At 34.8% G+C, this 144,179-nt stretch overlaps 8 protein-coding genes and 1 pseudogene across 8 annotated transcripts; 6 read left to right on the top strand and 3 right to left on the bottom strand.

Annotated features, from left to right (window-relative positions):
• Positions 1 to 4,710: 4,710 nt before the first annotated feature.
• LOC109458870 (olfactory receptor 4F3/4F16/4F29-like) lies at positions 4,711 to 5,679 on the top strand. Its single transcript, XM_019752856.2, has one exon. It carries the CDS (start codon positions 4,714 to 4,716, stop codon positions 5,677 to 5,679), a length of 966 nt encoding a protein of 321 aa, XP_019608415.1. The 5' UTR covers positions 4,711 to 4,713.
• An 8,783-nt stretch (positions 5,680 to 14,462) lies between these two features.
• Positions 14,463 to 15,405, top strand: LOC109458879 (olfactory receptor 4F15-like; annotated as a pseudogene).
• A 9,577-nt stretch (positions 15,406 to 24,982) lies between these two features.
• On the top strand, positions 24,983 to 25,936 carry LOC109458872 (olfactory receptor 4F3/4F16/4F29-like). The gene has a single exon (XM_019752859.2). It carries the CDS (start codon positions 24,983 to 24,985, stop codon positions 25,934 to 25,936), a length of 954 nt encoding a protein of 317 aa, XP_019608418.2.
• A 17,707-nt stretch (positions 25,937 to 43,643) lies between these two features.
• Positions 43,644 to 44,591, top strand: LOC109458871 (olfactory receptor 4F15-like). The gene has a single exon (XM_019752857.3). The coding sequence runs from the start codon at positions 43,653 to 43,655 to the stop codon at positions 44,589 to 44,591; it is 939 nt and encodes a 312-aa protein (XP_019608416.2). The 5' UTR covers positions 43,644 to 43,652.
• A 26,753-nt stretch (positions 44,592 to 71,344) lies between these two features.
• On the bottom strand, positions 71,345 to 72,283 carry LOC109458874 (olfactory receptor 4F6-like). Its single transcript, XM_019752861.3, has one exon. The coding sequence runs from the start codon at positions 72,281 to 72,283 to the stop codon at positions 71,345 to 71,347; it is 939 nt and encodes a 312-aa protein (XP_019608420.3).
• Positions 72,284 to 95,102: 22,819 nt separating this feature from the next.
• LOC109458873 (olfactory receptor 4F15-like) lies at positions 95,103 to 96,035 on the top strand. The gene has a single exon (XM_019752860.3). The coding sequence runs from the start codon at positions 95,106 to 95,108 to the stop codon at positions 96,033 to 96,035; it is 930 nt and encodes a 309-aa protein (XP_019608419.3). The 5' UTR covers positions 95,103 to 95,105.
• Positions 96,036 to 108,238: 12,203 nt separating this feature from the next.
• On the bottom strand, positions 108,239 to 109,165 carry LOC109458877 (olfactory receptor 4N5). Its single transcript, XM_019752864.3, has one exon. It carries the CDS (start codon positions 109,163 to 109,165, stop codon positions 108,239 to 108,241), a length of 927 nt encoding a protein of 308 aa, XP_019608423.3.
• A 12,518-nt stretch (positions 109,166 to 121,683) lies between these two features.
• LOC109458876 (olfactory receptor 4L1) lies at positions 121,684 to 122,622 on the bottom strand. The gene has a single exon (XM_019752863.3). The coding sequence runs from the start codon at positions 122,620 to 122,622 to the stop codon at positions 121,684 to 121,686; it is 939 nt and encodes a 312-aa protein (XP_019608422.3).
• A 14,766-nt stretch (positions 122,623 to 137,388) lies between these two features.
• LOC109458875 (olfactory receptor 4K14) lies at positions 137,389 to 138,321 on the top strand. Its single transcript, XM_019752862.3, has one exon. The coding sequence runs from the start codon at positions 137,389 to 137,391 to the stop codon at positions 138,319 to 138,321; it is 933 nt and encodes a 310-aa protein (XP_019608421.3).
• Positions 138,322 to 144,179: the final 5,858 nt, after the last annotated feature.

Here is a 144,179-nt window from a genome sequence, read left to right as displayed (position 1 = left end):
GACTATATCTGGGCAAGAATGACATAGCTGAGGTCTTTGGATAACCAGAGGACAGTATGAGGGGAGTAGATAATTGAGCAGGAGTAGAAGGCAGTATGACAAGAGATAGTAAAGAGCTGGAGATGGGGTGGTAGACACCAATGACCCACTTTGCCTTTTGTGAAATTCTATTAAGTACCTTAGTAGTAAAATCTACTTCCTCATGCCCTTGAAGTTATTTTTGACTTTAAGTTGTCAGTGACTTCCAGAGTAGTGTAGTGAAGAAAGCCTGTACTCTGAAGTCAACTTGTTTTTTAATCTAATGTTTTAAATTAATATGTTTTCTTTAAAGAGAAATACATGTGCAAAATAAAATGTTTGTAAAAGTGTGAAGAGGAGAGAAAAATCACCCATAGCCTCCTTATAGAAAGATAGCAACTGTTAAAATTTCAACATTTTCTTCAGGTATTTTTTAAATTCACTTGCATCTTTAATACTACTGTAAGAATTGGGTTTGAAACTGACACTTAGCTATGCAAAATTGGGCCATTCATGTAATCTCTTTGAGTCCTTTTTTAAAAAGTTAAAGTTTATTGGGGTGACAATGGTTAGAAAGTTACATAGGTTTCAAGTGTACAATTCTGTAACACATCAGCTATATACCGTGTTTCCCCAAAAATAAGACCTAGCCGGACCACTAGTTCTAATATGTCTTTTGGAGCAAAAATTAATTTAAGACCCGGTATTATATTAATTTTTGTTCCAAAAGATGCATTAGGGGTGATGGTCTGGCTAGGTCTTATTTTCGAGGAAACATGATGTCATGTTGTGTGTTCACCATCCAGAGTCATCATCTCCTTCCATCACCATATATTTGATCCCTTTTACCCTCATGTACTACCCCCTGCTCCCCTTACCCTCTGGTAACCACTAAACTATTGTCTGTGTCTATGAGTTTTTGTTTCTTCATTTGTTTGTCTTGTTCCTTTGTTATTTTCAGTTTTATATCCCACATTTGAATGAAGTCATGTGGTTCTCAACTTTTTCTGTCTGATTTATTTCACTTAGCATAATAATCTCAAGATCCATCCATGTTGTCGCCAATGGCATTATTTCATCTTTTCTTATGGCAGAGTAGTATTCCATTGTGTATGTATATCACATTTTCTTTATCCAATCATCTATCGAAGGACACTTCGGTTGTTTCTATGTTTTGGCCACCATACATAATGCTGCAATAACATCAGAGTACATACATCTTTATGGATAAATGTTTTCAGATTCTTTGGGTAGATACCCAGGAGAGGAAATGCTGAGTCATATGGCAATTCTATTCGTAATTTTTTGAGGAACCTCCACACTGCCTTCCATAGCGGCTGCACCAGTCTGCATTCCCACCAACAGTGTGTGAGGGCTCCTTCTTCTGCACAGCCTCTCCAACACGTTATTATTTGTCTTGTTGACGATAGTTTTTTATTTTTCAATTACTGTTGACATACAATATTTTATTAGTTTCAAGTGTACAACACAGTGATCAGACATTTATATACCATATGAAGTGATTCCCCCCAGATAAGTCTAGTAGCCATCTGACACCATACATAGTTATTACAATATTATTGACTATATTATTGACAAGGCTGTACTTTACACCCTTGTGACTGTTTTTATAACTGGCAATTTATACATCTTAATTGGATTTTTATTTTAAATTTTAGTTCTTTGTTATCTTTTAGAGAAAATTTCACTTGTCTTCAAAATCAGCTCACTGTGAAAGAAAGCATTTGGGATAAGATTAATTCTAAATCTGGAGCCTTAAAAAATAAATCAAACTCTTATGTCAGCTTTTCTTTAATCACTTCCTCACAAAGCAATACATAAGAACATTGTTATTGAGAGTTTCAGTCTACCTCAAACCCCAATGCCATGATATTTGTTTGACAGATTTTTAGGCATTTTTCTATTGTCAAGTTATTAGTCCAAAAACATTCAACAAGGAGCCTAACACTGTAGATTAGGTAGCATTTACATCCCTGGAGAGATTAGGGAGTAAAAAATATCAGATTAGACTGGATATATTGAATGAATCTTGGAATTGGATGGTTGACATAGGTGATTTCTGAAGCTTCCTCTCAGATACTATAATTTCTATGTTTAAAACACATATTACGTATACATGATATTAGGCAGATGTTGGATACAGGGCTGCTGGAAGAAGCAGATGCTAATTTTTTTTATGAGTTTAGAAACTCAATATTGTTTTTTTAATTTATTGGGGTGACAATGGTTAATCCAGTGGTGCAATCAGTACTTATACAGCAGATGCTAATTTCAATAAATAATAATAATAATAGCATGCAAAAGGATTCATGAGCAATATAAACAAGACTCCTTGGAACTGATCAATTCAGCTGAGTTTAAACAGAGGATGGTTATTCTTCAAATTCAAGTTTGAGGCTTGAAGGTTAGGTGCAATGGATATATAGGATAAAGATAATGAGATGGAAATCATGAAGGGAAACAAAATAGGGAGGACAAATTCAGGAGGTATAACATGACAAATAGAAGTTCCAGAAAGATAAAAAGGAACTGGTTTAATTTAAATGGAGAGAGGAGGTGAGAAAAAGGGGGAGAAATGTATTTTGAAGATCTCATTTTATTTGATGTAGGGAAAGCAGGAAGGAAGTAAAACATGTTGGTAGACAAAATAGTTGGCATCTTATTTTAAAATAGAGTGAAGAACTATGAAAAATATAGAAAAGTATAGCAAGACTTCGTGTTAATGGGGGGTGGTGGTGATGAAATGAATACTGTCTAAATTAAACCAGCAAAAATTAAACATGAAAAAAGTTAATCTCTTTTTGCTGATGACAGATGACATTATTGCAAACATAGAAAACCCAAGACATTTCAGTACAAAACTATTACACACAGACAGAATGCAGTAAGGTGACTACGTATAATAGGCAAAAAGAAATAAGTATTTCCCATTCTAGCAAGAAGAATCTAGAAATGCAGATGAGAAAAGGTATTCTTTTCATAATGCCAAAAAATACTATAAAATGTATAGAGTAATTTAAACAAAGAGGCATAGGACATATATAAAAAAAAGGGCAAAATCTTATTAAAGTCCACGAAACAAGGTTTGAACAATAGATATGTTCTTGAATGGGGAGACACATCATAACAATGCTACTTCACTCAAAGTTAGTAAATTTAACGCAATCCAAATTAGAAGTCTAGTGGAATTTTTTTGGGGGATTTGATAAAGTGATCTTAAAGTTTATATGGAATAATATATGCTCGAGAAGTGCCAAGAAAGTATGAAAAATAAGAACAGTGAAGGAAGGACTTGCTTTATCAGATATAGTGACATAGTATAAAGCTATTTTTGTCAAATACCCTGTTATTTCTATAGAAATAGACAAATATATCTGTGGAAACAGAATAAAGAATTCAGAAACAGATCCCAAACTATCTGGGAATTTAGCATAATGCAAAAATGGTAGTTAAATTTAGCAGGGCAAGAGTGGGCCATTTAACACATAGTGCCATTACAATTTTATTCACCTGGAAGAAATTAAAAGTGGATTTATATTTAAAAAATATACAAAAATAATAGAGCACAGTTCTAAATAAAATGCAAAAAAGTAATAAAATACTGGAAGAAAATCTAAGGGTGTACATGCGTGATCCAGGGGCAAGGGTGGTCTTAACTAAGACTAAACCCAGTAGCTATAAAATAAGTAATAGCTCTATTTAATCATATAACACTTAAAAACTTGAGTATAGCAAAAGAACTTAACTTGAGTTAAACTCTATATCTATAATATAAAAAGAGCTCTTACAAATTGATTTAAAAAAGCACAGTAGGAGATTAGAAAAGACATGAACAGGCAATTCACAGAAGAGCAAATCCAAACTGCAAAAGAATACATGTTCAAATTTATTGGTTGTCAGGGAGATGAAAATAAGAGTAACAATGAGCTATCACTTTACACCCAATATACTGGCAACAATTTTAAAAAGTCTTAACATTTAGTCTGGTGGAAATAAGTGTTCTTACAGCCTTTTGGGAAGTCAATTAGGCAGAACTACTAAAACTAAAAATATATGTGCTTTGACCTTGTGATCCCACTCCTGGGAATCCATGACACAGAAAGAAAAGCATTAATACATAAGAATGTATGTATAAGGCTATTGCAGTATTGTCCGTAGGGTCCAAAAAACTAGGATCAAGGTAAATGCTTAATAATAGGGAAATTAGTAAGTAAAATATGGTCTACTGACACTAAATACGAGGCAGTCATTAAAAAGAATAAAATAGAACACATCTCCAGACAGTTCTCTGTGCCTTTTTGCACATATTGCCATTCTATGGCATATTTGAGCATGGAAATTAGGAAGTATAAGTCTATTTCCTGATGTTCGCCTCCTTAAATTTTTAGGTGCCTTTGCCTACATTTTCTTTTCTTCATTATACACTAAAGTGCAAACTAGATTTGAGGCACGTGATTAAATGATACCAAACATCTATGTGTGGAAAAATTTCCGGTGCTGGCTCTACGATTCTTGTACTGCGTGAACTCGAAGTAACTGTATACAATGACAAAGGTGATTACTTTTTGACATTTGTGTAATTCCATAGCCAGGACTTCCCTTTCAACTTAAAAATTGTTTCCTCTTTTTTATGCTTTTCAGGTAACTTCAGAGTCACCCTAGCACACAAAATTGATGGATGGAGGAAATTACTCTGTGGTGTCTGAATTTTTGTTGCTGGGACTCACCAATTCCTGGGAGATTCAGATTCTTCTTTTTCTGTTTTTCACAATATTTTATATAGCCACTATGCTAGGAAACCTTCTCATTGTGCTCACAATCATCTTTGACCATCACTTGCATTCCCCGATGTACTTTTTGCTGGCAAATCTCTCCCTCATTGACACAGGTGTTTCCAACATTGCAACCCCAAAGATGGTTTATGACCTTTTCAGAAAACATAAAGTCATCTCCTTGAATGGGTGCATAACTCAGATGTTCTTTATTCACACTGTTGGGGGTACAGAGATGGTGCTGCTTATAGTCATGGCCTATGACCGATACATTGCTATCTGTAAGCCCCTCTACTACCTGACCATCATGAGCCTAAGAATGTGCATTTCTCTTTTGGCTGTTGCTTGGACCATTGGATTCATTCACTCTGTGGCCCAACTGGCTTTTGTTGTACACTTACCCTTTTGTGGTCCCAACAAAATGGATAGCTTCTACTGTGATTTTCCTCGGTTCATCAAACTTGCATGTACAGACACATATAGATTGGAGTTTCTGGTCACTGCCAACAGTGGTTTCATCTCCATGGGCACCTTCTTTATTTTGATTGTATCTTACATCTTCATCCTGGTCACAGTTCGAAAACATTCCTCAGGTGGTTCATCCAAAGCCCTCTCTACCCTCTCAGCTCACATCACTGTGGTGGTCTTTTTCTTTGGTCCTTGCATTATTGTCTATGTGTGGCCATTCCCTACCTTACCCATAGATAAATTTTTAGCCATCTTTGATGCCCTTATCACTCCTTTAATGAATCCTATTATCTATACATTTAGAAATAAGGAGATGAAGGTAGCAATGAAGAGACTACTTTGTAAGGTTTTAAGTTTCAGGAAGCATTCCTTCATGCATAATCCAAGAAATTCAGATTGATCTTGATTATTTTTGGAAATTAATCTCTGTAGTCAAATTTCACAAATCTTTCAGTTTAGTAACTGATTTCAATATCCACTGTGACATTTCTCCTCAAAGACTCTGTTTTGATCTGGTCACTTTTTCATAGGGACCCTTGCTCTAAGGATCCTGGAAATATTGAGGGGAGTAAATTCAGCCTTGGAATATAGTGTGCTTCTTGTTTGTTATTGAAAACTTTTGTGAAGGCAGAAATCTCACATTCTGGGCACATTTTCCTTTAAAACAAAATGTTGTATACTCTTATCTTTGGTAATTATTCTCAAAGACCTCTTTCAATCTACATATGCACTGATATTCATGCCTTCTGAGTTTCTCATTGTCTATACACCTGGAGGAATATACACAATGAAGACAATTGCCTAGGTAGTTTTAAGAATTTGAGGCTTCTGCCAACTGGATTTGCCCATCCACACTCATTTAGTTAGTACTAAGTTTTTTAGATTTAGTTAGGATTGGAAGATGAAATTTGGGATAAGCCTGAGATGAGAAGATGTAAATTCCTACACCACTTGGTGTGTATGGTAATTATGCTTTACTCCAATTACTTCCTAAACAATAGTCTTTTTTTTTTATATGGCAAAGAAAACTATGAGACTATTAAAATATTATAAGTAGATTTAATATTTTGAAGCCAAAAAGAGGTGGCACTGGTTTATAAATAAATGTGAACTAGGTTTATAAACAAATTAAAAAAGCAAATAAGAAATGTAGACATTACAAAAGAAAATTTATTACAAAATTGTGTATAAATGAAGAGATATAAAGCTATAATGAAGAAGTGTATTAAACTTTCCATGTAATAAACTATAGTATATGTAATTGTTTTAAAAAATAAATATACTGTTCAAAAATAGTATAAATAACTATTCAAAGACTGTCTCACTGTTCTTTCTGAGGTACCAAATGAATGGGTGAAGGCATTATTATATTCACATGTAGGTTAGGTAACTTGTTATGAAGCTTGGCCAGCCATCCACGAGCATCCAAATGATCATCAGCAACAATAGATTGTTAGTAAAGGATGGGAAGAATAATGTTCAAAGCCGAAATGAATGTAAGTCTTTACCTTCTCCCTTGCACAGATTTGCCAGTGAACCTCAGGTAAAAGATCAGACCTTCACAAGCTTGACGAAAGATGTGTTGTCACTCCTCTTTTGTAGTTCTTGCCTTCATGTATTAAAAATCTTGTCATCCTACTTTTTAAATTGAGATATAGTTGACATATATTATATTAGTTTCAGGTTTACAACATAATGATTCAATATTTGTGTATATTGTGAAATGATCACCACAAAATCATGTTAATATCCACTACTACACAGTTACACATGTTTTTCCTATGATAACTTTTAAGATCTATTCTCTTAGCAACTTTTAAACATAAAATACAGTATTAATTATAGTCACCATGCCGTACATTACATCCCCAGGACTTATCTATTTTATAACTGCAAGTTTGTACCACAGTTTTTAAAACCAGCTTTCCTTTGGTGTATATAGAGTTTGTCATAAAATTTTACTGACAGGAAGCAAGCTATAATACCTCTTACTCCCCTTCTCCTCTCTCCCCCTTTTTAATTTTTCAATTACAGTTGACAATCAATATTTTTTTAAATTAATTTTAGGTGTAGAGCATAGTGGTTAGACATTTGCACTTTGTGCACTTTACTGATTATTTTCTTAGAATAAAATCTTAGATATGTAATTACTGGGCAAAGTGTAACCATATTCTTAAGGCTTTTGTTTCATATTACTAATGGTCCCGAATGAAGAGGATTTTGTTTAAAGATTTAGACAGTTATCTAAATGTTTTCATTTTCATTCAAATCAGTATGTATACAAATTTTCCTTGATTTGTTTATAATTTAAAGCTTACTAGCTTTCTACCTTTTTACAATTTAGGGCACCTGGTTTGCTAAGAGTTTGCATCAAGAAAACGTGCTGTATTTTGTCAAACGTTACATTTTGTGTAGAACACTTTGTTTCAGAGTTTTTTGTCTGTTTTTGTTTTTTTTGGATGAGCTATTCTTTCAATCTGAAAGTCAAATCTTCTTTTATTTCTGGAAAGTCTTCTTATTGTTAGCCTTAAAGATGTGTTTTGTTCCATTATATTTTCCTCTTTGGGACCTCCATTATGTGTATGTTGAATCTTTTATATCTACATCTTTTCCCTATATCTTTTAATCTTTGAATTCATTACCATTTAATTTGGTTCATTTTTAATTTTTTAAAGATTTTCATTAAAATATAGCTAACATACCTTATATTAGTTTTAGGTGTACACCAGTTATTCAACATTTATATACCTAAAGAAGTGATCACCGTGGTAAGTCCAGCAACCATCTGACACTACTACGCTATCACAATATTATTGACCATATTCCCCATGCTGTACATTATATCCCATGATTTATTTTTTTATACCTGGAAATATGAACCTCTTACTCCTCTTCTCCTCTCTCCCCCTTTTTAATTTTTCAATTACAGTTGACATCAATATTATTTTTTATTAATTTTAGGTGTAGAACATAGTGGTTAGACATTTGTATAATCTAAGAAATGATACCCCTGACTAGTCTAGTACTCACCTGGCTCTATACATAGGTATTACCATATTACTGAGTATATTGCCTATGCTTTACTTTACATCCCCATGACTACTTTGTAACTATCAGTTAGTACTTCTTACTCCCTTCATTTTTTTATGTCCTGCCCCCAACCCTTCCCATTTATCACCCAAACAAATCTAGTACCCAATAATATTATTGACTGTATTAATGACTATATTCCTTATGCTACACCCTACATTCCCATGACTACTTTTTAACAACAAATTTGTACTTCTTAATCCCTTCTCCTTTTTTCAATCATCCCCAAACCACCTGCTATCTGGCAACTATCAAAATGTTCTCTGTATTCCAATTAAAAAATGGGCAGAGGACCTGAATAGACATTTCTCCAAAGAGAACATACAGATGGCCAAAAGACATATAAACAGATGCTCAACATCACTAATCATCAGAGAAATGCAAATAAAAACCACAATGAGATATCACCTCACGCCAGTTAGAATGGCTATCATCAACAAGACAAATAATAACAAGTGTTGGAGAGGCTGTGGAGAAGTAACCCTCATACACCGTTGGTGAGAATGCAGATTGGTGCAGCCGCTATGAAAGGCAGTGTGGAGGTTCCTCAAAAAGTTAAGAATAGAGTTACCATATGAGCCAACAATCTCTCTCCTGGGTATCTACTCAAAAAATCTGAAAACATTTATCTGTAAAGATATATGTTCTCCGATGTTCATTGCAGGTTTATTTACAGTGGCCAAGACATGGAAACAACCAAAGTGTCCTTCGATAGGTGATTTGATAAAGAAGATGTGGTATATATACACAATGGAACACTATTCTGCTGTAAGAAAAGATGAAATAATGCTATTGGTGACAACATGGATGGACCTTGAGATTATTATGCTAAGCGAAATAACCCAGACAGAAAAAGTTGAGAACTATATGATTTCACTGATATGTGGGATATAAAACTAAAAACAACAAAGGAACCAGACAAACAAAGAAAGAAACAAAAACTCATAGACATAGACAATAGTTTAGCAGTTACCAGAGGGTAAGGGGGAGGGGCATGGCAGATGAGTATAAAAAGGATCAAATATGTGGTGATGGAAGGAAACCTGACTCTGGGTGGTGAACACACAATGTGATGTATATAGATGATGTATTACAGAATTGTACATTTGAAACCTATGTAACTTTACTAACCATTGTCACCCCAATAAACTTTAATTTAAAAATAAAAATTAAAATTATAAAAAAGAAAATCATGTTTTCTGTATCTATGAGTTTGTTTCTGTTTTGTTTGTTTTGTTCTTTAGATTCCACATACATATAAGCAAAATCTCATTGCATCTGTCTTTCTCTGTCTGACACTCCATTCAGTACCATATCATCCAGATCTATCCATGCCATTGCAGATGGCGACAACCCCTTCCCTTCCCTGGCTGAGCAATATCCCATTATACATATGTACCGCCTCCTCTTTATCTATTCATCCATCGATGGAGACCCAGGCTGCCTCCACATCTTGGCCATTGTAAACTATACTGCAATGAACATATGGATGCACATATCCCCTCAAAGTAGTGTTTGGGTTTCTTCAGGTAAATACCCTGAAAGGGGATTACTGGGTCATTCCCTCTGTTGTTGCAGCCTTTGTTTTAAAGTCTATTTTTTCTGGTATAAGTATTGCCATGCCAGCTTTTGTTTTTTAGTATTTTTCATTTCCATTTTCATGAAATATCTTTTTCCATCCCTTTACATTCCATCCGTGTGTGTCTTTCAATTTGAAGTGAGTCTCTTGTAGGCAGCATATGTAAGGGTTTTGTTTTCTTATCCATTTAGCCCTCTTATGTCTTTTAATCTATTTACATTGAAAGTAATTGTTGATAGATATGTAGCTATTGTCATTTTATTATTCGTAATGTTGATCTTTATTTTTTTTTCCATTTAAAGAAGTCCCTGTAACATTCCTTGTAATACTGTTTTGGTGGTGATGAACTCCTTTAGCTTTTTCTTGTCTGTGAAGCTCTTTATTTGTCCTTCAATTCTAAATGATAGCTTTTCTTGGTAGAGTAGCCTTGGTTGTAGGTCCTTGGTTTTCATCATGTTGAATATTTTTTGTCAATCCCTTCTGGCCTGCAAAGTTTCTGTTGAGAAATCAGCTGACAATCTTATGGGAGTTCTCTTATAAGTCATAAGGGAGTTCCCTGATAGTTGCCTTTCTCTTGCTTTTAGGATTCTCTCTTTGTCTTTAAACTTTGTCATTCTAATAATAATGTGTCTTGGTGTGGGCCTGTTTGGGTTCATCTTATATGGGACTCTCTGTGCTGTCTGGGTTTGTATATTTATTTCCTTCACCAGGTTAGGGAATTTTTCAGTCATTATTTCTTCAAATAGGTTCTCAATCTCTTGCTTTCTCTCTTCTCCTTCTGGTATCTCTATGATGAGAATGTTGTTATGCTTGATGTTTTTCCAAAGGTTTCTTAAACTATACTCATTTTTTTGGATTCTTTTTTCTTTTTGGTGTTCCGATTGGGTGTTTTCTGCTGTCTTGTCTTCCAAATCGTTGACTCAATCCTCTGCTTCATCTAGTCTGCTGGTAATTTCTTCTAGTGCATTCTTCATTTCAGTTATTGTATTCTTCACTTCTGACTGGCTCTTTTGTATGGTTTCTATGTCCTTTTTGTGCTTGCTATCTCTTTTTTGAAGTTCTCACTAAGTTCCTTGAGCATCCTTATAATCATTGTTTTGAACTCTGTATCCGGTAGGTTGCTTGCCTCCATTTTGTTTAGTTATTTTCTGGGAGTATTCTCCTGTTCTTTTATTTGGGATGCATTTCTTTGTTTCCTCATTTTGGCTGCCTCTCTGTTTATTTCTATGTATTAGGTAGATATGCTACATCCCCCAGTCTTGGCCTGTTAGCTTTATGTAGTAGGTACTCTGTGTAGCCCAGTGGCACAGTCTCCCTGGTCAGCTGTACTGGACACTTCAGGAGTGTCCCTTGTATGGATTGTGTGTGCCCTTCTGTTATAGTAGAGCCTTGGTTGCTATTGGCATGTCAGTGGGTGGGATTGACCCTTGGGCTAATAGGCTGTGGGGTTTTGCCACATGCACAGCTTACAGACTGCTGTGTGAGGGGCTTAACCCACTGAGTAGGATTCACCCCAGTGCGCTCTGGCCCCACCCATTGTATTGCCACTTGTGGGGCTAATTGGGTGGTGCTCTGCTGTGGTCTGAAGCCAACCTCCAAGAATGTTGGTTCTGGGGCCTCTTGGGAGGGGCTCCAGTGCAGGTCCAGGTCACCAACTGCCTGTGACCAACCTGGAACTACCTGGTAAGAACTACAAAGTGATCTGTAGTTGTTCACTGCCTGTGCTAAACCTGGAGTCCATGCTGTGAACTGAGGATGTCTGCCAGCAGTAATGGGACTGGGGTAGCTCTGCGAAGTGCCAGGACACCCCGAGGCCTGATATCATCTGCTAACTCCCTTTAGGTTCAGCCACTGATAAAGCTCATGTGGTATGGAAGTTGGGTGAGACAGGATCTCAGGGAGTCACTAGAGTGGGAAGAGCTGTGGTCTCCAGGTTAATGTAAATTCTGGTTTGGTGCCAGTGCTGAGCCTGGAGCTGCTCAGCAAAAGTCTCAGAGCACACTGAGGCCAGTTGCCACCCACCTGGTGTCTGTTGTACTCTGTTAGTTTTCCAAGAAATAGTGCAATGCAGGTGGGGCTAGCTGCTCCTGGAGAAATTGCCTACAGTATTGGGTGGGGTTGGGTCCCAGTGAATCAGCAGAGCAGAGCTTCAGACCTCACGAGACCAATCAGATTCAGATTTGGCTGGAAGCATAGGGAAAGGGCTCAATAAAAGATAGAGGGCACCAGCCCACCAGCTGCATGGGTGAAGGACCTCTCACAGGGAAAATGCTGACTGTTCTCCAGCCCTCATCCTGAAGACACACAACTCAGTCTGGCCCTCATATGTCTCTGACACCCCCCGAGTTACTGTCCCTCTGCTGGAGCCCAAGGTGAGTGACTGGGAGTGAGAGAGTCTGTGCTCGGGTGTTTTAAGAGGATGCCTGTGTTTCCTGCCACCTTCCATCCCACCGGATTGTTGGAATCCCCACTGTTTTTCACAGCCAGATGTTGTGGGGGCTTCTCTTCCCAACAGAGAAGCTGGGGAGGACAGTGTGGGGCTGGAGTCCCTTGCTTGTCTAGGGGGAATCTCTGTGGCTGATATGGCTCAACCACCACATGGAGGTTTGGGGTTAGCCCGTTCTACGTCTCCATCCCTCCTACCAGTTTTGACGTAGCTTCTTCTTTATATTCTTAGTTATAAAACTTTTGTTCATCCAGACTTCAAATGGTTCTTCAGGTTGACTGTTCTATAGTTTATTTGTAATTTTAATGCATTCACGGAAGGAAGCAGGCACAGTGTTTATTTGCTCTGCCATCTTGGATCTCCTCTCATTTGGTTCTTATCCTCGTTTTTATCGCTCTCTTACTGTGTTTTAGCAGTGTCTGCTTTCCCCTGATCTCTTTCCAATTTTGCCTTAATACTAGTGATGAACAATTTTTTTCTACTATTTCTTTCTTGAGATAGGTCTGTTCATATTTAATCTCTTTTCTGGTGTATCTTTTTGAGCTTTTAAATCTCTGTGTTTTTTATAAAGTTGATCAATTCTGTAAGTTTTAAAAATTCATGGTGAAATATTTGGTCCTGATTCTCATTTGCTCTGTGGCAATATTTTTTCTGGAGTTTTCTCCTTCCCATTTATTTTCATGTTTATTTCTCTTTTTTAATTGTGTAGATCTTGTGCTGGCCATTTTTATTGTTAATTTAAAAAGTTTAAATTAAAATTTTTTTCTTTTAAAAATCACATCACATTTATTCAGTATTTTACATTTTAGAAAACACAGTTGTTTGTGGTAATCTTATTCTCTCTTTTCTATTTCTTAGGCTCTTTTTGGTGAAAATTTAGCATAAGAGTTCCAAATCAGTAGTTTTTAAATATGTCTAGCTTGGCGGTCACTCTTCATTCTGGATCCCTGTCATTTTATTGTGGTTGAATGCTATTTAACAAAAAAAGCTTTCAATGGGAGTCAGGGGTTTTTGATCCTAGTATAAATTCTCCCACCAATTACCTTTGTGATTATCAGCAGGTCACTTCCTATACCGCTTCCTATATAATTATTGCACTGATAAAATGTGGATATTGTACTAAATCAGAAATAAATTGAACCGATGGCTTATCTCTCACAGTTCTTTATCCCTAAAGAACTGTAATTTTGTCTTTACCTCTCCATATGGGCATCTATCCTTTAGTACTTTTTCTGACTTTTATATCTATAACTCACTCATCACTATTATTTGCTTCCTTCATTCAACAAGTGTGAAGCACTCATTAAATGACTGGTTGTATTAGTCACTGTTGGTGATTGTGATGGAGGTGGGGGTTACACATATGAACCGGATGTATTTCCTGTACCCAACTACACTTTAATTGGAGAGATGGAAATTTATATAATCATGAGAGGCAGAGTGAAATAAATGCTAATGGTGCAGAGGGAGGACAGAAACGTGGGCATATTTGGAAAATTTCACAAATGGGGGCACATTTGAGCTGGACGTTAAGATTTGGATTCTATGAGTTGGAGAATAGAATGACAGAACTTTTGAAACTTGAAAGGAAGAAAACTTTTGAAATCTAATTGAGCAATATGAATAACAGAACAGAGACTCTGGAAGCTGTACGCTGTGCATGAAAAATTGTTAGAGGGTCATAGGAATGGCTAAAATCATAATTACTCATAAGAAGTCATAGTCAAAAGTATTTGAAGGTGAACTTATGTGTTATTGAAGTAGAACATACTGAGCAGAAGGATATAGGAACTAACCATGTAATACTAGAAGACCGCAGATGAGAAACAGGTCCAGAGATAGAATTAAATTAGTAGCAGTAGTTTTGAAAACCATAATGTAATTTGGGAACCAGCTGATTCCTCTAAGTAGAAGTCCAATGTGAATGTGATGAAGATTATTTGGCTGTGTGAGATGTTAATCTTATGATTGCTTCCATGGACTGGAGGCTTTATTTCTTGAACACTAATATTTGTGTAGGCAATTCTTTTCCATTTTCTTTCTTCCTTTTTGAAAACTGATCCTGATCTCTGAGGCAATGGATGGAATGAATCACTCCACAATATCAGAGTTTGTGTTCCTGGGAGTCACCAATTCATGGGAGATTCAGCTTCTCCTTTTTGTCTTCTCTTTTTTGTTGTACTTGGCAAGCATGATGGGAAATCTTGTCATTGTGTTCACTGTAACCTTGGATGCTCGTGTGCACTCCCCCATGTATTTCCTCCTGGCTAACCTCGAAGTCATTGATATGTTTTTTTGCTCGATCACAGCCCCTGAAATGATTTATGATATTTTCAAGGTGCACAAAGCCATTTCCTTTTGCAGATATAGTACTCAGATCTCCTTCAGTCATGATGTTGGAGGCACTGAGATGGTGCTGCTCATTGCCATGGTCTTTGACAGATATGCGGCCTTATGTCAGCCTCTCCACTACCTGACCAATATGAGCTCACGAATGTGTCTATACTTTTTAGTCACTTCCTGGGTCATTGGCTTTATCTGTTCATTGGCTCAATTAATTTTTGGTAGATTTGCCTTTTGTGACCCTAATGTATTGGACAGTTTTTATTGTGCCCTTCCCTGGCTCCTTAGACTTGCCTGAATAAACACCCAAGAACTGGAGTTCATAGTTACTGTCAATAATGGGCTCATTTCTGTGGGATTCTTTGTTTTGCTGGTAATTATCTACATCTTTATTCTGTTCACTGTTTGGAAACACTCTTCAGGTGGTTCATTCAAGGCCCTCCCAACTTTGTCAGCTCATATCACTTTGGTGATTTTGTTCTTTGGGCTGCTGATGTTTTTCTACACATGGCCTTCCCCCATATCACACCTGGATAAACATCTTGCTATTTTTGATGCATTTATCACTTGGTTTCTGAATCTATTCATCTATATACTCAGGAACAAAGAGATGAAAGTGGCGATGAAGAGACTGCAGTCGTCTTCTGCATTACAGGAAGATTTCATAAACGAATTGGCTTTGAAGACATAGAACTACAGATTCTCCATCATGCTCGTTGTAGAGAAAACATACAATTTCAGAAAAATACTCAAGACTTAGGCCATGTTATATGCCTAGAAATCTAATATCTATTCAATTATATTATCTATTTCATCATTAAATTAGAAATGATGTTATTCTTTGACACTCTGTATGTCAAAGTGTGAAAACCCAAATCATATGTCCTTTGATTTGTCCTTGTACATGGTCTAAGAGAGTGCCATGTAATTGATAAAATAATATTTTATATTTTTCCTATATCGGACAGATTATTCTATTGATAGATGGAATATGCATTTATATAATATTTAATCTATTTACTACCTATCTTGATTTTAATTCTGTTTGCTTCTTCTTTCCCCAGTTTTAACATGTTTTGCCTCCTTATTAGGCTCCTGTGTCAGTATGGGAAATTGTTAATCCTATGTTAGAATTTTGAATTTAAAGCTAGAATGGATAACCACCACCATTTGTTCTAATCCCCTCGTTGCACATGCTAAAACCCAGGAATTGAGGAGTGACTGCAATTTGCCCAAAGGCACACAGCCAGAAATCACCAGAGAGGGCCAGGCACCAGAAACAATGCCTCTGGTTGCTAGGTCTGTGCCCTTTCACTTTCAAATCAATATTGAATTTCAGTTTCTACTAATATTTCATCTTTCAACTTTTTCCTGTAGGTCTATTTAAAGAGAGAGCTTTATACCTCTCGTTGTATTCCTTCTTCCTACTAAATTGTCATTAGCATTTAGCACTTCTTTATTATTTTTAAATCCTTTCCTAATTTTCACCACTACCATATATTTCATTGTTCAGATCCTATCAAAGCAGAATTTTAAACCATTGTGTTAATTATGAAAAAAGAGTTTAAAATTCATAATTAATAGTAGTTTTTTTTGTCTACAGTGGTGTTCAGAATGACCTTTGATTAAATGCTATTTTGTAAGCTTGAATTGTGTGTGGGAAATAATATGACTGATGAATTGTGCACTCTGCTTAAGTAAGTCACGCTGAAAATGTTGTTTCTCCCATGAAAATAAATTTAAAATATTTCAACAAATAAAAAATAAAATATTTATAAAATATGTGTACAGGTTTTCTTTTTCCAGAAATTGTGCAGCCTAAGTCTAGGTATTGTTCTAAGTGTTTTACCCTGAATTTTATGAAGCAGATACCCTCATTATCCCCATGTCATAGAGGAGGGATCTGAAGCACAAAGATATAAATGTCCTCAAAGTCTGTTAAGTAATAAGCCTGGACTCAAAGTCTTATAGTTTGGAACCAGAATCTGTTATCTAAACTCCTGCACTATAATGAGTCTCTGGTAATAAATAATATTAGAATAACTCATTTACTTGAAAACAATTCTTATTTATGGGCCTGGTCTACCCTACAAATGGGGACCCCATCACCCCCAAATGGAGGAGAAAATACAGCCTGGTTTATGAATAGTTATGCATGTTATGCTGGTATCAGCTGTAAGTAAATGGTCATTGCATTAAACTCTACTCAGAGATTATCTTGAAGGATAGTGGTAAAGGAAAACCCTTCTAATGGGAAGAATGTCAGGGGATACCTTTAGTTGTATACTTCCTTTGGAAGGAAAGACGGCTTTTGGCGCAAATCTTGCTAATTTGTGGGTAGGCCTTCTCATTTGTTTAGTTGTTCAGGGCCCAAGAATGAATAAGCTGATAAAATCATTGGGGTTCTGGGGAGAGGTTTATAGCTGGACTTCTCAGTCTAACACACAGAAAATGACAACATTCATGCCCACATAAAAACCCATTAGAAGTTATTCACTGTACTGGAACAAAATGACCTGCCCCTGTGGATATCAGTCAGCCTGTTTTCCCAGCTGTTCTAGAACTGCTTAATTGGCACTAAAAGTGGCCATAGCAGCATAGTAGACATTTCTGCATAAAATCAACAACATTAATTTTCCCTCACTAAGGCTGATCAGCCTGCCATCACTTCCGAGTGCCCAAGCCTACAACCAAAAGTAAATGGACAACACCCTGTATAGTACCGTGTCTCACACTGCTCTGAGAGAACTAGCTGTCTACCTCGTTACAGGAAATAGAGATAAACCCTTGTTTTATGGAATGGGGAGATACTTATCTGTACAGGGATATTGATCTCTACCTCTAATCTCACTTCATAGAGATAAATATTATATATATAAATACATCTTATAAATATATATTTTATATATAAATATAAATACTTTTAAATTATGTTATAAATATATATATCAATTATATGTGAATGTCTGAAATATATATTACTATAAAGATATAAAATAAGCTATAAATATATTTATAACATATATGTAATATATTTATATAATGTACATTATTTACTTATTTATTTACAGAACAGCTTTGTCTTTTCCACACACTGTGTTGCCAGCACTACCATTTATTGATTCATGGAATATCTTTACTGTCTTATCTGTTGCTGTGATGTTACATTCAATATTGCATTTGACATAGTTTTATAGAAGTGAAGTGTGACCAGGAGCTTACACCCATGGCATTTACTGGACTTACGTGTGCTCCAACACCCAGAAACAACTGGCTCGATAGAGTAGTGGAATGGCCTAGAGAATGCTCAGCTTTTATACCAAGTGGGAGGGGAACACCTTGCAAGTTTAGGATGCTGTCTATTTGATGCAGAGCATGTCTTAAACTAGTGGCCGACTATGTATCTATGTTAAAGCTGGAATATATGAACCTAATGTGGAAAAAGTCACTCTAACAATAAGACCAAATATGCTGGAGAAATTTATGCTTCCTATTATTTTTGTGAATTTTGATTTAGGAGATTCAGAGGGCTAGTGCCCCAGTGAAAAATGTTTCCAAAGGGAACACAGCTGAGGGTGGTCTTTGACCACTCTGGGCTCCTCATATCACTGAACCAGCAGAGAGGAAAGGACCTGACTCTGACATTTGTGGGAACTGAGGCAAGGGTCCATAAGTTACACACACACACACACACACACACACACACACACACACACACACACACATCTGAAAGTTATAAATCAAGGCAACAAAATCTTGAGTACAGTATATCCTTCTATGTTGGTAAATATATTTGATAATTATATACTATACATATCTATACCAAATCTGGAAAGCCAGGTTTGTGGACTTGGGGAAGTTCCCAAAGAAATATGGAAAAAAATTCCTGGGTTTTGGGGATCAGAACTGGATCTAGGAGGATGGGCATAAGCTCCAGGTGGACAGTCTCCTTGGTTGCTTGAAATTGGCACATTGTGGTGAAAGGCATATGACTGGGAAGGGATCAATTTAGGGTCTCCTATAGGGTAGGGACTAGGGCAGGGGATTCCCTTATTCGGGTCTAAGGAAAATACTGCTTGTTGGGTTGACAGTTCTCAATTACCAGAGGTAAATTTGGCTCCTATTCCACAATAGGGACAAGAAGTATTAAGCCCAGAACTTGGGCTTTATTGGAGTCCCTGTCAGTACTCCATTGCCCAATAGTTTTCAGCAATGGAAAATCAGTGGCGTTGCATTAAACAAAGGGTCTTCTCAAAACTGACAACCTATTGGAATAGTTCTGTTCATCCCACTAGTAGAGTATGTTGACCAGCCTGAGTACTGATAGAAGCTAAGATGAAATGAGGGAAATTCTGTTATCAAAATAGGCCTTATGATCAGCTATACAAATTGGGATTATGATAGCTATGTCTTATATTAATTGTCTTGCCCCTTTTTTCTTTATGTAATTCATATGAAGCACACTGGTGGAAGTTAACATTTTGGGTTTAAATCACTCTGCAATGATATAATAGCTAATTATCCTTCTATAATGCTTGATTTCTTGTATCCTAATATTGTTTTTCCTGCCCTGTTTGTCTCTTGTATAAAAGACAAAAGTGGATGCAGAGAGAAAAGAATAGCTTCCATTTGCCCCTCCAGTTCCACTCAACCCTTTTCCAGCTAACTGTGTGCCATTACTAAGTAAGCTCTTTTCCAGTTGTCTAATTTGAGTATGCCATGTTTTTTGTCCTGGCAGGATCCTGGCTGATCAAGTATACAAAAGTAAAAGCCAAAAATCCTTGTTTTTTCACCTAACAATACACTGCCTGTAGTAGTTACTGAAAAAAGTTTATATATATATATATACATACATATATAAACATATATATAAACATATATACACACATATATAAACATATATATGTATATACACATATATACATATGTATATATGTGTATATATATATATATATATATATACAGACACACACACAAACACACACACACACATACTGGGGTGCCAAAAAAAGTATGACTTGTACTCATCTTTTGTTATTGGTATATATTGAGTATTACAATTTTAATACAGTTTTTTCCTTTCTTAAAATGTGTATACATTTTTTGACACCCTCTATATATTTATATGCACAGCAACATACTACTTTGCATGCTATTTTGCTATCCAGAATTTCATTCAACAGTGTGTTATGGTTGTCTTTAACTATATAGAGTTTGAACTTGCTTCTCAGTGGCTTCAGGGAATTTGACTGTATGGATGTATCATAATTTCTTTAATTTATCATCAATATATATTTCAGTCATTTAATTCATTTTTAAGCTCTATTCACTGGAATGAAATTTTGCATGGCTAAATCTTTGTGCACATCCATAATTACTCAGAATATGGTTTTATAAAAATGAAGTCTTGTGTACATTTTTTGACTATTTAAACTATATTAAAATTATGCACATTGGCATTTGGGGAGATGATCAAGATGATTACAGTTAATTTTTTGAATTAATACTTACCAATTTTCAGAGATTAGTTCTAATGGGTAGCTACCAATATTTATAACATTTCTCACAAAACAGCATAACGTTGTTCAACAAAGATATTCCACTTTTGCTTCCCTCTTTCTCTCTGGTGTCTTATTATTAGCTTTTAGATTCTCTGGTTTCTCTGGTCAAACCAAATAGTTCTCTAGGGGCAAAGTCCCTTGATCCATAAGCTCTTTCTAAGCTATTGTGCTTTAGCAGTATCACTTGGTCACTGTGCTCTTGAGTGTAATTAGCTTCACTTCTTCTTATGGCAGGATTTTATATGACACTCTGTGTTGGAGAACACAGGGAAATCTTAGACTCCTGGAAGATGCTGTTCTCTTTATACAGGTAAAATGGAAAAATGGAAATAAATTTAACAATGCAAAGAGTGGCTTTAGTCCAGATATAATTTTGTCTTTGGAATTGCTATGAATATGAGCCAGACCCTCAGTGCTTGAGTGCTATCCTAAAGCAAAGTAGATATTTTCTAGGATAAGGAATTGAATAGTACAGAAGAATAATTGTGAAAGTTTACTGACATATTGGGAAAGGTTAACTGACATGGTTTTTAGTTAGACTCACATTATACCTAGAGTAATGAATGTCAAAGATATTAGAAAAAGTCAAATAGTTTTGTAATATTTTGGATTCAGCATAGGGTGCAATTAATCACTCTATTCCTGGTGCTGATTAAATGAATGATTTCCACCCTCTGCCACTTGATAAACAGGCAAGAAAAATTGATGACACACACACATAAATATATATATATATGAAGTGTAATTGGATTTTTCTTTCTGTTGGTTTTTCAAAAGAAATGAGGATAAACTGATCATCTGTGAAAAGGGAAGCAAATTTTATTAGGAACTTGTCAAATTTGCAAAAGGGAAAAGGAGATCATAGACGTCCGAACAGAAATAAAAGACATGGAGACCAAAAAATCCAAAGCTGAATAAATAATTTCCAATGTAATGTCACTTTAAAATATGATGTGAAAAATTAAAATACAACAACAACCCACAAACAACCAGGATATTGAACTAGTTTTCTTGGCCTGTTAGGTAGTTTAGAATTAGAGTGTTTTGTATTACTTTTATCTCTAAGCAGTAAGTAGAATGAAGAAAGGTGACAAATGAGAATTTTTTTGGATGGAAGGGGGTCAGTGAGAAAGGGATTCTAATTGTTAATGTAAAAGGTATTGAGTTTGTTGAATTTTACAAACAGAAGACTAAGGGGTGACTTAATTTTTGCATTCATGTACACAAAAGGTTTTTTGAAAAGAACACAGAATTATTTATTTTTCCCACAGTTAGAAAAAGTAAAAATAGAGGTCTTAAATTAGAGAAGGCAGGATTTTACTTGGGTATAAGGAAGGTTTTGAGACAATTTGAAAGATAAAATACAGAGAGTTTGAGATGAGGGAGATGTTAAACCAGTAATATTTTTAAATTGAGGAGGACATTTATATGGACAATAATTTAGATTAGTACCTTGTTCAAACCTAACAGCTGTCTGTAGATCCCTTTGAACTTGATGAGTATTATTTGACTGAGGTTACCAATATCTCCTTCATCTATAAAGGATCAAATGTTTGGGAATGTGTTTGGAGAAATAATCAATTCTATATGGATCAGGAAAAAAGATTAATCAAACAGAAGGCAAAGAATTAAACCTTGCTCTTGCATCATGGATATTTAATTAGTTAAAAAATTATGAATATAGGTAAATGTTCAAGAAAAGTTATTTAAAAAGCATAGCCAATCTATAAGAGAAGATGATTTCAGAATATCATTATTCAGGAGTTTTTTCCATATGGGCAGATGATTTTTAGGTGAATAAACATCATATCCTTGTGTTTCCACCTAGAAACCTCTCTATGACTTTTGCTCTGGACTGAGATTTGGATCCTGACTGTCTCAAGTGACTTTAAAACTGTGGTGACCCAAACTTTTCAAGTTTCTGTATTCCCTGATATTTGAATGGATATATTTTCATACTTTTAGTATATCTAGTTTCCATATTTATATCTCCTTCTGATTTAAATTCACTTTTCCTAAAATTCCCGGTTTTTACCTAGTTGGTAGGGATTAGAGAGCCAAAAGGCAAATAAATTCACAGCTATATGTGCATGCGTGATAAAGGCTTATTGAGAAACTCTCCCAAGGGTGTTGGCACTTAAAAGACACCTGAAGATATAAAACTATAATTCGTTTACAATTATAGAATTTCTGAAGTGTATAATGCAAACCATGCCTCGTAAACTACCTTTTATTTAATAAGGTAAACTTTATTCTTCCTTTCTTTGTCATTACTGTCATTACATATACTTTCCTAATTTCTTCATTCTTTTTAGGTTTTCCTTTTAATCTCATTTATTTCTTCTTTTTCCTTAATTCTTCTTCACTTTTATGATCCCCTATTTTCTATTTTTCTCTGTTGCTTAGGAACTGAGCAATCTCTTTACCCATGTTCCTTAATTATATAATTAGGCATATTTCCACGTATTTTTAATTATCCAAATACATCCTCTTCTATTTTTTAGCATATATTTATTTCCTGAAATATTTACATATCCTTATTATGTACCTGGTGTGATTCTAAGTTTTGGGATACACTGGATAACAAGTCAGATATGTTCCTTAATTTTATGGGCATTGCAGTCACATGCGGAGAGAGAACAAACAAAAATATCAATGAATTACATTTGTAGTAAGTACTACAAAGAAATAGTGTTTTTTGAGAGCCAATGTATATAATCTATACAGGATGGTTTTTATTTTGATCACTTAAAGACTATGAATGTTATTATCTTCTATTATTATGTAGAAGGAGCTAATCATAATATGTTATTGAAATGTCTTTTAGATATGGGATTTTGATGCTCTCTGCTTACCAATACTATTTTATTTTATTTTTTATTCACTTATCTCATGTGATAAGCACTATTATGAACAAGTGAAAGAAAGGGAAGTAAAATGAACGTTTACCAAATATTTACATATTAATCCATACATACAAAATACATGATTACAAAACTTTAATTTTTTTATCCCTATCACCTACTCTGCAAAGTTAGTATTATTAATTTCAATTTTATAGATAAGCTGAAATTCAAGAAGTCAAATAACTTGCCCAATATCATCTTGTTAGTGGTTGAATCATAATATAGGTCTTGGTTTTCTGAATCCAAAGACCATATTTTTTCCTCTGTACTATGGTTTCTTCTCTAAATAAAACTAAAATTATAAGTTAATGTAATAAGTACTTCCACAGAAGTTTGAACAAAATGCTTTTCACTACACCATGATTCCCTGCATAGTTTTAAGCTTCTCAGATCATGTGTTGAGTGCTTCTCAAATTATCTTTTGTGAAAACCAGTTTTTTTGCCTCAATCCTTCATGGACGGATACTTCAGTAAATACAAAATCGTAACTTGGATTTTGCTGTGATATAAATTGCTGGAGAAGTTTCCAAACACTCTCAATTTATGCACCTAACATGATTCAAACTGGTAAGAGAAAATTCATGGACCTGTACATCTCTGTGGGCCACTTTTTCATTGCTTCAGGGAATCCAAATATGAATAAGTCTGCCTTCAAGAAGCTTACAGTCTGGTTGGTGAATTAAAACTGTACTCATAGACACAGACAACAATTTTGTGGTTACCAGAGTATAAGGGGGGAGTGGTAGGAGAGGATAAAGGGGGTTAAATATATGGTGATAGGAGAACTGACTCTCGGTGATGAACACACAATGTGATATATAGATGATGTATTATAGAAATGTACACTTGAAACCTACATAATTTTACTAATCCATGTCACCCCAATAAATTTTAATAAAGAGAAAAAAAATTGAAAAAAAAACTGCACTCAGTTTACTAAAATACAAGAGATAGTAAAATAAATGCTGGTAATATAAAGCCAGACCTCACGGATAAAGTTCAAAGTTAACGAAACTTGAAGATAAATATGTTCCAGAGGTAGGGAGTCAGAAGGAAGGGTCCGTTTGCCAGAATAAAGCTTGTGGTCTTGCAAGTGGATGGAATAGTTGAGAATTGGTCAAAAGTTTTATGTGACTGGAGCCAGGCTATATTAGTCTTGAACCAAAAATCAAAATAATTTGGGGTTGAATTCCTATTACCCACATTGACCAATCCTGTATCGCATGAAAAACATCATAGTATCTACTCTGGGAGGAAGTAGATGGGTATTAAATGCAGAGAAAACCTGGTGGTTATCCCAGTAACAATAAATACTATAATAATAAAGCAAGACTTCATAGATGTGGTAAACATTTAAGTAATAGTTAAAATGAATACACCGTCAGCGGTGGGGACTGGGGAGGAGAAGTGTCTGTCCATCAGATGAAGGTTTATAGGCTTGCAAGGATTGCAGTAGTGATTAGCTCTATGTAACTGGGGCCAGATATTTGTTTTGAAGCAAAAACCAAAAGCTTTGAAGTTGAGTTCCTGTTACTCATGTTGACATCTTGTATCTCATGAGTAATATCATGGGATGAACTCTGGGAAGAAACAGAGGGTATTAAATGCAGAGACAACTTTGTGGTAGAGAACAGCTCCATATGAAAGCTACCAATTTCTCTGTGACAACATTTCAGAGGCCCTGAGCATATCAGGTCAGTTTAGAGAAAGACTTTCATAACTTTGATCTCTCTCCTAACTTATTACATAATTATTATAATTTACATTCTCAGGTTGCAATGTTGACAAGGCCAATGGATGGAGCGAATCACTCTGCAGTGACAGAGTTTGTGTTCCTGGGACTCACTGATTCCTGGGAGATCCAATTTCTCCTCTTTGTGGTCTCCTCTACATTTTATGTGGCAAGCATAATGGGAAACTCCCTCATTATGCTCACGGTGACTTCTGACCCTCACTTACACTCCCCCATGTACTTTTTGTTGGCCAATCTCTCCTTCATTGACCTGGGAGTTTCTTCTGTCACTTCCCCCAAGATGATTTATGACCTTTTCAGAAAGCGTAAAGTCATCTCCTTTAGGGGTTGCATCACTCAAATCTTCTTTATCCATGTTATTGGTGGTGTGGAGGTGGTGCTGCTTATCTCCATGGCCTTTGATAGATATGTTGCCATATGTAAGCCTCTCCACTACCTGACCATCATGAGCCCAAGAATGTGCATCTTCTTTTTAGTGGCTGCCTGGATGACTGGCCTCATTCACTCTATGGTTCAACTGGCTTTTGTGGTAAATTTACCCTTTTGTGGTCCTAATGTGTTGGACAGCTTTTACTGTGATCTTCCTCGGTTCATCAAACTTGCTTGTACAGACACCCACCGACTAGAGCTCATGGTCACAGCCAACAGTGGATTCATCTCTGTTGGCTCCTTCTTCATACTGATAATTTCCTATATCATCATCATTCTCACTGTTCAGAAATACTCTTCAGATGGTTCATCCAAGGCTCTGTCCACACTGTCAGCTCACATCACTGTGGTAGTCCTGTTCTTTGGTCCTTTGATATTTGTCTATGTGTGGCCATCTCCCTCCACACACTTGGATAAGTTTCTGGCAATCTTTGATGCAGTTCTCACTCCTTTCCTGAATGCGATCATTTACACATTCAGGAATCAAGAAATGAAGGTGGCAATGAGGAGAGTATGTGGACAGCTAGTGAATTGCAGGAAGATCTCTTAAGTGATGGCTGTATTGTGAGGAGTCCTCATTGATTAATGATGTTCATTATTGATGGTCAAACTCAGAGAGAAGCTCTTGTTTGATTATACACACTGATTTGATTATACACACTGATACTGAATCCATTCTGTCTCTCACTCACAAGGGAGGGACATTCAATTTTGAAATGAGAGAGTTACATATAAAGCATTTGTAAACCAGAGATTATAGTAATCTTGAGCCTAAATTACTAAGGAATAATATTTATATGAAGTAATTTTTAGGAACACATAAGAGGGCAGGCTTTTTTAAGGCCATCAGGATGCTGATCAGTGTCTTCTAATCCATTCTAATTCAGTACAACTTAATCTTAAATTGGCTATATCTGCAAACACCCTATTTCCAAATATGGTCACATTCATAGGCATTAGGCATTAGGATTTGAACATATTTATTTGTTGGCACAAATCAACCCGTAACAGTAGTGTAGAGAACAAGGGTGGTTGTAGCATAGCTACCTATTAATCAGAGTGAAAATATATTTAAAATAAATAGAAGGCTCTTTAGCTCTTTTATAGGCAATTAACTATATTTTTAAAATAATGGAGACTATAAAGTCAGCATAAGACACAAAAAGTTATTTTTGTAAGCTAAAAGAAATCTCTGCTAATTTAGAAGATTACACAGAAGGTAAAGAATAATATTTACTACCATTAATCAAAAGGAGAATAATTACATCAAGATAAATTTCTCATATTATTCTAACAGAGAGAAACCCAAGTTCAGTATTTTTTTTAGTTAAAATTTATTGGGGTGACAATGGTCAACAAAACTACATAGGTTTCAAGTGTATAATTCTATAATACATCATGTATATATTGCATTATATGTTCACCTCCCAGAGTCAGTTCTTCCATCACCATACATTTGACCCCCCTTATCGTCTTCTACTACCTCCTCCCCCCCCTTACTCTCTGGTAACCACTAAACTGTTACCTGTGGCTCTGAGTTTTGCTTGTTCATCTTGTTCCTTTGTTGAGACTCACATATGAGTGAAGTCATATGGTTCTCGACTATTTCTGTCTGACTTATTTCGCTTAGCATTATAATCTCAAGATCCATCCATGTTGTCACAAATGGTACTATTTCATCTTTCTTACCACAGAATAGTATTCTATTGTGTATATACATACATACATATAGATATAGATATAGATATAGATATAGATATAGATATAGATATAGATAGATATAGATATAGATATAGATATACATATACATATACATATACATATATATATATTACATTTTCTTTATCCAATCATCTATCGAAGGACACTTTGGTTGTTTCCATGTCTTGGACACCATAAATAATGCTGCAATGAACATCAGACTACATACATCTTTACGGATAAATGTTTTCAGATTTTTGGGGTAGATACCCAGGAGAGGGATTGCTGCATCATATGGGAATTCTATTCTTAATTTTTTGAGGAACCTCCATACTGTTTTCCAGAGCAGCTGTATCAATTTACATTCCCACCAACAGTGTATGAGGGTTCCTTTTCTCCACAGCCTCTCCAACACTTGTTATTATTTGTCTTGTTGATGATAGCCATTCTAACAGGTATGAGGTGATATCTCATTGTGGTTTTGATTTGCATTTCCCTAATAGCTAGTGAAGTTGACCATTTTTTCATATATCTGTTAGCTGTTTGTATGTCTTGTTGGGAGAAGTTTCTGTTCATGTCCTCTGCCCATTTTTTTAATTGGATTGTTTGTCTTTTTGTTGTTTATTTGTGTGAGTTCCTTATATATTTTGGATATTAGCCCCTTATTGCAGACATTGTTTGCAAACATCTTCTACCATTCGGTTGGTTGCCTCTTTGTTTTGTTGCTGGTTTCTTGGAAAGACATTCATGTTCATGGATTGTAAGAATCAACATAGTTAAAATGGCCATATTACCCAAAGCAATATATAGATTCAATGCAATCCCCATCAAAACTCCAATGGTATTTTTTAAAGAAACAGAAGAAAAATCACCAGATTTGTAGGGAACCACAAAAGACTCCAATTAGCCAAACCAATCCTAACAAAAAGAATAATGCTGAGTATCACACTCCCTGACTTCAGCTTGTACTACAGAGCAACAATAATCAAAACAGCACGGGATTGGCAGAAAAACAGACACACAGACCAATGGAGTAGAATTGAAAACCCAGAAATAAATATGGACAGATAATTTTTGACAAAGAAGCCAAAAACATACAATGGAGAAAAGAAAGCCTCTTCAATAAATGGTGCTGGGAAAACTGGAAAGCCACGTGCAAAAGAATGAAACTAGATTGCAATCTGTCACCATGTACCAAAATTAACTCAAAGTGGATCAAAGACCTAAACATAAGACATGAAACAATAAACTGCATAGAAGAAACCTTAGGTACTAAACTTATGGACCTTGGGTTCAAAGAGGATTTTATGAATTTGACCTCAAATGCAAGGGAAGTGAAAACTAAAATAAATGAGTGGGATTATATAAAATTTTAGTCTTGCTTCAATATAGTGTTTTGTGGTAAAGCATTTCTAAGTTCTCAACAAGAACCCCATCAAAACTGAGCTGGGCAAACTGCCAAGATATTAACATGTATCATTATTTCTTTTCAAACTCATATATATATATATATATATATATATATATATATAATAAATATAAATACAAATATAATTTATATATATATATATATATATATATATATATATATATATATATATATATATATATAAAACCAAGGTAAACAGCATTTACTTCCTGAACCTTATGTAGCTTTTTATATCCACTGGTTTTATCTTTCACTATCCTCTTTCAGATGCTGGAATAACCACACATTTTATCTTGGGATAATTCTACCCTTTTTTTCCTCTCAATAAACAAAACCAGATCCTATTACCTTGTGTAGTCAATCATAATTTTTTGACTATGATTACTTCTATTACAGTCTCAATCACCCATTTTATGACTTTAACCAAAGTAACTAAGTTCAACTTCATTGACAATACTTGCCCCCCCTCCCGCCCACCATACACACACATGCAAAGAAAAAACAGAGCCTGACGATCATTTACTTATAAGTGGTAAAAACTGATTTTAATTAGGAACTATTGCAACAGGTGTAGGACACCTCAGTATAGAACTCAATTCCCAGTACAATTAGATCAAATGGGGATTTATAGCCAAAGAACAGAATGGGCTGAAAGCCCAGATGCTGTATGGAACATCCTATGTAGTTTGTAAAACCTAAGGCTGGAAAGTTTCTTGGCTTTATGACATAAAGATTCTAATCCTGGAATCTGGAAACAAGGTTCAAGTGATGTGGCAGAGTGTAGGTTTATTGGCTCACATGTTGATGCGGTGTTCCTGGGTTTATAAGAGTTACAAGCCCTAGAATGATGACACTCAGTGCTCCTCTGACCAGGTATTTCCATTCGTTACTGATCATTAGTCCACCAACCAAGCAGAAAGGAAGACATCAATAAGCTCTGTCCGTCTGGTAATGTAATTTATCCTTTGCCCTAATTTGTAAGTATCTCATGTGATTAAATATTTGAAAGTATTCTTTCTGTGGACCAATTAAACAATTGTGATGATGGGACTTCCATGGGGTCATGGGAGTACTTAACAGTATATATTAAAAATGAAACTGTGCACATAATATTTCCTAGAAACTCCACTTCTTATTACATATCCTTTGAGAGAAATTGCACGTATATATAAGAAGATCTGTAATAATATTTGTTTTTGTAAAAGCAAAGATTTCAGTGAGACAACCAAGATGGCACAGTGGGTAAACACTGTGTTTATCTTCTCTCACAACCACACCAAAATTACAACTAATCTACAAAACAACCTGTCACGCAGGGTTTCAGCTCCTGCTCCCCGCGCAAGAATGCAGGATATGGTGAGGCCAAAAAGGCACAACAACGGAGCCACAGATAGGGGAGTCATACCACCACATTCTGATGGCGGCTGTTTGAGACACAAAAGCAAATATCCGCCCAATGAAGACCCCCAATGAGGGATCTTCCTGCACCCCTGTCTCGCTGGTGACCGGGCGAGACACAGGAAGTAGGATCAACATGATCCACAATGTAATCCGCTTGCTAACCGCACTTGGTAGCCATAATCTGCTGTCCGCTTCTCTGCCAATCAACCAACCAACCAACCAACTTCACTTGCTAGCTGCAATCCATGCTTGCTAGCGTAGCCACAGCAGTTATATTAGTGGCCAGTGGCTCAAGGGTTACAGCTGACAGCCAACTAGCCACAGCTGACGGCCATCTACTACCCAAGCCAGCACTTTTCTACGTGAGGCTGAGAGCCTGGAAACTGCTCTCTGGGGCTCTGTCCCCACACTCCACCCCTACAGGGTCTCACCTCACAATCTATGTGACAAGCGTCTTCTGCGAGGGTCCCTGTGCGAGGAGCCTGGAGGTGAATGCAATATCCTGGACACAGCCAGGCTCTCTTGGCACAGCCAGGGTTCCTCAGGGTACCACCAGTCTTCCCGGACACAGCCAGGGTTTCTCAGGGCACCACCAGTCTTTCTGGGCACAGCCAGACTTCCTGGACTCAGCCAGGGCTCTCAGGGCACCGCCACTCTCTCTGGACACAGCCAGTTCTCCTGGGCACAGCTGGGCTTTCTGGGCACAGCCAGGGCTTCTCAGGGCACTGCCACTCTCTCTGGGCACAGCCTGACTTCCTGGGCACAGCCAGGGCCTCTCACATATTCTTGATCGCGGCTGGTCAAGACACAAAAGCAAACATCCGCCAGTTCCACTACATGGTCGCAGGTTCCCAAGCAAACAGTCAAGCGGTCCATTAAATTAGGGATGGAACCCATTCCCCATAGTCCACAATCATCCTCCAGGGCTGCGCATTAGCGTCACGACATGTGCACTCTCCGCAGGGCAGGGCAAGGGCTCCAAGTCCTCCCAAACCTGGGGGCGAGGGCCTCAGCAAGTACTTCCCTGCCCACAGGGCCACAACGACCTTCACTTTCTTCGGCCTATGCTGGTTGGGGAACCATCCACATCTTCCCACTCCTCCATAGGGGTCCAGCTCTCCAGCAGCTGCTCCTCCTGGTCCTCCTGAGACTGAGTGTTCATACGTACTAACCGCTCCACCGCCCTTCAGTGAGCTTTGGCCAGCACCATACCCTGCTTGCTGTGCCATGTGTCATGCAGGGGACCCTGCTCACTGCACCATTTGTCATGCAAGGCGTCCGGTGGGGTCTCAGCTCCCGCTCCCCACACAAAAACACAGGATATGGTGAGGCCAAAAAGGAACACCAAGGAGCCATAGATAGGGGAGTCATACCACTATAGTCTCGCTGGCGGCTGGGTTGGAGAAACAAGAAACAGGAGCCACACGATCTGCAACCCTCTCTCCGCCGCTTGCTAGCTCAGCCACCATCTTCTTGCTAGCCCGCATTTTCTGCTAGCGTAGCCACGGCAGTTATATTAGCGGCCAATGGCTCACTAGTTACAGCTGACGGCCAACTAGCCACAGCTGATGGTCATCCAATCATAGCTGATGGCCATTTACTACCTGAGCCAGCACCTTTCAATGTGAGGCCGAGAGCCTGGAAACTGCACTCCTGGCTCTGTCCCCACAACTGCTTAACATTTTCCATCATTGCACAAAATCAAATCCCTATAAGAAACCTCTTATTCTAAATCACCCAGTTTGGTTCTACTTCTCTGATCAAACTCTGAGCAATACACCTCAACATATTTGTCAGCCCAGTCATTTGTGGATTTCTAGAATGCCTTATCGGTTATCATGCTATCTGCACAACATTGCATCTGACCAGGGGACGCATTTTACAACGAATGAAGTATAATAATGAACTCACGCATATATGAAACTCACCTGTCTACTACCTCCGTGATCCATAACTTACAAATGACTGATTTGATAGATTAGTGGAATGGTCTGCAGAAGTCCAGTTACAGTGCTAACTGGGGCACCACATCTTGGGATGATGACATGCTATACTATAGGAGGCATTATAAGCCTGTCATGAGCTGCAGAAGCAGGTTGTGTTATTTTCCTCTTCCTGTTGGGTCACCCTCTTCCAAAGATGCAGCTTTTATTTGTGGCCCTAGAAATCACTCTTACCCTATTTCTTTGTCATCCCCACGGATGATAAGAGCTCACTGCTCTTGCCAGCCCTGGGTTTCTTTACAGTCTCTGGTTGGTACTTGTAACCCTGCCCAAACTTTTGTACATAATTCCTCCAATCAACTTTCTTCGATCACCCATTTGAATGTGACATCTCTTCCTGTCTGGACTTTGATTAATACCCAGAAATAACTGGGTAAAACAATGGAAAGAAATAAACTAGAGACATGTGCATTTACATGGATAAGCATATATAAATATACAGTTTTCAATAGGTCTGGAAGAATATATACTATATGACGTTTATTCCTAGAAAAGAGGGAAGGGGCTCTGGGTTAAGGTCATGATCATACTGTCTTTGGCTTAATTTGTGATGCTCTAATTTTTAAAATGAGAATAGATTCATGTGCTTTCTGTATAACTAAGAATTATTTATCATTGACAAATATCATCTCCCATTATGTAGGATGCCTTATTGTTTTATTGATGGTTTCGTTTGCTGTGAAAAAACATTTTAGTTTGATGTAATCCCACATGTTTATTTTTTCTTTTACTTCCCTTGCCTGAGGGGACATATCAGTAAAAATAATACTCAGGGTAATGTCTACAAATTTACTCCCTATATTTTCTTCTAGGAGTTTTATGTTTTTGGATCTTACATTTAAGTCTTTAATCCATTTTGAATTGATTCTCATATATGGTGTAAGGAGGTGGTCCAGCTTCATTTTTTTACATGTCAGCCCAGTTTTCCCAGCACTATTTATCGAATAGACTGTCTTTACCCCAATGTAAGTTCTTGCTTCCATTGTCATAGATTAAATAACTATATAGGAATGGATTTATTTCTAGGCTCTCTATTCTGTTCCATTGATCTATGTGTCTGTTTTTATGCCAGTATCATACTGTTTTGATTACTGTAGCTTTGTAGTAGGATTTGAAGTCAGGTAGCATGATACCTCCCACTTTGTTCTTATTTCTCAAGATTGCCGTGGCCACTCAGTGTCTTTTATGGTTCCATATATATTTTAGGATTATGTATTCTATTTCTGTGAAAAATGTCGTTGGTAGTTTGATGGGAATTTCATTGAATCTATATATTGTCTTACGTAGTACGGACATCTTAACTATTTTAATTCTTCCTATCCATGAGCATGGTATGTGTTTCCATTTATTTGTATATTCTTCCCCCCCCCAATATTTTATCTATCTATCTATCTATTTATTTATTTATTCATAATTAAGTTTATTGGGGTGACAATTGTTAGTAAAGTTACATAGATTTCAGATGTAAAATTTTGTAATACATCATCTATTTCTCACATTGTGTATTCACCACTCTGAGTCAGTTCTTTTTCCATCACCATATATTTGATCCCCTTTACTCTCATCTATTCTTTGATTTTGTAGAGTGTCAGATGGGCACTTGTCTTATTAGGGAGACCACTTCACGGATGGTGTAGATGCGTGACCACTACACTATACCTCTGAAGCTAAGCTAAAACTGAATAATATTGAATTTCAACTATAATTTTACATATATATACATATATATAGTCATGGGATATGAAGCACAGAATAGGGAATAGAGTTAATGGAATTGTAGCAGCTATATATGATGTCAGAGGGGTAATAGATTGGGGGATGAGGGTTATCACTTTGTGAGGGGTGTAAATGTCTAACTATTACATTGTTTTGTACACCTGAAAGTAAAAAAAAGACAAAAAGAGAAAAACTGTTATTTAACAAATAAATAAATAAATAATTTGTTCATAATAAAAATTAAGATTTTATTAACTTTAATAGATTATACACTTTTTCCCCAGCTAAAATGAAACAGATAATTACATTGTTTGAAATTGCTCTGTTTCAGACTACTCTGGGGGTAAGAATAATGTACTTCTGAGCTAACTAATTATAGGCCTGTTTCTTCTGTTTCTTAAAGCTCATGTTCTCTGTCTTCATAGGTACTTGAAAGGAAGTTTGTGGGTCATGGACATGAATGGGCTTTGGGGAGACCCTGAGAAAGTTAATATTTTAGCTTTGGTCTAATTTTATCCTTCATATCTCAGTTTTGCTCAGTTCAACAAATATTTATTGAGTATCTATTATGTCCCAGAAAATGTACAAGGAACTGGATATATATATATATATATATATATATATATATATATATATATATTTCGGGGGTGCCAAAACAAATGAATACAAGTGGACACTTTGGTCAATATTGCTCAAGCAGTAGTTAGCTATAATCAGAAGTGTCTGGATGCTGATGGTAACCACTTTGGGCACCTCTTGTAATTGCAGAAGTCAAATGTGACTTGTATTCATCTTTTGTTACTAGCATATATTATTACAATTTTAATAGTTTTGCTTTCTTAAAATGTGTATACATATTTTTGGCTATATATGTATATAGCTATATATGATATATATATATATGTATAGATACATATATATATCTCTCTCTATATATATATATACATATATATAACATATATAGTTATATATATATAAAAGCTCCTGCCAGTGAGGAGCTTCAGTCCTATAGGACATGGAAAGAGAAATGGTTTCAGTGTCACGAGGTAAGTGTAATGTAGTATAACAGTATGCACAAGGTGCTATGGGAGTACAAAGAGGAGCAGAGGATAGAGCAGAGATTTTCTTTTTTTTTTTTTTAAGTTTATCAGGGTGACAATATTTAGGAAAGTTACTTAGATTTTGGGTGTACAGTTCTGTATTACATCATCTATAAATCCCATTGTGTGTTCACCACCCAGAGTCAGTTCTCCTTCCATCACCATATATTTGATCCCCCTTACCCTCATCTCCCACCCCCCACCCCCCTTACCCTCTGGTAACCACTAAACTATTGTCTGTGTCTGTGAGTTTTTGTTTCTCATTTGTTTGTCTTGTTCTTTTGTTGTTTTTGGTTTATATACCACATATCAGTGAAATCATATGGTTCTCTGCTTTTTCTGTCTGACTTATTTCACTTAGCATTATAATCCCAAGATCCATCCATGTTGTCACAAATGGTCCCATTTCATCTTTTCTTACCACCGAATAGTATTCCATTGTGTATATATACCACAACTTCTTTATCCATTCATCTATCGAAGGACATTTTGCTTGTTTCCATGTCTTAGCCACCGTAAATAAAGCTGCAATGAACACTGGAGCACACCTGTCTTTATGTATAAATGTTTTCAGATTTTTTTGGTAGATACCCAGAAGAGGGATTGCTGGGTCATATGTAATTCTATTCGTAATAGAAGCTGCACCAGTCTGCATTCCCACCAACAGTGTATGAGGGTTCCTTTTTCTCCACAGCCTCTCCAACACTTGTTACTATTTGTCTTGTTGATGATAGCCATTCTAACTGGGGTGAGGTGATATCTCATTGTGGTTTTTATTTGCATTTCTCTGATGATTAGTGATGTTGTGCATTTTTTCATACGTCTATTTGCCATTTGTATGTCCTCTTTGGAGGAATGTCTCTTCAGGTCCTCTGCCCATTTTTGAATTGGGTTGTTTGTTTTTTTGTTGTTGAGTTTCATGAGTTCCTTGTATATTTTGGATATTAACCCCTTATCAGAGGCACTGTTTGCAAAAAATCTTCTCCCATTCAGTTGGTTGCCTCTTTATTTTATCGATGGTTTCTTTTGTTGTGCAGAAGCTTTTAAGTTTCATATAGTCCCATTCATTTATTTTAGCTTTTACTTCCTGTGCCTTTGGAGTCAAATTCATAAAATGTTCTTTGAACCCAAGGTCTGTAAGTTTCTGTCATGCAGGGCGGCCTGTGGGGTCTCTGCTCCCGCTCCCCACATAAGAACGCAGGATATGGTGAGGCCAAAAAGGAACACCCACGGAGCCATAGGTAGGGGAGTCATACCACTATAGTCTCACTGGAGGCTGGATTCACACGACGTGCGACCTGCTGTCCGCTTTTCTGCCAACCGACTGACTCTCCTCCTTGACTCCCCTTGACTCTCCTCAACTCCCCAATGTAGCTGCGGCAGTTATATTAGTGGCCAATGGCTCAATGGTTACAGCTGATGGCCAATTAGCCACAGCTGACAGCCATCTACTACCCGAGCCAGCACCCTTCCACGTGAGGCTGAGAGCCTGGAAACTGCTCTCTGGGGCTCTGTCCCCACAGTTTCATACCTATGTTTTCTTCTATGCGATTGATTGTTTCAGGTCTTATGCTTAAGTCTTTGATCCATTTTGAATTAATTTTGGTGACAGGTAGCAGTCCAGTTTCATCCTTTTGCACGTGGCTTTCCAATTCTGCCAGCACCATTTATTGAAAGGCTGTATTTTTTTCTCAACTGTATGTTTTTTGCTTCTTTGTCAAAAATTATCTGTCCATATTTATGTGGTTTTATTTCTGGATTCTCAATTCTATTCCATTGGTCTATGTGTCTGTTTTTCAGAGCAGAGATTTTCAACCGTCTGCTCATTGCTGGACATTGTTTTGTATGTACTGGGGGAGTCCCATTTGAAAAGGGAATATTTAAGGGAATCATTCTTTTATAAATGAAAAGTAAATCTTTTATTAATTTTATTTTTATGCATATTTTCTTGCTAGGTTTGCCTGGATGGGGCTCCTGAAAGTGCCAAAAAGATATAGAATAATTGATATGAACTGGGGGTTAATCCTGGGAAGCTTCTGGAAAAGGAGAGCATGTTTTGAAAGGTAAAAAAGGCACCAGGCCTTGTCTGCTGTTCCTTCTGCTAGAAGTATTCTCAATGCCCTCCCCCCCCTTTCAGATCTCAGTTACCTTGACCACCCAACATGAGCTAGAGTCAACTCTGTTACTCTCTTTCATGGCATTTCATTTTAATATGAAAGCAGTTCAATAACTTCCCTTGCCTCTTCAACATTATGTGTGCTTAAGCTTTTTGAAATTTATGGTAAAATCCACATGGTTTTGATTAAATGTCTTTACACTCCCCAGGCATTCCATTTCATTTTAAACTACCAATGAGTGAGTCAGCATTGTTAGGTAAAATTGCCAAAGTTGATGCTCTTAAAACAGCTGGTCTCTGTCTTGTTTCCTCTCCAGTGACTTATTACAAGATTTTTCTTTCTGTTTTTTTTACCAAACCAGCTGGGTTCCAAGGACAATTCCCCTGACCACATGAGCTAAGTTAGCAAATCCAGGTTTCTGCAGCAGCATCTGGTCACTGTTCTCCAGTGCTGTTAATTAATTACCTTTTTAAATTCTTTCAGCTTTTTATATAATAGCAGTGCTACAAGCAGAAGCTCAGTTACCAACTGGAAACAGGTAGGTAGAAAGATGGAAAATCAAAATAACAACAGGAAAGAAAAATAGACATGGTATATTCAATTCAGTTCCAGAAAAATAAATAGTCTCGGCGGCAGAATCTCTATTTGCAAGCATCAAATAAAATTTTGATTGTAGTTAGATAGGTTATAATGTAGGGAGAAAGGCACATTCCACCTTAGGGAGTATATGAGGGGCTATAGATTGTGGAGAAATGCAAATAACTGACTTTGACTTTTATTTGGTGGTAGGAAATGTGTCATAGGTTTGCAGGGTAAAACAAAAGCTTGGAGGAGAGTCAGCGTCAGTACAATGTAGTGTAATTAGCATAGGAAGGGACTTAGGGGTTCAAATGATAATTTAGAAAAGGATTTATTTACTTTTTATTTCATTAACCATTTTGATTGGAGTGAAGGGAATTAATAACCCACAGAAATTAGAAGTCAAGACCACCTACTCTGTTTTATTTCTGTGTTTACAGAAATTTTTTTAAAAAGGAAGAAATCCACTTGACTAGTTCTCCATGGTATTTTTTGGGGACTAAAATCAAATGAAGCACACAGAATTTGGAGAAGGATTAACTGGTAAACTCTTCCTGAGAATGCACCTGACCCCACCTGCTTGTCTAATTACACACCTGCCATCATTTTTTACTGTGATATTAAAAAAAAATGCTATAATGATATTAAAGGGGAATTAATCCTTGTTCTATAACCTATAGTTGTTGTTTTCTCCATCTCTAATTTTGGCCACCACAATGTCAAGTAGTAGATGTAGATAAGGTTCAGAGACAGTAACAAATTTAGGAATCCATGCATATGAAAATTGATGGTAAGAGGAACAGTGAAAGGTAGGAACAACTTAATTTGGTTACTTAATTCAAGTACAATAAGGATTTATTTAAATGGGTTCTTGAAAACATCTTTATTTTACTTTCACAGAGCAACAGAGAAGGAGATACAGGCTTAAAACAAAGAACTAGAAAGTTCAGTTGGAAGCAGCGAAAAAGTTTTGAACTGTGAAATTGATAAAACATAGGACTAACCAAACAAGAGACATACACAATTTTCAGATAGTTTGTCTTAGTTGTGATTTAGATATGCTACTGATGTATTATTATATGTGCTGGACCAGAAATTTACTTGCATACTTACTGGTTTATTTCTGTGGATTTATTAGTAGGACACTAATTCTCTCTATTTTCTTCAAATGTAAACTTTAAAATGGACGAGAATCTCTTCTGGGAGACTGACTAAATCCATTTTGTAAATCTACAAAAGAAATGATGGTGTTTAGAGCTAATATTAAAGAGTAACTTTAATGATCTTTAATTGAGAAAAGTATGGTGGTAGATGAAAGTCCTGGAGAACAAAACATTCAGTGTTCTTTTAGAACATACTCAGTTTTCTCAGAGCAAAAATTGGCTCCTATCACACTTTCCAGGGCAGTTGGGATGCCTTCGTCTAGTTTTGTGTATTCAACCAGGAACAATGTTTGTTTTTGAAACTCTGAGGACACAAGCATATACATGTTAATATCTTCTGGTACTCAGTTCTTTCCTTTGCTTTTTTTCCTTTGTATTAGGTTGGTGCAAAAGTAATTGCGGTTTTTGCAATTATTTTTAACCTTTTAAATCGCAATTACTTCGGCACCAACCTAATAGATTATCCAACCCATTTCCAGACTCCCCATTTTTCCTGTTTCCTTGTCCAATACTTTCTTCTGAAGTGTCTCATGTAGGTTTATTATACTTAGACAGTACCTCATGTTCCAAATCTATTTGGCTTTTTATACTATCAAAACTCCTATTTGCTTAACCACCTATATTTGGGTTAGCTGCTGCTTTCAAAAAGTGATCAGAAAAAATAATTTACACAAAGATGTGAAAGACTTGTCATTTCTTATTACCTAACCATTGGGGGGACGTTAGTATACTATTTCCCAGATGTATTGCTTGGGTGTCCAGAAAAATTCTAACGCTACCTACCAAATTAGGGAATACATTAGATATATAGCCAACATTTTTGTGTGTAGAAATAATGAATTCTTCCACAAAATTTACATTTTTATGAAGTGTGGTTATTATTGGCTCCTCGTGTTTCTAAAAATGACTAGTTAGCAATTGTTTAGAAATCTTTCTTCCTTTGCTCCTTTCTTATTCATCTTTTGTCTGTCCATTTGTTCATCGTCCTTCCCTCCTTTAATCCATCCATCCATCCATCCATCCATCCATCCATCCATCCATCCATCCATCTATCCATCCAGGTAGAGGCACTTACTCATTCACCCCTCCAACACATACTAATACCATGTGATGGGGGTGGTGCCGGAACCTGGGACAATAGAATAATGTAAAACACTGACTTTTCCCTGCAGGGCTTCTCAGCCTTGGCACTGTTGTAATTCTTTGTCGTTGGGGGCTATAGTGTTATCCTGGTCATTGTAGATGTTTAGCAGTATCCCTGACTTCCACCTACTAGTGCCAGTAACAACCCTGCTCCTTCCTCTACCCCCTGTCCTGGTTGTGACAACCAAAAATGTTTCCAGACATTGTCAAATGTACCCTGTAGGGAAATAAAATATCCTTGATAAGAATGCTGTTTTAATGAGAGACATGTAAAGGGCACATTTCCCTGCATTTTATAAGTCTTATAATAAAGGTGCACATATTGGGGATATATTTGGATATATTCTGTCTTTGCTCCCACCTCTGATCTTTGCTAATATACTTCTGCAAAATAATTCTTAGTTCAATCCTGAAAGGAGATCATATATTTCAGGAAATTATTCATCATAACTCATGATTGACTTCTTTTGTACTACAGTGACTTCTGGCATTCCATGTGATAGATCCTCATTCAAATAAACTGTCCAGCCAGATAGCTAATTAGAGTTTAATGTTGGTTTTTCTACCATGCAGTTTCTGTTGAAATGACTTGCAAAGATATTTAATATAAATGCTCTTTTTAAGAAAGTAGTTATTAAATACTGAACTATTAAAAATGAGCCATTGTATAGATCAGGGTGTGAAGAATTGGAATTTGTAATCAACTCACCAAATTGTTTTTTTTGGGGGCTTTAATGAAAAATTTTGATGGCTTTTAACTGAGGTTATTATTACTTCTATGTTAGTAGTTTTTCAAGCACAGCCCTTTAGTAGTTTATATAACAAACAGAGGTTGGCAATGGTTAAAATAAATAATATTCCATTAAATCTTAACTAGGTATGAGATGTTTGTACTGATTTGCTCATAATATAGGCCTCTTATTGTTATACTTTCTTTGCTTACATAATTTCATTTATTGATGCTCCAGTATTGTTTTTTCTTAAATTCTAGATTGACGCATGTCTTACTTTAGGTTTTGGAGAGTGGTGATGGAATGTCATGGTTCTTTATGTATTTTTAATTCTAAAATTCGAGGAATCATTAGAATATTGCTTCAAATGCTTTCCTCCTCTTCATTCAGTCCTATGAAACTTTGATTATAGGAATTCTTTACCTATTGGCCATGGGTGGAAGTGGGAGGAATTTGTAATTTCCTTTTTGTTGAGGTTTCTGATAATCAGTAGATTTCAACTGCAGCAGAGTTTTACTATAGTGTTGACAATTATTAGCTCTTTATTTTCAGTGATAAATATTTGTCACTTTTAATTTACCCTGGCTATATACCTATAAAAGAGAGGTTGTGGAGGATTAACTTTATCTCTGCCTCACTTTTTTTTAGAGATGCAGAGTGAACTTCTTAAATAGAGGTACAACTGACACTTAGCTATAATATTCCAATGTTCATCTTTGGGGGTGTGCAGTCGAGTACACACAGACTTCTGTCACAGTTCTAGATGTCTTGGCAGAATAATGCACATGACACAGAAAAAAGAATGACTTCCCTGTACCATTGGTTATCTGTTGTAGTATGAGTGGCTAATATATTCTCTAGGAGCTATATCTGAATCTTTGTTCAAATGCAATTTGGTCTGCCTTTGGTAAATTGGTCTGTGTAGCCAACCAGAGCAGAGACACGTTTTGTCTTTTGGGTACATGCAGGACTGACAGTAACTGAGTTGAGATTACTCTGGCTGGAAGTAGGAGCTGACCTTTCTGTAGCTCTAGTATTTTGCTCTTTATATTTTTGGATGTGTTTTGGGTTGAAAACTTTGTCACATTGTGTCGAGAGGTCCATGACTTAGCTTTAAAAAAATTAAATAGAGAATCATTTGTTCTCTTCGCTCAAAAATTCCTATTGGGTCATAGCAACCTTGTAGCCTGTACTATCATTTTGCTAGTGAGTTCCATGTCTTTCTACTTGAGGTGTAAGGGATCGCTCCTTTTTATTTCCCACAGGCTCCCTTCTTTTTTTTTTTTAATTTATTTTTTAAATTTATTGGGGTGACAATTGTTAGTAAAATTACATAGATTTCAGGTGTACAATTCTGTATTACATCATCTGTAAATCCCATTGTGTGTTCACCACCCAGAGTCAGTTCTCCTTCCATCACCATATATTTGATCCCCCTTACCCTCATCTCCCACCCCCCACCCCCCACCCCCATTACCCTCTGGTAACCACTAAACTATCCCTTCTTAAAGCTTCAAATACTTCCTTATTCTAGAGGCCTTATTAAACTTGTTGACTAAATGTATATTTACTCTATTAGTACCTTTAATAATTTTTATTTTCATATGAAAACTCTGAAATGAGATGCGCTATTTCATAATCTCTAAATGGCCAGGGTTATTTATAAGCCCTGGAAATTTCACCATGCATCATGTCAGTATATCCAGTATATAACCACCTCTCATTACCTCTATCTTTATCAATCTGATCTAAGACACCATCATCTCTTGCTTGGATTGTTGCAATAGCTTCTAATAATCTCCCTGGTTCTATCCTTGAGACTCTAACGTGTATTCAATGATGCAGCATTCGAAGTGATCTTTTAACAATGTAGGCTAGATTTTGTTCTTTCGCTGTTTAAACTCCAGTTGCTTATCTCATTCAAATACTAACCAAAGTCCTACAGCTTATAAGGCCCTACTATACACTCTACTCCCCCTGCTCCATCCCCCAAACACTCATGGTTGACCTCTCTGGTCTCCTTGTAGTCCTTTGAACATACCAAGTCAGCTCACACCTCAGAGCTTTTACTCTTGCTGTTATCTCTGCCTGGAATATTGCCCCCCAAATACATGTATGGCTTGCTCATTCAAATTCTTTAGCTTTCTGATCAGTCAACTTATCAGCAAGAAGTTTCACATCAATTCTATTTTATAAAAATAGTACCCATACTACCGTATTCACCTTTCTTGCTTAATTTTTCTCCATAGTGAAATCATTGACAGAAACCCTATATATCTTTTTGAATATTTATTTTTTTAATCATCTCTTTTTTCTGCCAAAATGTAAATGCCTGAGGATAGGGACTTTTGTCTATTTTGTTCTTGGCTATATTCCTAGTGCTTAGACTACTTCCTGGTACATAGTAGGTGCTTGATAAATGTTTTTTGAAGGAAATGAGTTAATATTAATAGATAGAACCTAATTCAGTCCAATCATTCATTTATTCAAAATCTTTTTTTTTACTATCCAATATTTGCAAGGTACTATATGGGGACAAAAATGTAAAGTCATGATGATTTATAACCTTGAGCAGTTTACAATCATATGGAGGAAAAAGACATGTGACCAACTCTAAATAGTAAATGTGGATGTATAGGTAGGTCATGAGGAAGGTTAGGCAGATGAGTTACCATTTGATTTGGATATTAATGAATTAATCATATTTTGGGGAGTATAAAATAAAAAGGGTAATGTCTGGCTTCAGGAATAAAAAATCACAGTCACAGGATCTTATAAGTCTCTTTGTCAAAGAATAGTCCTCTTTGGCCTATCTAGTATATAAAATTGATTATTATTCCTCCAGGGAGAAGATAGCTAACATTGATCATACTGATAAAGAAATTTAACATTGAACGCCCTTTGTTTATGGTTTCATCAGGTGCACCCATGGCTACCAGTCCACTAGATCACTCACCGTTCCTTGTGCTAGCAAGACCACCTGACAACTTAGTTACCCTCATGTGTAATGACAGCAATAGTGGCCAACAGGATGTTATTTGATTTTTGTGAAATGCTCAGGTAATATTCGACTTCCAAAATTTATATGCTTTTTCATAGAGGGTATTAATATAACAGTATTAATTTGAGTAGTGTCATTTTCTTCCTTTAGGTAACAGGCGAGTGCACCTACCAAATGAGCCAATGAATGGAGCCAACTACTCTGTGGTGTCTGAGTTTGTGTTCCTGGGACTCTCCAGTTCCTGGGAGATCCAGCTTCTTATTTTTTGCTTGTCTTGTCTCTTCTATGTATTTAGTATTATGGGAAACCTCCTTATAGTGGTCACTGTGACTTCCGATCCTTATTTACATTCCCCCATGTATTTTCTGTTAGCCAATCTCTCCATAATTGACCTGATATTTTGCTCCATTGCAGCACCCAAGATGATTTGTGATCTTTTCAGGAAGCGGAAGGTCATCTCCTTTGGGGGTTGTATAGCTCAGATCTTCTTTAGTCATGCTGTTGGGGGCACTGAGATGGTGCTGCTCATTGCCATGGCCTTTGATAGATATGTGGCCATATGTAAGCCTCTCCACTACTTGACTATCATGAGCCCACGAATGTGCATTTTGATTTTAGTGGTTGCCTGGACCATTGGTCTCATTCATTCTTTGGCCCAATTGGCATTTGTGGTAAACTTGCCTTTCTGTGGCCCTAATGTAATAGACAGCTTTTATTGTGACATACCTCAGCTCATCAAACTTGCTTGCACAGATACCTATAAACTGGAGGTCATGGTCACTGCTAATAGTGGGTTCATTTCCGTGGGTGCTTTCTCCTTGCTCATCCTCTCTTACATCTTCATCATGGCCACTCTACAGAAACACTCCTCAGGTGGTTCATCCAAGGCTGTTTCCACACTGTCAGCTCATATTATTGTCGTGGTTTTATTCTTTGGTCCATTGATTTTTTTTTATATGTGGCCCTCTTCTTCAACACATCTGGATAAATTTCTAGGCGTATTTGATGCAGTTTTAACTCCGTTTCTAAATCCAGTCATTTACACGCTCAGGAACAGAGAGATGAAAGTGGCGATGAGGAGAGTATTCAGTAAGCTTACAGGTTTTAGAAAAATTCAATAAATGGCTTTATTGAAACACAAAATTTCCAAGTGACTATTTACAATTTTTTTGTCCCTCATAGCCACTTCTCATGAAGAATGCACCATTTCTCTGAGGTCTTATCTTGTTCTTTTGTTTGAAACACATTCCTTTGTTTCTTCATTTTGCTGACTCTGTGTTGGCTTCCATGCATTAGGTAAAACAGCCACCTCTCCAGTCTTAAAGGAGTTGCTTCATTTTAGAGATAAACCTTACTGTTCGACCCTACCCTAGCTCTTGGTTTTCTCTCAAACCTCTGTAATTTCCAAGCAGCTTGTTTTATTTTTAATGGCTCCCAGTAGTTGAGGGTGTGTCCGGAGCTGTCAGTGTCCCAAAGGGAAAGATCTCAGTAAGCACCTTTATTCACCATGATTGGGATTCAGACCCTCAGGTAGCAGCTTTAAAAGTAGGCAAATATATACAGTCCTGTAGGACCATGAGCGTAAGCCCCGCTGACCACCAGTGCCAGGCCATCTTCTGTGCGGCCTTTGCAAAAATTGGGGCTCCAGACGAGTATACAAGTGCCTGTCTGGGCGATAACTGTGAGCTGTGTGAGACTGAGAGAGAGCGCAAAGATGGCAGGCACCTGCCTGTGTTCTGAGAGCACGTCCGTCTGACATGTGGCCAGACCTGAAGCCTGCCTCTCAGACTAATGCTCTATGACAAGCAAAAAAGCAAAGGAGCCTCTCTCACACCGAGTCGGGACAACCCTTGATCACTGCTGCCACGCTGGGCCCAAGGGCAGGTGAGTTCCAGTGCACGTGCCCTTGAAAAGCCATTTCTCAGATCGTTATAGCCTTGAGGGTCTCGTGGACATGAGCCCCGTGGGTTTTCAAGCTAGATGTTTTAGGGGCTTGTCTCTCAGGTGTGGGTCTTAAAAGCTGGGGGTGCCTGATGTGGGGTTTGAACCCTTTGCACCTCAAGGAGAAGCTCCTGTTTTGATTTCCCTCCTGACTGTGGGTCTCTGAGCCAGCTGTGGGGTGTACGGTGCGATTGTGATGCAGCCTCCCCTACCTGCTTAGATGTGGGCCTTCTCTCCTTGGCTCTACCTGTATGAGTTACTCAGGCAGGTTTCAGGTTTTTCTCAGAGGAAGTTGTTGTATGTTTGTGGGAGAGGGTGAGTTTAGGACCCTTTTACATCGTCATCGGAGACTGGAACTGGGATTGTCTTTGTGCTGTACATCACTGAGTGTTCATGGACCGTCACCACCACATGCTGAGTCTATTTTGTTCTCACTGAAGAATGGGCGATGTTCTTCCCTGAAAAGAAAGAGGGACTTTTATGTCAAAGGCATAAAAATCAAGATAATATTAACCCTTACTTTTCAGTTCCCAAATAATCGTGCCAATAATATCTTTCACACATATTAAATAATGATGTAAATAAGTTTGTTTCTCAGGAGAACCATATTACTGTTTTCAAGCTATACTGCCCTGTAATTGGTACACTTGTTAAAATTCATTATCTGTTTGTATCCCACATCTCCTTTTTCTCCTGTTCTGCTTTCTTATTTCACCTTTTGGTTGAGTAAAATGTAGCAATCATCTTTAGGATCTGTGGTTACATACACATTCTAATTCACAAATCTTGCTTTCATGCTTTGTTCCATGTGTTGAAGAATGTTCTCGACTTCTTTTTCAATCAAGTAGATGAGGTGTTGACAAACTTTTTTGTAAAGGGCCAGATAGTAAATAGTTTTGGATTTGTGGGTTATGTAATCTCTGTTGCAACCATTCAGTTCTGCTCTAGAAGTATTGAAATAGCCATAGACAACACGTAAATGAATATACATTGCTGAGTTCCAATAAAACTTTATTTACAAAAACAGGAGGCAGGGCAGATTTAGGGTGCATAAAATACAGATCTGCCTATTTCCCCAAATATCACATCTTTGTTTTAAAACAAGAGTCTAAAATAAAGTGCAGTATAGCATCACACAAAATTTGCAGTTAAAATTCAGAAATTCTGGTTCTAACAGCACCAATTCACACGCTGTGTTATCTTACCTAAGTCACTCTCTGAATTTCAGTTTCTTCAAAGGCTGCAATAGAACTCACAGATTTATGGTTATGACTAAGTGAGATGATATTTGAAAGGCTTTATCAATTAAAAAATTAGCCTGGGTTCCTTTCCTGGATTGTAACCATTTGCTTGGAGTCTATCAGCTTAAAAATAAAATTTGTTTTATCTTCTAATGCACTTTAAACTTACCTTCTACTTTGTACTCCCCCACCCCCACACAAATATCTTGTGATGTATCTCCATCATCTTTTCACAGTATTGTGGTACGTGCCTTCATTGCCTTGTGTCACCTGTCAAGCTGAAGATTTAATCGTTTACTTCCTTTTGCAGTCATTGATAAAAATAATAATGGTAAATATTTACAAAGTACATACTATGTGCCAGGCACTACTCTTAGCTTTTTACCTGTATTAACTCATTTAATCCTCATAGCAATACTTGAAGCAGATATTATTATCACCCCATTTTACAAGTTGGGAGGTAGAGGAACAGAGATGTTAAATAACTTGTCTAATATTTGTAAATGGTAGATTTGAGTTTAGATCTAGGCAGTCTGGTTTCAGAGGCTGGATTTTTAACCATTACATTATTTTTCTTCCTACAAAATTTGTTTACTATTTATCACTGGACAGGCCTAGCTTACCTTTCTTCATTTAGAGCCAATTCTCTGCCCCCATATTGATGATAAATATGTCGATTCCTTATTGATGATAAAATAATTTCCAATGAAATAAATTATGTTATGAACACAGTAGAATTATATTATGTGCATAGAGCTCAGCCATTATATACTAAATATTAATTAACATGGAAAGTTGCTCAAGACAGAGTAGTAAGTGAAAAAAGAGATAACAAAACAAGATTTAAAATTTGACCTGTTTTTAAAATAATGTATGTACATAAGCCAACATGTTAATAGTGATATTTCTCCCTGGGGGGATATAAGTGGTCTTTTATTATCCTCTTGCATTTATCTGTAATTTTAATATTTTTAATAATAAATGTTATAATATAATAATGAAAGAAGCTACTAAAATAGTCAAATACATTTGAAACATATTTTAAACTTTGGTACATTTCACAGATTTTTGATGTTGAACCTTGACAAAGGCATTTTGCTAGGCTACGTAAATCATAATCCCTGGTGGTTATTATTTGCCTTCATACTTGGCCTCTAAAAGAATTCTAAGCCATGAGTTTTAGTCTCAAAAATTGCCTTTTCCCTAGTATGTCTTTGGTGAACCTATAGATCATTATACATGTTATTCTCTCTGATAGGAAAGTATATCTTCTTAGTGGTCTGTAGATCCTTCATTCATTGAATGAGTTTGGGTCAACCTCTGAGTTTGGTACCATTGGAGATACTAGGATGCTTTCACATGCTACTGCTGTACACTTTAAAAATGGAGGTTACAAAGGGAATCGCTAATTCTCTGCATAATTCATGAGAAAATACACTTTGGACTGGTTGAGTCCAGTTTTAACCGTGTGTAGTTATCGTTGAAAATACGAGTGAGACCAACTGGAGTTGTCACGAATAATGTCCTACATTGCACTGAAACCCAATCATGCAGAAGAAAGTTAAAATTCTCTTAGCATTTTAATGAAGTAGGCAAATATGATAATATTTACATGGGAAAATATAGCAGAATTCATATAATTGGTTTATGTGCCTCTTAATGATAACTGTCTACTGTATGCACAGTAGTGTTCCAGGCCTTCTGGATAGATGCTATATAAATATTATAAGCTGCCCTTGACTTTGGAAATTTGCAGTCCTAGTGAATTGGGTCTTTGGAGAAAGAAAGTCTATTTTCATCATAAGTTAGTGGAAGAGAGACAAAAAATGAAATGAGAAAAAGACTTCCTCCATGTGGATTTAGCAACAGTTTGGAATAAAGGGCAAATTGACCTTATGTTCTGAACAAATCTACATGGTACTGATTGATTAGATTAATAGGCTTCCAAAGTCAAGGGGAAAAGCACATTAAGGAGAAGTCACAGAAGAATGTTGTGAAAATCCCTAGATGTGGATGTAGTTTAGGCACCTCTATTTTTATCTCTTAGTAGTCATTTAATTAAAATTACTATTTGTAACCTGGACGTATGAGTCTCTGATGTATGGTATTTATTATTATTATGCTTTAGGCTGGTATGAGCTAACATTTTTAGAGCCCAGCCTCATCCATTCTGATCAAGGATTTGCAAATTCCCTTATTGTCTCCACACCAGGTAAAATTTAAAGGAGCATGTTAAATTAAAAAGCATTGCAATTAATTACTTTATAAGGAGAAAGACTATGAGCCAAGGAAGTTCAAATGTTTTGAAAGTGTGATTAATTTTAATTTGAGAATTACATTTCTCTTTTCCACTGAGCCAGAAGACGGGAGATGGTATGAACAATGGAGTTTTTGTATAAATGAGAATGTCCCATTGCAGGAAGTAATACTATAAGGCCCTTACAAAGGTGCTTCCACTTGCTACTGTCCCCAAATAGAACTTGGGAGTAAGATGGAGTCATTATAGAATGTCAAAATTAGTTTCGAACATCAAAGAAAAAATATTGGAAATGATATAGATGTAAATTACACAAAGATAATCTCTGGCATTCCCTGTCTTGTAGCCCAAGATGATTTTAAGTAGAGTCTTGTTATGATTTTACATGAACTCAACCACCATTGTAAGAACAAATTGACTATAATTCTAAATGAATACTGCCAGGAAAATTTTAGAAAAATCACATAGAATACCTTTAATATATGCCCGTCTTCTAACAATATAATCCTGGTAAACCGCTAAAAATTGGGCAAGTGTGGGAGCTAAAATCTCATAGCCCATTTGAATACTTCCAAATTGACTTCCTATTATTAGTTCTTGCAATGGGATATGAATATATTTTTGTTTTTGTACGCTTGTTTTCAGAATGATCAAAGTCTTACTCTGTTACAGATCTATGGCTCTGACACTGGAAAAATTTTACTCAGTTTTATGTTTCCCACGTGAGGAATCATGAAACTCTCATTAAAGAGCTCTGCAAGGTATTATCACTTACACAAAAGCTCCGTTATTCATACCGTCTCCAACCTTCTGGCCTCTAGCAGAAAAGACAAATGGAATTCTCAAGTTGAAATTTTCCAAACTTTCAGAAATATTTGAACTTCCCTTGCTCACAGTTTCTCTCCTTATGAGTTAGCAACAGGCCAATCTGTGCATCTAAGAATATCACCTGATGTTAAGACTCCACTTTGTTGCAAACAGATGTAGCCAAATACTACACTCAGTATTATCATCAACAGGTATGACCATCTTTTTCTCATTCTCCCGAGAAAAACTTGCAATTGACCTAAAACCTGGAAATTTCCCAAAGGAATCACTGATTCACTTTTTTTGGCACTGTCCAAATGGAGATTCCTATACGGGGATTATAAATTGGAAAATGTGATCAGAAATTTGTATTAACCTTAGCCAAAGTTATACATAACTCTGACAGCTCTTGAGACTCAATACATAAGTATTAACATTTTAGGTATGTGATAATAGACAAACAGATAGCTTTATATTTTCTATTAGCTAGCCAGGTAAGTTATGCCTGTATTATTGCAGCACTTTTTGCTACACTTGGGTAAATATATGAGCCAGATAGAACAATTAATCTCTAAATTGAAGAAGATGGTTTACCTGGCTCACTAAAGTAGGTAAATAGATTCAGGGACACATTACCTTAGCCTGAGGTTAGTAATTTTAAATTATGTCACTGAAACATTCTGTAATACTTAATCATTATGTTCCTGAATTTCTGTGCATTGAAACTGCAAGTAATTTCCAAAGTTTTAAATGCTGTTATACAACCACTGTCATATGACATGATTCACTAACTCATCATTTGACAAAAGGAGCATGGAGATCATTCCCTAATTGTACTCCAAACTATTGTTTCTGTGACAACAATGTATCAGAGATCCTGACAATGATGTAGATCAGGAATGAGACTACTTTTTTTTCTGACCCTTTGGTTTGGCCAGAGTAGTCATCAGTTATGCAAGACTGAGAACCGAAACAACCATTTCCATCAATTGTGTAACTACAGCCAGGGAATATCTTGTCATTCACATAATACTTTTTTCTGCACCCAGAACCTCGCTTTGCCTGCATTACCTCCCTTCCTCTAATTTGGAATGGTGGTCTCCCTTTCTGCAGTAAGTCAACAATACAGTTTAATTATCATAGCAGATTTCTTTATTTGAGTAGGATATTTCTGCATAACAATCCTTATGTTTACTAATAAATGCTTTAGAACATTTTATTTAGGAAATTCCTAAACTGAGAATGTAAAAAAATTCTACCGTTCTTTTCTGGTCATAAGCAAAAATACTATAAAAAGTTCTAAAATGTGAAGATTTTTAACACTTGTAATGTGAATTTTAAAATTCATCTTTACTGCAGAAATAGCAGGCCAGGGGGTGTCTATTTACTTCATTCTCTCAGATCAGAAACCACAGTGGTAGTAGCCTCAAAGCAAGATTGAAAGGAGGCTAGACACTTTCTCCTAGTGTGTGTCTGCACATTAGTCTTTGTTTCTTATTGTTATTTGATTTCTTAACACGAAAAAATCTTGAGTCCATTTTTGAGTTAAAAGAGTTCTTCTGTCTTTTATTGAAATTAGTTAGCACTCAATACATTTTTATTTCTTTTAATACAACAAACTGAAAACCCTCAAGTTAATTATTTTAAATGAATAACTCAATTTGTGATAATGCAATTCAATTAGTTTTAAGGACTTTAATATCTAGTATACTCAAAATACATTATCCTAGAATGACAAAAGTCATCCAGCCTTTTTAAAAAAACAAACAAACCTGGCAAATTCATGTAAACATTCTAGTCAGCTATGTTGCATTCATGTAAATATCTTTCAAAGATAAGTTAGTATTTTCCCTGAAGGTATAGTCCTCATCTAAAAAGGAAAAAATATAATCCCCAAAGAGATTTTTCAGCTCCATTCTTACCACTTCCCATCAATAGCCTTGGAATTTATCCAATTTCCTTTGCCAGAAGAGGATTTTTGTTGATTCTAAAGCTAAAATGAGAAAGTTAGTTTATGTTGTAAATCAGTCTTGTCTGGTTTGAAGCCAAATAATGACTTATTTGCTAATTTAGTTTTACCCTTTTTGTCCTCTCTCATGTGAGTTATTTCTATATTTTCAAAATATTTAAATACAAGTTTGTCTATATTATCTGGCTTTTTAGCACATTTTTGTGTTTTATCTGTATCAGCCATGTATACTGAGCTGTACCCCTACTTGGTTTTAATTTCCTATAGGTCACTAGTTACAAATGGGAGGAATAACCCTCAAGCAAGATATTTATTATCTGTGATTCGCCACGCTAGTGGGAAAGGAAGAGGGGAGAAACTTGCTATTATAAACAATTATTCCTACGGCTACACCAAGCTTCAAAGACAGAGAATTCAGTTATTTCTTCTAGTAAGAGAAAGTTCAAGAAAGAAAAAAAATACAGGAACTTTTGTTTTCCCACATACATTTTTATAATTTGTTCTGCAGTTTTTTCATAAGATTCTTGTACTCTCTATATGTAGTTTTTAAATGATTTTTAATTTGATTTGATTATTTTTTCTTGATAATCTGACAATTTTATGTGATTGTTTTGTGAATAATTGTATCCATGTTTGGAGCAAAAGAAGTCCACCTTTCAAGAATTTGTGACTTGACAAATGCTTTATAACATTTATCTTCTGAGACCACCTTTTCCCTCCCCTTCAAAATCAACTTCTGCTTGTATAAGAAGTGTTTGAGGTGAAAGCACTGGAAAACATGTTGACAATGCTTTTGTTTATCTCTTATATCAGAGTCAAATAGAGAAACCTGTTTCACACTGTGTCAGTCTTAGGATTCAACTGAGTATTTACAACTTTATTTCGTGAAGAACACACTCAAAGCCAATCACCTTGGGACAGTACTTTCAGTATTCTTGCAGACCAATTTCTTCGCCGTGAGGCAGCTAGAGTTGGCCAATGGAAGCCCCGGAGAAGAATTTTTCCTCTCCTTTCAACATCATTTGACTGCACTAGAGGAAAGACTGGCTTTGCTACCTCAGTCTAAGCAGATCTTACTCAAGGCAACAGGGAAATATTTTCTGTTAGGAAAAATTGAGTATGATTTGGAAATTGGCACAGAGATTATTGGGTGCCCATTCAATGAAATGCTGGGCGTTGTTTAGGGGATCCTCTGGGATTATGTTGTTCTACAGGAATGTAGAACATTCTTTGATTAGGCTATTTAAAATCCTATAGATAGAATTAACTTGTAGAAAACTGATAACAATGCACATGTTTTTGAGCAATGAAAATGATTTCTGTTCATGGCAATGCAAATACATTTGGTCCAGTAGAGAATATACATCTCTGTAAGTCAAATCCCAATTTGAACTGGTTTTAACATCTTACTATAGTTCCCTCATGAATTAATGATTTTATATGAGCATCATGAGTTTAGCTTTCTGAAAATTATTTTTTAACTTCTCTATCCCGGCAAACTAGCCTTGCAGGCACTTGTTTAGACCTGACTGAGTGACACAATCTAGACTCTGGCACCTCATCTGCAGTACCTCATCTGCAGTATACCACCAACAGCTAGCACAGAGGGTTAGTGCTTACTTATCCCATCCATCTGGACACTGCCAACCAATCAAAAAGTCAGAGACTTTGTTTCCCTCAGATGGGGCAGAGTTAGATCGTGGACTTTTGGCATTAACAAACTTACTCCTTTTCTCCACTTTTTCTCCCAACTACCAATCTTTGATTTTTCAGTCTGTTGCTAGATTGGATTTAATAAAATGTTTCTGTTCAACACCTTTACAGTCTCTTAATTTTTATTTTACCACACCAATGAATGTAAATTGGGACTAGTTAGAAGCAAAAGCAAGTGCTTTAAGACTATTACAGTAGTGACTCCCTGAACAAATTTTAGTGGAGGTTTTTATTAAAGCATGGCTTAGAGAACATTTGTTAAATTAGAGTGGGGTGATGATACAGCTTGTCCATTTCACCATTCCTGTGATTTTTTTCATGAGTGACCAACATGGTTCAGTGTGACCATTGCTTGTGATTTGGTTTTGCTTCTAAGAATTTATTACACCTCAGAATTTATTGCTCTTATTTCCTTTTCTCAGTTCCTAAAGCTGCTTTTAGATACTGAGGATTGTATAAAAGTTCATGAGTGGAAAAGTACAGCTTTACACAGCATTACGTGACCTTGGGTCCTTACTCAGTAATTACATGAATTTCCTTTTCCTTATCTCATTAATATTTCCAGCAAATTTACAGGAAAGAAAAGAACAAAACAAAACAAATTGGCTCTCTCTCAAATTAGAAATTGGCTGCTCTTACTGAAAACCCCAAATTAGAAATTGGCAGCTCTCACTGAAAATCCCAAAGAACAGATTCTACCTTTAAGTTTTTGGTGTACCTGTGATTCACTGGTAAAGTAGTCTGTCCTATTGTCCTCTTTTGAAAACTGCTATCTGAGTTGCAGACACCATATTCTGAAATAAAAAGGCTTTCTGGTGTTTGAATTGAATTGAATTGCAGTTTATTGAGCTGCAAAGAGAATAGTAGACTCAGAGTCCAAAGTTTTATGACTAATAAGAAAATCTATAAAACTTAATGGCAATGGGCTTACTTATCACAAGAGTAGTCGTAAGTAGTTTTATAGCTTTAGTGAACAAATTGTACTTCTAATAACAAATATATTTTGTTATAACTTCATTGAACAACTGCAATTCTCTGTTGAAAATATAGTTGCCATGTTAACTCATTAAATGATTACATTTATAAGTCTTTTCACAATCATCAGTAAAATAGAACTTAAAATTAAGAAAACAGATTATATATGTATTTTCCAGTTTTATTGAGATAGTACTGATATGTAACATATATAAGTTTAAGGTACAATGTGATGATTTGATACCCATAGGTAAATCAATAAATGTGATATACCACATTAATAAAATAAAAGATAAAAATCATATGATCATCTCAATAGTTGCAGAAAAAGCATTTGACAAAGTTTAACATCCTTTCATGATATTCTCACCAAATTGGATATAGAAGGGATGTACCTGAACATAATAAAAATCACATATGCCAAATTCACAATGACTATCATACTCAATAGTGAAAGTTTGAAAACTTTTTCTCTAAGATCAGGAGTAAGACAAGGAATCTCACTCTTACCACTCCTGTTCAATATAGTACTAGAAGTCCTAACCAGAGCAATTAGGCAAAAAAAAGAAATAAAGAGCATCCAAATTGGAAAGAAATAACTAAATTGTTTCTGTTTGTACATTATTTAATCTTATAAATAGACACAGACAACAGTTTAGTGGTTATCGGAGGGTAAGGTAGGAGGCGGGTCATAGATGAGGGTAAAACGGATCAAATATATGGTGATGGCAGGAAAACTGACTCTGGGTAGTGAACACACAATGTGATATACAGATGATATTTACAGAATTGTACACCTGAAGCCTATGTAACTTTACTAATAATTGTCACCCCAATAAACTTTAATTAATAATAAAAAAATAAAATCCCAAAGGCTCCACCAAAAAAGTATTAGAACTAATAAACAAATTCAGTAAAGTAGCAGGAAACAAAATCAACATACAAAAATCACTTGCATTTCTATATCCTAACAACAAACTATCTGAAAAGAAATAAAGAAAATAATCTCATTTACAATAGTATCAAAATGAATAAAATATTTAAAAATAAATTTAACCAAGGAGGTGAAAGATCTGAATACTGAAAAATATACGGTAATGATGAAAGAAATTGAAGAAGACACAAATAAATGGAAAGAGACTCTGTGTTTGTGGATTGGAAGAAAATATTTAAAAATATGCACATCACCCAAAGCCATCTACAGATTCAATGGATTCCCTATAAAAATTTCAATGGCATTCGTCACAGAAATAGAAAAAAACAATCCTAAAGTTTTTGTGGAACCACAAAAGACCCCCAAATAGCCAAAGCTATTCTGAGAAAGAAGAATAAAGCTGGAGACATTACATTTTTTATTTCAAACTTTATTACAAAGCTATGTAATCAAAATAGCATAGAACTGACATAAAACAGACACACTGACCAACAGAGCAGAATCAAAAGCCGAGAAATAAGCCCACGCATATACAGTCAGCTAGTATTTGACAGGGAGCAAAGAATACTTAATAGGAAAAGCATAGTCTCTTTAATAAATAGTGTTGGGAAAACTGTATATTTACATGGAAAAGAAGCCAAGGAGAAGCAATGAAATTGTATTCTTGTCTTACACCATCACAAAAATTAACCCAAAATGAATTAAAACTTAAATGTAAGATCACAAACTGTAAAACTACTAAAAGAAAACAGAGGGAAACAAAGTTCTTTGACATTGGTCTTGGCAACAATTTTTTTGGGTATGACATCAAAGTATGAGCAAACTCTTTGCATATGGAATCTACCTGAACAGATGATGGAGAGAGGAGAGCACTGGAGTCATGGCTTCTGAAGTATGGAGGGGTTATTAACCAACCTGTCATTCTGAAAATATATACTGACTTCCACACCTAGTTGTAAACTTTGGGTGATATACAAATGAAAAATTTAAAGCATTATGTTAATAGCAAAAGAGTCTACAGATTACAGATCAAGGTGTTTACCACTGCTATTTAAAAGGACAGATCTCATTTCATTCTCTACCTGAAATCCTTGACCTCTTTAGATAATACTAGTCCTTCGTTTGAACTTCTGCTGGTTTTTCTCACACATTCAACAGATAATTTTCTCTACTGTTCATATGATATATATTGAATATTGCTTTTATATTGTAGCCATTATGTGTGCAGTTTATGTCTTTCTAATGATTTATTGAATTTGTAACATACAGAAGTTAGGGAAAAAAAAGCCTCTGACCATTAAGAACTGGAACTGTCAAGAAAAGCTTTATAAAATAATTGAGAACTTTTATTGACTTTTGAGGAGAGTAAAATATAGAGAAGCAGAAACGATGGTGCCATAACAAAAATGCCTTCAAATATTTTACCACTGTTTTGTCCTTCCAATGAGCACCAAAATAAGAAGAGTGAGCACTCAAAGTAAGGCAGCAATGAATAATTTCATTTCTGTGTACAGTTTACTTCTAACATTTAATTGTTCACTTTTTTGGGTTCTATTTAGTTGTCATGCAAAATAATTTAGTGCAAATAATAGGTAGTTTGCATACATGCTGTTGTTTGGTGTCAGTTTTAACTCAGAAAAATCACATTTTTTATTTTGATTTTTCACTCTTGCTTCTTCAGCTATTTTCTACAGGATCTGTAATTTCTGGATCAGGAATACAGAGACCGGGGCTCTGGTCCCCCATTTTGGCACTAGTGTGACTATAAGCAATTCCATTAATATTTTCGAATCTCAGGTTTTTCATCTGAATAATGGTCAGTTTGGACCAGGCCATCTCTTAGGTGGAAGTATTGGTATAATTCCACTGGATGGTTTTGTTTTGTGTGTGTGTGTGTGTGTGTGTGTGTGTGTGTGTGTGTGTGGTTTTTGTCTTCTATGAAATTTATACATTAATCTACATTGTCAAATTTATTGGAATAAGTAGTTTCCAATATTCCCTTATTATTTTTAAGAATATCTTTAAGGCCTGCAATATTTTCTACTCTCTCATTCTGAGTATTGGTAGTTTGTGTCTTTTATCTTATCAGCATGGCTAGAGGTTTTTCAATTTTCTCGATTTTCTCAGAGAATCATGTTTTCATTCCATTGATTTTTCTCTTTTTTCTGCTTTCTAGTTCAATAATTTCTGCTCTCATTGTTTATATTTATATTCTTCTGTTTTATTTGTCTTTAATTTGCTTTTTAAAAAGTTTCTTTAGATGGAAATGATAATCATTCATTTGAAATCTTTCTTCTTTTCTAATACAGACATTTAGTTCTATTATTTCTCTTTAAGGACTACTCTAATTGCATCACAAGTTTTCATATATCTTGTTTTCTATTCATTCAGTTCAATATACTTTCTAATTTTTCTCTGAATTTCTTTAACACATGAGTTATTTCCATGGAAGACGTCCAGATATCATTTTGTAATTGATTCTAATTTATTTTCATTGTAGTCAATAATCTACTTTGTATTATTTGAATATTTTTAAATTTATGGAGACTTGTGTTATGGCCCATAAGACAGCAGGTTCCAATCTCACCTCATGTTGAGCACTGAATAACCTGCAGAGCCTGGCCCCTTGGGACAGATGAGATCATGGGAAAGGAGAAGTCTTCCATTTACAGCTGGTACTTCTCTGTGAGATTGGGAATAAGAACATAACTGAGGATTTGTTTTTTCCAAGAAGGAAGCAAAGGGGGCCTAATCCCCATAAATTCAGAGTGCCTGTTGTGAAGCCATATTCTATCTCACTCATACTAAGTGCCGAAAAACTGGAAAAGCCCAGTCTTCTGGGTCAGCTAACAATAAAGAAAAGGAATGGGTATCCTCTTACAGCTGGTACTGTTCTGAGACACTGGGGAAAAACCACAAAACTGAGACTTTTCCTCCAGGAGGGATGAAAGGAAGTGAAGAGGACCTTGTCCTCAGCCTTTAAAGCACACACTCTGAGGGACTGGCCTCTATGTTGTTTCATATTGAACTCTGCTGACTGGTGATGGTCTTTCCAAGTCAAAACCTGTTCATAAAGACTGGGGGAAGAAGCTGCTTCTTCAAATGCACAGACAACAAAGTAAATCTACAAGGAGCATAAAGAATCATGAAACATGATACAATCCAAGGAGAAAAACAAATCTCCAATAATTAATTAAAAAGAAATGGATATCTGTAAATTGCCTGACAAGTAATTCAAAATAATTATCTTTAAAAAGCTCATTGAGGGACAGGGGGATGGCTTAGTTGGTTAGAGTGCGAGCTCTGAACAACAGGGTTGCCGGTTTGATTCCCACATGGGCCAGTGAGTTATGTCCTCCACAACTAGGTTGAAGACAATGAGCTGCCACTGAGTTTCCAGAAGGGCAGTCAGATGGCTCAGTTGGTTAAAACCTGAGCTCTTAACAACAAGGTTGCTGTTTTAATCCCTGCATAGGATGGTGGGCTGTGCCCCCTTGCAACTAAAGATTGAAAACAGCAACTGGACTTGGAGCTGAGCTGCGCCCTCCACAAGTAGATTGAAGGACAACTACTTGGAGCTGATGGGCCCTCGAGAAACACACTGTTCCCCAATATTCCCCAATAAAATTATTTAAAAATGAAAAACACAGCTCTTTGACTTGCAGGACAACATGATAGGCAACTAAATGAAATCAGGAAAACAATATATGAACAAAATGAGAGTATCAACAAGAAGATCGATATGATAGAAAAAAGAACCAAACAGAAATACTGGAGCTGAAGAATCCAATAACTGAACTAAAAAAATTCACTAGAGGGGTTCAAAAGCAGACTTGATTGGACCAAAGAAAGAGTCTATGAACCTAAAGACAGGTTATTTGAATTTATATGGTCAGAGGAGCAAAAAGATAAAAGAATGAAATAGAGTGATTAAAGCCTCAGGAAGTATGGGACTCCATCAAGCAAATAAAGCCTTTTAAAGAAATAATGGCTAAAAACTTCCCATATTTAGGGAAGAAAATCAACATGCAGAATCATGAGGCCCAATGGACTCTAAATAAGTTGAAATTAAAGAGATTTATACAGACACATTATAACTACATTATTAAAAGTCAAAGACAAAGAGAGTACTTTGAAAGTAGCAAGACAGAAGTGACTCATATTATACAAAGTAGCCACCATAAAACTGTCAATGGATTTTTCAAAAGAAATCTTGCAGTTCCAGGAGAGTGGGATGATGTATTCAAAGTGCTGAAAGAGAAAAAACTGCCAAACAAGAATACTATACCTGGCAAAGCTGTCCTTTAGAAGTGGAGCGATGAAGACTTTCCCAGAAAAACAGAAGTTGAGGGAGTTCATCACCCTTTATAAAAAATGTGAAAGGGAGTTCTTCAGATGGAAACAAAAGTATGCTAATTAATGGGATGAAAAAATTAAAGTATAAAACTCACTATTAAAGGTAAATATATAGCCCAATATATAATATGCTACTACTTTAATGATGGTGCATAAATCACTTTCAACCATTTAATAAAAGTTAAAAGACATCTTTGTCTTGTGTACCTGAAACTAATAAAAAAAAAATTTTAAAAAGAAAAAATAAAGAAAAAAGTTAAAAGACAAAAGTAATAAAAGTAATCACATTAATATCCACAAAATTAAAAGATGTAAATCGTGAAATCAATAATATAAAGTGATGTGTGGATGGGGAGCTAAAAGTGAAAGTGTAAAATGTTTATTTGTGATCAAAGTTAAGTTATCAGCTTAAAATAGGCAGTTATAATTATAAGAAGTGTTATAATAAAGCCTCATAGTAAACACAAATAAAAAACCTGTAGTAGATATTCAGCATATAAAGAGAAAGGAATTAAAGCATATCACTACAAAAAAAAATTACAAAGGAAGACAGCAGGGGGAGAATAAAAGGAATGAAGGAAACACAAAGCAGTTAGAAAACAATGAGCAAAAAACCCCCAATAAGTCCGCACTTACCTATAATTATTTTAAATGTAAAAGGATTAAAATTTTCCAATTAAAAGATATAGAATTAATTACTGAATGGATAAAAAAATATGATCCAATTATATCCCGCCTATAAGAGACTCACTTTAGCTTTAAGAACACATGTAGAATGAAAGTAAATGGATGGAAAATGATAGTCCATGCAAATGGTAACCCAAAGAGCACAGGAACTTAGACAAAGGAGACTTAAAATAAATTGTCACAAAAGACAAAAAAGTCATTGTATCATGATAAAGGGGTCAATTAATTAAGAAGATATAACAATTGTAAATATTTATGCACCCAACATCAGACCACAAATGTACAAAGCATGTATTGACAGAACAGAAGGAAGAAGTAGACAGCAATACAATAATAGTATGGGAATCCAATACCTTACTCTCAACAATAGATAAATCATTAGATGTAAGTCAATAAAGAAACAGTGGATTTGAACAACAGTATAGATCAAATGGACCTAAAAGACGTATATAGAAATTTTCATCCAACTGTAGCACAATAATACATTCTTCTCAAGGGCAGACAGTACAGATCACATGTAAAGCCCCAAAACAAGTCTTAACAAACTTGATAAGATTGAAATCACTTCAAGAATATTTTCTGACCACAATAATATGAAACTAGAAATCAATAACTGAAGGAAAATTGGAAAATTCACAAATATGTGAAAATTAAACAACACCATATAGAACAATCAATGAATCAAAAGGGAAATAAAATAATAAATTACAAAAATGCAAATGGAAAAAAGAAACACAATATACCAGTACTTATGGAATGCAACACAAGCAATTCTAAGAGGGAAGTTTATAGTAATAAATGACTGCATTATGAAAAAATAAGATACAACATGGATGGATCTTGAGATTATTATGCTGAGCAAAATAAGTCAGACAGAAAAAGTTGAAAACCATATGATTTCACTGATATGTGGTATATAAAACTGAAAACAACAAAAGAACAAAACAAACAAATGAAGAAACAAAAACTCATAAACACAGACAATAGTTTAGTGGTTACCAGAGGGCAAGGGGGGCAGGTGGATGGTAGGTGAGGGTAAAGGGGATCAAATATATGGTGATGGGGTGGTGAACAGATGATGTATTACAGAATTGTACACCTGAAATCTATATAACTTTACTAACAATTGTCATCCCAATAAACTTAAAAAAAGATCTCAAATTAACAACCTAACTTTACACCTCAAGAAACTAGAAAAATACAAAGACCAAAGCTAACAGAAGAAAGGAAATAACAAAAATTAGCGTAAAAATAAATGAAATATAGAGTAGAAAACAACAGAAAAGATTAAGAAAATTTAAGAGCTGGTATGCTGAAAAAATAAACAAAATGGACAAAACTTTTGCTAGACTAATAAATAGAGAAGACAGAAATAAATAAAATTATAAATGAAAACATTACAAATGGTAAAAACAGAAAACAAAGTATCATAATGGTTGCTATGAAAAATTGTACGCCAACAGATCGGATAACTTAGAAGAAATGGACAAAGTCTTAGAAACATGTGACCTACAAAGATTAAATTGTAAAGAAATGTAAAATCTGAACAGACCACTAATGAGTAAGAAGATTAAGTTAGTAATCAAAAAATAAATAAAATAAATAAATAAACAAAAACTTTCCAACAAAGAAACGCCCCGCATTAGATGGCTTCACTGGAATTTCTACAAAATATTTAAAGAAGAATTAATGTCAATCCTTCTCAAACTCTTCCAAAAATATTGAATGGAAGTGAATACTCCCAAACTCATTTTACAAGGACAGCACTACCCTGATATGAAAGCTAGACCATGACAGTACAAATTCCCATGTCAAGATCAAGTAAAAGACCAGAAAGACTCTATGACTGTCTTAAAATAAACTTTTATCTTTTGTAACTGCTGGATTATGTCTTCTGGGGGTAAAAATTCTAATATGTGGATGGCTGAATTACAAGGTAAATTGAGTTCTCAGCCTCATACTGTGTGTTAAAGTTCTGAGATTGACTGGGAAGAGGTAAAACCTTGAAAATCAAAATGGGAATATTGGCAGATTCCAATACAACTAGGAAACTTGAATTATCTGAATTTTTCTGATCCTTTTTTACTGCTGGAAACATCTTTATCTGAAGAGATTTGTCTCTGATTATCTGAAGAAACTGTAATGACCTCTCTTGAGCTGGTCGCCGTACAGGGGACTGCTGATAATCCTGAGTTTCTGCTACCATTTTTTCACATTACTCTTAGTCCTATAACCAGACTCACATCCCAGAAAGCTCCAATGTGTCAGGGACCAAATGAGATGCATTAGAAGATGCAATACATACCAAAAGAATTGCAAGATTTTACATATTTATATCAACAGAAATCTGGATCATATGTATGAGAATGGTATCTAAGGGTGTTGGACCAGATGGAAGGAGTATAATTTTGGATTGAACATATTTTATGATGTTATGGCATTAAGCAATGATTCTGTGTTTAATATGTTAGCTCAGATGGCTGACAGTGCCTGTGACAGTTTGCTTTATTTGGGTGACTACAAACTTAGACCCAAAGCTAGTGTACATATAATAAGGTTGATCTGCCAACTTCTTAGTTTACTGTAGAAGAAGGCTGAGGGAGATTGTAATACTTCAATTGTTGATGCAATTTTCCCTCTCTGTTATTCAAATTATTATCTATTTTCTTTGTTATTCAAGGACTGTCTTTTGGCTTCATGGTCAAAAAAAATCTTAGTAGGGGAAGTAAATGGTGATTTACAGAAAGAAATGCTACCCCCAAGTGACCCATTAGCCTCTTTTCCCCTTTGTTATCCTGGGAAAACCAAAATGATTCTAGGAGACAATTCCCATAACAGACTGATTTCTGGCTAGCAATACCAAGTCTCTGAAGTTCCACTTGGTCACTACCCAAGCACAATTAGTGCTGTTAATTAACTGCCTTTATGATGGCAGTATTTTGTGTACCTCTTTGCACAGGGGAGAATTTATGCAACACACAGAAATTTTCTCAGTTGTTCTGACTCCCTAAAGATGCAGTTGCCTTATGCCCTGAGGCAGAGGAGCACATTTTCCTCTGTTCAGAGCCTTTCAGTATTAAAAATATTCGTGCACTGATGAGATTGGTTTCCATCAATGGTCATTGAATGTAGGCCTACAGAGAAGGGTGACAAAAGTGGTTATAGGTTGCAGGTTTTGTACTGCCATTTTTGTTCACCATGCTTTGACTTTAATTTTATTTATTTATTATTTTTAATTGCAAAATAAAACATGATACAGAAATGGACACAAAACAAATTTATAGCTTAATTGATTTTAAATTATATTTGTGGGGGTGACATTGGTTAGTAAAATTATACAGGTTTCAATTGTACAATTCTACAATACATCCTCTATATATTGCATTGTGTTTTCACCACCCAGAGTCAGTTCTTCTTCTATCACTACATATATGGCATTCTTTGCCCTTTACTACCATACCTACGCTCCCTTACCCTGTAAACACTAAACTGTTGTTTGTGTCAATGAGTTTTTGTTTGTTGCTTTCCATTTTATATCCCACATATGAGTGAAATCATATGGTTTTGACTTTTTTTGTCTGGCTTATTTTGCTTAGCATAATAATCTCAAGATCCATCCACGTTGTTACAAATGGCAGTATTTCATCCTTTCTTATGGCCAAGTAATATTCCATTGCATATATGTACCACATCTTCTTTATCCAATCATTTGTGAAAGGACACTAGTTGTTTTCATGTCTTGGGCACTGTGAATAATGCTGCAATGAACAGAGGGGTACTTATATCTTTATGGATAAATGTTTTCAGATTTTTTGGGTAGATACCCAGAAGAGGGATTGCTGGGTCATATGGTAATTCTATTCTTAATTTTTTGAGGAACCTCCAGTCTGTTTTCCATAGTGGCTATGCCAATTTACACCTTGTACATTTTGTTGGAGTACCTGTTATCAATTCTTGTGCGTACGAGGTCAGACAATTAAGTTCATAAACTCAGCCTAGAAAAAGTGCTACATACCTCATTGCTGAAAATCACTGTGGTCACCTTCGAAGTACTCCCCTTTGGAAGCTACACACCAACACCAGCACCTAGTCCATCCTTCAAAGCAATTTTGGAACTCTTTTTCTGGAGTGGCCATCAGAGCTGTCGTTGTACTACCCTTGATGTCTTGAATGTCATCAAAATGTCTTCCTTTCAATATTTTCTTTATCTTGGGGTAAAGAAAGAAGTCATTGGGGTCCAGATCAGGTAAGTAGGGAAGGTGTTCCAATACAGTTATTTGTTTACTGGCTAAAAACTCCCTCACAGACAGTGCTGTGTGAGCAGGTGCATTGTTGTGATGCAAGAACCATGAATTGTTGGTGAAAATTTCAGGTCATCTAACTTTTTCATGCAGCCTTTTCAGCACTTCCAAATAGTAACCTTGGTTAACTGTTTGTCCAGTTGGTACAAATTCATAATGAATAATCCCTCTGATATCAAAAAAAGGTTAGCAACATTGTTGCAACAAATTCACGAACTTAGTTGTCAGACCTTCGTATGTGACAGAACCACAATCATAATTAGATAGTTTAACAATTCTGTTTTAGTAATTGATAGAACCAAACAAAATTCAGAAAAACAAAGGTGATTTGAGCAATAATATCTATCAATTTGACCTAGTTGGCAATTATACTATACCCAACAGCAGCAGAATACATATTCCTTTTAAGAGCACATGTAATGTTTACTAAAATAGATTATAAAGTTAATCTAAAAAATCTTCAAGATTTGAACCTTAACAAAGTATTTCTTCAATGATCATGATGCAGTTAAATTAGAAATCATCACCATAACATATGTAGAAGAGCCCAAGAATATTAAAATTAAGTGTCACGTTTTTAAATACTTTTAAGGAAGAACTGGCAAGGGAGATTGGAAAGTATTTTGAACTAAATTATATCACAATTTGTTATGCAAGTAAAGCATAACTTAGAAATTTATTGCTTTGAAATTAGAAAAGAAATAATTTTAAATGAATTATCCAAGTTTCTCACTTAAGAAGCTAGAAAAAGTCAAGCAAATTAAATTCAAATATACAGAAGGAAAGAAATATTAGTTGAGAAGAAATCAATGGAATAGAAAATAGATAAAATATGGTAAATTTATCTATTAGTCAGGATTCTTCAGAGAAAAAGACTGATAAGATGTCTGTGCTTTTGTGTCTGTGTGTGTTTATTTTAGGGACTTGGCTCTCACAATTGAGGAGCCTGCCAAGTACAAAATCTGGCAGGCTGGAGACCCAGGGAAGGGTTGATGTTGCAACTTGGGTCCAAAGGCAGAGTGCAGGCAGAATTTCCTCGTCCTCGGGAGATGTCAGTCAGTTTTAAGGCCTTCAATTGATTGGATAAGACAACTGACACTATAGATGATAGTCTGCTTTACTAAAAATGTATTTAAATGTTGATTTAAATTCATTTATTTTTTTAAATGTTATTCTCAGCTATAAAATATCTTCTGAGCAACATCTAGACTGATGTTTGACCAAGTACCTGGGTACCGTGGCATAGGCAAGTTGTCACATAAAATTAACCATCACAATCACCTGAGTCAAAAAACAAAATCTGAATTATAGTTAGAAAGGGCCTTCTTATTTCCATATTATAGACAATTAACACACACACGGACAGAGATACCATTAAACCACTTGTTTTGGTTTGAACTTGATTTTTAGAGATTGCTATTTTTCTTCTAATTTAATTTTATTTTGAATTAGGTAAAAACATTTACATGACTTCAATGTCAAGACTATGAAATAAGATTTATTCAGAAAAGTCTAGTGCTTTTATTAAAATTTATTGGAGTGACAGTTATCAACAAAACCACATAAGTTTCAAGTGTACAATTCTATAATACATCATCTATATATCACATTGTGTGTTCACCACCCAGAGTCAGTCTAGTGTTTATGCCTGAATCTTGACCTGTTTCCTCCTCTTTTCATAAGAAAACATCTTTTAACTTTGTTTGCCATTTAAGGTATATTTATATAAGTATTTATAAAATATATATTTATAAATTATATACACATATAAATTTAATATATGTATTACCATTTTAATACAAAACTAACATCCTAGAGACATTCATTTGCATCTTACTGCTTTCACTTAACTTATACCCAGTAGATTCCTTTAGAGTAGAATTTGGAGATATTCCTCATTCATTTTTATAGTTGCTTAATGTTCTTTTATGTATAATTTATGCACATAATTTTCACAGTTCTTACTGTCATTGAGTGTTTTCCATTCTTTTGCTATTAAAAACAATGGTGCAACAAATAAACTTGTGCAGTTATTTTGCATTTTTGCAAATGAATTCTTCGGTTAGAATTAGGACTGTTGGGTCAAAAGTTAGTAGTGTGGCACTTTTTGTAGCTATTGCTAAGGGATCATACCATTTTGTAGTCTCATCAACAATGCATATGAGTGCTCCTTTCTGTATAGCTTTACCAACAGGTTGAATTATTAAAGTCAGATATTTGATATCTTATAGGTCAAAACTGATATTTCAGCTTAGTTTTACTCTGCATATATCTTAACATGAGAGAGCTTACATACATTTTCATGTATTTAAGGATCATTTATATCTCCTTATATGTCAACTGTAAATTCATATATTTTGCCTATTTTTCTATGTTTGTTGGTTTTTTAAAAAAGTTCTTTATATATTATAGCAATTATTCTTTGTGATGTGAGTTGCAAATACTTTCCCCTAGTCTCTCATTTATCATTTTTACATTTCTCATAATTTTATCATGCATTTAAAAAATTAACTTCATGTAATTAATATTATCAATCTTTATCATATTCATGGATTATAAAAACATTAACTCATGTGTTCTTTAATATTTGTATAATAAAAAATTATTTATGCTGAAATTAATTTAGAAATTGTCCGGGAATATGGCATGAGGAGTAGCTCCAATACTTTTCTCATATTGCTATCCAGTTATTCCACCATTATATAATAGTTCCTTCTCTTTTCATGGATTTGAGATACAATCATGTTATATAGTAATTTTCTTATGTGTTCTTAACCTACTTATAGAGTTTCTATTCTCTTTATGTGGAGGGGTAGTAAACATAATTTTAACCCTCTTATCATATGACTCTCCTTATCTGTCAATTCAAGTCACACTTTGAAAAACATTTCTTTTCCTACTAAGAATATTTAATCCGCAATTTTAGCCTGGTTCAGTGATTCTTGCTGGAGAAAGGAGCTATTTATCAGAATCACTTGTCAAGCTTCTTTTCAACCTATATTTTCCTCTATTTCTATCTTAAATTTTTTGCATGTCTTAGGATAGTTGAGTGTACATTGAGTACACACTTGCACATAACTAAACACACTTCCACTTACAACTACAATTTCCCCCAAAGGAGCATCTGTTAAGATTGCAATGTGTCATATCCCTCAAGTATGTTGGGATAAAATAAAGGTTGAGCAGTTTTGGCTTGTTGATATATAGAATTTATAGAACAATTATAATAGTACCTAACATTTATCTGATTTACATCTATCATCTCATTAACTCTCATAATAACCATATGTGTAAGTGTTATTATCTTTCTTTTGCACATGTGAAAACTGAAACTTAGGAAAATTAACAATGTGCCCATAGTCATGGTTAGTAAGGGGTAAATAGAGTTGAATCCATCTCTTTTTTATTTCAAAGCCTGTGTGTTCTAGCCATGGAAAATGACATGGATGGATGGAAATGATACACTTTGTGCCAATACGTTGAGATACTTGAATCTCTCTAAATACTTTTTACTACTTATGAGCTATTGTTGTATACCAAGGGTGTCAAATGCCTACAAGGCAAATTTTATGTTGGCAGAATAATTCTTCCTGTAACTCCTGGTAATGCGCTCATGGATTATGAGTTGTTATAGGGATAGGAGGAGAACTATAATGAGAGAAGTTTCTTTTTTAAACCTTTAAAAGTTGACATTAATATTTAGTATGATAAATAGTATTTGTTTTCACTACTTCCTTAATCACAATTATTCCATAACCCTTGGATATTATACTTTTCTCTTCATTATCCTGAATCCCATTCCTTAGCCCTGTACACTAAAGCTCCATATTACTTTTCAGTCTTACAAAAATTTAGCAACTTGAATTTTTCCAAGTATAAAGAGAAGTCTAACAGTAAAGTCCTGAACACTCGTTTTAGTTCCCTTTTGCTTGTCATAGTAATACATATAATCATACTAATCATTGACAATCAGGAGAATGAGATTTCGATTGTGAGATTATTTCTGACATGAGTGATTTGTTGAGATGTTTCTTTAGAATCAACATATGCAATTTAGAGTTGACCTTAGATGTTTACTGATGTGAAACCATTTCATTTCACTGAGATAGAAGAATTGACTTGACAGTTATATCTCCTTAGGAAATATACAAGGATGACAGTTGACCAAAGGGTTCTTATTTGCAGCAAAAAGATTTTCTACTGTAGTAACAAGTAAGAATTCAGACATGCCATTCTTTGGCAAAAGGAATTTCTCATTCACTTAGTTAAGACATCTCATTTTCTGAGTATATGCTGCTGAGGAGAAAGGGATAATACGGGATTCTCAGTTATAGAGGTCCCTTCACCACCATAGTTTTTGTAATGCTCATCTCTGACTCTTCAAAAATGATTCAAGAAGTTTTAGAAGAATTGTATTAATTCTAAGTTAAACATTAAGTTTAGGTTTATTGAAGAAGTTTTCCATAATCTTACACATTGGTTGTAACAACCATGAAGAGCCAGCTACAACTGAATAGGAAAATTTGTCCCTATGCACTAGATTAAGCTTAAAACCAACCATTAGACTGTTAATGTGTCTTATGCATCTTTTATTTTTCTTTAAAGAAAAACACTTTAATTCTTTATAAGTTTCAAATAGTAAAATCAGGAGACTTTTGTTCTAGCACAAATTCATTGTGTAATCTTGGGCATGTCATTAAAAATCTCTGGGATTTAGTTTTCCTGTTTTTAAAATGAGTTCACTGGATCAAAAGCTCTCCAAAAAATTCCTACAACTCTGAGTATGATTTGTACCTTTATGTGAAAGAAATGTCCCAAGCCAGGTTTCACTGGGGTTGCACAAAGGAAGGAAAGTGGTGGGTAAGAAGTCTGGCTCTGGGGAATATGGGGAATAGGACCCTCTAATAGGAAAAATAGATTAGCTTGGAAGATTCCGGAGAAAGACTTGACAGTTATAACACTTACTAAGCTGTATAACACAACAAGGGTTATCCTTGCTAATATTATTCATTAACTTTTCTAAGTATTTATGCTGACTTTACAGGATCCTTCCATTTTTCCTGAAGAAACAAACAATTGGATACAGCCAAATCTATTTTTACTAATAGGAGCATCTCATTGTCAATAAAATGCTACAAATTGGTTAGTTCTGCTAATATATTTAACTTTCATTATTCCATCAACCTCTTTCATAACTAGAAGATACTACAGCAATTTTCAGAACAAATAAGAGTGTAGATTTTTCTTTTACTTGCACATTCTCTTGAAACATAAAAATTCCAAAAGAATAAAATGTATAACAATTGTCCTCCTTAGTAAATCACTGGGTTAATTAACAGCCATTTATGAAAGTGACCAGAGGCGGGTGAAGAGATCTGGAAATAACTAGCCTGAACTTTGAGTACTGAGATTAACTCTTACAGTCTCAAAAGAAGATTCTCAAAAGAATCTTCTTGAGTTAAGAGATATTGTCACAATCTCTTGGTTCACTTAGGTATTTTTGTTCCCTCACTGAGTCTAAAGGTGACATTTTTAAGAATCATAGTAAAACAATTAAATAAGATAAAGTTATAAAATTAAAATACAGACGGGTTAACAAGATAATGAATAATAATGCCTTGGATATTATAAAAAAAGTGATAGCTTTTAACATTGATGACCAATTTTGGAGAAAATATAGGAAAAATATTTTGACCAATAATAAGAAAGTCTCACTTCTTATCATTTATCATTTCATTGGGCATGTTTAATTACTATGCAGAAGTTTAAAATGAGCTGTGTCACCACAATTAGTGTTTATTCAATCAGTCATTGAAATACATCCAAGTGATCTCTCAGTTGTGTTCCTTGATCACCAGACTTTCCAGGTTTTACCTGAAACATGTCAATCATCTTCTTTGTCCTAAGCACCCTAGCTTAAGAACAGCCACATTAAATAAGCTGAGATCTGAGTGGGTACCTTTCTTTAGGTAATAAGCCCATTCAAATATATTTAGAATTGTAAATACTCTTTTTGGAGTAAATCAACAGATGCTTTAAGGAAGCCTGCATAGGTAACAGAAACTTGCTGTTGAGAAAAATGGAACACGAACAAATATTGCATAATGCAAAGTATTAGAATCTATTTGTAAAATAACATTGTCTGAAATCCATTAATAATCAAAAACGGAAAATAATTCTTAAGAGTTTTAATATAGAGTTGCCTTTCTATTTATCTAACTTAAAGTACAATTAGGATGAGAATTGTTTCTTCCTTGATTTTAATGTCTGCTGGTTTATATAAACTCATATTTTATCCATTGGATCCACATAATTTCCATAAGAAATATTAACTTTTTCCAGTGATGCATTTTATCAGTAAGAGCATACTGATAAAGGGAAATCATATATATATGTACATATCTTTATTTATATATAGGTACAAAATAACCACATGAAAATTGAATGTAGTCATTGATGGTAACTACAATTTAGGTTTGTGAGTTGGACAGAAAACACTATTTTTCATAACTAACAAAAATTGTTGCAACTCTATCTTAAAATGAAATTCTTTGATTCAATACCTTTTTTCCTATGGACTTCTAAGTTTTCCAAAGCAATAATGAAGTTGTACACATTCCGTAGTGTTCATGGTGATCATGAGGGTCCTTTTGGTCCAACACATTAATCTTATGCTCTTATCAATGAAATCTGTTATGTCATCTCCCTAGAACTTACAACTTGTCTAATCAGTCTTCTCATTGCAGCTTTCATATCTCTGTTCCTTAAAGTGTAGATGACAGGGTTTAAGATAGGAGTAACAACAAAGTCCACAATGGAAAAAAAATTATCCAATGACTTGGTAGGGAAAGGCCACACATAGAGAAACATGCATGGAACAAAAAACAAAACCACTACCATGATGTGAGCTGACAAAGTGAAGAAGGCTTTGGACAAATCGTTTGAAGAACGTTTTCTGACAGTGACCAGAATAAAGATGTATGACACAATTAAGAAAAAGAAGGTGCCCACAGATATGAAGCCACTGTTGGCAGTGACCACAAATTCTAGTCTGTAAGTGTCCATGCATGCAAGTTTCATAACCCTAGGAAAATCACAATAAAAGCTCCCCATGTTATTAGGGCCACAGAAAGGTAAATTGATGACAAAAAGAAACTGAGACACAGCATGAATCACCCCAATGATCCAAGCAACCACTACCAAAAGCATGCACACTTTGGGATTCATGATAGTTAGATAGTGGAGAGGCTTGCAGATTGCAGTGTACCTGTCATATGCCATGGCTATGAGCAGCACCATTTCAACCCCTCCCATGACATGAATAAAGAACATTTGTATCATGCAATTGTGGAAGGAAATGATTTTACAGTCACTGAAAAGATCAGATATCATCCTAGGAACTGTGGTAGATGAAAGGCCCAGGTCAATGAGTGATAGGTTGGCCAACAGAATATACATGGGGAAGTGTAAGTGAGAATCAAAAATTACTGTGAACACAATGAAGAGGTTTCCCAGGATAATTCCCACATAGAATAAAGAGAAAAAAAGAAAAAGAAAAAACTGCATTCCCAAGGATTGTGCAAGTCCCAGTAACACAAACTCAGTTACCACAGAGCCATTTATTTGGTCCATTGAATCATAAAGATGGGAAGACTCTGAAGTGACCTGAAAGAAAAGAAAGAAGGAATCAACTTTGAGGTATTGAAAATAATGTATTAAATGTTGATAATTTAAAATTGGTTATTAACAAATATTTTATTTAATTGATAATAAACTATTTATAAAATAATGGGAACCCAGGGTATAAAAAAATTCCTGTAGTATCACCGAAGCTGCACTCACAGGTAATCTATTGTTGTAAATGCTCTCATTTATTCAAATACGTGAATGAATCAGGCAACTTAAGAAGTTAGAAAAGAATGCAAAAAATAAACTCAGAATTCAGGTGAAAGAAAATAAATATTAAGACCAAAAATAAATAAATATTGAATCCCAGAAAATTGGGAGAATGTGTATGAGCATATAAAAATGGTTTTTAAAAATAAATAATAGACAATCTTTAAAAAATATAATCAAGAATATAAGATTAAATAACAATTAGAAATGAGTATAAAATGCCTAATAACAGTTAAAACACCATTGAAGGCTGATTACTATATGTGCTTAAAAACACTCTACCCCAAACCAACACATAATTCATACTTGAATTTGTAATGCTGTAAGAGACTAAAGATTGATATCTTCATTATATATATATATAAAAAAGAGTTCAAACTGTTCAATAAAACCTCCAAGACCTAATAGATAAATGGACAAAGTATATGAAGAGAAAATTCAGAAACATAATCTATATATGTGTGCGTGTGTGTGTGTATTTCTTCCTTAGAAATCTAAGAAATAAGATAAAATATAATATTCCTATTAAATTAGAAAATACTTTTACAATTATTATTATCAACACTGGCAAAGTCTCAGTGAACTAGGCACCATCATACATTGCTGGAGGAAATATAGACTGATTGAAATATTTTTAAAAATTTTGAAATAATTTATCAAGAATCTTGAATCCACATCATTTAGTTCAATAATACTCCTTATGAAATTCTGTTTGTACAGAAAAAATTTTTGGCACAAAAGTGTTCATCATACTTTATAGTGGTAAAACTTTGAACAATTTAAATGTCAAGCCTTAGGTTGAAGTTTATTATAATATATGTACATAAGGGAATGTAATACAGTTATTAAAATAAGTGTTAATAGAAGGATTTATAATAGCATTAGAAAGATTTTTCTTTATAATATTAAGTGCAATAAAAGTTAATCAATTGCATTGTCCAAAATTTTTAAACTATTTAAAACTACCATTAGGTAGTTGACTTTGATATTTTAGAGCATTAAAAAAAATCTCCTTTTAGATTTTTTTTTAATTAAAGTGTATTGGGGTGACAATTGTTAGTAAAGTTACATAGATTTCAGGTGTACAATTCTGTATTACATCATCTATAAATCCCATTGTGTGTTCACCACCCAGAGTCAGTTCTCCTTCCATCGCCATATATTTGATCCCCTTTACCCGCATCTACCACCCCCCACCCCCCTTACCCTCTGGTAACCACTAAACTATTGTCTGTGTCTATGAGTTTTTGTTTCTCATTTGTTTATCTTGTTCTTTTGTTGTTTTTGGTTTATATATCACATATCAGTGAAATCATATGGCTCTCTGCTTTTTCTGTCTGACTTATTTCACTTAGCATTATAATCTCAAGATCAATCCATGTTGTCACAAATGTTCCTATACCATCTTTTCTTACCACCGAATAGTATTCCATTGTGTACATATACCACAATTTCTTTATCCATTCATCTATCGAAGGACATTTTGGTTGTTTCCATGTGTTGGCCACTGTAAATAAAGCTGCAATGAACATTGGAGCACACGTGTCTTTATGCATAAATGTTTTCATATTTTTTGGGTTCCTTTTAGATTTTGAAATACATTTTGATACGCATATTATATTTATATTAGATTTTTTTTTAGTTAAAAAAAGAGTACAGAGAGTTGAAGGAATGGTTTATTAAGAATGTTTGAAAACAAGGACTGACTCATAATTATTAGAAGACAAGCAAACTAAGGAAGTAAGGATGTGTACTTTTCTGATCCAATTAGCCACTTTCATAAACTGCCAGAAATTGATTCATATATGAAATTATTAAGGAGGGGATATAGCAAAATAAGTAAAGAGTCCTGATTAAACTTCTTGGACTTTGTATAAAACTACTATGAAGTTGAAACTTCTTAGGGCATTTCATCCAGGTAACTGACATAACATTTCCCCTGCTTCACTTTGATCAAGGTTGATCATTTGGAATTAATTCTGATAACCATGAGATAATTATAAGGAAATATTGAGAGACACAATAAATGGTCAAATAAATAAAGGCAATACATTGCAATGGAATAGAAGAGATAATACTTTGGGAAGAATATAGCAGCTGGAGATGAGTAGATTTGATTCCTTATTTATTTCACAGTATGTAATTATTTCTGTTGCCTCTAGATCTTTACATCGTCTTCTACCTTCTGTCACCTAGATGTTCTCCTGAATACTCTTTCCAGCATTTTCTCTGAAAACTATGTTTATCCATTTTCAGTTCATTCATACTACTATCACTGGACTTCTCATCCATATTGAAATCATGCATGTCACAGGGCCATAAGGACAAAGGATTTGGGAGGAGAAATTAATCTGGTGAGCATTATAATTAATAAGGCCATCTCTGGAAGATTTATAGTAATGCTGTCTTATTTGCTAAGTAGAAAGTGTTTGTTGACTTCCTAAACTCACCGTCCAATTCAGTGTCTTTGGAGAAATAAAGTTGAAGCTGAATAATCATGTTGACTGTGTAAGATCAATTGTTTTAACCTATTAAACGAAGATGAAACATATAAACCCAATACCTTTGGACTCTCATCATGAAAATGGGTATTTCATTTTATAAAAGCAATTAAAGTCGCTGAGTTAATTTGTCAGATTTGAAAATTCCTATTGCTATTAAGTTAGTACTGCTGAAATGGTGCATATATTGGAGTTAGAGTGATAATTGAGTTTTTTTAAAGAGGAAAATCCCACAATACAAGAACCTATTAGCCTAAAGTCTCAAAAATTCTATTTATAACATGTAACTTAATCTATTTATAATCTTTAATCATTCTAAAATGAGACAATCACAGTACAAAACGTGGAACTATGAGTGTAATCAGTGTGATACAGTCACTCAGTAGCATGTCTAAGGAATAGGCAGGAAGGAAGCCCTAAAGACAGAGGAGGAATGAAGATGAATTGGAAAGACAGTAGGAGAATAAAATGAGGAACAAGAGAAAGAATAAGAAGAATCCTAAAGAAGAAATGAGGAGGATAAAATGATGATGAGAAGAGGCATTGATGGAACATTGGGCATCTTTGCTTAAGTTGCCTGTTGTGGTTTAAACCAACACACATTGGTGTACTATGAACGTGAACTTTACTTGAGTTTTCATTCACTGCTGTAGGTATATTTTGATTGGAAGGGTGAAAAGTAACAGTAAAGTTGTAGCGAAAATAGTCACTGATATAAAGAAAAGTGGAGACTTTAAGCATATGAATAATGGATGTGGCAGTGGGGTTTGGTAGAATGGAGTGGGTGGTTGGACATGGTGGTTCATCTAACTGCTAAGTGAGTCATCTCTAAAATATTGGGAAGTAAATGATTTAAAAAATCCCTTTAGCTTCCAGACAGTATTTTACTTACCCCACTTCTAATATTTACAGCTTTTCATAAATGTAAAATTTTTAAAAATCATGATTTGGAGACCCTTTCTGCTTTGTCCAACCCTGTATCACCTGCCTTGCACCTAGAAAAAGCTCAAGAAAGATTTGTTGAATGAATTTTTTGGAATTAAGTACTTAGTTATTTATATAAGAAACAAAATAGTAGCCCTCCCAAATATATAGAGAAAATGAATTTAATAATATTTAATAATATCTTCTCCACAAGCTTGTACTTTCTAATAACCCAGCACACACACACACACACACACACACACACACACACACACACACACATTTAGGCAAGTGAAGAAAGTCCCACCCACCTTTTCTGTCACAAACATCTGGATTTAGGAACTTGTTTGGAGAAACACCACACACTTGGCTTCTCTGCCTTCTGAGGAAACACTGGTGACATTGTGAAGCCCCCAGGACTTCTTCAATAGCCAGGTTCCCATAGAGTTTGCCATCTCTCTTATTAGAGATTTAAACAGTCATTCAGGGCCTGGGGAGACATATTTTTAAACAGAAAATGTAGATACATATTAAACAAAAAAGATGATCAGAATTTAGGTTTGTACAGAAGCGGGAGATAATTTTGAGATTACCTCAAAGTTAATTCTATCTACAGGTAGAGAGACAACCAGTGAGGTGAAATGGCTAGCCAGTGTGTTCACAACAATATATTCACAGAACCAAAACTAGAAGTCAGCCTAGCTTCCAGCCCAATGGTCTTCCTCAATAGTTCTCTGCACCTGTTTAATAGAGAAAGTCATTAAAAAAGCAAGAATTATTTATATTTGAGAGGCTCACTCTAACCTAATTGGAAGGTCCCTATTCATCCTTGAGTTCTTTATTCATTTAAAATAAAATTGGTCTTCCATTCCACTTTTCCCAATCCCTTTCCTATTTCTTCAAACACCCTGGCAAGTCATTGAACATTTCCGTTTCAGGACTTAGCCACCAGCTTCTCTGTACCATCTCATGACATGGGACAGTTTTGTAATTTAAAAGTATCTTTCCTACCTGCCTGTTCTGTCATAGGATGTGCATTTTTAGAAGAGAAATTCAGAGAGCTTAGTCTTCATTTCTGTAAAAAAATCACACCCCCCCCCCCGAAAGACAAAGCTATATATAAGATTCTTCATAATGGGAAAGAAGCTAATTAGTTACACAAAAGAGTGACCCACTGCTGCCATAGAGACAACCAATACCCAGACCATTATTAATTTCTCTTGAGGACCAAATCTTTGAATCACATTGACTTCCCCAGAGAAAAATATTGAAAGAATTGCCTGGTGATAAAACAGAGGGAGAGAGGGAAGGTTTTGAGGTAATGTGCTGGTTAGTATAAAAGAATTCCTATTTGAGGTGGGTGATCTTGACATAGGAATTACATGGAATGACTGAGATCAGGGTGTGAAAATACATCCTGAGTAGACAGACATACCTTCACCTACAGTACCATGAATGAAAATTGAAGAAATAAATCTAAACTCCCACATATGTTAAGATAATTCTTATCACTGATAACAGGAGAATAAATCATTTCCTGTTACCAATTATAGCAAATGTTTACCTGGGAATGTCCAGCTGTGCTCTCAAACTTGAACGTTGGGGATGAATATGTTTGACCTTTATCCTTCGTGAGTTTCCTGGATACAAGACAAGTTTATATTTTATTGGATCAATTTCTTAAGAAATCATGGAAAAACAGGTACAAATATAAAAGAAAAAACTGTAGGAAGTTATTTGGAGTAGGAAGTTATTTGGAGTTGTCTGTAACAGGAACTTGTTTATTTAAGAGGGAGACAATCATTTAAAGGACCTGTAGCAAATTAATGAGACGAGCCTAGTAGATCTCTCTGGAGAAGACTGGATTTATCTTTGATGTGGCGATACAAACAATCTGATCTCCAGGATATCATGGAGTCCTTAAAGCTTCAAGTCTCTATTTTTGTTTTGAGTTGTATTTGTTCAGAGCTGTATTTCCTTATCTCTTGTTCAGAAACAAGGGAAAATCATATTTTCTAGAATAGCAGGAGAATGATGTTTGGCCTCCAATTAATTTTTCAAAAATAGTGACATTCCAAAAATGTATAAGTAAGCATAAATACTGGAGAATAATGCAGGCAGAAATATTTAAAAAAACAAATAGGGATGCATGGTCAGTTACATGAAATGTGGTATACATACGATGAGGTAAAAAAATTTAATTGCTTATTGCTTAGAAGAAGCACAACTGCTCTGAGATTAGAGGAAAATTTCTCCTTTAACTCCACTCCCCCACCAGCGGGCTGTTCTGCCACACAACGAACAGTATGGAGCCCGTAAGTCATTCTACCATGCCAGTATGCCCCTCTCCTGATGTGCCTTTGTTCTACTGGGAGACTGGGGTACCAGGCAGAACAGCATATTAAGATGAATAAAGGAGAATCGAGGCAGAAATAAAGTGTCAGGGAGTTGGCACGTGTAGGCACAGAGCGTGCTGTGATTTGAGGCCTATGTCCTGGGGCATGGATCATGGTTTTGTTTGGCAGTGGAGAAGGCTCCTGGGCCAACAGAGGAGCAGGAGTTGTAATGTAGGATTCATGCGACCAGGAATATCGGAGAGGGCTGAGATGTTCAGGCTGCCTCAACTGAGATTAGCTCAAGATTTGAATTGGCACAAGCCTGCAAAGGAACCCATCAGGAGATTTCATTGCAGAGAATTAATTAGATAGAGGCAGAGAGAATTAATTGAGAAGAGAAAAGGAGAAAGAAAAGGGGAGGAAGTTCTTTAATCCTATGACCTTTGATTGAACGTAAAAAGAATGTTCAGATTCTATTCAATAAATTATACCCATTGCTAATTTCTTACTTTTTGTTGGGTTTATTTATTTATTTATTTATTTATTTATTATTAACATTTTTTGGGGTGACAATGGTCAACAAAACTACATAAGTTTCAAGTGTACAATTCTATAATACATCATCTATATATTACATTATGTGTTCACCACCCAGAGTAAGTTCTTCTTCTGTCACCATGTATTTGACCCCTTTTACCCTCTTCCACCATCTCCCTTCCCCCCTTACCCTCTGGTGTCGACTAAACTATTGTCTGTGTCTGAGTTTTTGTTTCTTTGTCTTGTTCCTTTGTTGCCTTCAGTTTTATATCCCACATATCAGTGAAGTCATATGGTTGTCAACTTTTTCTGTCTGACTTCTTTCACTTCGCATAATAATCTCAAGATCCATCATTTTTACTGATAAATATTTATTGAGCATTTCCTACACTGTTGTTACTGATGCTATAGCTGTAAACAGGAAGGACACAGTCCCTCCTCACTTAGAACTTAGAATGTAATGAGGAAGACATACACTGAAGAAGAAATTATGAGCGTGTTTGATGTTACAAAGTGGTAATAGGGAGTGCTATAATAATATACAACGGAAAGAACTTTCCTGGACCCAGGCTCTGGGAAGTCTTTTCTGGTAAAACGATGTTGAAACAGATTTGAAGAATGAATACATGATAATAGGCAAAGCATGAAGGTCAGATGTTTCAGGCAGAATGATTACCCAGTGCAAAACCTCAGAGATGAGAGAATTTGAGTTTTCAGGCAAGTGAAAGAAAACAAATTTGGCTCTGGAATTGCAAGGAGAGAGGAGATTGTCTGTGAGGCTGGAGAGGGGGATGGGAACCAGGTCATGATGGCATGATAAGCCTTGAAAAGGAGTTAGTATTTTAATTTAAGGGCAGTGGCAAGTAGTAGGTGAAGAGTCTTAAGCAAAATAATCACATGCTTAGATTTATATATTTTAAAACTCTCTGTTACTGAAGTGTAGATAATAGGAATTAAGGCAAACAAGATTTGAAGTTGGAAGAATATGTAACTTAATATTCTATTTGTAAAATGATGTGTGAAGCCTTAGACAAGAATGGTGATATTGTAGAAGAAAATAAGGGGTGTTTAGAATGTGAAATTAATAAGACTTGCTGATTAATTGAATATTGGGGATCAGGGCAAAGGATGAGTCCATTATTACTCCAAGAGTTTGGGTTGATCAACTGAGTAAATATTTGTGCCGTTTCTTATGACTTGGGACTCTGAAAGAGCAGGTTTGAGGAGGAGATGATTAGTTGAGTTTTAGGCTTGTTGAGAGGGAGGTGGCTGTGAAACATCCAAATATGTGGGCAGTTCAATTTGTGGATTAGGAACTCAGAAAATAATACCTTAGCTTTGAGAGCACCTAACTCTTAGATGGTAATTAAAGCCATAGGAATGGATGCCACCTAGGGACAGAATATAGAGTGAGACCAGAGCAAAGATGGAATTCTGAGGAACACAGTCTGGTGGTTGAGCAGATGATGGAAATTCAGGAAATTGATACTGGGAAGGAATTTCCCAAGAGGTAGGAGGAAAACCAGACTACTGTGGTGTTGCAGAAGCCCATAGAGTATTTGATGGAGGGTATGGTTAGCAATGATTAAGTAAAAAAGAAATTCCCTTCCAGGTGAATAGCAAAGCATTAGAAAGAAGTGTTATTGATTTATTTATACAGAAGCCAGAGATGTTATTGGAAAGGTTCCTGGAAACCACAGGACAAAATAACACAAGCATTACTTTTCTTTTATTTGAGCAGATTTTATTTACAGAGCAGTAGAAACAAATACATGAAAAAGTTATGTGTAAGTTCAATAAAGCTTTTAATTTCAAGTGTAGAAATTTTCAATAAAATTGAACATGCCTTATCATTTTTGGCTTTATCTTTATCTAAAACTATCAAAAAAGATAAACTGTTAGGTAGATCTTTTGCCTGACCGGGAAAACATACTCGAGGAAAATAGGAGTTGGGTGATTATTCTCCTATGAAAAAGCTATTATTTCTAAGCCTTTTTCCCCCCTTTGAGAATATACAATGATGATTGAATATTGAAAGGTCTTCCTTTTTAGAATAATGGAGAGGCAGAGAAAAGCGCAAAAATCTCTGGTCTATATTTATCTAAAGTATTGATAGTGTTAAAGAAATTCTCTTTTCTACCTACAATCACTCAAATCTAAACACAAAATAAAACAGCATCCTAAACTGAGAAAGCTCAACATAAAGTCAAGTCTAAGTTCAGGGCTTAACATATGAAGGTCTGACAATTAAGTTCGCGAACTCATCCTGGAAAAAGTGCTATGTACCTCATTGCTGAATATCATTATAGCCACCTTCAAAGTACTCCCCTTGGGAATCTATGCACCAATGCCTGCACCTAGTCCATCCTTCAAGGCAATTTTGGAACTCTTTTTCTGGAAAAAGAGCTGTCGTCATATTACCTGTGATGTCCTGAATGTCATCAAAATGTCTTCCTTTCAATATTTCCTTTGTTTTCAGGTAAAGAAAGAAGTCACTGGGGGCAGATAAGGTAAATAGGGAGGGTGTTCCATACAGTTATTTGTTTACTGGCTAAGAACTCCCTCACAGACAGTGCCATGTGAGCTGGTGCATTGTCATGATGCAAGAGCCATGAATCGTTGGCGAAAAGTTCAGGTCATCTAACTTTCATGCAGCCTTTTCAGCACTTCCAAATAGTACACTTGGTTAACTGTCTAGTTGGTACAAATTCATAATGAATAATCCCTCTGATATAAAAATGTTAGCAACATCTTTGCAACGAAGTTCGCGAACTTAATTGTTAGACCGCCCACGCCCATGTGAGTGTGTGTTTCTCTCATCTTTTTAATATGTATAATGGAAATATATACATATATATGTATATATATATATAGCAATATTATGCAGCAATAAAAAATAATGAAATCTTGCCATTTGTGACAACATTGATGGACCTAGAGGATATTATGTTAAGTGAAATAAGTCAGACTGAGAAAGATAAATGTCATGATCTCACTTATATGTGGAATCTAAAGAACACACAATGGGATTTATAGATGATGTAATACAGAATTGTACACCTGAAATCTATGTAATTTTACTAACAATTGTCACCCTAATAAATTTAATAAAATAAAATTTAAAAAAAAAAGACACAGGAAAAAAAAATAAAGAAAGAACAAAATAAATGAACAAACAAAATAGAAATAAACTCATAGATACAGAGAACAAACTGATGATTGCCAGGGAGGAAGTTTGGGAGCTGGGTGAAAAAAGTGAAGGGGTTAAGAAATTCAAATTGGTAGTTACAAAATCATCATGGGGATGTAAAGTATAGCACAGAGAATATAGTCGATAATGTCGAAACATCTGTTTATAGTGCCCAGTGGGTAATAGACTAATTGAGAGATCACTGCTTAAATTATATAACTGTCTAACCACTATACTGTACACCTAAAACAATGTTTAAAAAACTGAAAAAAAATTCTTGCTTTATTGTAGCTATTTTCTAACAGGAATTTTCACATTTCATGTGATTTAAAAATTTATTTGTATAAAGTTGTACATAATATCATCTTATAATATTTTTAGACTGCAGCATCTGTAGAGATGTCTCCTTTTTTTCCCTGGCACTGGTTATTTGTGCCTTTTCTCTTTTTTCTCTTTTTAATTTATTTTTTAAATTTATTGGGGTGACAATTGTTAGTAAAATTACATAGATTTCAGGTGTACAATTCTGTATTACATCATCTATAAATCCCATTGTGTGTTCACCACCCAGAGTTAGTTCTCCTTCCATCACCATATATTTGATCCCCCTTACCCTCATCTCCCACCCCCCACCCCCCTTACCCTCTGGTAACCATTAAACTATTGTCTGTGTCTATGAGTTTCTGTTTCTCATTTGTTTGTCTTGTTCTTTTGTTGTTTTTGGTGCCTTTTCTCTTTTTGATCAGTGTTGCTAATGCATTGTCAATTTTGTTGGTTTTGTGAAGTAATCAACTTTGGTTTTGTTGATACTTTGGATTTTAACATTTTAAAAATTTTACTAATTTTTGCTCTTATTATTTTATTCCTCTACTTTCTTTAGATTAATTTTCTTGAGATGGATAGTTGGATCATTGGTATGCATCTTTCTTTTTAAAAAATATGTACATATATGATAAAATCCCTGCAAGTATCCCCACATTCCATTTGTTCTTATGTATGTATTTTTTTTTAATTATTATTCAGTTCAAAATGGTTTTTAAAGATTTTTCATTGTGATTCTTTTTAAAACATGGATCACTTAGAAGTGAACTGTTTTGAATTGAGATGAGTTAAATGAAATTCATGTGTTTAGAAACCAAATGGACAGTAGGATCTCATTTTGTAGTCTATCAGTACAAATTATATAGTGTAGCAAGAACTCAATCAGGATGCAGTGTTGTTATCCTCCTTCCATAGAGAGGTATGAAAGGAAGTTATATGCAGGTTTCAAATCACTTATGAATAAATGGTGGCTCCTAAAACTAAAGATTTATATCAGTGAACATAGCTGAGATAATTTTTTCTTAAAATATTCCAAGAAGCCATCATACGTCTCCATGCATGTCTGAGTGAGGCTGCCATGATCATCTGATTTGGGGCAATATCTCTTGATAGTTTGCATTTCTTATTTTACAATACTTTAGGAAATTGAAAACTATAACTACAATTATATATATATATATATATATATATATCTTTATTAGATCAGTTATGTTGTTATCAGGAGCCTTTTAATTTATTGACATAGAGACAAAGATTGATATGTTATCATTAATTTTTAGATATTGGTGTATGGTCAGATCCAAGAAATCACAACTTTCTTCTTCTGTTCGTAGGAGTAAACTAGAAATAAGATATTGTAAATGTGTCAATATAATTTTATTCAGCCTTATGTAGTAGGTGTCCTGTGGGGCCCTCCAGTGGCAGAGTCTCCCTGGTCACCTGAGCTGGGTGCTCCTTGTGTGTGCTCTTCTGTTATAGTTGAATCTTGATTGCTATTGGCCCATCAGTGGGTGGGATTGACCCTCAGGCTAACTGGCTGTGGGGTTAGGCCATGTCCACAGCTTATGGGCTGCTGTGTGGGAGGTTTATCCCACTGGGTGGGATTTGCCCCAGCAGGCTCTGGTGCCTGTTGAGACAACCCTTTGTGTGGGTCACTTGTGGGGCTAATTGGGCTGTGTTCTGCCATGGTCTGAAGCCAACTTTGAAGTGTGTTGGTTCTGGGGCCTCTTGGGAGGGGCTGCGGTGCAGGCCCAGGTCAGCCACTGCCTGTGACTGGCCAGGGGGGATACCTGGTAGGATATACAAAACAATCTGAGGTTGTTCGCTGCCTGCACTAAACCTGGAACTGCGTGGGGGAGGCCACCCTACTAACCAAGGATGGCTGCCTCCAGTACCAGGACTGGGGTAACTCTGCAAAATGTCAGAATACCCAGAAGCCTGAGGCCAACTGCCTGTTCCTTTATGGTTCAGCTACTGACAAAGCCTTGTGTGGGAAAAATACACCTTGTGTGGTACACAAGTTGGGTGAGGCAGGATCTCAGGGAGTCACTCGAGTGGGAAGAGTTGTGGTCAATGTAGACTCTGCTTTGGTGCTAGTGCTGAACCTGGCGCAACTCAGCAAAAGTCTCAGAACACCAAGGCTAATTGCCACCTGCCTGGGGCCCAGGGACTCCAAATAGTTTCCCAAGAAAGGGTGCAATGTAGGAGGGGCTGTTTGCTTGTGAAGAAAGTGCCTCTAGTGGTATGTGAGTTAGATGGGGAGGGGTCCCACCTGAGTCAGCAGGGCGGAGCAACAGAGCTCACCAGGCCAATCAAATTCAGATTTGGCCTGTGGGGGCGGGCTCAACATACATGGGAAAGATGGCGCCTGCCTGCTGGCTGCACAGGAGAAGGACCCTTCACGGGGAAAACCAGTCTGCCCCCTGTATGTCTCCAAGTCGCCTCAAGTCACCGTCCCTCCACTGGAGCCCAAGGTGAGTGCCTGTGAACGAGTAAGTCTGTGCACGGGCTGTTTAAGAGGACGTCTAGGTTTCTTGCAGCTTTCCATCCCACCCAAACAGTTGGAATCCCCACTGTTTTTCACAGCCAGATATTGTGGGGCTTCTCTTCCTGGCATCAGTATTCTGGGATGGAGAGCCTGGTGTGGGAGGCTGGGATCCCTTGGGGGGAAATCTCCATGGCTGAGATATCCCTCCTGATTCTCATCTGCCACAGTGAGGTTTGGGGCCTGTTCTGCATCTCTGTGCCGCCTACCAGTTTTGATGTGGCTTCTTTATATTTTCAGTTATAGGACTTCTATTTGGCTAGACTTCAGATGGTTCTTCAGGTTGATTTTTCTATAATTGTAATTGTAATGTGTTCATGAAAGGAAGCAGGCACAGTGTTTATATACTCTGCCATCTTGGATCTCTCAGTCGTTACATTTAATAATTGTTTATACCTGTGTCCAGTTCCCGCTCTGATTTGAAGGCCTGTTCAAACATGCAGTGTTTCACATCGTGTTTTATAGTAATTCTAGAGATTAGTGTCTCACTTCCCTGGTTTTCCAACTTGACAAGACTTAGATTTTAGAAAAATTGATTAAAATAAATTCTACAGTTTATATAGTGAGATTCTTTTTGTATTTAAAAAAGAGATATATATGCATAGAAAACTTTTCAAAAGACACAAAAGAAAATGTTTAACGGTGATTACTTCTGGGAAGTTGGGAAAGGAGAGGGGAATTTAATACTCATACTTCTTGAAATTCTTTTACCATATGTGTGTTAATGTTTAATAAACTAGATAAATATATAAAAATACATTAAAGTAATGTATTTGTATTTTAACTCAGGATTCTTCACATCATAATGTAAAGAAGCTACTTTTACAATTGAAATTTCAGGCATCTTTTCAGTTTAATAGGCAATAGAATTTTGAGCAGACAACGTTGTCAAGACCTCAAATCATAAAGGCACATAAAGAGTTTTCTTCTACAGTCAGGTATGAGATTTTAACACTCAAAAACATTTTGTTTTTGTTAACAAGCAGAAGGTAGTCAATAAACATTAATGATTAAAAGAATGAACCCACGTTTCCCACTCCCACAGTGATATTTGGTAGTAATCATCCTTTAACATTTCTCACTCTAAAAGGCATAAGCATGCATTATGTATTATGTTTAGGGATTCTTTCACAATCCGATACCAACTAATTCATTCAGGCAAAAAATCTGTTTAATATCATGGAAACCAAATAATTGGTTTATCCACTAAGTTTTCCACTTCTTTTTTTCTTGTAGTGTTGAATGCGCAGATTATAAGGCTCTGCCAATTCAGTTAATTTGACAAATAATATTTAAATCAGTGATTGTTGACATGTATTTTGTACATACTCAACAATAATAGATGAGTATATTATTTTACTTTTCAACTACTGCTTTAGTATTTAATGTGTATTCCAAATTAGACTTCAAAAGGGGAAGTTATAATGACTCGTAAACTTTTCTAAATGAAAAGACTTCTGAAATTATCTAATATAATTTTATCCTATGGCAATTCTGTCATATTGATTATTTATTTTTGCTTTAATTCTTCCAATAACAGAAAGCTCATTCCCTAACCACAATAATAATTTCTCGAAAGTTGATATATGTATACTCTGTTCTTTCATTCATCACAATTTAATTAATTATATTTTTACACAGATTTCAATTATTTTTTGAGGGACTAATTTCTGTTATTAATTACTCATTTGGTCATTTGCTTTGTATAAGCATGATTTTTTTAAAAGTCACATTTAATTTGTATCCTCTCTGTACCTGTGAGATTTTTAAACAATTAACTCACAGCAGTTCTCAGCTATTTTTGAGCTCCCCGGATTAGGCTCATGAAGGACTTGGCATAATATTTAGTAAACAGGAAATGATTAATATCAACTTCAATCACAACACTTAAGTTTGCATATTTGTTTCAGTTGAAACTATGTGTTTAAAAGGAATTCTTATAGCTTTGAAGGCCCGTGATTAAGACATTTGAGACTGAGTTTTGTATTTGTTTAGATTTCTTTTCTGAGCTGCATCCCAAGCATATAGTATGTGTGGCATTGAGGCAGAACCCCAGGGTTATGTGGGTTCTTGTCTCTGTCCTGCTACCAATGTTAAATGAATCATGTGCTGTAAATTATCATTTTTAATCTATTAAGTAAAAAGTATATATTCATGTTTTTACCTCATTGCCTTGTTATAACTGTGATGTGAAATATTTGCCGTATTGATTATGAAATTTAAAAACCACATAAACCTTGTTAATGTGCTATAACAATTACATGAAAAGGAGATAGTAGGAGATAGTAGTGGTTAATTCTATGGTTTCTGAAGTTAGACAGATGTGGATTTGAGTCTTGATTCCACAAACTACAGGGCAGCATTGGTCAAGTTACTTATTTTACCTGAGACTTAACTTCATGAAAATGGGAATGCAAGCATGGAGTTTCTCACATAAGCCTTTTTATTGTGAATATGCTCCACCATAGAATTTTAAACTCTGCTTATTTAATTTGTTAATAGTTATTCCCTGTTCATTGATATTAGTTTTAAACTTGACTTACAGACATTCTACTGCCCGGAAATACTGATTCTCCTTTAAAGGATTCCTCAGGTGTGCTTAGTTATACCAGTATTTCCTTGTTTTCCTTTAATTTAATTTTGCTTTGTGCCAAACTGCTAATATTCCATCTTTCTTCAGACCATGGGGATTCGAAGGTAGAATTCCCAAGATGAATGGATTGAGGACTGTTAAGTCACCAAAGTATCTGGTGGTTACTAAGAGCTAACATTTGTGTTGGAGCAGCTCTCACTCCAGCTATGTCTCAATAATACTAACAGGGAATCAAAATGGAAAGATTTTTAAAATGATGTAGGCTTATCGGAAGATGCTGCTTGCTGATACCCTTTCTTCTTCTAGTTTTTTGGGGGAGGTGATCAGGTAAGTGAATAAACTAAAATTAAAATTGGTAGTCTGCTGAAATTTCAGAATTATATGGCTTTTCTCTCTATCAATTCAATAAACATTTATTGAGTACCTCCTAGGTGCTAACTTTTTTTTTTTTTTTTTTTTTTTTTTGTGTTGGGCGCCCACCATGGACCAGGCACTGTGTCGTGCATCAGGGACAGTGAATCAGACGGGCACCCTTCTCATCCCTATGGGGCCCATTGTCCACACTCTTCCCCAAACACTCACTGGAGTTTTTCCACTAGGTGCTAACTTTTAGCAGGGCAGAATTAAAACTTGTTTCAGGCTGCATGGGATGTCCTGTATGTCCAGTTTATGCTCTGATTTATGAGAAGACACTTTTTGTGTGTCTGGATCATAGCATATTCCAGGAGGAACTAGAATAATATGGATAGTTGATTATTATGTGCACTGCTTTGGACTATGCCTAGCTGGTTTTTGAAAACTCATAAGATCAGAGCTGTATTTTTCCTTCCATATCTCATACTTTTGGGATGAATTCTGTTGGTCATTGATATTTATTCAAGGGCACTTCACAGAGTACTGAATTTTCTACTCCAGACTTCATATATTACATTATGCTTGAAGGAAAATCTAAGTGTGGTGATAGAGATATTTCAGTATTCATGCTGTTGGATGAGCAAATAGAGGAATGGGATGGAATGAAGAGGGGTATTATTCTACCAGCCATTTCAAGTTTAGTGACTACTCCTCTGGAAATAAAAATCTGTTATCGACATGAGTCTCACTTGATAAAATATACTTTTTAGATTAGTTAATTGTACTTCAGTGCTTTAAAAGCTTCATTATTCAGGCATAGAGAAAGTCATTTGAAGTTAACAAATCAGTGCATTCAAAATTATTAGAGGAGTATCTATACTTTCACAGAGGGAGGGATTGGTTTATAGAAAGCATAAAACTTGTCTGGTGGGTCACAGAATCTTGCTGGATACAATCAGGGCCATTGAGAATGGAGTCAGTAGGGGAATGCGAAGAAAACAAAAATGAGAGAGGCTTTCTGTCATTCTGCTTCCTCACTGCCAGGATCATACTGTGTTCCTTTGTGATAGCGTGCTTTAGACAGACTTAATCAGAGGAGTGAAGAGAAACTCTGGTTCCTCTGGTCAAAACATGAATCCAACATGCATATTTACTGTAGAATTTTCAGAGTTTGATTTTTTTTGCATTGGACTGGCATTAGAAATGTTGATAAGTAGTTATTTCATTCTTGTAACATTTCTTCAAAGTCATGAACATTTGTATATTATTGGGTAGATCAGAGTTTTTAGTGATTGGGAATTTATTCAAAGGAATCTCTTTACAAATACTTCTACAAATATTCAAACAATCAGATAAAAATCCCTAAGAATGTATTTGTCAATGACTTCAAAGCTTTTTTTCTGTGGAAGTGGTTTTAAAAAAATTTTTTGTTTTAGTTTTTCCAAGAGACGGTTTCAATTGGTCAGATGCCATGAATACCAATTAATATAAGCATGCCAACATTAGTTTTAGAAATTAAGGGGGATTGCAGGTTGAAAAATGTCATATTCATTTCAATTATTTCTAACCTGTATTAAAAAGATAAGGAATAATAAAGAAGGGAAGACTCATCTAAGGAGTTAGAGAAAGACAAAAAGTTGTGTATGTGTTCATAAACATTTTGATCGCTTTGAACTAATCAAGAGTACTAGAAGGAAATTAATGAATAGTATAAAATAGTATAGTATAAAATAGCTGGACAGTGACAATATTCTGTTTACTTTTTGACTATTTCATTTTTTATTGGAAAAAGGCAATTTTTCACAGGTAGAAATGGCTGACAATAAAAATAATTTACAAGGAGGTATATATTGAGATAATTATAGGTATCAATAGGAGAACATGGAAGATAAATCCACAGTTCAGGTTAGAGATAGTTGAAAAGATAAAAGAAAGTCCTTAGTATGTTGATGATGACTGAGAAATATCACCATGACATGGCTGGTACATGGCCAACAACATTCAGAGCTTCTGCTGCTGCTGCCGCTTCCAGCTCCTGCTTCCTTTAATAAGAATCAGAAGACTGATTAGAAGCAAGGAATGCAGCTCTGAGCTGCAGCGAGGAGTGCTTTAGGATCCGAGGTCTGGGAAGTTCCCTGAACGGATAGGGTTCAGAGATGAATGGACAAATAAAGTTGTGTGGAGGAATCTGAAACATAATGTAGTGTGCTTCCTAAGGTAAAATTAGGATATAAATATTTAGTCAGATAAATATTTAGCCAATAAATAAATAATAAACTCACCTGGATAGTGGGTTTCCTGGAGGGAATGGCAACATCAATGTTCAGGAAACAGCATGAACCTAGCCTTTCAAAGACATGGATTTAGACAGTAGACCCTGAAGGCAGTTTCTTTAGCACCGTGGGTTTGAACAGTGCTGCACACTTAGTAGGTCTCTGTTTTCTAACTTGCTTCTGCATGTTATTTTGTGGGAAATGGTGCTAGCTGAAGTCTCTTCTATCAATTCTTTTTTTTTCGTTTGAACCTTAAACTTTTCCCTTAAACTTGGTTGGATTCAATTTATTGGCTTATGATCAAGTGAAAGGGAAGTGTGAGGGATTCATTCACCCTGCCAGATGCTTAAAACAATTTTTTTTTGATTGACAATGTACCTGGTCATTCTATGGACAGGATCAAAAATATAGGATAATATATTACATACCAAGAAATTATTATCCTTAGATTATCCATCCATTCATCCCTCTAGCCATGCACTCAGAAACATTTATTTAATACTTACCATGGGCCAGAATTTCTTAATAAGATACTCTCTGTCCTTAGGGAACTCATGGATGTGGCAGGAATGACATATAGGATGGTCAAATATCAATTATAAAGTAGTATAAACATTATGCTTATACAACATGGTATGAGACGATAAAGGAATAAGGTCACCTGCAGCTGGAAGAAAGAAGAAGCTGTACTTGCGGAAGTGATGCAGGAATTACAGGTGAGAAGTAGTCAACAGAATTAAAAGTGTACATCTATCAGTACAGTCTTAACAAGCAAGCAAGCAAACAAATATTCATAAACAAAAAACAGGGTTATATAAGTAGTTCAAGAAAATTGGAGAATACTTTGTGGGCATAGGGGAGAATCAAGATGTGAGGCTAGGAATAGACAGAGGATAGATAGATCACCTCTTTGAAAGAGTCTAAACTTTGTGAAGGAGTGAAATTCATTGAAGGAGTTTAAGCAAGATTGTAACTCTCAGAGACTGCCTTCTCCTTTTTCTTTTCCTCTCTAAATTGCTTATTTCTCTTTTCTCCATTTTTAAAATTTAGTCTCTGTTACTTCTTTCCCTTTTCCTCTTTTTTAAAAATCTCCATCCTTACACACACACACACACACACACACACACACACACACACCCCTCCAGAAAAAGATGGTGGTAAAAATAGTATAAAAATATAAAGGTTGTACCTTAAAATGGACCCCTTGATGAGAATTTTTGCTATACTAATAGTTTTGATTTTGATAAAAAGAGTTGATTACTTACCTGTAAAGTTTTATTTCATTTTTTCTGTATTTGTGTTTCATTTGTTCACTTAACATTCTGTACATCTTGAATTTTCACACTTGTAAATTCAAAAATTTCTATTTTTTATTAACAAATGTTGATGCTTTATAAAAGACATCTAAAATGCAGAAATAAGGATTTTAGGAAGTTAAACCATGTGTAATCAATCACCTTTGACTATATTGATAATTCTTAAAAGTTAGGCATTTGTTCTTTAAGATGTTTTGATGTGTATACACACAGAATCATACTACTGATTCTATTCTGCACTATTTTTCATTTTAGGTCTCTGTTATATCAATCTATACCATTGTTTTAAATAGCTGCATAGTATTTTATGATGTAGCTGCATAATAATTTGATTTAAAATTCTGTACTATATTTTGGTTATTTACAATTATTTGCTATTGCTATTGAATACTAGTATACTGGACATATATATACATATGTATGTATGTATATATATATATATATATATATAGATAGATAGATAGATAGATATAGATATAGATGTATATATATATCAATGCTGTGCAATTAAACTGTAGCATTTCTTTTTGGTTATGATACTTTGTCCATGAATTTAACCCTCTGTTCAGGGTTAGGGGCCTCAGGGACATTTGTTATGGCTTAGATTTGAATGTTTTGAATTCCATTAAATATTACTAATTCCCAATCTCACCAATAATGCATAAGAATTCCTACCATAAAGATTCTTTTGAACACAATGGAATTAATCTCTCTCTTTTCTTTTTCTTTTTTTTTCTGTCTTCCCAATCAAATTTTTTTTGAAAAAACGCTGAAATAAACCAAAGCTGTTTTTTAAAATTGCCATTTCTTTATAATTGCATGTCTTTAGATGAGTTTGTCATTTGCATTTTTTCAATTGTAAGTGACATATTTGTGTGTTTTTCTTTTTTTTTTTTATTAAATTTATTGAGGTGACAATTGTTAGTAAAATTACATAGATTTCAGGTGTATAATTCTGTATTACATCATCTATAAATCCCATTGTGTGTTCATCACCCAGAGTCAGTGTTTTTCTTTTTAATCAAACTCCCTATTTTGGAGTTAGTACACTAACATATTTTGGCATAAATCATCTATACTCTTACTTGATGACAATATTACTTTTTTTTCTCCTACTGAACTCTATCAACTGAAGTCAACTGATATTAAACTAAGAAATCCTGGATTTTGGAAAATAAAGGAGAAGAAACAACAAAAGTACCCATTTATTTTCATTACTTAGTGAAAATGATTGGTAATTTCCTTTTATTATCACTGAGTCTTTAAAACAATTCTTTATCTTTTATAATTGTGATTATTCCGCATGTACATTTTACATTTCAGAATATGCATCTTTTAATAGCCACACACTTTGTGGTCAAGATATAAAAACACCTGGCAGCTCCTTGCAAGTCATATCCATTGTCATTCATCTTAGTGATTGTCCCATTCTCTGATTAAATCCTGCTCTATTTTTTCCATTTATTGCCTATAACATTCTCTATCCAGGGCCCATATGGTGGGGGCTCCTAGCATCACCCCTGTAGGGTTTCATTTTGGCTACAATACCTGCTCCATGTCCATAACCGTCAGGATGCCTGTTCCTGCACGGCTTGGATGCTCCCAAGTCTATTCTTGGCTACATATAGTGTCTGTGGTGCTCCCACTTGCATATGCTATTTTCCTGCCAAGGTGGTGCAGGTGGCACCCAAGCTGGAGCCTGGGAATGATTTGGCCTAGGGAGAGGTGATGACATGAGAAAGAATGGTTGTTAGTGGTGTGGGACCTGGAAGAAAGCTTGGTGGTGGCAGTGCAAGTGGGGAACAGTGGGGAACCCATGTATTCAATACAGGTGTGGAATAAGCATCAATAATGTTTGATTGTGAAAAAGTATAGTAGTTTAGAAAAAATAAATTAATATGTTATTGGAACTCATGAAATTGATATTTGACTATTTGTGACCTACTGAAATACCAATTTCATATTGTGCAAACTGATAAATATATACACTCAAAGAGCAATCTGTTGCTTATCCTTTATTTCTATTTTCTAGGATTAATTTTAAAAATGTCTTTTGCATACATTTTCTTTCATAAGATGCTTTTTTTTAAAGGTTTATTATAAACATAGTCATGATATTTTTTACATATAAGGTTAAGTGCCTTTCCCAGTTGGATGTACTATTATGTTGTATCTTAATTCCTCATTATTTTAATTTAGATTATTTTTAATTTTTTCCTTTTTGTAAATAATTATATAACATTTGCCCCAATAGCTCATATTTTAGCTAACTTGTATACCATAATAAAAATTTATTGTAATGGGAGTCTATAGTTATATGGCAATTTTTAAATATTTGATATATATTTTGAAATTGTGTTCTGAAGAAATTCTATGAATTTGTAGTCTGAATTACAGAGTATAAAAGAGTCTGTTTCCTCACAGCCTCATTCATATTATTTATTTACTTTTAATTCTGATAGTTTTCTACAAATATAGCAATTCCATATTGTTTTATTTACATTTCTTTGACCAGTAGTGAGTTTGACTATTTTTTATATGTTGACTATTTAGATTTTTTATTTGTCTAGGTTTTTATGTGTTTGTTCATTTTAAATTTGGTTTATCATTATATTTAACTACTATTTTCCCAACATTTATTTTTTTCTTTTAAAAATTTTATATAGAAGATTTAAATGTTGAATCTGAAAGTATCAGTTTTTTTCTGCATGATTTGCACATGTTAGGATGTGCTTAGAAAGATTCTTCTCATACAAAGGATTATCTAAAATAAGTCCATATTTTCTTCTATTTTGTTTATTTTATTTTTAGTTAAATATTCACTAAAAATTCAGTTACTGATATAAGGTAAGGAATTGAATTTATTTTTGCCAAGTTTGGTCAGTTGTGTCAACACCATTTATTGACAAATTTCATTCGTTCTGTACTGATTTGATATGATCCTTTGATAGACTCCTAATTGCTCTCTCTCTGAATCCCTCTATTACATTCTTCACTTTGCAACTACTGTAAACTTTTTAAGCACCAATATGATTATTTCATTGGTCTGTCTCAATGGCTTTCTATTACTTCTAAGATATAGACCAAATTCTTTATATACCATGTATGATTCAACCTTGATTGGACCCTTACTGGTCTTTTTTTATTTATTCCAAATTGTTCTGTTTCTTCATGTTTTAGAATATTTCCCATACATTTCCCCTTGGTAGATCACTCTTCCTATCCTTTCTCACTTACTTAACTCTTACTCATCATTTAGATCTTAGCACAAATATCTTCTTTCAGACCAGGGCAGATGGCATTGCTATGAGCTTTTATAGTTCACAGAGCTCTTTGTTCCTTTCTTCAAATAACTTACTACCATTATAATCACCTAGTTAGATGATTAGTTATTTAATGTCTAGCTTCACAACTAGACTACAAACTACATAAAGACAGGGTGTATGTTTTATCCCAGAATGTGGCACAGTGCGGGTATATAGGAGGCTTCATGGTAGCTGCTCAGTGAATATTCGTTAAATGGATAAACTATTGTGTGAGTTTTCAAAGAACTTTTGTGACTGAGAGTGAAGAATATTCTTTAATATCAGAATTTGAAACACAATAACATCTGGTGTATTCCTTTATAATTATTTTTATTTGTGTTCCTTTCAGGTAACACTAAGTCAATGAATAAAGCAAATTACTCTGAAGTGTCTCAGTTTGTGTTCCTGGGACTTTCTACCAATGGAACAGTGCAGCATTTTCTCCTTGCCTTCTCTACAATGCTTTATGTAACAATTATTCTAGGAAACCTCCTTGTTATGTTTACAGTGACCTTTGACCCTCATTTACATTCCCCCATGTACTTCCTTTTAGCCAACCTCTCCTTTATTGATTTGTGTCTTTCTACCTTAACGGTTCCTAAGATGATTTCTGACTTGTACTCTGGGCACAAGACTATATCCTTCAAGGGCTGTGTCACCCAGATATTCATCCTTCACATCCTGGGTGGATCTGAGATGGTACTGCTCATTGCCATGGCCTTAGACCGATATGTGGCCATATGTAAGCCCCTCCATTACCTCACTGTAATGAGCCCACAAGTGTGCATTTTGTTTCTTTCTGGTGCTTGGATTGTAGGCCTCATTCACTCAGTGGCCCAGTTAGCTTTTGTTGTCCATTTGCCTTTTTGTGGTCCTAATGAGATAGATAGCTTTTATTGTGACCTCCCTTGGTTTATCAAACTTGCTTGCACAGACACCTACAGAATGGAATTTCTGGTTACTGCCAACAGTGGGTTCATTTCCATGGTCACCTTATTCTTGTTGATTATCTCCTATGTCTTCATCCTGGCCACTGTATGGAAACGCTCTTCAGGTGGTTTGGCTAAGGCCCTGTCTACTCTGTCTGCTCACATCACTGTGGTGGTTTTGTTTTTTGGACCATGCATCTTCATTTACATGTGGCCATTTCCCACAGTGCCAGTGGATAAGTTTCTAGCCTTTTTGGACGTTATGATTACACCCATTCTGAATCCTATTATCTATACACTGAGGAACAAGGATATGAAGATGGCAACGAGGAGACTGAGTAGTCAACTACTGAATTTGAGATAGAGTTCCTAAATAACTCACAAGATTTCCAACAACTTTAAGTAATGCAAATGCTTAAATAATTACAAAACTTTGGGGCTGTTTTTCCTAAAGTCACAATTTTATAATAATCAGAATAGATCATTGATTATGAAATTACATTGAATAATCACATTAACTCATTTTAATAAGTTGTTTGGCATCTGAATTAAAGTCCCAGAAAATGTTTATGGGAAGTTGCTGAAAAAAACATAGATTATAGACTTAGAATCTGCTGAAAGTATGACCTCAGACATAAGACTGGCTGGATTCAAATAAATTAACTTAGGGTTGGCCCGGTGGCTCAGCCGGTTAGAGCTCCATGCTCCTAACTCCGAAGGCTGCCGGTTCGATTCCCACTTGGGCCAGTGGGCTCTCAACCACAAGGTTGCTGGTTCAACTCCTCGAGTCCCACTAGGGATGGTGGACTCCGCCCCCTGCAACTAAGATTGAACATGGCACCTTGAGCTGAGCTGCTGCTGAGCTTCCGCATGGCTCAGTTGGTTGGAGTGCGTCCTCTCAACCACAGGATTGACAGTTCGACTCTGGCAAGGGATGGTGGGCTGTGCCCCCTGCAACTAGAAATGGCAACTGGACCTGGGGCTGAGCTGCGCCCTCCACAAGTAAGACTGAAAGGACAACAACTTGAAGCTGAATGGCACCCTCCACAACTAAGATTGAAAGGACAACAACTTGACTTGGAAAAAAGGCCTGGAAGTACACACTGTTCCCCAATAAAGTCCTGTTCCCCTTCCCCAATAAAATCTTAAAAATAAATTAATTAATTAACTTAGAGCTAATATACTCAAACTTTTGAGGGAACTATGAAATACACAACTCTACTCTGATTTAAATTCAGGATATGAATAATCAAATTTATATTTTTTTCTGAAAGACAAAAAAATGTGTGAGAGAAGATTTAAAATCTTAAGGAAAAGGAAAAAAAATCTTAAGCAAAAGGAACAGAGTGGGGTAAGTGGAGTAAACAGAAGATAGATAAGGTAGTGTAATAAGGGGAGATTGTCATAAGGTAGAAGGGAAATGAGGGAGAGCTTCAGAGATAGCCTGTTTCATGTATGTGGCCTGTGGCTACTACACTTACCCTTGCCTGTCTCAATGCCAACGACTCAAGTCATCTCCAGTTGGTCTAGGGCAGGGAAATTTATATTGTTGTTTATTTCATAATTTTTGAAACTGTCACTTAATGTCTATGCCTCAATCAATCAATTCTTTAAACATCAAATAAATGTTGATCTGATCATTTCACAGCTGATATTACTATTATTATCCAACAACTACTCTGTCCAAATTATTTACTGAAAATTTTTCCCTAGTAACTTGTTTAATTCTTTTCTTGCTCAAGACATGGGTCCAAGTGTTTGTGTGTGTGTGTGTGTGTGTGTGTGTGTGTGTGTGCACGCACATGCCATATGTAGAAATTGTGAAACTAATTTAACTTATATTTTACTGTGATAATTAGAAGACTGAGCCAAATCACTGCTAAACTATGAAAGGACTCCATATTTTCAGTATTTGTGATTTAAAAATTATTTCTGTCTTATGTAATCAGTAATATTTTATATTTTTCTTTCTCATGATTATTTTGCTGCCTAATATTTGTATTTGTAATGGATTCTTGTTAGGTACATTAAATTAAAAGGACAAATATAAAGGCAGATTTATGTTTGAGCAATTTGCCATACTTCTGAAGCGAGCAAAAGGGAGAAGAGACTAAAGTTCTAAACCCAAAAATTCTGAAGGGCAAAAATGAATGACCTGGAATCTTTCAGACCGAGGAGAAAGAGATCCATTAGAATCATAATCGAAACCAGGAAGAAATATGTCCAAGGAGCAGGTACAAACGAGAAGTGTACTGAGTCTGACCAAAACTACAATCTAAATTCAAATAGGCTCAGTATTTGATTGCATTGGGGTGATTACGCCTTAACCTTTTATGCCTCATAGAAGAAAGAGTAAATATTTTCTGGAGGAATATATCATGTCAGAGCTATATGATCTTTTGTGCACAATGTCTAAAATACATAAGATAATTATGAAACATGCAAAGAAGCGGGAATATGTGATTCATAATTAAGAGGAAAATAGTTAATCAAAGCCAACCACAGATGGCTTAATTGTTGAAATTAGCAAGAGTGTAAGATAACTCATATATTTAAAAAAGACATTAAAATGTTGAAACATGGTAAAAACAATGAAGATTTTCAACAGAAAAATGGAATAGTGAAGAAAAGACCAAGTGGTATTTTAGAATTGAAAGGAAAATATGTGAAATTATGAATTTCAGTGGGCTTAAAAACAGGCTGAACACACACACACACACACACAGAGAGAGAGAGAGAGAGAGAGAGAGAGAGAGAGAGAGAGAGAGAAATAGTAATTATTTTATTTAAGGGTTTATACCTCAGACTCTATTGCTCTATTGGGAATGTTGCAAAGTTCACAGGACCATGTTATCTCTAAAAAGCAATATGAAATTTATAGTTATATGGCTCCATGGATTTCAGATAAGAGATGTAAACTTGTATATCTTTTTGAGGTATAGTGAAGGAAGAATTCTTAAAAGTTTTGTTATATGTAATAATGAATAATTCACAAATTTTGTACATAATCTAGTTGCTTGCAGGCCATCTGAACACTGCAGTGAGTTAAATGGATAGTTTATTCTAAAATTAGACCTTTCAGCCTCACTTTCATAACACTTTCCCCCTGCTTTTATTGGTATAGATAATAACCCCCATAGCCCATTTATAATTAGAAAAAGAAGCAACAAAATCTCCAAAGGTTGTTAATACATCCATCTTTGTAGTTAATGTATATCTTCTAAAGACAATTACACTATTTCAGAAATGGCTAAAACGTGAAGGTGAGGGAATGACACTCTCTGCAGATTCTAATTATGATTCAATTTTTTTCTGATGGGATAGGAAATGCTTAATGATTACTTTTATACTCCCTCTTCAGTTAGGTAGGTAGCTAGAATGTTAACTGAGAGACTAATTTATCCGTTTGTAAAAACAAAGATAGCAATGTTCAATGTACTGACATATTGACAAAAATTGAGAGAAGATCTATGTGAAATGTTTTTCTCAAGGAAATGCTTAGCATAATAGAAAATTTCAAGATGCAGTGGTGGGTATTGAAATAGCAGCACCAGTAGTAATAAGTAACATTAACGTTGTTACTAATTTCAAGTCCTCCTTGGGCACAACCAAAATCATAGTTACAAACACTGGCCACATATTCCAAATCATTTTTCATTTAATGATCAGCATATAATTGTGGAATATGATTGAGTTGACACAAAACTTACATCTAGAAATACACATGATTTCCATATGTGAATTGGGGAATGCTTCCCAGTCCCAAGTAACAGGACAGTTGTGGCTAATGTAGGGAGCTTACAGTGGACATTCTGATAATATAAGACTCTGAAATACCTATAGAAATCCATATGCTAACATGATGGTCTCTTAATGGCAGTTTTAATCTCTTTGTTTCTTAGAGTTTAAATGGCTGGATTTAGGAGAGGCATGATGACTACATAAAACACAGCAAGAAACTACCGAGGTGATGCTGAGTGGCCACAGCTAGATAATGATGCAAGGTCCAAAGAATAACACCACCACTGCGATGTGGGCAGTGCAAGTGGAGAGAGCCTTGGATGCCCATCCTTAGAGCGAAGGCTGACAATAAACAGAATGTAAGAACAAGAGATCAGCAACATAATGAAGCAGATGGTTGCCAGTACTCCACTGTTAGCATTTTATCAACATTTCTAGAATATAGGTGTCCATGCAGGCTAGATTTTCATCAATGGAGTATCACAGAAAAAGCTACCCAATTCCCTGGGTCCACATAACCTCATCAAGGAAGGGTATCTATGATGCAGCATATCTGCAGGATGACTTTTTGTTGTTCATTTCCTTCTCTTCTAATTGTTAGAGAACTTTTGCTAAACAGACATTTGACTAGACTTGAGTGATGGGAGACTCTGGACATGTTCTCTGGTCATGGACCCAATTTAATAGTTACTGCCATTTTCACGATAGAGAATGAGAGCTGTATCTCATGGTTATACTGATAAACTCACTTAACAGGTATTGTAATCACTCATCAACCATCACCAGAGATAGTAGCAAAAGATTTATTCTTATCGGAACTTAAGAATCGTCCTTGATGTGAGCCTGTTACTCCTGGTGCACTGTTGTAATCATACATCATCATCCTGAGACATGTGTCAATATTCACAACTGACTAGGGAGGTACTGGAATGCTTCCTGGCCAGTGGGCCAGCTACAGTGCATGAAGATGATGATGAAAATTTCAGTAACTGCCAAGCAAAGTAATCACAACAGCATAAGCTGAGATATGAGAGTTAAAACACATGCACACCATCCAATAAGATCAAAACTTGAACAGTTCCTACTGGGATTTATATTATTCATTAATGTTCAAGGTGGAGGAAAGAGGCAAAGTTTAAGTAATTATGTATGGAAATGAGTTGTTGCCAACTTAAAAAGTATATACATCCCATAGGTGTTGTTAGTAATTGGTTGAGAAAGAATGGTAAATACCCATGGCTCAAACCAGGATAGTGGTTATGTTAGAAAGGGCTACTTACTCTAAGACCACTGATGAAATAAGAATTATAATTTGGAGTTAATTAATTATTGCACAAAGAGAAGTTTCCTTTGTAAGAATAGGTTGGCCTGGCTCTTCTTCCAGACTTACGGTGTAAACAGTAATAGGCCAGTGGCACTGAAGACTTCTGGTTAGCAGACTGCTCGTAATTCTCAGTTAGTGTTGACCACCTAACTACAGATGGCTTCCATAAGGTAATAGGGAGGCAATTAAAAGCTTTATTCTTTTCTTTTGCTTCATTCTCTTTTATATCAACTGCTTGTTTGAAAGAAAACTAGACATTATTAAGGCAACTTAAACTGGGTCTCAGTTGTTTTCTTCACCAGTATTTGAAAAAGACCAAACATATTTGTTGTTTGTTTGTTTTTGTTTTTTGGTCTTGCCATGTTCTCATGATCAAGGAGATTGAGAATTTCAATGGCCTTAAATTTGGGCTCATATACTCCTGCAACTTCTGGGAAATGAGGCCCCTAATCAATTACCATGAGAAGAAAAGATAGAAAACCTAAGCCTGATTGATATAATTTTAAACAAAGGCAAGACATCTGTAAGCTAAAAATTGTTGTGTAAGGAAATCAGGAGGGAAAAATTAAGTGATGGGATATTGGATGTAGTCCTCTTCCCACATTTTCAACAGTACTATGTTGATGATCTTAGACTCTTAAAAGATAACAATTTCTGTGTTACTAAAAACTCTTTTACCCCTACATTCAACTTCTTTCCAGGAAGTTATGGAACCTTGGGATGCAGACAGTATGATTTCCTCAATCTGACATTTTCAAAGCTAAGTTTTCTTTGATGCTGGGTGCTCCTCATCTTTCTTCTGGCAGCCTGCTCAAAGAAGAAACTGATATAGCGCTAGGTCTTAGAAGAACTGCTAGATATAAACACATATCGCACAGATCCTTTACCTTAAAGAATGTACTATTAGGTTGGTAAGTCAAGATTAATAAATAGAACACTGAACAGCAACATTTAGTATACAATTGAAGGTTACAAACTTCAGAGGATTAAAGGATCAACATGGACAGGACAGATTGGTGAAAGTGCCATGCATGGAATATACCAAATTTGATTGAATGATAGGTAGATTCTGCAAAGATGTTGGGGTAAAGGAGTGTAATTTCAAATAGCAAAACCCATTTGGCCCAGCGCATGGAAGAGGATAGTGAGTGGTGTGAACTGAAGAGCCCAGGCAGATACAGTCTGAAACTTGGCTCTATTAGTTATGAAGTATGGGAACTCAGTCAAGTTACAAACCGTGAGCCTCATATATTTTAGTATTTAAAATGGATTCCTTGTTTTATAATAGTGTTGTTTTGTTTATTCAGTGCTTGTTTTTGTATATTCTTGGACAGTATCCAAACAAAATAGCCCAGATAAGCAAAGGAATGTATAATCTGTAAAATAGTGATAATAGTGTACCAGATTTAGTTTATTCATCACACCAGATATACACTCTTGGCTTTTTTTCTAGCTGGAATATCCATAATAATGACAGCCTTTGCCTCTGCTACGTGGCCAAGGGACCAATGTTGTTGCTTCTATGGGTCCCTCATTCTCTCTCAGGCGTGATAAAACATTGCTTTTTCTCCCACCAGCACTTCACCTTGGGTTTCCCACCTCTGGGCTCCTGTCTAATTTAAGTTTCCTTCTTCCAAAGAGGAGCTTGAGTTAAGAATCTGTGTGTAAATAGTTTATGTGAGAAGGAGATCTCTGGAAGTAGTAGAGAGGGACCAAAGGAGATGAGAGAGGGAAGGAGAAAAAATCAACATAAATGTACATTTTTGAGGTTACTGAGGAGAGCAAATGTTTATGTCATTTGCGTGCAATGTGTAAGACAGTGGTGTACTAATGGAATACTAGATTGACTAAACCGTAGACTAGAACTTAATTTGAGGGAGAACAAGATATCAAACAAATACTTAAGTAAATAAACAAACAATTGAAAGCTATAAATAACTTCTGTGGAATAAAATGTACACAGTGCTGTGAGAGAGTTAAAGAGGGAACAATTTGGATTTGCATCTCAGAGAAGCCTCATAACAAATGAGATCTAAGATCTTCTTCAAATGCATACAAATGGAAAACAAGTGGAATTTTAGAATAGTAGCAAATATATATAATCTTATTTTATTCACATGTGATTTATCATATAAACTAATTTTATTTTTACTTTTAGTTGAGTGCAAATAACTTGCTTAATATCACAAAGCTGTTACGTGATAGAAGTAGAATTCAAACCTAAATCAGAGAATCTGTGCTCCTAGACACTATATTGTGAAAGATGGAGAAAAAAATAAGGTAGAAGACACGAGTGGACCAAAGAATATTATGCAGGATTGTGCTAAGAGATCCATTGACAGTTGCCTTATTGGCCTTTGTTCCACTCATTCAAAGAATACCAAGAAAACAGTGTGCGTGTGTGTGTGTGTGTGTGTGTGTGTATCTCACACACAAGTGCCAAGTACAGTGAAAATTTAAAATGCTGCTTGAGGATACCTATAAGAGATCCATTTAAAGTCAAAGTCCTCGTGTATATCTATAAGGCCCTACATGACCTGGTCCTTCTTTATTTCTTTGACCAATTTACTACTGCTCTATACTTCATTTACTTTATTCTATTTATCTTATATTCCTTGAATGTACAAGTCATGTGCTTGCCTTATGACCCTTGCAGCAGTTGTCCTTCTAACTGGGACTGAATTCTCCCAGTCGTCTTTATGTGTAATTCCCTCATTTCCTTCAAGTCTTTGTTTAATATGACATTCTTAAAGATTCTTTCCCTATACCAACCATTCAATTTAATACTGCAACTGGCCCGACCCTCTGTACTCACCATAACTCTTAGTTTGCTCTACTATTTCTTTATTTTCTCCCACTGCAATCATTAGCTTTGAAGAATGAATGTGCTTATTTATTATGTTTATTGATTACTGTATATTGAGTATTTTTTGTCTTTCCCTACTAGATCCTCAAAGGCATGAATATTTATTTTGCTCTCTAATTTGTCTCTAGTAATTTGAACAGTAAATGGTTATGTGTAATATATAGTCAACATCTGTGAAATTAATGAACAGAATGATTATGCAATATGTTTTGGGCAAATACATGTCATCAAATATATGTGGTGCCCTTTAGTCTGTCATATCAATACTTCTTAGTCTGATATGTTGATTTCTAGGTGTGAACATCCTCAAGATCATTTGATACAATGGAAGTTTACTGTTGTAACTTTCTTATATTATATATGGAAAGATATAATATAGAAGTTAGACTGTGATAAGTTAAAATATAAAGTATGTATTTAAAACTCTAGAACAATCACAAAAGAAAAATATATAGCTAACAAGCTAATGTTATTAATATGAATAAGTTTAAATAAATAATAAATATAAATAATAATATAAAATAACACTAAAGTATCCAAAAAAGGCAAAAAAGGCAAAATTGATAAAAACAGACAAAACATATATAAATAGAAAGAATGTCAGTTTTCACCAAACCATATCCATAGTCATGATATATGTAAAAGGCCTAATAACCTAATTAAACACAGAGATTTTTGTATTAGATAAAATATATGTTGCAGACAACAACCCACCATTAAAAATAAAAACTCATATAGATTAAAAGCAAAAGGATAGAAAAAGAAAAGCTATGTTAATAACGTTACTATTTAACAAAAGAGTGGTATATTAATTTACTATTGCTGTGAAAAATTACTACAACCTTAGTGACTTAAAATAGCAAACATTTATCATTTTATAATTGGTTAGGTCAGAAGTCTGATGCAAGTCTCACTGGGCTAAATTCACAGTGTTGGTTGAGTTGCATTTCTTTCTGGAGAGGCTCTAGGAGAGAATCTATTGCCTTGCCTTTTCACTTAAACCAGAGAGCAGCAAGAATGGCGAAAAATAAATAAATATAAAATATTTCACAAGAAAGCAAATTTTAATCCAGCCATCTCAATAGTAATCTTATTAAATGTAAATGATATTTTATTTTTTGCTATTATCGTGCATATATGTATATATATACATATATGACAAACCCCACAAGACTTACTATTTTTTTACAGTCAATATTAAGTATATACTTATTTACATATATCAACATATTTAACAATCCAATTGTTTTTATTTTTTATTCTTTCTTTCTTTCAAATTAATCTTTCTCTCCAGGATTATTTTCTCTTACCTGGAAAACAGCTATTAATATTTATTTAGTGCAACTTCTTAGGCAACACATTCACCATTTTTGTTTTTTCTGAAAGTGTCTTTATTTTACCTTCATTTAAAGTATATGTTTTAATCTCATATAGAGCTTTAGGTTGGTATTATTTTCTGTCAGCACATTAAATGTCATGCCATTGTCCTCTGGCTCCCACACTTCTGTGTTAAAAAAAGCTGCCATCCTGCAGTTGTTCCTTTCAAGTCAACATGTGTTTCCCCACCCCAGATGTTTCTAAGATTTTATCTTTTATTTTTATCTTTCTTATGTTGATGGATTTGGGTCTTTTATTGGTCTTTATTCTTCTTGTGGTTCACAGAGTTTTTTAATATGTGAATTGATGTCTTTTATCAGTTTGTAAATGTTCTTGGTGATTATCTCTTCAAATATTGCATCTCTCCCATTCTCCCTTTTCCCTATCCTACGTGGACTTCAATTGCAAATCTGTGAGACATTTTCATTGTTATCTCATATATCTCTAATGTCTTTTTCCATTATGCCTATTTGCATTTCAATTTGAGTGTTTTATGTTCACTTAAATTCTAGTTCACTCTTTAGTCTTCTACATTTATTTGGATTTTAAACTCATCTAATGAATTTTGATTTTAGATTTTTTTCAATTCTAGAATTTTCATTTTAATTCTTTTTATAGATTCCAATTCTCTGTTCAAATTCTCTATTGTTTAACCTGTTTACTACTGTTCTTCTATTGTTTTGAACATACTAGCCATTATAATTTAATGTTATTTTTATTTACTTTCATAGTCTGGATAATTTCTGCTTATACTTTAGTTATCTTTTTGCTCTTATTTTTGGATAACATATTTCTATCTTTTAGTATTTCTAGTGATTTTCTATTAAATTATGGATATTTAATTAAAAATTTTAAGTTATGTAGCCTTCCCCAAAAGAAGGTTCAGCCATCTCACTACTAGATCAATATAGTGTAGGTTAATTCCCTTAATCCACTGTGTCTCAGCTGGGGCAAATTTGCCCTCTAGAGTATATTAGGCAAAATGTAGGGATCCTTTTGGTTGTTACCACTGAGGAGATTCTACTAGCACCTAGTACATAGAAGGTGGAAATGCTGCTGAGCAATCTACATATAGTATACAGGAAAACCCCCCACAACAATGAATTGTATGGCCCCAAATATCAATAATGTCAACGTGAGAAACATGCTTTAATCCAAACGGTGTTTTGTTGGGTTTAAGCTGATGTGCAGCTTTCATAAGACTAATTCTATCTCTATGGTTCATCCATAGATGTCCAAGATTAAAACTGAACCCTGATGTATTCTCAGGACTTCTGATTTACTTATGTAAAACTTAAATTTAGAGATGATGGAAGTGAGCATAGAGACAACAGAATATAAGGCTTCCGTTTTGTGTGGGGATATCTAGTAGTACTAGAGTGGCTCTGGAATTTTCCTGATGATAAACCATGTTTCAAGTGCTATGATCCTGGAACCAGCAGTCAAAAAATGATTTGTTCTGAAAACATTTATACATAAAGACACATGTGCTCCAATGTTCATTGCAGCTTTGTTTACAGTGGCCAAGACATGGAAACAACCAAAATGTCCTTTGATAGATGAATGGATAAAGAAGTTGTGGTATATATACACAATGGAATACTATTCGGCAGTAAGAAAAGATGATATAGGAACATTTGTGACAACATGGATGGATCTTGAGAGTGTAATGCTGAGTGAAATAAGTCAGACAGAAAAAGCAGAGAACCATGTGATTTCACTGATATGTGGTATATAAACCAAAAACAACAAAAGAACAAGACAAACAAATGAGAAACAGAAACTCATAGACACAGACAATAGTTTAGTGGTTACCAGAGGGTAAGGGGGATGGGGGGTGGGAGATGAGGGTAAGGGGGATCAAATATATGGTGATGGAAGGAGAACTGACTCTGGGTGGTGAACACACATGGGATTTATAGATGATGTAATACAGAATTGTACACCTGAAATCTATGTAATTTTACTAACAATTGTCACCCCCAAAAATTAAAAAAATAAATTAAAAAAAAAGAAAATAATTAAAAAAAAATGATTTGTGTATTTCCTAGCTCCATAAATGCCACAAAGACAGTAAATTCCCTATATATACACCAATTTGTTGGTAATTTTCTGGGATTTATTACTAGTTGCCACATCAAAGGCTACTCTTACACTCCTTTCCATGACTTTGTAAACACCTAATGCCTTATCTTACCCCCATTTAAAAAAAAATAACCAGAGTGGTTTAGTTATCTATAGACAAATAATTACTGACACACAAATACCTGTCGTTGTTACATTTAGTGTAAAAAGATTTTTGAATGAATTAAAATTTAAGATTTAAAAAATAACAATTTTGAATAACCACAAAACTCTCAAAAAGTTTAAAATATGAAGTTAAACAGTGTCATGACAGTTTCCCATGGAATATAACAGTTTTCTTTTTTTCCGTCCACCAAATTAGGAAAAAATAACTAGGTCTCTAAGTGCCCATAAAAAGTACTTAACAGCATGATACTTTTCTATTTAATAATATTTTAACATAGTCCTTTATTCAGAATCTTTAGTATCATGCCTTAAGTCAAAGGAAATGTTAGTTATTCTTGCTTAATGAAGTTTAATGGCCTCTCTTTGAAATTTGAATAACTGAACTACTTGCCATCACGTAAAACACAAGATTTTGACCCTACCGACCTATCCAACTTCAATTCCTGCCACTTTCCCACTCATTACCTATGTTACAGGTACCCCATTATGCTGTATAGTCTTCAAGTATACCAAGCCCATAAGATCTTGTGTTCTTGTGTTACTCATCCTCTCTGCCTAAAATTTTCTATCCCCAGATAATTGTATGGTTATTTCTTTCAAGTCATCTGGATAACAGCTAAACACCACTCAACAAAATCTTGCCTAACAATCAAAAATAAAGTAACTGTTATCTCCTAGTCAAACTCTACCATAACGTTATTTTTTATTTGCCTCAGGGCAATATCTTTTTCAGATAGTATGGTATTTTCTTTTTCAATTTAATTATTCAATTAAATAATTCAATTTAGTAATTCAATTTAACCTGTCTATCTCTTTAAATGTAACTCCAGGAGGCCTGGAATCTTACCTGTCTCATTTATACATCTAAAAGAATGGTGCCTAAAAATTGGAAAGGGTTAGTAAATATAGTATTTGCTAAATGACTGATTCAGTGCATTAATGAATAAATAATTTAATTAATTCTACCTGGCCCTTTTCCTTTCTTGCTTTTGTCATTCTCCTATTCCGTTCAGCAAACCATGTGCCGACTCAATAATCTCCTCATGGAAGCTTTTACCTCCTGGTTGCGAAGTGTGTAAATCACAGGGTTCATCAATGGAAAGATCACTGTGTGAAAAAGAGAAACCACTTTGTCAGCTGGGAAAGCTCTGAAGGGGCGAGTGTAGATGAAGATGGCAGGTCCAAACATGAGAAACACAATGATAATGTGTGTGGTGCATGTGGAGAGAGCCTTGTTCTTCCCCTCAGAGGAAGACCCACATACACGGCAGACGATGACTGAATAGGAGGCTAGAAGGCCCAGGAAGCACAGGAGGGTGAGCAGACCACTGTTGGAGACCATCAGAAGCTCCACCACAAAGGTGTCTGTGCAGGCCAGCTTGATGACCTGCGGCACATCGCAGAAGAAGTTATCCAGCTGGTTTGGGCCACAGAAGGGCAAGTGGAGAATAAGGACCACCTGTACAATGGAATGAGCAAAGCCCCCAAGCCACACAGCCAACAGCAGGGCATAGCAGGCTCTAGGGTTCATGACAGTTGAATAATGTAAAGGACGACATATGGCGATGTAGCGGTCAAAGGCCATCACAACAAGAAGGAACATTTCCCCACCTCCAAGAAAGTGCAAAAAAAAGAGCTGAGTGATGCAGTCTCTATAGGAGATCACTTTCTTCTCAGAGAGGAAGTCCACCAGCATCCTGGGAGCCACAATGAAGGAGTAGGATGCATCCAGGAAGGCCAGGTTGCCCAGAAAGAAGTACAGGGGGGCTGTGAGGGCAGGATCTGATCTAATGGTGACAATGATGAGGAAATTTCCAGGGAGGATGATGAGGTAGAAAATTAAGACTAGCACAAAGACCAGGAGTTGAGCATTTTGAGACTGGGTCAGACCAAGGAGGATGAATTCTGTCACAACTGTGTTGTTTTCTCTCTCCATCACTCCTCAGTCTGCAGAATCACAATGAGCAAAATATTATCTGTATAACCACCTTTTTATCTGTTCCATAGCTCTTCTCTGGATAAAAACATTTGCCACATCCAACATTCCCTAGCTAAAAACAACTTACACCTCGTAACTATCCTATGTTTTGAGTTAATCTTTCTACACTTCATTTTCCAATTCCCGTAAGACACTGTTCTTACAACCACCCTATTTTTCCCATTTAAGTGCTCCTGTAGGACTCTGGGCTACTTTGCTAGAGGTACCGAAAATAAGACCTAGCCGGACAATCAGCTCTAATGTGTCTTTTGGAGCAAAAATTAATATAAGACCCGGTCATATTTTATTATAAGACCCGGTCTATAATATAATATAATATAATATAATATAATATAATATAATATAATTAATATAATATAATACTGGGTCTTATATTAATTTTTGCTCCAAAAGACACATTAGAGCTGATTGTCCGGCTAGGTCTTATTTTTGGGGAAACACAGTATATTAGAAATTTTCTTTTTTTTTTTTTTTTTTATTGGGGTGACAATCGTTAGTAAAATTACATAGATTAATTACATAGAAATTTTCTGATTAAAACAAAACCATTATCAAAATTTTTTTGTTTCATTTGATTTTCATTGTTGCTACTGTTAGTGGTGGGGCACTGTCTCTAATGTTTAAATTAGTTGCTGGGTTTTAGTCCCTTCTCTTCATTCCCACAGAGCAAAGTGTTTGGCAGGTGTTCCTTTCCTTCAGTTCCTATAGAATACCCAGTGCCCGGCTTGTAGCTACGTGCCTTGTTTCCTCAATTTGTGCCTACTAGTTCCCATAACCTTGTACTGCTTTGGCACCGTTGTGTACCCTTCCTCCAAACTGGCCACCAGGATCTCAAGAGACCTACATTTCTCCTAACTCATAGGTATTTCCCTGGTTATACCCCTAGTTGCATCCCATTCCTACATCTGAAATCTTTATTACTACTAATCCATTCTTATTTACTCACCATATATTTATAACCTGCTTCTTCCTCAGATCTCATAATGACAGCCAATGATATTCTTCCCACAAATGTTTTTATGTGATACAGAATTTATGAGAATATATAAAATATTTGGATTATCTCAACTAATAAAATCAAAGCATACTAGGGCTGGAACTGGCCATATAAAACATATAGTCTAATATACTCATCTGACAGATGAGAAAAAGAAAACAATTGCAGTCAAGATTCTTAAATTTGCAATAGGTTTTCTTTGTTCTCATTAGTGAGCGGCAGGAAAAAATGTGTGTATTCTTGAGTTTAAACTGATTAGGAAATTGTTAATTAGTGTCATCAATTGGTGTTAATTTATTATTTAGGCACTTAAATAATTAATCATAATATTGCTTATGTAAATATTTCCCCTTTTTGGGCAATAATCTGGTCTAAATATGAATTTTATTCATGTTGGAGACATTAAGAATTAAGGCTTAGGCTATACAATGGTCTTCGGTGGGAGTATGTTCACCCCAGAGGATTCACAAGATAATTTGTTAGGGTGCATAAAAATAGTGAACCTTCTCTATATATTATTATAAATTAAAATCTTTTTACATTTGTGATTTTTTTTCAAATTTTTATATTACTATAATGTGGAAACATTTTATAAATAAACACACATATATGGTATTGTCATATCTGTGTATGTTTGACTGTTGGAATGAGTGCTTTAAAAAATTAAAGATTGCTAATTATAACAAAATACTATAATGTAACATATAACAATATATTCCTTGATTTTTAATTATATGCAATACTTATTTTTCAAAAGTGTTATTGATACAATGTAATACAATTTAGCAATAAAAAAGGAATGAAGTACTGACATGTGCTACAACATGGGTGAACCTCAAAAACATTATGCTATGTGAATGAAGCCAGTAGCAAAGGACCACAGATTGTATAATTCAATGTGTGCATAATATCCAGACAGGGCAAATCCATAGAGACAGAAAATAGAAGAGTGGTTGCCTAGGACTAGGGGTAGGATTGGGAGTGACTGCTAATGCATATGAGATTTCTTACTTAAAACCATTGAATTACACACTTTAAATGATAAGTTTTATCATATGTTGATTATATCTCAATAAAAATTTTTTTAAGTGCTATTGAATGTAGTGGGGAAGACTGAAGAGGGAAAAATTCCAGACTGAAATTCGACAGAAAGTATTGGTAGTATCCCTAGAAAGAGGAGTTAGGAAGAGAGAAAAGAAGGAAAGAATAAAGAAAAATCAAACTTAAAAATTCCATACTGAACTCATAGGAAATTTAAGCAATACACTGGTGTTTTAGGGCACACTATTAGGAAACATCAAAACATTTATTCTATTTGGTTAGTAACATTTGTAACTAGCAGCCAAATACTATGGAACAGGAATTTATAACACATGGGCACATATTTGTGCATATAAATACATATTCACATGTGTAAACACACACATAGTGAGTTGAAGCAAATTGAAATAGGAAAAAAATATCTTTGGTGATCTTCAAATTAGTTTAGGAGCTGAGCTTCCTTCTGCCTTTTACCCACTCACCTACCTGTTGACCTCCACATTCATTCCTCACTGTTTCTATAGAAACCTGCTCTTAGTGAAGTAAATCAATAGCTCCCATTACCTATTCTTATGTTTGGTGCATTCCAGGTCCTCATTTATTTCATGCTTCTCTGGGTTGACAATTCCAGACACAGGCAGCAAGCACTCTTGAGAGTTACAGTTTCTTCCATTTTCCTTTTGCCTTTATTTTCTATCATCCATGTCTATTCCATGTCTTGTTACTAACGGATGGAATACGATACCACTAATGTCTTTAATCCACTTTTTTTCTCCTATTCACATTTACATATCTTCTGTTCTGGTGATTCTCAAATTGTGCTCATCACAGAGACTGAAGAAAGATATGCCTCAGATGGACATTACTCTGTACCAAACTACGTTCTGGAAAAAAAAAAAATCCAAAACAACAGTTCTCAAAGGGACAAGCTTTTTGTTCTACATAGTAAGATAAGGTAAAGAAGTATTGTCAGTGTAGGCTAAGGTAGAAACCTGAATGCTTTCATTTCTAACCTTCCTTGTCACTTATATTGATATGAAGACACATTTGGCACTAAAGTTGCACAGGTAGAGAGGGTGCCCATATCCCTCCCCTTTCGCAGAGTGCAGACACACAACACGTATTTGGTTAATAACATTTGTTCTATTTGGCAACACTGAGCATGCCTATCAGCCCAGCTCCTAACGCCACGTGTTTGGGGACCTGATCACCATCCCAGCATCTCATTATTTCATCTCTCCCCATTCGTATCCCCTTACTTTTTTATTTTTTGTATTTTCCCATTCGCTTCCTACTAATTCTATTTTCAGAAACGTTTTCTCAATTCTTCTTTTTTTTTTTTTTCACAAGCCAGTGAATTTCAAATATGTGCAACTGATGTAAGGGTATCTGGCTTTTTTCTTTTAATTAAATTTGTTGGGGTGACAATGGTTTGTAAAGTTATACAGGTTTCAAGTGTACATTTCTATAATACATCATCTACATATCACCTTATGTGTTCTTTTGACTTAGCTTCTTTTGTTCATTTATTTTGATTCCAATTTCTCTCCCTTATCGTTTCCCTTCCCCATTGCTGTCTTTCTTATCATTCTTTTTTTCTCTCATTTGCCCACATTCTTTCCGTCTTAATATTTTTCACTTTGTTATCTACATGTATTCTACTTCATTATATTCAATGCCTGTCTTTCCATTAATTCTGAGACAATAGACTGTTTTTCTCATTCCAGTGGAGTGAACACTGTAGGTGCTTCCTAGGTGTTCCATTCCAATGAAGTTTTCTACAGATAGATATTGCTTAATTTGTTCTTCAGTGCTAAGCCTTCCTCCTGAATATTATCCTCTTTGAAATTTGCTCAGTCTCAACCACACATTAGTTATTTCACATTCTCTCACATATTTTGTCCTTTATAACTCATTCTGATAAAATGAAGTGACTTATCTTTCTGCTTTAAAATAAATCTCCTTAATACCATCCCTGCCGAGATGAATATAGTTAATGAAAGTCTGAAAATAACAGTGTGGTTTCTGGTGCTGTATTGATTCTATATTTTATGTTATTAAGTATACTGTTACATAGTTCTATAAATTTTGAAAAATGTGTATAAGGTTGAAGAACATCAAAAATATTTAATTGATGCTAAAGTTGAGGATTATATAAAACTTTATTCAAGCACAAACCTTCAGCCAATTACTTATCAAATAAATGGGACAGTTAAATTATATGATGGAGATCTCTATTGTCCATTAATATTCTAAGGTTTTAAACAATATCATGATTGTTATAGAAAGAGCCTGGTTTGGGAATTATTCTATCTTATTCAAGTTACTATTTCTGCAATTTAGTAATTGTATAACCTTAAGCAAGTTATTTAGTCTTTTAAAATATGATTTTTTTAATCTATAAAGGAGAAATAATATATCCATTCTTTTTACTCTGCAGGTTAATATAAAGTTCAAATGAGATGATTAGCAGTCAATTCATATCTACTTAAACTGAACGAAGAATACATTCAATGATTGGACAAATTCTAATAGAAATGATACATAGACACTGTGTCAGTAGATCTTTTGTCATTGCCCTGGAAGTAATCCCAGGGGTTGGTGGTGACCATTAAATCTGAGTCACTTCTGGGTGAAAGTGTGTGGAGGTAAAGGAAGGGTCCATGCAAATTTTTCTGATTTAACTCATCTATGGTTTGTGAAGTAAGTCTTTCTTGTTTTAAGATCCCTGACTCTAAGCCTTATATTGGTGTATGCTAGGACCGTATGCAAGAGAAGAAACTCATGCCAGCTGAGTATGTGAACCAAAAGATTTGCAACATTGTGAAGTCAGTGAAGTTTTTCTCTGAGACTCAGCCTACCCTTTCTGACTTGTGATTTCTGATTTCCTCCTCCTTTTTATTTCTGACTTATCATGGGGGAAAATCTGTTATATGTATAATATCCAAATTTAAATCCAGATGATGAATCTTCCAAAGCTATTGGCATTTTCATTTTTTATATTATGCTATTTAAGGTTTTAGCCTCTTTAAAATAATATTAAGCATCAGGAGGATGTGATAGGAGGACTATTTGAGGGACTGGGCAGAAAATGCTATATATCTTACATATCTGAGTTTAAATCTTACCCTTTCTCTGTTTCTGCAGCATTGTCCTATTCTCATTCATTTTAAGGCATCAGATGTCCCAGACAGATAGTATGATTCTTTTAAAATTTCTTCTTCCTCTTAATTTCTTTAAATACAAAGAATGACCCAACATTTCATCTTGTCAGGGGTCCAATGCTACTCTCAAACAATTGGTTATCCTCTTCCTTCTGATGAAAAGAAGATTATGGGTTATTCCGGATTTTTTCCTTAAATATATATTCTTATGGTGGAATATTGATAATTCTGAAATTTACTGTACTAATTTGTGATGCAATAGGGAATATGCCTTGGGGTTTTACAGCAACCTTAAGACTGCAGAGAATACTTCCAGTGCTAATTATTAGAATGTCAGCCAGAATTAGAAAAGGAAAAATACAAAAACATTTTAAGGACTAAATATTCAAAACATGTGAACCCACTGGGTCATGTTAGATTTTGAATTTGACATTTTATCAGTAACAGTGATAATGGAATGGCACATGTATTTGGTAAGCATAACAAAAGTAGTTAAGCCTGGGGAGGTTATTTTAGATCTTATTAAACAATTCATGTAAGTGAAGAGAAGGCTTTGATGTTAATAAGTAGTTAAGTAGTAAGGTTAAGTCAATGGTAAGTATGTTAGTATCTGCATATTTCTGGGCAGAAGACCTAGGTAGAGAGAGAATATATTATGCTCAAAAAAGATTTTTTAGGAATAATTATCCTTAAGTAAGAGAACTTCTTGGTGTTTTATAGACTAGTTCCTCTAGTGCTGTGCCCTCTCAAATAAAAGAAGAATTACTCTGTTGTGATCTTCATAGCGACTCACTTTTTTTGAACATATAGTTCCTATGTTCTGCTATAACAAAATGAAGACCTTTCTATTTTTTCAATTAAAAAAATATTGCAAAGAAAAATATTTACTCATACAAAAAATCCATTTTACTTAGTATTTTGTTATACATTAAAAAGAAAGATGGGATAAATCTGAGTCACATTAAAATGAAAATAACAACATTTATAAAAGAAACACAATATGCAATCAAGTACACTTTGATTCAAGTCTATGTCCAGTTCAGATCTCCATCTGAACTGGAGATGTTGAAAAGTGGAGGAAAGAGATCAAGAAATGGAGAAACTGTCATTTGTAGTTTTTTTCTACAAATGTGTGCTGCAAGTAAATAACTTTGAATAGATGTCATTTTGCTTGTGTGAAAGTGTATCTGTAAGATAAATTCCCAGAAAGGCAGAAAGCAAGAAATATAAAATAATTGGAAAAGAGAGAACAAAGGGGGGGAAATGGAAAGACACACATGGAAAAAAATAAGAGAAAAGTTGAAGAGACTATAGCCACAGAGATGCACATACCTCAAAACCACACATACAGATACAGAGAAAGGAGAAAAGGGGAATGGGGAGAGAGAGGAGGGGGGGAGGAAATATGAGAGACCTTTGGAAATGACAAGTCTTTTGTATTTTGTGTTTGTTTTTTATATAATGTTATAAGTGAACTGGCATCTTAAAATGCTTAACGATAGAGCTGGGAGGACTATGGGTGGAGCTGGGCCTTTTGTTCACTCTCTAGTCTTGACTTCCTGTTGAACTCTATGGTAACTTCTGGGGGGGGGGGGCGGTGATGCAAATAAAGGGAGGAGCCATGTTGGGCTCCTTTTCTCCTCCCATGAGGATGGCTGGTGGCCAAGACTGGCCAGTGAGTGTGCGCACACTCCTTGGTTCTGTTTCTTTTTCTTTTTCCAAATAAACTGTTTTCTTTTGGAAATTATCTGGAGATAATATTTAAATATTTAAATAATTATTTGGAAATTATTTGGATTATCTGGAGAATCTTTTGGCCAGTTGATATTAATTATGGACTTCCCAGGGATCTCACTTCTCAGAATTTACAATGCTTTAGAACTGACTAAAAGTAATACTGAAATCTTAACTACTAGTCTACAGCAGACCTCTCCTCTCTGCTGAGAAATCTTTTTTATCCTTGGCAACATAATAGCATTAAAAAGGAGTGTGTGTGTGTGTGTGTGTGTGTGTGTGTGTGTGTGTTAATGAGTGTATCTCAGATTGACCTGTGCTAGTTTATTAAACAAGGCATCCAGTAATGGTGAAAATGCCATAAGAATAGAACTTAAAAGACAAGATTGTAGTCCTGGCTCCATCCATGATGGTTGTTTCTTGGGATTATGTTACAGATTTTCTCAGTTCCCAATTTGAAAAGTTGGAAATGTATTTTTTTTATTTCACAAAACATTTTGAGTGTCTCATTTGGAAAGCTTATTGTGTAGGTGGGTGAGCAATTCAGCACTGATTATGATACCCAAGATTCTTGGTCTGAGGGATTTGACATTCTAGTGGAGGGAGCCAGCCAAAGAGCAATGAAAATAGTGAAAAAAAAGTCAGAGAATGAAAGACTGTAACAGTGATATGCTGGAGAATGAATGGAGACAAGTAAGGTATTCTTTTAGATTGAGTGTTAGAAAAGTGCTTTCTGGGGAGGTGACATTTAAGCTGAGGTCTGAATAACTACAAAAATGTAGCCATGGGAAGACCTGTGGGAAGGGCAATCCTGGCAACAAGAAGAGCAAAAACAAAGACCATGGAGGAAGAATGAACCCGTGTGTTAAGGAACAGAAAGGAGACTATGGTGGGGGAGAGGGTGGTGGGCAAATGGAGGAAAAGTAACAGCAACATCAGAGAGCTAGGCAGATGTTGCACAGGATATGACATTTTGATCATTGTTCTAAGTGTGTAATTATAATGGGGACTTTTGTAATCTGAATGTCACTCTGGCTACTGTGTGGAGAATGGATTTGAGGGAGGCAAGTGTAAACAAGGGGAACAGTTTGGAGATTTTGTAGTAACATGCACAAGTGGTGTTGGGAACTTAGTCTGGGGGAGAGTGGGAGAAGGCGGTGCTAGTAGAACTAATAAAGAGAACTTGACATGTATTTTGATGGTAGAGACATTTGGACTTGCTGATAGATATGTCTGAAAAGAGGAATCAGGAATAATTCAAGATTTTAGATGGAGTAGCTATGAATAGTATTGCAATTTAATAACATAGAAATGACTCAGACAAGATGAGATCAGTGATAGGAAAAAACCATACTCTTTTAAACATACATCTAATTTTTGCATAGGAAATATGCTTCATAGTTAAACATTCTTTTTAAAAGTAAAATATTATATTCAGTGAGAAATCTACCCATCATAGAGAAATCCATAACCAATGCTACAAGAGAGGAAACTTAATTTCTTGTGTAAATTTCAAAACTGTGACTATATAAGTAAATTTTTATGTACATTTTCCCCCCCTTTTAAACATATATTTGAAGCGTACTGACAAGAAACAAATTCTGAGAGGTTCTAAATTAAATTTTAGCCACTGGAGAATAAGAGAAAGAGAACAGTTAGTCTGTTAATAGCTGGCGGGCCAGATGACAGAAGAATGCTCACATTCCTGAATATGTGTTGGAGCTTTGAATCAACACCCAGGCTGCCTAGTAGCCCACCACGGGATTGCACTGCATTCTGTATATGCATGAACTTTCACAATTGTTGCCTGTAACCAATCAAAAGTAGTAAATATTTCTCCCTTACAGATGGTGCTCTTATCATAGAACTGCTCCCACCCATCTGTAGCAAATGTAAATTCTTTGAAAACAACTTACTTAATGAACATTTGGGTTGTTTTAATTATTTGACTATTATGATTAAAGCTGCTATAACCATTCTTGTGTGGACATGTGTTTTCATTTCTGTTGTGTATATATTTGGAGTGAAATTGGTAGGTCACCTGGTAAGTCTACAGTTAACATTTTGAGGAACTGCTAAAATTCTCTCCAAAAAGTCTGCACCAATTTACCTTCCACCAGTAATATATGAGGGTTCCAGTTGCTCCTTGTTATTGTCTGTCTTTTTATTATACTCATTCTAGTGGGTATGAAGTGATATCTCACTGTGATTTTGATTTGTATTTCCCTAGTGACTAATGCTGTTGAGCATCTTTTTATGTGTTTATTGGCCATTTGTATATCTTTTTTGGAAACGTCGATTTAGAACCTTTGCCCCTTTTTTATTGAGTTATTTGCCTTTTTATTCTAGAATTGTAAGAGTTATTTATGAGTTAAGTCCCTTGTCAGATAGATGATTTCTAAATATTCACTTCCATCTGTGCATTGTCTTTTCACTTTCTCCTGATTCATTTATGCTGGGTTATTGTTTGTTTATCTTGTGATTTTTTTTATTGTAAGTTTTTATTTTTAAAACCTTTCTGTGAGAGTTCAGAGTTGCGTGTTTTCAAGGAGCATTTTTTCAGTGAATATTTGTGTTTACTTCTGCCAAATGCCTGAACCTACACCCTTAAGTAGCAAGTTAAAAAAGTAAATTCTCACCTTGATGTGATGGAATGTACAAAGAATCTGATGACAAGCCAAAACCTGTTAGGAAAGCATTTATTTTCATCTTCACCAAGAATCCAGTTTGAGATAGATTTTTGTTTTAGATTTTCTCTTTTATTCATAATTGGATCCCTCAGCATGGCCTCCCATGAATCTCCATCTCTGTTCAGGCTCAAAGCCCAGTCCGCACTCCTCTCCCAGGTTTGTAGGATCTCTAGGCAATGGGATTCTGTAGATGTTCTCAGAGTAGGCAATGGTTCAGTGTTGGTTTACCTTCCTGGAATGAAGTTCAAACTTCATACTGGGCCTCAGCCATGATGTTTTACTTTCTTTTAACATTTTTAGTGGACTTAAAAAGTTGTTTTAAGTGATTCCAGTAATTTAAGATGTTTTGTAAACAGAGGGGTTCAGACTCTTGAGTATGCTGTATTACTAGACACAAAAATCTTACATAATGCTTTATCAAATGGAGTATAATTTCATCCACCACTGGATATATATTTCACCTTATAAATGATTATGATTCCTTTAAAATAGGATGTGCTGTAATGTAAGACTGAGACTTTTTTGTTTACTACATAGAGATAGAGTTTAAAATAACTTCTTTCAGCAAATATTCTGAACTTTTTTCTTCTCTTCCGTTTGCCTTAAATTTTTCATGTATTTATTCTCTTGAATTAATTAAAAGACTCTAATCTCTGTAATTCAATTATTATCATATATGATGAGCACCTTATGCTCTCATGTACTCTTATCTTTTTAACAGATAGTATCTCACAATAGAGGTACATATTTGTTAGCTGTAGGTCCAATTGAGTAATATTCTGCTAGAATATAGTTATTTCATCTTATTAAATTCCTTCAATAAGTATGTAGAAACTACTGTGTACCAATATGTGTGCCAGATAATAAAGATATATGTAACTTATAGCCTAAAGACAAAGCTGTTATTAACCTATAATTACACAAGTACATAATTACTACAATAATTTATACAGAAGATGAAAATGAGTAAAATAAAGAAACCTAAACTGGCCAAGGACTATAAGAAAGGTGTTCTAAAATGTAGTATTTTATCTGGGTCCTATACTCTAAAAGAGAGTTAGCTGGGTGAAGAGGTGATAGAAAATCACTCCTGATGAAGGGAACAGCCTGGAAATAGTCCTAAGTTAAAAAGATACTGATACTTTGGAGAACTTGAAAGAAAGTCAATGTGTTTCTAACAAATGAGAAAGGGTAGATTGGAGCACGATTACAAGGGCAGGCCATCTTATGTAGGCTTTGGAAGACCAGTTAAGGATACAAACCTAAGTCTTAATGCCACAAAATAGTTTTATTCAAGAAAGAAACATTGAGAACTGTGGTTTTTTCAGATTTGTCTATACTTTATTTAGTATAGCTAGAAAATGCCCTTTTTTGGGCTGAGGAGTCTAAATCACCTTGCACTGGAATATCTATTACTTGATAAGAATTAGGCAGTACTCAAAATAACTGTGATATCCAAGGAATGTACTCTTAGATATCAAAAGTTTATATAAACATTTCTACATATCAGTGCAAGATGTTATAGTTTTGACATTTGGACAAAGCTAGACTGTCTGAATTCCAGCTCACACCGTAACGATTGAATCAAAAAATTCATCTGTACACTCATACCATATTAAATCTTATCTCTCTGTCAACAGAATTCAAAGCAGCATAATAATTTCCATTAGAAAACTGGCAGTCTTGTCAAGACATAGTAGGTGCTCAAGAAATGGTAACAATAATATTTATTTTTTCTGAAGAAGAGCTAAAATAAAGAGGTTAAGCTTCTTCGTGGTTTTCTATGACACCCAGTTTATTCTCTGTTACTAAATTGTATTTTAATGACATCACTTGGATGCTTGTAGAGAATGCATTGAATGGAGGAAAGAATTTGTGTGGTGGTTTAGGATCAATTACAAAGCTGTTGCCTAGAGCATGCAAGAAATATTTTGCCTTAAATTGGGAGACAATATTTAAGATTAATTAACCAACAATGAATATGGGATTCCCAATTTAGCATACACTGTTTCCCTCCTCAATACTCACAAGCTAATCAGATTTAGCTTATAACTGCTAAATTTATATATATATATACACACACACACATATATATGTAACCCTTATCTATAAGTAAGGATTACAAGCCTAAAAGAGGCAAATTTAACTGTAGTTTTATATAAAGCACTTGGAAAGAAAAAGTTACGTGGTATATTGCATAAAATAAAAAAGTATGCTTCTACTTTTATTTATGGAGGTTTGAAAGTCAACTCTGCATACTTATGATATTTCTGGCAGCATATGGTTTCAAGGCTGTTCTTTATAATTCTATTGAAGTTGTCCTTCCAGTGTTTTTCCCCCTCTGGTATCATGCATTCACTCTGGCATCTTACATTCACTATACTGTCAAGTTTAATTATTTATTATTTTTTTGTCTCATTGGTTCAAGAGATTACAATCATATTTTTCCTATTGTTGTTAACATTATTTCAATCATGATGTACCTCACTTAATGATAACATAAGTTTATAAATGTCATTAACAGTCCAAATCTATTAAAATAATCTCTAATAGTATTCACCACATTTTTCATATTTATTTCTTCACTAGTAAATATATATTGATTGTCTATGTAGAAGTACTCAATGACTTCATATGTCAATTTGGCTACAGGCCACTAATTTTCATTATGGGCTATAACAGCATTATGTGAATTAAAAATACTTTATTAATTTTTTTCTGCACTGGTTATGATTTTAACATAAGAGTGAAACCATGTATTACATATAATCTATTCAAATTCTGTTAGCTTAGTATTTGAAAGTTGTATTAATTATATAGTGCTAAAATCTAAAAGTTCTGTGTGGAGGCAACATGTACGAACCATAATTGTCTCATGGCCCCTTGCATTTTCTGATTTCTCAGTGTGTAAATAATAGGATTCAGTAAGGGTGTGATCACAGCATAAAATACAGAAAAGATTTTATTGCCTGAAAAACTACTGAATGGCCAGGCATAGATAAAGATACAAGGTGCAAAGAACAGGGTGACCACAGTGATGTGTGCGGACAGTGTGGACAGAGCCTTGGATAGCCCTGCTGATGATCTTTGCCGTACAGTGACCAGGATGTTGGTGTAGGAGACAAGCACGAGGATGAAACAGATGAGTGACAGCAGCCCACTGTCAGAAATGACGAATAATTCCAAGGTATATGTTTCGATACAAGCAAGCTTAATCACAAGGGGAAGGTCACAAAATATATGGTCTATGACATTGGGACCACAGAAGGGCAAGTCCACTGTTAATACCATTTGGCTCGTGGTGTGTATAACACCAGTTATCCACGAAAGTATCACAAGCCCATTCAGCAACCTGCGGCTCATGATTGTCCTGTAGTGCAGGGGCTTACATATGGCTACATATCTGTCAAAGGCCATGGCGATCAAAAGAGTCATCTCAGCACCCCCAAAGAAGTGCATAAAGAACATCTGGGCCATGCAGCCTCCTACGGAGATGGTTTTGTGTTCAGTGAGCAAGTCTGTGATCATCTTGGGTGTGGTGACACTGGAGAGACACATGTCTAAAAACGAGAGGTTTCCAAGGAGGAAGTACATGGGAGAACGAAGCATGGAGCTAAATGTTACCGTGACCAGAATGAGAATATTTCCCAACACAGTAGCACTGTAGACCAAGGAGAATGTCACGAAGAAGAAAATCTGAAGTTTCCATTGTCCAGAAAATCCTAGTAAAATAAACTCAGTCACTACAGATCCATTCTTAAGATCCATTTACTGAACTCAGAAAAATCCCAAAAGTTCTTTTATACAAAGGGAATAAAAAAAAAAGCACAGTTAACACCAATGTAGTTCTATTTAATGAATAATAGTTGTTGATATGAGAGCATATAATCTTAACTATATCAGCACATCATTGTTTATAATTTGAGACTATTTTATGGGTCACGTTACTTTGAAACAATATTCTTATAATTAGACTCATACAGTAATTAAAGAGCATTTGAAGGAGTGGAAGTTTTATTTTCTATTGTTTTATTCTATCATAATACTGTTTTGTCAATTGATCTTAACTTTGTCTCTAATTTGCTCATGTAGAAAAATTAGGTAAGTAGTTAAAGTAGTATTTGTTTCCCTTTTTATTATTTTGTTATTATTTTCTGTACTCTTGGAGATTACGTTATCACAATATATAAGAAAAATAGGATTTGGAAGATGAGGAAGTTAAACTGTCCTATATCTCTGAGGAATTTACAAAGGTCATTTTATGGTTCTGAAACACATGAACAAACAAGTGCACACACACACGCACACACACACAAGATTAGAGGCTAATTTATACATTGAAGAGAGTCTTCAAATTCATTAAAAATAATTTTGCTTTTCAAACAAAACAGAAACAGACTTACAGATGCAGGGAACAAGCTGATGGTTGCCATTTGGGAGGGGGTTAGGAGTTGGGGTGAAAATGTTGAAGGGATTTAGAAGTAGAAATTGATAGTTATAAAACAGTCATGGAGATGTAAAATAAAGCATAGGGAATAGAGTCAATCTATGGTAATAACTATGTGTAGTGCCAGGTGGGTACTAAACTAGTCAGAAGGATCATTTTGTAGATTATATAATTGTCTAACCACTATACTGTACACCTGAAATTCATATAAAATAATATTGAATGTCAACTGTAATTGAAAAATTTTTAAAAGGAGGAAAAAGGTGAAGGGGAATAAGGTTCAAAATTCTAGGTATAAAATAAGTAAGTCATGAGGATGTAATGCACATACAGCATAGGGAATATAGTCAATAATATTGTGATGGCATGGTGTGGTGTCAAATGGTTAATGGACTTATCAGCGTAATCACTTCTTTAGGTATATAAATGTTGAATAACTATGGTGCGCAACTGAAACTAATATAATATTGTATGTTAGCTATTTTTTAATAAAAATCTTTAAAAAATAATTTTACTTTTTAGTTTCTGTTGTGTAGTGTATTGAGAATTTCAAAAAATATGGGCTCAACCTCAGATCTTTTGAGCTTGTTTTCTCTAATCCTTGTAGTACCATTGTTCACAGTGAGGTGTATGTATGTTGTGTGTAAATGTATGTATGTGGTGGTTTAGAAATAAATTGGGAAATGATTCAATCCTAATATGCAGATTTTGCTTTGGTTGTAATATATCATACTAAATCATCTTGGCTTTTTAGACATTGTTCATAGGATCTGGTGTGATCAAAAATTATCAGTAGCAATTACTACGTGCTAAGCTCTGTTCTAAATGTTTCACATTAACACATTTAATGCTCATAATCCCACGTATTGTTATTATCCTCATTTTGCCTATAAGAAACTATGGCACAGAAGTATTTAATGACTTACTCATGGTTACACAGCTAAGAAGGATCAAAGCTGGTATCAAGCCCCATCAGTCTGACACCAGAATCTGGGCTCCATAATGCACCATACATATTGCCTCCAAAAGGAATATGTATTTATGGTCAATTTATATATTTAGGAATATATATAAAGGAATATATATATTTATGGTCGATTTATTAAGTGTTAATTGAATTCGTATGTTCCGTGTGAATTCCTTAGGAGATCTGATTTAACAAGTATGTTGGAATTCCTTTATGTTGTAATTAACTGCACTGTTTTTCTAAAGTATTAATCAATGCCCTATGTGTAGAAAGTTTACGATCTAGAGCGACATAATTATCAAACAAAAAATAACAATAAACCATGTAAGAAAATATTAAATTTAGTACAGGATGTATGCAGCATGTAAGTATTTTAGAAGAATGTAGACCAACTCCAAGTGACACTTTCATTTATGGCTTTAGGCTTGCTTGTTATTATCTTCAAAACACTTGAAAAGTAAAAACAATCCTCATAGTCAGTAAGCAAAAATGACAGGTTCAAAGAATGTGTGAGGATTTATAGGAAGAAAAGAATTCAGAGCAGTGAATAAGAAGAGTGGTGTATTTAGAAAAGGGACTGAATTAAGATATGAAGATGCATAGAGAGTGTCTGTTCTCTTTTCTCCAATGACCTGAGATTCTCTCCTTGTTTTCATTTCTACTCAGGCTCTTGCCAAATATCCTATCACTACTGTCCAACCTTAATTCTCTCAATTGCTTTCCTAGCTTAGCTATTCTTAAGAACTAGATAATGTCTATGAATTAGGGGAAATAAAGATGAAGATGATGTGGTTCCTGTAGGGTCAGCCTCAGGAGTACACAGAATGGATGTGGAATGACGGGCTGTGGAACTGCAGCAGCACGCACAGGCCGGCTGCCACCACACGCCTTCCTTGAAGGGTGGTATTTTATGATTATCATGTGAGCGAGCAGGAAATTTGCTGTTTAGAATTTTGTGACAGTGATTGCAATAATTAGACGCACTTTGGAAAAATGACAACGTTTGATAATTATTAGATAGAATGAATATACCAGCTGTAATTTGGGAATAAATACCTTTGCTACATGGAATTTTATACTCCATGATACAACAGCAAGAGAAAAACTTGGATATGAAATTATTACAATTTAGTATAAATTGATTAAGAAACTTTTATTTTGCCTTTTTATTTTATTTTAGAGGGAATCCTGGCATTCATTTATGTTGATGACCTTCTCGGAGTTTGTTTCTCTTATTCTTCTCTTTTCTTTCCCAAGCAAGATTTCTAAAAATATTTCTTTAGTTCTACACTTAATATACCTGTTCTTATATCATGAGTGTACAAAGGCAATATAAATGAAAGAAATTGTCATACAGCTTAAGCAAAAATTCTAGTAGTTAAGAAAATTTTCTTCCTCTTGAATAATTGCATATTGTGTTATAATTACTTAATTTATGATGCATTTTGGGTAATAATAATATTAGAGCTAGGAAGGAACTTTGTAATAATTTATTCTCCACATTTTATTTAGTAAATTAAAACTTAAGACCCACATAATTAAGTAAATCTTCCCAAGTCTTGGAGACAGGACCACCCCAATGAGATGTGGTGAGTATTAGGTGAGTTGGGACGTGTATAAGCTCCTAGCCAGACACAGAATGAGCACGGGGAGGGTGTGCATAGAACTGGAGTCATTCCTGTAAGATTACAATCCTGAGAATTCTCCATATAAATTTCTAAGTAAAGGAATGTGCCAAGACTAGTTTTAAGTAGGTGGATATGAACATTTCTGCTTTTGCTCATGTGTATACAATACATATTACTAAATATAAAAATAATTGATACAAATAAGTATTTACCATAGGCATTTTAAGAAAAACAATTTCAATTGACCAATTTTATGTTTTTCAAAAATTATAAATACTTATGCTGAAGTACAGATGGACCTCAAAAACATTATGCTAAGTTTATATGAAGCGTCTAGAAACACAAATTCAGAGACAAAAAGTACATCTGTGGTCACCCTGAGCTGGGGACTCAGTTCCAGTGGGCATGAGTTTTCTTTTTGTGACAATGAAAATGATTTAAAAAGTAACAAACGAATGAGACAAACAAACAAGCTAAAACTCATAGACAGACAACAGTTTAGTAGTTGCCAGAAGGCAAGGAAGGAGAAGGGATGGTAGAAGAGGGAAAAGGGAGTCAAATATATGGTGGCGGAAGGAGAACTGACTCTGGGTGGTGAACACACAATGTGATATATAGATGATGTATTACAGAATTGTACACTTGAAACCTATATAATTTTATTAACCAATTTCACCCCAATAAATTTAATAAAAAGATTGTGTTGATAGTTGAATAACTGTAGAAATATAATAATAATCATTAAAAGGTGTACTTAAAAATGAGTGAATTTTATAGTATGTGAATTATATTCAGTAAAGCTTAAACCATTGTATATATTTTGCTTTTATTCTTAAATCAAAATTATCTTCATTAATTTGTGTCTTTAAATACAGTTTTCTAGTACTATCTAACTGCTTGTACTCAAATATATTTCACTACGAGACAATTAATGACATACTGGAAATCCAATCTAATCTAGTTTTAAAATTTCATTTTTTTTAAACAACATAGAACTTTATTTCTCATCTTGAAATGTGTGTTGGTAGCCTGGGACTTGTATGGTGCTCCACATGCCTTATACTTTTCTTTTTTAACCATATGACCCAGCAATCCCTCTCCTGGGTATCTACCGAAAAAATCTGAAAACATTTATCTGTGAAGATATATGTACTCCGATGTTCATTGCAGCTTTATTTACGGTGGCCAAGATATGGAAACAACCAAAGTGTCCTTCAATAGATGAATGGATAAAGAAGATGTGATATATATACACAATGGAATATTCTGCCATAAGAAAAGATGAAATAGTGCCATTTGCAACAACATGGATAGATCTTGAGATTATTATGTTAAGCGAAATAAGTCAGACAGAAAAAGTCAAGAACCATATGACTTCACTGATATGTGGTATATAAAACTGAAAACAACAAAGGAACAGGATAAACAAATGAAGAAACAAAAACTCATAGACGTAGAAATAGTTTAGCAGTTACCAGAGGGTAGGGGCGGTGGGGCAGTTGATGAGGGTAAGAAGGATCAAATACATGGTGATAGAAAGAGAAATAACTCTGGGTGGTGAACACACAATGTGATATATAGATGATGTATTGCAGAATTGTACACCTGAAAACTATGTAACTTTACTAACAATTGTCACCCCACTAGACTTTAATAAAAAAACAAAAAACTTGTGTGATCTCCCCGTGAGAGAGGATCTGATGTCTGAAAACCACACCCTTTTCCTTCCAGCCAACACAAAATTAATTAAAACATCATCTTCAGTATATATAAAACTTCTAAAGAATTAGTTCTCTATAATATTTTCACTTACCTATTCTACAGGCTCAGTGTGAGGAACAATATGTTCACAGGATTGTTTAATATTAAATATCTTTTTTTCACTCTCTGAGATTCTGCAGGCTATTTTCTGCCTCTTTTATAAAGATATGAACTACTTTGGAGGCAGATTGTTGGAGCTCTGGGAATCCAAATTTCAGTGGGAGTTGTTAAAACACTGAGGCTGCTGCCCTAGCATGACCAGGAGAGACGATGACACTTGTATGTGGCCCTATGATATGCTATTGTTGTCCCTGAGCACCGGCATGATTAAAATAAGCATGAGAGTGTGGTTGATTGATCGTGATATCCTAAGTGTAGACATCTGATTTAATGGACTCCTACTTTCCCTCACATTATTCCCAAGCTATCCTCTCACATTCCATCTAGCAATTTGTGGGTAATTTTTTTAGATTAGTAATCTAAACTGTTATATTTCACTAATAATCTCTCTATATAATTAATAATCTCCTAACTTTTCTGAAGACAATATCTACAATGTAAAAATTGATCTATGTATGTCAATAAATTTACTACTAAAAGCATATATTATATACAATATGAGCATATTCAGAAAGTAGAAATTTTTAATATAAAGTTAAAATAAATTTTATTAAACAATTTAAAATGTGATATTATACATTAATGGAATAGCTAACACTTTTATGCTCATGCAAAGGGTAATAATTTTTTTTTTGATTTAGGTACCCTGTATGAGATTTTCAGAGAATATCTATATGGCAAAAAATAGTTTCATAAGCATTATCACTTTTACTGTAAAATATTAAAATAAATTCTTATTTTACAAAGTGTGGCTTTTACAAAATTAATCGTATGGATGATCCTGCGTACCATGTTTCCCTGAAAATAAGACCTAGCCAGACAATCAACTCTAATGAGACTTTTGGAGCAAAAATTAATATAAGACCCGGTCTATAATATATATATAAGAATATATAATATAATATAGTATAATATATAATACCAGCTCTTTAATATAATATAATATGATATGATATAATGTAATATAATATAATATATATACTATAATACCAGGTCTTATATAATGTAATATAAGACCAGGTCTTATATTAATTTTTGCTCCAAAAGACGCATTAGAGCTGATTGTATGGTTAGGTCTTATTTTTGGGGAAACATAGTACTTTGCACCACAGGCTTCAAATCTATTTTAATAACTTGCCAACAAAGATTTCATGAATCAATTTGAAATTGGTTGACATCCTTGTCACTTACAACTAAGTCCTTATTTAATTCCAGTCAAATTTACCACTTAACCCATGTCTTAATGTTCATTTTTGTCATAGACATTACTTTTATTGTAAGAGTCATTACAGTTGATGAAAGTTTTTGATATACAAATATTAAAGTCATCCATGCTCTCTATAAAGCAAAACTTCTTCCCACAAGACATAATTTATTCTATCACTTGACTTGCAAATCAGAAATGATTTCTACGTACTTTTCAATATAATTTGTTGATACGGAATGTGTTTTATTTATCATATTGCTAATTTTAGCTATTTTTACAGTGGCAGGAAACAAGTATTTTCACAATGGAAATGTGACTTTTGTCCTTTTTCTGTTAGTAAAAAACATTCAAAAACACTTTTTATTGCATTTAGTGAAAAATTTGAAGCCTTCCATTGATTATCATGTGACTATTACTATTACAAAGAAAATTATAGAGATTTATTTTGTTTTATGTATTTACTTTTTAAATGTTGTGCTAATCATAGTCATTAGCTAATATACCAAGGCACATTATAAATTGGTAAGTTCATTGTTAATAATGGAAGTAAATCTATATTATAAAGTAATGTTTCTTAATAATTTAGAATGTTTTTAGCCAGCTTATTGTCAGTTCTGATTACTCATTGTTCTTTTACTTTGTGATTTACCTGACAAAGAGTTCATGTTATGTGTAGAATTGTCAACTCTGCCATAATCGTTTACATGAGTCTTAATAATTAGAATTATCTATGTTATCTTTTGCTTAAACCTGATCCCCTTGGTTAGAATTAATAACCTCCTTTTTGTTTACCCATTATCCATGCTACAGGGCACCACTATTCCAAGTCTAATCTTTTGTTCATATATTTGTTTACATTTTGTGAAGTGCCACTAACCAAGCTATTCATTGAGGTTTGCAACAATGTCTTATTTTTCATTTCTTTTCTAAAAAATTAAAGTTTATGAGGGTGACAATTGTTAGTAAAGTTACATAGATTTCAGGTGTACAATTCTGTATTACAGCATCTATAAATGTCTTATTTTTCTTATTCCGACTAGATCATTGCACAATCTCTACCTCTAGATCAACTTAAATCATCACAGGTAAAAGTCTTGGTAATTGTGATATTACTGTATACCACAGGTTATCACTTACCACCAACAATGGGGCCTGTTGCCATTGGCTTTGTGAGTGATTCAATTTCAAAATCCCAATTTCAGCATTTGTTCCATAGGACCACTTCTAATAATAACTGTGCTAGTTTGCATTTATCCAGAAGTCCGTGAGATCAGGATTTGAATACAAACAGTTTTACAGGGGGAGAGTGAGTCTGTGAAAATCTGGTAGTTTCCTGTTGGAGTGAAGAAGTGAGACAAAGGAGGGATAGAAGCCAATAAACAGTGCCTCATCAAGCAATCTGCCACTGTAGGCGACTGAAACAATCCCACTGTGGAATTCTGGAAAACAGTATAAAACATATGTTTAAGAATTATCTAGCCTATGGAGAAAGGGAGCTGGGGTATTGATTGGCATTGGTTCAAGATTGCTTTCAGCGGCATTAATTCCCTGACTCTTTTTTTTCTACCTACCTAACATGAAGATAGAACAGATTCAACCAATTGGTAAAGAATGGCAAGTGCTGGCATTTGGACTCAATGAACACTTGTAAATAAATGTTATACGCTGCGAAGATAAGGGCAAGATACTTACAAAATCTGCTATCCTAGGGCAAGTCCCAGATTTATATATACTGTCCAGACTTCTCTCCTGAACTCCAGACTTACATATCCAAGAGACCATACGGCTTCCCCATTTTGATTCAAAATTAGCATTTCAGAGTTAACCTGTTCAAAATTACCCTCTTGATTTTTCTCCCAAGTATCTACAAGTATAGCGTTTATGATTTATTTCATGGCAACTTTATCCTTCTAGTTTCTTAGGCTACACTACTTGGAATCATGCTTGACTCCTCTATGACACTCACAATCCATGACAATTTTCAGGAAACCCTCTTGGTCCTAATTTCAAAATATATCTAGAACCTGACTACTACTCACTTGTAGTATACGGTCCTGGTGTGAGCCATCATCACAACTGGCCTGAAATTGTCAGCTTCCTACTTGTCTGGCCTCCTAGTTTCCATTCTTGCCTTTTTCAACAGAGCAGTTAGAGCTTTTCTAAAAGATGTCAGATATTACCACTCCTCTACTCAAAACTCACCAATTACTCCCCATTTCACTCAGAAGATAACGATCATGTGTTACAGAAACCTACATAATCTGCGTACCACCCACAAGTATTTATGTGACCTCATCAACTACTTTCCAGTTTATGCCATTTTAGTCACAGGAGTTATTTGACCACATCAGGCAGCACCCACCTAACTGCCTTTCTATTGACTGTTCCTATATTTTCCTTTCCCCAGATATACACATGGCTAATCCATCTCCTCCTTTAAGCCTTTGACTAAAAGTCATCTCAATGAGGCCCATTTTTTTTTTTTTAATTTTTTTTTTAAATTAAATTTATTGGGGTGACAATTGTTAGTAAAATTACATAGATTTCAGGTGTACAATTCTGTATTACATCATCTATAAATCCCATTGTGTGTTCATCACCCAGAGTCAGTTCTCCTTCCATCACCATATATTCGATCCCCCTTACCCTCATCTCCCACCCCCCACCCCCCGCCCCCCTTACCCTCTGGCAACCACTAAACTATTGTCTGTGTCTATGAGTTTCTGTTTCTCATTTGTTTGTCTTGTTCTTTTGTTGTTTTTGGTTTATATACCACATATCAGTGAAATCACATGGTTCTCCGCTTTTTCTGTCTGACTTGTTTCGCTCAGCATTACTCTCTCAAGATCCATCCATGTTGTCACAAATGTTCCTATATCATCTTTTCTTACTGCCGAATAGTATTCCATTGTGTATATATACCACAACTTCTTTATCCATTCATCTATCGAAGGACATTTTGGTTGTTTCCATGTCTTGGCCACCGTAAACAAAGCTGCAATGAACATTGGAGCACACGTGTCTTTATCTCTAAATGTTTTCAGATTTTTTGGGTAGATACCCAGGAGAGGGATTGCTGGGGCCCATTCTTAACGTCTTATTTTAGGAAACCCAACCTAAAACCCCATCTCAGGCATTCCCTATGTCCCTTACCCTGCTGGATTTTTTTCCTTACTCTTTATCATAAATTATTCATTTGTATTTATGTGTCTGTGTTTTCTGTGTGAATGTAAGTACCATGAGGAAAGAAATTCTTATTTATTTTATTCACTAGTACATCCTGAGAACGTATACTATGTGTATAGTTTGGTGTCCTCTTGTTTTGGTCCTTAACAAAACACCATGAATTCTTCTCTGCTACTGAAAATTCATGTTCCTAACTAAACACTTTACGCCTCAGTCCCCTCATTTGTAAAGTAAGAATGATGTGTCTTTCTCTAGGCTTCTGTGATGATTAATTGAAAGAATCAACTTAGAATAGTATTGACATAGAGGAAACACTCAAGATATGTCAGTTATTTAAATTTATATTGCTATTTTTATTATTAAATTATCCATTTTCATTCTACCTGACCAAGAATTTGATACATTTTTTCTAAATTTGATATGTGAATAACATTATATATTGTAAATTTTTATTTGTTTGATGTTTATTAAGGTAATTTTTAAAATATTTATGGGTCTGTTATTTCCTTTCTTTTTAAAAACAATTTTCTTATATTCTTTGCTCATTTTTCTCTTCAGGTTTTCTTCTCTTATTGATTTGTAAATACTTTTTCTATATTGAGGATCTTAGGCCTTTATCAGCATAGGGCTATAATAGAACTTTGTATGGATTAGGAAAAAAGTGCTTCCATTTTAGCAGATCCAGGCTTGGCCAGGATGTATTGTTTGTTGGATGGTTGGGGCATAGGCGGGATGTCAGTCCCCACAGACCCTTGGGCCAGTAGGCTTTGAGCAGTTACAGTCTACAGAACTACAGTACAGTCTACAATGTTGTGACTTTGCATGTCACAACATTGGAAATACAGTTAACCAGTTTGTAGCTGGATTTAAATTTTAATGTGATGCTTTCTAAAGTATTTTTTAAAAATATTTTTGTCTATATATTTTTTCACTTTCTGAATTCTTCTATTGTTGACTTTAGTGTATTAATTAGGGCTGCACAGAAAGAGAAAGAGAGAGAGAGAGAGAGAGAGAGAGAGAGAGAGAGAGAGAGAGAGAGAGAGAGAGATTATAAGGAATGTCTCATGTGATTTGGAGGCTGACAAGTCCAGAATCTGCAGTTTAGACTGACAGGCTTGAGTCCCAGGAGAGTTTATGGTGCAGATGAAGTCAAAGGAGTCTACTGGAGAATGTTTTTCTTGCTTGGGAACGTTGGTCTTTTTGTTCTATTCAAGCCGTACCCTGATCAGATAAGGCCCACCTACGATATAGAGGGCAATCAGCTTTAGTCAAAGTTCAGCAATTTAAATGTTAATCTCATCCAAAAACAGCTCCAGGTTGACACATAAAATTAATCATCACATTTAGTAAATCCTTCCCTACCTCCAAATCAAGTATTCACTTCTGTTGGTTGTCACAAGCTTCTCTATAATTCTTGGCTTTACATAATATATCTGTACCCACATGATGACTTTGTATCAAAAACAAATGACACTGATGCATATAGCATACTTATGCAATCTTTCTTTAGCAATTATTCTGTGTGTTTTAAATAGAGAAGCAGAAACTTAGAAAGGTTCTGTGATTCCTTTTAAGTGAAACACAATTATCTAATGCCAAGTAAAACTTGAGATTTTTTACTACCCTCAGATGATGTCTTGGCATTAAAATCCCTTATAAATTGGGTTGTACTTATATATCTAATATGGGATTGAAATGTGATTATCATTCATCAGAACATTCTAGGGTATTTTTAATCAGCATACGACCACTAGCAGAAAAGACCTGAATTAACTTCAACTAATCGTGGGTAATAAGTAGACAATTATAAATGATGTGCAAAGTAACCCAGACACCAGAAAATTTCATTATACATGACCATATGAATCTGGAGAAAGCAAATATCTTGGCACATATAAACCTGACGCTCCTGGTAGAAATAAGCTTTCTGCAAAGTGTTATGCTTGATCAAAGTTACATTAAACAATGTGCAGTGTTGGTATATTTTCAGAATGTAACTTGTTAATTTGATTGTTTAAAGAAAAAGCAAACACACAATGTGATATATAGATGATGTATTATAGAAACGTACACATGAAATCTATATAATTTTGCTAACCTCAATTGTCACTCCAATGAATTTAATAAATAATTTATGTATATGAAAAAAGAAAAAGCACATTTTATACTCTATTAACTGGATAATGACACATATTCTGCTTGAATTATTAAAATAATTTCAAGTATGTTTATATAATCTGACAGGTCTTTAAAATTTTTCTTCCTTTGTCACTTAGGGAAATGAACATGACTCATTACCAAAAATTTCCACTAGAATGCAGTTTACTCCCCAGCCTTAATTGTGGTAATTGGCCATGAATGGCCTATCTTTAAGGGCCCATCTTAATTTGAGAGCAGAAAGGATATAGATATTTATATCTGAAGTTCAAGGAAGACTCAAATTTGAAGTTCTCTAGCTTGTTAAAGTGGTGCTTTTCCTGAATTATTTTTTAAAAGGCAGGAGAAAGAGATGATTAAATCTTCCCTGGAATAAAAATATGCATGTTTCCACTGGTTTTATTCAAGGACATTAGATTTGAAATACAAATTGAATGATCTGCAGTGTCAGCACTGAGCATCTTAACTCCAGGTTAGTAAAGAGATTTTGCTATGTAGTTAGTGAGTATGTGTCTGAAAATACAAGTCAAATAGAGACTAATTTATTCTATGATCTGTGCAATAAGTTATTGAAGTAAATGATATTAACTTGTCAGTTAAAATTAAATTTATCTTTATTGTATTTGTTTAAGTAGTATTTGTAGGTATACAAAATTAACCTCTTTTTTATTGCAAATTCAACATTTGTTTAATAATCTTTAAAACGCCTTTGCAAATCAGAGTTCTTTGAAATTACAGCTCATATAAGTCTATTTTATTCTATTTCATTAAAATACATTTTAAAAATGATTTATTGATATGTAATTTACATATCTTAAAGTTCACTCATTTTAAATGTACAATTCAATGTTTTTTAGTATATTTACAGAGTTGTACAACCATCACCAATATCTACACTTAGAACATCTTTTACTCAATAGCGAGTTATATGTTTTTTATTATTTTTGTGTCCTGAGGTTTTCATTTGATTATTTCAAATTTCCATTCACTTAATCTGTATAAAACACTAAATTAAACATAGTTTTGTTCTACGTTTACATTTGAAATTTTTCATAGTCATAAAGAGAACAAAAACCAGTATAAGTACAGCCATTATAGTCTGTAATACGTATGCTAAGATGGGTGTCAGGATAATAACTAAATTTGCAAAAGGTTCCTGGATTGTGATTATATCCATTGTATCCACAGAGGTGTTTAACTTCAGATTCATAATCCTGGTCCAAAGAGGGGTAGCATCTATTACCAAAAAAGCGTTACTATTATATCTTTTAATACAAAGCTTTTATAAAAGCTCAAGATGAACAAAAGGAATTTTGAGTCCTATTCTGACAAAAGCCTGGGTGTGGTGGGTGCTTTTTGAATGGACTGAAACAGATATAATAAACATTTATTTCTATTGATTTAAAAAAACCTATCACCATATTGTATTCACATTATTAGAATATTTCAAATCTAAAGTATGCTAATTTAGTTCCCTATAAAAATCTTACAAAACCATTATTTCATGTTATATTCTCCAGTTTTATAAAGTCTCAACACAATAAAAGCTCACATGGAGGATAGTACTACATCTTTTGTGAAATTGTTCATGAAGAATATTTCTCAATGCCCTTATAAAAAGGTTTATACAATATCTTCCTCTTAGAGAGGAGAGTGAGGTACTAGTTTATTTCTCATGATAAGCTAATAATGAAACCTATGCATCCCATCCTACTTCTTCTGGAGGCTCAGAGCTACATTTTAAAATTAAATGCTGGATTTATCAGTCACTCATGAATAATTGTGAAAGCACTCCTGCCAAAATTACTGCATAGATTTTATGTTCTTTCCCTATTGAGAAGTCCTGAAAAATATCTCTTTCATTGAAAGCCACCCTAAAATCCTCTCAGAAGTGGTGAGCTTATAAACAACAAATCTACAAATGAGTAGATCATAGGTTTTTTAATCTCAAACCAACTGATTAAATAAATGACAAGAGCAATAATAAAAAATTGTGAGATCAGAGAAATTATATAAACCCTTGTTTAATTGATTTATTTCCCTTTATACTGATCGGTTTTTATACTGACTTAAGTGAGATGGAAAACTGCCTTGGTGTTATATAGATATGGTCTGAATGAGTGAATATGTGAATAAGCAAGTGAGTAAGGAAGAAGATAGCCTGACTACTGCCTGGAGAAGTCCTAGTAGAAATAAAAAATATGACAAATGCCATTTTATAGCTCACATATAACACAATAATGCCACTCCCACCAGATTATTAAACAACATACATAACTTAAGTTCACTATTAGGGAGCTATATTATATTTATATATCATCCCAAATATGTTTTATACTCAGAACATGCTTTTTTTTTTTTTAGCTTAAAACAATCTTTCTCCTTTTAACTTTGTCATCAAGGAATGAAATTTACTACTTCTCTTGGCATCAGGAAGAAGCTATATTGATTGGTGTTTAGATATGCAGACACAGCCACACACCAAAATACCTTTCCTAGATTTTGTCGTGTTTTTGTGTGGGCAAATGGAGAGAAAGGAGGAGAGAGACTGATAATGTATATGCAATTGTCTGTTTTACACGACGACATTGTTTTTTAAATTGAGCTTTAATTTAAATTTTTAGGTCTGATACTTAAAAACAATCATCCATTGGTCAATGATATTGGCACAAATAGAGAGAACATAACACCATTTAGAAAATCTTTATATTCTCAACCCTCCTAAGGACTTTTGGTTCACATTCTGTACTTGATTGGTTACACATTTTCCCATGGACAGAGACTAGAGAAGTGAGAAAAAAAAATGTTCCCATAACTCTCACCTATTCTGGAGTCTCCCCAGATATCCAACTACTTCTAACGAAACACTGAAGTCTGAAAAAAGTAAATATTCATGTTGGTATGGACTTGGTTTTAATGTTCCATGTATTGTATTTTAGATTATCTCTTACAAATTAAAAATTATATTCAGATAACACTTAGTTGATGACTTTCTTGTACCTGGCAATTGACACTTAAATCTCTTTATGTAGATTTGGAACAAAATCTGAAACCTGAGATAATGGACCTGCAGAATTATTCCTTGGTGTCAGAATTTGTGTTGCATGGACTCTGTACTTCACGGCATCTCCAAAATTTTTTCTTTATATTCTTTTCTGGGATCTATGTGGCCACTGTGCTGGGTAATGTCATCATTGTTGTCACTGTAATTTCTGACCCTTGTTTGCACTCTTCCCCCATGTGCTTCCTGCTGGGGAATCTATCTTTCCTGGACATATGGCTGGTCTCATTTGCCACCCCCAAGATGATCAGGGACTTCCTTAGTGATCGAAAGCTCATCTCCTTTGGAGGATGTATGGCTCAAATCTTCTTCTTGCACTTTATTGGTGGGGCTGAGATGGTACTTCTGGTTTCCATGGCTTATGACAGATATGTGGCCATATGCAAACCCTTGCATTATATGACCATGATGAACTGGCAAACTTGCATCAGGCTAGTGTTGGTTTCATGGGTCATTGGCTTTGTACACTCCATCAGTCAAGTAGCCTTTACTGTGAATTTACCTTATTGTGGCCCCAATGAGGTGGAGAGCTTCTTCTGTGACCTTCCTCTCGTGATCAAGCTTGCCTGCATGGATACCTATGTCTTGGGTATACTTATGATCTCAGACAGCGGGTTGCTTTCCATGAGCTGTTTTCTGCTCCTCTTGGTCTCCTACACTCTAATCCTCATCACTGTCCGACAGCATGCTGCTGGTGGGGTAGCCAAAGCACTCTCTACTTGCTCTGCACATATCATGGTTGTCACGCTCTTCTTTGGGCCCTGCATTTTCATCTATGTGTGGCCTTTCAGTCGATTCTCCATAGACAAGATCCTCTCTGTGTTTTACACCATTTTTACTCCATTCTTGAACCCCCTTATCTACACATTGAGAAATAAAGAGATGAAAACATCTATGAAGAAACTGTGGAACCAACGTGTGACTTTTCATTGAATTCCAGCTTTCCACAGTGCTACATATCCTTACACAGTCAGAAGGTATCATTTATTTAATATGACTCTGCTCAAAGATTTCATTCTATCACCATATTGGTATAATTTATATTGTGTTATATTATAGAGAAATAATTTATTTCAACTAAAATTATATATATGGACATATATATAATGTTTATATATATATATATATATATATGTAGATATATAATTTTATTATATATATTCAACCCACACATACATTTTGGGAAGAATTTCTTTAAAAAAACAGATTTCTCTTACTAGTTTATTTTATCTAAAAATTGATCAAAAATGAATTTCCATTTTTAAATTATAGTCCAACACAGTAAGGGCTGTCAGTTCGTAGGCATTTAGATGTGAGACATTTGGCACAGGGGAGCTAACCTGAGCATAACTAATGTCCTGTAAATCTTTGTCCTGATTTTGAAAGGAGAAAAAACAAACAAAAAACACTCTTTCAAGATGTTATTGATTTAAAAAGTATATTTCTTGTGAATATGCATTATACTAAATCTTTTTATTTAAAAAACGAATGCATGCCAGTGATATTAAATTAACATGGAAAAAAATCAATATTTTATAGCTAAATATTTCATGGTAGAAGCATAAGCTATAGAGTTACTATTTCATACACATTGGATTAATACATTAATAAATTTTCACCCAGAGTACATTTTAAACAAACACTGCATTTTACTGAGTTGATTCTGTCCCTTGTGGAATCATCTATCAGGAAGTATGTTTGAATACCACAGATCTTATACTTCATTTTTAAATGCCTTTGGATCCTAAATAGATAATCATAAACATTATAAAAATTCCAATGGTATTTTTTAAGGAAGTAGAACAAAAAATCATCAGATTTGTATGGAATCGCAAAAGACCACAAATAGCCAAAGCAATCCTAGGGATGAACAAGGCTGGAGGTATCACATTCTCCAACTTCAATTTATACTACAAAGCAACAATAATCAAAACGGTATCAGATTGGCAGAAAAACAGACACACAGACCAATGGAATAGAACTGAAAACCCAAAAATAAACCCACATATATAGGGAGATAATTTTCAACAAAGGAGCCAAATACATACAATAGAGAAAAGACAGCCTCTTCAATAAATGGTGCTGGGAGAATTGGAAAGACACATGCAAAAGAATAAAACTAGACTGCTATCTATCACCATATATCCAAATTAATTCAAGATGAATCAAAGACCTAAACACAAGACCTGAAATAATAAATTGCATAGAAGAAAGAATAGGTACTAGGCTTGTGGATTTGGATTCAGAGAGGATTTTATGAATTTTATTTCAGACAAGTGAAGAAAAAGCAAAAGAACTGACTCTGGATGGTGAACACACAATGTGATATATTAGATGATGTGTTACAGAATTGCACACTTGAAGCCTATGTAACTTTACTAACCATTGTCACCCCAATAAACTTTAAAAAAAAGAAAAAGAAGCTAGCCTTAAAATAAATAAATAAATAAGTAGATAAATAAATAAATGGAACTATATCAAACTGAAAATCTTCTGCAGAGCAAAAGAAAGCATCAACAAAACAAAGAAGCAACATACCAAATGGGAGAAGATATTTGCAAACAACATCTTTGATAAAGGGTTAATATCCAAAATATATAAAGAACTTGTACAATTCAGCAACAACAAAAAAAACAATCTACGTAATTGAGACCCTCATACACTGCTGGTGGGAATGTAAATTGGTATAACCACTATGGAAAACAGTATGGAGGTTCCTCAAAATATTAAGAATAGAATTGCCATATGACCCAGCAATCCCTCTCCAGAGTATCTACCCCCAAAAATCTGAAAACATTTATCCATAAAGATATATGTACCCTGATGTTCATTGCCGTATTATTCATGGTGGCCAAGACATGGAAACAACCAAAGTGTCCTTTGATAGATGATTGGCTAAAGAAGATGTGGTATATATACACAATGGAATATTACTTGGCCGTAAGAAAGATGAAATATTGCCATTGGTGACAACGTGGATGGATTTTGAGATTATCATGCTAAGCAAAATAAGTCAGACAGAAAAACATCAAGAACCTTATGGCTTCACTCATATGTGGGATATAAAACTGAAAGCATGAAGAAGACATACAAACAAAAACTTACAGACACAGACCACAGTTTAGTGGTTACTAGAGGCTAAGGAGGGAGGGAGGGTAGTAAAAGAGGGGGAAAAGGGTCAAATATATGGTGGTTGAAGGAAACTGACTCTGGGTGGTGAACACACAATGTAATACATAGATGATGTATGATAGAAATGTGCACTTGAAACCTATATAATTTTACTAACCACTGTCACCCCAATAAATTTAATAAATAAAAAGAAAATAAAATACTTTTTAAAAGATAAAAATATTACCAGCACACCAGCTACACCTACCTTTTTATCTTTCTACCCGTGACTGCATTGGCCTTAAAGTAACAAGTATGCTGACCTCTAACACAATTAATTAAGTTTGTCTATTTTTTAAATTTATTTAAATGGAATAATAAAGCATTAATTTTATCTGATTTTTGCTCAATATTGACCCATTTTTGTGTACAGTTACAGTTTTTTTATTTTCTTTGGTATATAGCATTTGATTTTATTAATATACTACAATTTATTTGTTCATTCTATTGTTAGTGGGTATATGGCTTGTGTATAGTATGGTGCTACTAAAATGGGACTGCTGTAAACATTTCTGTACATGCCTTTTAGTGAGTATCTGTGTTTTATGTGTTGGTATACAACTAGAAGAGAATTAGTAGAATTAGTGAGTGATAGAGTATGTGTAGATTCAACTATTATAGATATGGCCAATAGTTGTCCAAAATGGTTGTCCAAATGTATGCTCTCAGCAGTAGTGCATGAGAGTTCCTGTTGCTCCACATTCTTACTAATACCCAGGACAGTAATAGTTTGTATCACATTGTAATTTCAAGGTTCATATCCCTCATTATTAATGAAATTAAGCAAACTTTCATAAGCTATTGAGCACTTGAATATTTTCTTTTGTAAAGTACCTTATTGAATTTTTGCCCATTTTTCTTATTAGTTTGCTTTTTAAAAATTAATTTGTAGAATATCATTTAAATAGAACATGGTGTGTTCACCAACCAGAGTCAGTTCTCCTTCCATCACCATATATTTGATCCTTTTTTTTCCCAGCATTTTGACCTGAAAATTCTAGCCATCCCTAACTCTCTGGACTAGAGAATATGGGAGTTAATGGTTAAACTTTATGATATTTATCTTAGCTTTTTAGAGGCCTTTTCTGACTTACGGATTTCTAGTTGCTGCTACAATTTTGTTGATCTCAGAGTAAGTCTTTAGTAAATTAAGAGAAAAGACCAAAGTCTCAGCTTCTGAGCCTGTTTTCACTTGTGGTGTTGTAATGAATAGGAAATGGCTATTAGACAAACAGTCATGAAAATACTGACTCTCTCTTAGCCACTCAGTTTCATCGTCTATAAAATGGGGATAAGATAGGTTACCTACCATAAATGCTACTGTGAAAAATGTCAAATTTGACACTGAAAGTCTTTGGCACTTATAAGACACTCAAAAAGTGACCATTATTAGTTTAGGTTCTTTCTAAATCTGTTATCAGAAAGAAAGCATTGTTTTGATCAATATAGAGGATGTGATTGAGAGTGTATTTGTTTGGACTATGAAATAAAAAATCAATTTATTGTGTTATGAAAGAAAAAGTCTTTAAATAATTATTATGCAGATACAAAAGCATCCATATCTAGGGTAATCTATCGTTAAATTACAATACATTTATTCTCCAGAAAAGCTTAACTATAGTTAGAAAAATCACTGGTTCTAATAATTATACGAGTAATACCTCTTCACCTTGAACATTTCTATCAAAGTCTCTATATTTGGGAAATACCTACTAAAACAGCAACCTACACACAGGTGTATAATTCTATAACCCTGCAACTTGGTAGAAGGAAAAACTGAGATGTATAAATGAATCTTGCCTATGTCACTAATTCATTGAAATGTTTTGGCAGATCATATTCTTTGGGCTTGAATTTTCTCAGTGAAAAGTGAGGAGTCTGTGTTAAATTATCTCTAACAACACTTCCTACCCTGAAATTCCATGACTAAGTGTTCTCTAGCCCTCCCTTAATCTGGGACAATTCTTTTCTTTGTAAATTGATCAAAACATCAGATGATTCCTAATTATTTTTCATAGCTACACAGCATTCTATTTTATGGATGTACCAATAATATATTTTGAGAGTCTACATTGATAAACATTTAGGTTTTTATATTTAGATTTTTTCCATAGTTTGTTCTTAAAAGCAATGTTTGCAGTAAATACTATGCATATATTTTGTTTTACCTATGTGTGACTATATCTGCAAGATAAAACACTAGAAGTATAATTACCAATTCAGGATTTTAAAATGTTAATGATATTGAAAAATTTCCTTCATATATTGTACCAATTTAGAGATTTAATAACAATATCTGAGGTTTTATCAAAACCTTATCAATACAGTAAACTATCAGACTTTTGGATCTTTGTCAATCATCTAGGTGAACAAGGGAATCTCACTGTACTTGTATTTTCTTATATATTAATTTTAACATTTATTCATATGTTCAAGAGTCACTTGCTTTACATTAATAACACCTATATGCCCATTCATATACTTTGCTGATTTTTCTACTGGCTTGCTGTGCATTTATGTATTGACTTGAAAGAGCTCTTTCCAAATGAAATATATTACCCAAATAATAATACTGCTTTTCACCTAGATTTTCTTTTGACTTTATTTGTGACAGGCTTTAAAACAAAACAAAACTTATGTGGAAAATTACGTAGTCAGATTTATTAACTTTTTTTAACTTCATGACTTTTGGATTTTTTTGGTCAAACTTAATATGACAGGTTATGGCTATGTCTGATCACTAAAACCCAAATGGACCAACGGTAAAGGAAGAATTAGAAAGTTGAAGAATGCATCGCTAGCACTATGAAGAACTGACAAAATTAAATAGCCACTCATAAATTCTCATTTCCTTCCTCCTTCTTCTCCTCTTCTCTCCCTCCCTCCCCTTCATTTCCCCCTTACACTCCTACCCCTCCTCTCCCTCAGAATGAGAATACTGAGCATCAGAGCACTGAAATGACTTGATTTTTCAAGAGTACTATCAACACTTCTCTGTTTTCACCAGCAGAGCAGAGTTACAAGGGAAAAAAATGCTAGCAACGATATCATGATTGCTTTAATGTTTATTGTATATTTGAAATATTTTTGGGATTGTATAAAAATATATAAAAGGTAGTCAAGTATAAAAGGTCATTGTCATGTTTGACATTATACAAATAAAGTTAACCAAAAGTCTAAGTTCCAAGAAATCTTAGCTAAGTAGTACCATGCATGGTTCAAGAAGACTGTCTGTATCTAAAACTCAGCTTGTACTAGGACTTAGAGTTAATATCTAGGCACATAGCCACTAACTTATATCTTAAAATATACTTAAAATACTGAATCCTGAGAGATGACAATATTTTAGGAGTCTACATTGATAAACATTTAGGTTTTCATAGTAGATTGCAGGGTTTCTATTTTCTGTTAAGCAATTTTTTTTTCAATGTTAGAATACATTTAGTCTACCTGTTATGAGGACTTTTTCATAATGCCAGTCTCAGGAATAAGTACATAATAAAACTTTTGACTAGCAAATGAAACAAGAATTAATAGTATTTTATTTTTATTCTTAGAGTTAGATGAATTTTACTTTCCCTCTTCTGTTTTCCAACAAATATGAAAAAACAGATTTCAGA

This window comes from Rhinolophus sinicus, chromosome 3 (genome assembly GCF_057876585.1).
Source record: "Rhinolophus sinicus isolate RSI-liver-muscle chromosome 3, RSI-T2T, whole genome shotgun sequence".
NCBI lineage: Eukaryota > Metazoa > Chordata > Mammalia > Chiroptera > Rhinolophidae > Rhinolophus > Rhinolophus sinicus.
The sequence above is the reverse complement of the archived record's forward strand: the minus strand, read 5'-3'. Positions and strand labels throughout refer to the sequence as shown.

Bases quoted from the DNA above. Each gene is read 5' to 3' on its own strand.
- LOC109458871 (XM_019752857.3), top strand. From the start codon at position 43,653: ATGAATGGAGCCAACTACTCTGTGGTGTCTGAGTTTGTGTTCCTGGGA.
- LOC109458877 (XM_019752864.3), bottom strand. From the start codon at position 109,165: ATGGAGAGAGAAAACAACACAGTTGTGACAGAATTCATCCTCCTTGGT.
- LOC109458874 (XM_019752861.3), bottom strand. From the start codon at position 72,283: ATGGACCAAATAAATGGCTCTGTGGTAACTGAGTTTGTGTTACTGGGA.
- LOC109458870 (XM_019752856.2), top strand. From the start codon at position 4,714: ATGGATGGAGGAAATTACTCTGTGGTGTCTGAATTTTTGTTGCTGGGA.
- LOC109458875 (XM_019752862.3), top strand. From the start codon at position 137,389: ATGGACCTGCAGAATTATTCCTTGGTGTCAGAATTTGTGTTGCATGGA.
- LOC109458873 (XM_019752860.3), top strand. From the start codon at position 95,106: ATGAATAAAGCAAATTACTCTGAAGTGTCTCAGTTTGTGTTCCTGGGA.
- LOC109458876 (XM_019752863.3), bottom strand. From the start codon at position 122,622: ATGGATCTTAAGAATGGATCTGTAGTGACTGAGTTTATTTTACTAGGA.
- LOC109458872 (XM_019752859.2), top strand. From the start codon at position 24,983: ATGTTGACAAGGCCAATGGATGGAGCGAATCACTCTGCAGTGACAGAG.